The sequence below is a fragment of the Falco peregrinus genome, chromosome 9 (genome assembly GCF_023634155.1).
Source record: "Falco peregrinus isolate bFalPer1 chromosome 9, bFalPer1.pri, whole genome shotgun sequence".
NCBI classification, from domain to species: Eukaryota; Metazoa; Chordata; class Aves; order Falconiformes; family Falconidae; genus Falco; species Falco peregrinus.
The window spans coordinates 24,198,546-24,326,314 of NC_073729.1; the positions used below are offsets into that span (position 1 = coordinate 24,198,546).

General features: G+C 49.2%; 1 protein-coding gene across 6 annotated transcripts; it reads left to right on the plus strand.

Moving 5' to 3' along the window:
• The first annotated feature begins 50,180 nt into the window (after positions 1–50,180).
• On the plus strand, positions 50,181–112,547 carry MYT1 (myelin transcription factor 1). Of its 6 annotated transcripts, none has more exons than XM_027790245.2 (23): positions 50,181–50,441; positions 70,145–70,245; positions 78,260–78,314; positions 80,224–80,254; positions 83,587–83,649; positions 84,410–84,657; positions 85,491–86,369; positions 86,995–87,129; positions 88,509–88,647; positions 90,268–90,381; positions 91,837–92,051; positions 94,679–94,884; positions 95,580–95,849; positions 96,623–96,777; positions 99,091–99,153; positions 99,370–99,438; positions 103,578–103,640; positions 104,210–104,293; positions 108,653–108,874; positions 109,454–109,545; positions 110,486–110,589; positions 110,705–110,848; positions 112,307–112,547. In XM_027790245.2, exons 3-23 carry the CDS (start codon positions 78,260–78,262, stop codon positions 112,445–112,447), a joined length of 3,492 nt encoding a protein of 1,163 aa, XP_027646046.1. In that variant the 5' UTR covers positions 50,181–50,441; positions 70,145–70,245; the 3' UTR covers positions 112,448–112,547. The 6 variants fall into 6 exon arrangements, with proteins under 6 accessions (XP_027646046.1, XP_055670553.1, XP_055670555.1 ...); XM_055814578.1 differs by lacking the exon at positions 50,181–50,441 and adding an exon at positions 50,572–51,071; XM_055814580.1 differs by lacking the exon at positions 50,181–50,441 and adding an exon at positions 50,572–51,071 and having other exon boundaries at positions 94,760–94,884.
• Positions 112,548–127,769: the final 15,222 nt, after the last annotated feature.

A 127,769-nucleotide genomic window follows, 5' to 3' on the forward strand; every position in this document is an offset into this window, starting at 1 on the left:
CTAGAAGCATCGCATCAGAATTAAAAGCCCCTTTGTTAAGGAAAAAGCACAAAAGGAGAGTGGAGCGAGGCTGTTTGCTCTGTGGTGAGGCGTGGATGAGCCCTGTGGAGCAGCCAGCATGGAAAGGGTCTCGCAGGCAAGTTCTGGCTCCTTGGAGCAAGCTGGGGTTTGTAAGGCAAGATAAAAACATCCACAAGTGCTATGACGGAGGCATCTGTGGAGCCAGTAATTACCTCTTGGACTGGGTGGAGGCTGCTTTTATCAAAAGACAGGGCACGCTTGAGTTTGAGGTCTCTCTGGAGAGGTGGGATGTTTGCAGAAGTTCTTCTTATGTCATTTTTTTAGAGGTTTTTTACTGACCAGCATCAAACGTGCCTTTATCTTGTTGAGGTTTGGAGCTCCAAGCTGAGGGATGATGCTCAGGGTGGAGGATGCACATATTGCACAGACAAGCAGGAGCAAAGTCCTTGAGGTGACAGCGGGACCTGCAGTGCTCATGGTCCACGAAGTCCTTTGTGCTTGTCCTGACAGAAACAGCATCCTCTGCCATGAAACACATAAATGCAATTATTGGAAAGAATTGAAGAAGTAATTAGAGAAGAGGCAGGAGTCAATTAAATAGCGGAGGCCAATGTGTGTCGCAGCTGTGAAAGTGGGATTTTTTTTTTTTTTGGTCCTTTCTATCATGTGTAGCTGGTGGACAAGGCTGAGAGCTCCTGAGTAGCCCTGGGGCAGTGGCAGCCCAGGGAAGCTGAGGTTCATGGCTTTTGGGGTACACTTGCTTTTGGCTGCTGTATACCTGACCACAGGGTGCTGTACAGCTCAAGAACTGATCAATACCACAGTTAAATACTATTTTTGCAAACACACTGCCCAGGGGCAGTGCTGAGGGCAAACACACTTGGAGATCTTTGGTCCCGTGGGCCAAATCCATCTCTTATAGATTTTTTATTTTTTTTTAACCTGTTTTCCTTTCCTTTCCTTTCCTGGGGCATCTTCCACTGTGGCTTCCTCAAGGGCTTTCTCCTTCTCCTAGAAATCAGGCAAACAAAGCTCTTCCCACATCAGCCAGGATTTCACAGTGTTCCTCAGGCTGATGAAGAGGAAGGGTTATGGTGAGCTTTGCTCTGGCTCCGCAGCACCTCAGTGCACACTCCAGCCACAACCCTCCGCGGTGGCTGAGCTGCTGCGGCTGCTTTGCCGTTGCCACCCGTGGTGATGCTGAAAGCAATTAGAAGTTAATTTTTGTCAATTCATCAGGGGGAGAAAAAATATCTGAATTTTCTGTGACTTTTTCCCTCTGGTTGCTATGGTGACTCTTTTGTCAGGCTGTCAATTTGGGTGTTTGAGTGAGGGAAGGTTTAATTTTGCTTCAGCAAATTAGCCCATTCCTTTGAGTGTCATTTCCTATGGTGGAAAATTCCTGCTGTAGCTTCCCATGGCTTCGGAGAACATCCTTGTTAAAGATTGTGTCTCTCTGATTTCCACTTGGACTGTGAAACCTTTCATTCTTCCATTTACTGGACTGACTGTGATTCACTCTCTCTTTCGAAGACCCACCTCCAAGCTTGTGCCCTGGTGGTTATTTAAAACCACAGTCAGCTCTGAAACGAGTCCTCGGTGATAAAAGAGGCTTCAAGACCTAGTGAAAGTAAGGGGATTGCACGGGAGAAAACTATGAGCCTGCTCTGATGTCCCAGGATATGAGTGAAAAACCGTGGCTGCAGGGATGTGCTGCTTTACCCAAACTAAACCAGACTTGTCTCTGCCCAGTTTGGGTGATGGTTAACTGGCAGTGTAGGGCTGTGAAGGACTCGTTCTTGCAATTACTCTGCAGCTCTTCCTAAACTGATCAAGAACTATAACAAACTAATGCTGGTTTGTTTGGTTTGTTTTTGGTTTTTTTTTTTTTTTGGGGGGGGGGGGGGGGGGCTCATCTTTCCTTGCTTCTTCCTTTCAGATCTTTGGGGTTTTTTTGAGTTTAATTGCTCTGAAGCTTAGGAGCTTAGTGTCAATATCCCACTGAAACAGAGTCACGGCCAGTTTATTGCCATTTGTTTAACTGAACTGTAGCAGGGCAGCTCTGGAGAGGACAGGAAGAAATTGCTTGGGTCTGAACAGCTTGGAAAGGAATCTGAGAGCCTCGTTTTAGGTGCTGAAAAGACAGGATTTCACTCCTTGGTCTTGGTACTTCCCAGCTACCTGCCCAGTTCTCCGTCTCTATCGGAGGAGTGCTCAGAGGAAAAGGCCATGAGGTGTAAGCCCAGGGAGATGAGAAGGGCATTTTTATACAGCAAGCAGCAAAGCTGAAAGTCAGGAATTCTGCTTTTATGTGTGCTCAGCCTCAGGGCTGAAAAAACAGTAAAATCCCCCCCTCAGCTAAAATCCCCCCTGAAGCACTATTTTAATTTCTTACAGTGACTCTTGCTCACTTGAGAATTTGCATTTTCTTTCCCAGTTTACAATTTCCTCGAGTGGATTAAGAACTTCCTAGTTCTTTCCCAGTAAATTTTTCTTCGAAACCTCAGCGCAGGAAAAAAAAAAAAAAGGAGTTTTTGCCAGTTGCATCCCCCAACCTGTGCTAAAACCCCCAAGAACTCTTTCTGCTGCTTCCTGAGCAGCCCCACTCCTGATGCACACTCATGTCGGGGAACACGGGAGAGGCTGAAGCAGCAAAGCAAGGAGCTTCTGGCCCTCAGCAGCGTTCCGCAGGGGTCCCCCCTGGAGCAGGGCACCCCCAGGATCCGTGTGCTGTCCCGGAGAGCTTGGAGCATCCTCTCGCTCGGCGTCGGCGGCCGCCGATGAGCGATGGAGCTCTGCCACCTTGTGGGACTCCAACCCTGTTGCCTCATCCGCCTGGCACCCAGCCTTACCTCACACCTTGTAGAAAGGTGGGGGTTTTTTGGTTTTTTTTTTTGTTTGTTTGTTTGTTTTGTTTTGTTTTGTTTTTTTGGTGTGGTTTTTTTTTTTTTAAACAAACAAAAAGCGATGCATTGGAAAACATCACTAGAAAATCTTTGTGGCTCGAAGATCACGGGGAATATGCCTGATGCTGAAAAGGTACAATTTCAGTGCAACCTCTTGGAAGAAATGTGACATTTGTATTGAACTCCGGTGTTCTTCCCTGATGGCTGTTAGTGCTCTCAGTGTTCCTGTGCAGGGTCTCGGAGGGTGTGAGAGCAACAGGGCAAGGTCTGTGGATGAGGGCTGGAGGGTACCTGGTATCTCAGGGTGCTGGCTGGTTGTGGGAGGTGGCTGCTGGCCAGCCGAAGCCCACACTGGTGCAGTGCTATGGTATCACAGGGGGTACCTGTGCTGACCTGGAGCTCACACTGCTCATGGGCAGGGCTGGTAGTTGCCTGCCTGTATCTCCCTCTGCTTCTCCAATGGCAGAAGCAAAAATGGAGATAAGTTCCGCTGCGAGATGATGAACTTCTCAGGGATGCAGCCAGCAGTAAGTGCTACCCAGCAGGATCCTGGCCTGGAGATGCTGAAATGAAGGTGAAGATGGGGGAGGTGGATGGGGTCCTGCACTGGATGTGAGGACTGAAAGAGAAAAGGGACAGGGAGTCCCCTCCTGGGGGTTTACATCGTGGGGAATGAAGGGGCTGGGAAGGACCCTTGAGTGAGCTGTGGGTTCTGCAGGCTGGCAGCTGTGGTGGCTCTGGCTGCTGGTGGGGGCTGGAAGCTGGGTTGGACCCCCGTCCCATGGCGTTGCAGGGGCTCCTGTCAGCCGATGAGGTTTTTGCCGGCCGGCACGTGGCCCCAGGGCAGCCCTCAGCCTCACCCCTCTTCCCTGCCTGCAGCACTCCCTGCAAGCAACAATTAGCATTAATAATCAGATTCTCTTTTTGAGCCTTGAAAAGACAAATAAAGGGGAAAGAACTAGCAGGGCTGCCGAGATTCACTAATTGGCACTTCCTTCCCTTGCCTGTCTGCTCACTTACAGACCGACAGCGCTTTGAACATGAATATAATTGAAGTGTCAAGTGGCAGGAGGTGCTGAGGTGGCCGTGCCCGGCTCTGCCGTTTCTCCTCGATTTGCAGTGTTCAGCTCCATGAGTGTGCTGATGGCCCTGAGCTCCACAGACACGGCAGGCTCTCGGTCCCTGCTAACACCGAGCATCGCTGCCGCAGCCCTGCAAGGGATGGGCAGGCTGCCCGTGTCCCCGAGGTGTGAATTTGGAGCTCTTCTAAGCGTGTGTGGCAGGGGCTGCTGGTGCAAAGAAGTTTCATTTCAAGATTCAAGTCACTGTTGTGTGTTCTGACCTGACGCTTGATCAGTGGGTCCAAGCTCCCACTTGAAACTCTGAAACGTTGGTGATGGAAGGCAGGTTCAGGAGCAGGACATCAGGCTTGCTGGTGGCTCTGGTTTGGTTTGTCTTAGGTCTTTACTTATTATTTTTGTATATATATATTAATATATATTTACTTACATATTTACTTAAGTCTATACCTATAAATCGTACCGATTCTTTTTGCCAAGGTTTTTTTGCAGTCAACATCCACTAAAATCTCTTCAAAAGTACCAAAGACAGTTTTGCTTCATAAATGCCACCAAAACACTTGCTCAGGAAAACATGTGAGCTCTTCCTTGGCCACCTCTAGCCTTCTCCAGCAGGATTTAGGCCAGTGCTTACACACTTCCTAAATCAGGGCCAGAGAGGCAAACAGTTTCAGTGACCATGCAGAATATGCCGCCTTCTGCCATCACAGGCTGATCAAGAGGAGTGAGCTGGACCTCCCTGTGTCCATCTCAGACGTGGGTGGATTTTCAGAGGTACTCACATTCCAGCAATCCCTCAGAAGTTCCTCAGCCTTTGAAGGTTCCTTCATCCCACATATATTGCTTTTGATGATCTGTTAGGGAGTTTTACGAATCTGATCTATTGGGCAGCAAACAAATACTCTGTAGCGATTATTCTGAGATAAAACCTTATTTTTTTAGCAGCAGCCTACCTCCCCTGGGAGAGTGACAGAGATACCACCTGGGAAACTTTTCAGCATTAAATAGTCATGAGCTGCTATTCTGGATGCATATGGCTGGTTTCAGAACCATGTGACAGGTTAAAAGCAAATAAAAATAACCCTTTACATCAAAAAACATGTTTCTGATCTCTGCTGCCTTCTGCCTACGGGACTTGCAGGAGAATAAACTCCTACGGACTTGATTTGCTTTAAAAGAATACAGTTGCTAGATTCGGGAGAAAGAAATCTGCTCTGATGTTGTTTAGGTGGTTGCTATTGTTTGCTCTGCTCTTTGGGAACCGGATGAGTCACCACCTGAAATTGGTATGTTCTCATAAAATGTTCCAATTTCACTGAAAGGTCAACAAAATTAATTTCCAACCAACTATAGACAATTTGTGATACCAAGTCTCATTTTTGGCAGTGCAGAGTATAAAAACACTTCCCCCCTGCCCCCTCTAACCAGAAGGAGTTGTAATTCATAAAGGAAATCAAGCAAACAAGAGAGCTTGAGCTACCACCACCAAACTGTAGGATAATCTGCAGGATTATCCTTTAGGTATTGATCTCAAGAAAAAGAGGAACAGCTGCAGAATCCTCTCAGGGCAAAATAATTGTGTCTGAAAGCTTGTTTGCCAACTGATCTGTATCCAGAGCAAAGGAATTATTTTAGCCTTTGGGAGTGGGGGGGAGGGAAATGTCAGACATGATAATCTAGTTTGCTGCTGGGAAAGCCTTGCAGCATGCTGAGCTCTGCCTACCTGTGCATCTCTGACTTTCCTCTTAAAAAAGCATTTTTAATTTTTTAATTTTTTTTTTCCTTGGAAAAGCCATGCCGTCCTGTTCCCTTCTTAGCTGTTTCTTGAAGGGAACTGATTTCACTCTGCAAAATCCTTCTGGTGCTGCTGGAAGTGACAGTGTTCACACACTCTGCTCCTGCGTTCAGCTGTGGCAGGGAGGAGGGTATCCCATCCCCACAGTGGCAACAGCAGCGTGACATTGGGGTGACAGACAGTCTCAGTGAAGCATGAAGGATGCTCCAGGGTTGGGCTCAGAGGAGCCAGGGCAGAGCATAGATGTGGGTGATACTGGCTGTCAGGCTAAACTGAGCTGATTTGGGAGCTGGAACTGGGAAATTGGTATTTTACGCTGTGTGTAAGTGAGGAGAGGCGGAACAGGGCTTCAAGCGGGGCAGCTGGAGGAGGGCTGTGCTGGGCTGCGCATCTGGGGGAGATGCTGTGTGCTCCCTTTGTGCCATCCAACAAACCTAGCTCTGTTGCAACCCCGGGGCTGGAGGAAGACAGAGCAGGAAGGAATATTCCCTGTTCTGGAAGCGGAAGCACCACAAAGCCTGCATTGAGGGAGGGTGCTGTGCTGAGAGGGTCCTTGGAAACCTTCCCAAGCAAGTCCAAGGCGTGTCGGAGTTGTCTTTGCTGTCTAAGGGATCCATTCATGGAGCATGACCTCATTTCCCCCGTAGCACACACCAGTGTGTATTCTCTCTGGTTTATTAACCCAAAAGCGTTATTGCTCTCACGTTTGTTTGAAAAAGTTCCCCACAGGTCTTGCCTGGGTGGGGGCTGTAATGCTCTCTTTCCTTGTGCGCCCTGAAAATAAACCAGCTCAAAATTAACTTTGGAGTCATTTATTACTGTTCTTTTCAAACCCCCGCAGACTGGAAGTGCAGGTTGGACCCCTGTGGGCACCATGCCCTCAGCCCTGCAGCACTAACCCTGGTGCCTGCGGCCAGTTTCGTTGCAGCCTTACCTGGGTGGCAGCTCCCCTGGGGAGACGGGGACGCTGCCAAGCCATGGCTTGCTGCAGCTCCTGTTGCATCCCCGGTCATCTGAGGTCTGTGGGACCCCTTGTCATTGCTGCTTGGCTGGAACAGCTCTGCCCTGGCCTTTCAAGGTGGTTTGAATTCCTCTCTCCCCTCTCCTGAAGTGGGTCTGGCTAGGGGACCCTCTCCATCCAGCCCACCACCCAAGAGGCACAAGGAAGGAGGAACAGCAGATGCAAATTGAAAAGCCGTCTGGGAAGGGTGAACGTGCAACTTAACCATGCAAAGGAAGCCAAAGATGCACAGAACAGAATATTTTGACTCTAAGCCATGAAGTTACTCAGCCATCCTCCTCCTCTCTCCATTCCTGCTGCGAAAGCTCTGCGTGGTGCCGAAGGAGACGCAGATGTAGGGATTCATCCGTTGCCATCAGCTAGTCCTGGAAGAGAATTTGCATAAGGCTAAAAATGTCAGTGTTCCTGGAGGAGGAACAGGGTTAAAATCCCATCTGGAGTTTGTAAAGCAGCATTCAGAATTCAGGTGGTGGCACCAAGAGGACACTGTCCCCTCACATCATCACATCTAACCAGAAGACCAGGGCAGAGGAGGTGAGACCAACATGGCTCAAAAGCACTGTGTGAGAACGAGCTTGTAGCTCTGGGGCAGTTTGAGGGAGGGAAGGGGAAAGGCAGGTGTATTCCTGGCCATCTGTGGGTTGCTGAGTGCGTGAGGGTCTTGTCTCTGGTGCGGTGGCATGGCAGAGCTCCCTTCCACCAGGGCTTTGGGGAAAACTTCTGCTGGGGACACAGAAGAGCACATTGAAGTGATGCGGTGTGGTGATGGGGACCACTGTCCCTGGGGCTCATGGTCTTCCTCAGAGTGGGGAAGGACTTCCTGCAGCGACAAGTTAATGCTGGAAAATCCAGCTCAGAGAAGCACTGAGGAGGCTTCCTGAAGGTGATCCAGCCACTTCCCTCTAACTGCAGCCAGAGGAGAAGCGCCGAGCAGGACAGACCTTGCAGCACATCAGGCCAGCTTGGGCCCTCTTTAAAGAGCAAAGGTCTTTAGAACAGGGACCAAACCGTGTGTCCCAGGCTTTCGGGTCTGTGCAGCTCATCAGACCTCCTGGGTTTATGGTTGCACTTGATGCTCTTGAAGGTCTTTTCCAACCTAAAGGATTCTGTGATCCTATGCTATGATTCTAAGTGATTTCCATCCTTTCTGCTGGGCCGCTGCTGAGAGCATCCCTGTGTCGGACGCCGTGTCCCTTACATCAATAGATGGCAGCAACTTCCCGGTGCTGATGGAGAAGCCTCGGCTCAAAAGAGCTGCAATAGTTCTCTTCTTGCCTGCCTTTCCTCCTGGTTCTCAGCCCAGTCTCCTGCCACAGCCTAAACTGTAGATGGCAGCAGGAAAAAGATTTTCCTATTTCTTTGTGCCTTCTGCTCTGGGTAGTGTTTTCCTGCTGCTGGCTGAAGGGGTCCGTTGGCTCTGGGGTCTCTGGCTGGATCACATCCCTGTCCGGACTTCAGGCCAGTTTGCAGGGTCTGCTGACTGGGGTCAAGAGGGTTTTCTGTGCGTGCTCCGGCTCGGAGCGATCTGTGCGGGGTGTGCGTGGAGACACCTGCAAGTGCCTGTCGGGGGGTGGAGGGGGGATGCTCCCACCAAACCACATCAGGGCTGTCCAAAAGTTTTGGTACAAACCGCTGCATCACACCTGGAAGAAAAAGTTGCTGCTGTGCCCTGTTAAAGGAGACAGAGTTTAAGCAGTAGTTGTGCAGGCAGAGAGGTTGTGGCATCTCCGTCCTTGGAGATTGTCGAAACTCAACTCTGACATCCCGAGTTCACTCTGATTGTAGCCCTGGTTGGAGCAGGTGGTTGGATCAGGGATATCCAGAGGTTTTCTGTGCTTGTCTGCCTGATCTCTCTGGCCTGCAGCTGCTAATCATACCCCTCCGGGTTAATATAACATGTTTTTCTCTGCATTGAAACCCATTGCAGAGAGTCTGTTACCCCGTCTGGAGCTGGGACAGATGAATCTTCAAAAGCACCATCCAGACTGTTTGACACCTTGCAAATAGCTGTCAGTGTGTCCTAGGTGTGTCAGCAGGATGCTGAGGCCATATCCGCATGTGTCTCCCACATACAGCCACGCCAGGGCTTCCTAAAGTGGTTTTTTTTTTGAGGCTCTGTTTTGGTGAATTGGTTTAAAGCTTCACTCTTGCTTGCTGTAATGGGAGTTCAGCAAGCTGATGTCCTAAGGAACACGGGTCATTTGAAGTATACACCGCTCAGTGGAGGAGGAAATTTGAACGTGGGACATGCCAGCTAGGAAGAAAAATCAAGATTAAGGTGAATCATAGAAAAAGCTGCCTCAAAATGAGAGCTATTAGCTACTAGAGTAATTTGTGGGGACAGAATATTTAGGCTATTTAATGCATCATAAATTACATAGGGAATTCTCATGCTTTAACTCAGTAGTCACTTGATTTAAATCTGCTTCTCTCCCCAGCTTCCTATAATTACAGCGTAGCTATCAGCCACATCCCCAGCCACCTGCAGTGCCTGTTCCCGGTGAAAGGGACTCCCAGATGTTCGACACCTCTCGGTGCTGGGTCCCACGTCTATGGGGTCTCTGTCACGGAGCTGCTGATCCCCGCTCCCACCCCGCCAGCGGCTCTTGAACCGCCCGGCTTCTTTTCACACTACGTCTCTTTTTGTGGAGCTGGGAAAGGATCCAGAGCAGCTGTGTTAGGACCTGTCAATCTCAAATTGCAAAGTCATAAGGAGGCAAAATAATCATCGTAATAATAATAATAAAGTCATCAACTTGTCTTACCCTCCAACAGAAAAAAGGTTTTGGTTGGTGATTTGCATTAGTTATAATTTTCTCCAAGCTGATTTCTCCCTGTGATGCCACTATACAGCCGATAAACGATGCTCAGGCAAAATCTCCTCTGACATTCATCTCTGTTTACAGAGCTCATCCAAAAACAAGAGGCCTTTTCTTTACTTTATTCAGCATCACCACGACTCGGTTGCCAAGGCATCAGCCTTAGATTCCCGCAGTTTGGCTCTAACCAGTGGTGCCCAACACCTCCCGATCCCTGGGAGCGGCGAGCTCAGCCATTGCGGCACCGATCCTGCAGTACAGCAGCACCGTGTCCCTGTGGTGGGACATCTGCTTCCACTGCCCAGCCTTGGTGGGCTCCTTCCTGGGTCTGACATAGGGACCTGCCTTCAAGCTTGATTTGTCAAGGGCAAAAAAGCAGGTGGAAAAGACCCTGGCAGAATAATATTTTGTTGGAACTTGTGTGTATATGGCTGTTCAACCCAAATCACCTTCATTCTCCTTATGGAGTGGAAAGGGCTGGTCAAGAAGACCCTGGAACAGGGGGGTTGTGAAGCCTTTGATGGATCAGGAGCAAAGCTGAGGCTGTTGTTAGCTCTCCTGTCTGTTCACCCTCCCACACCACTGCCACCTTCCCCAGCTGATGCACCGCTGTCCCCAAATGCCCAAGGTTTTCTAGCAAAACAGTTTCTAGCTGTAAACCCCACTGCTCTGAGTCAATCAGCTGCACCAGGTCTGAGCTGTTCTTGGGTGAGAGGTCTGCTAGCAGCCCCTCCTAAGACTCCCATCCGTACATTGCTGCTAAAGCTGCCAACATTTATAAATATCTCCAAATCCAAGTCTGATCAGTGGAAAAAGGTGTTTCTCCTTTTCTGGTTTTCCACCAGAAAAAGAAAAATCATCCAAGCTGCACAGCATGTTAAGGGAAAAGAGCCGAGAGAAGCAAGTTGGGAAGTGCATCTTGATGCCTTTAAGTCACTCAGATGAAGTTCATTTCTCCTTGTCTGTACAAGGTTGGACTCTTTGCATTTTCATGGTAAATTTGTTTACCGAGCCGTTGTTGAAATTCTGGAAGCAGAGAAAATGCATTTGCTCCATAACCTTTCCGGATCTGACAAGTCCTATAAAATCTATTAAAGCCTTTAATGAAATCCCCGCTCAGAGCCAGCTCCCATGAATGAATGTGGAATCGGAATTTAAATTAAAATGTTGTTTTTGTAGTCTGTGGGCTTTAGCCTTGACAGAAATTAAAGGGACAGTTCACATTTTGGGGCTCATTGCTTTCTCCCTTTAGTTTTGTACCACCACAAATTGCCTCTCCTTGGAGAGGATGGGTATTTGAATCTCTTTTCCTCTCACAGAGGCTGTGGCCAGTTGGGAGCACTCAGCTGCAAGCACAAAACCTGGTATACTAGATAATTTCAATTAGAAAAGAGTAAATTGCTTAATAGGCAGCACCGTCCTTTAAATAGGATGCAGAACTCTCATTAGCAAATGGAGGGGTGGTGGGTTTGGTCTTCCCCTCGAAGGTGCAGGAGCTGGCCAGGCACAGTGTGCCCTTGCTGCAGGGGTAAGCCCAGTGCCAAGGGCACCATGGTCATGGGCTGTCCTCAAGCCCCTGCCTGTCCCTCTGCCATCAGCCACCTGGAGACATGCTGTGGCTCAGCCCTCCAAGCCTTGGTGCTACGGAGACATTTCCAGGCAAGCCTTGGTAAGGAGCCTGATGTAAATCCATTGGATGTGCTTGGCTTTGCATACCCAAAGATTTAATTTCTATATGTAAATACAGGTCTGCATGTGCAGGGGGTGTGCAAGCAGTTTATTATTTTTGATCTTTTCTGCACTGAGCAAAGCAAAATATCCCACAGTGAAACATGTGTGTCTGAGCCCCCAAAATAAAGAGCTGCTCAGGGCTTTGGTTGCCTTCTCGTAAGCCTGGACCCTGCGCCAGCCTAAGGCAGCACAGTTCAGGGGTGGGCCAGGGTTACGCAGGTCCCTGCTACCTCCTTTCCCCAGAGAAATTCTGCCAGGATTTGCTAGGTTTGGCTTCCCATGGAGTGATGCCACCAACTGTCCCCAGTGCCTCTTTGGGGGGGTGGGGGGTGTTTTCCAACAAGAAGGGATAAAGTTTGCATTTGTTTTCTCACAGAGGTTTGTTTCTCTTTGCCATGTTTTGGTTTTAGGTATTTGCTTACAACTGCATCAGCTCTTGCCGTTCCCTGCAACGAGTCGGCGCTTTACCTGGAAGAAGGAAACATCCATCCTCCTTTCCTAGGAGCCAAAAGCTGCCCCAGCCCTGGACCCCCCCAGCTGCAGCCGCTCACCCCTGGGCAGGGAGCCAACCAGAGGAGGCTGCACAAGGTACCCCCGCCTCAATTCATTTTGGGGGTTTGAACTTTTGGTTGCTCTTTTCACAGCTTGCAACTCCTTCTGTTTGTGTATGTCCCCTTGTAAGGGTTATTTTTGCCTGGGGAGGCCCTTGGCACCTGTGCTTCAGCCTGGATTTAGCCCACGTGGTGGGCTGCCCTTGCCCCATAGCAGGCTTTGGAGTCCCACCCCACAACTGCAAACATGTTAAGGCTGTCTGGTGCCCCGTGGTCCTGACCCAGGGCTGAGGGTGATTCAACTTTTTTCTTTTCTTCATGAGGGCTGCTTCCAGAACTGCATTCCCAGCCCCCCGAACCCGCACCATGCGGTGTTAGGCTACCCGGGATCAACGCAGGGTAGTAACTATTATGGACAAGGCATTACAAGAAAGGTTGCAGATCACAAATAACTGCATAATGAACACATGTAAACAGCCATTTGGTTCATGGCTGATAAACTTTCATGGTCCATTTTATCACTGTGTGAGCAGAGGAGGAGGGCTCAGGATGATGCTGGATGGCTGTGGACCAACTCTCTCCCCTCTGACCTGCAAGAGGTTTGGGCACAATCCTGAACAGGGGACTCATTTGGTTCATACACCAGTTCCTCCAGGCTGGGAGGACAGCTCTGCCTCCAAAGTGTGGCAGGGGACCATGGAAAAGGGTGATTTCTGGTGTGGGTGACACCACGGAGAGAGGTTGCATTCTGCAGAATGCTGAGTGCACAAGCAGTAGAGGAGGTGGCTCCCTTCCCAAGGAGATGAAAGCATTTGCTGCTTGTATTAAAAATTCTTCGGGTAGGAGAGTTGCAGCGGGCTGAGCATGCCCATGGGCACCAGGATTTTTCCCCAGCTTTGTAGGAAGCCTTGCTCCTGCAGCAAGGCCAAGCTTGGGAAGTCTTTCCAGAAGGGAGGATCTTGGAAGCCAGGCAAAGGCAAGAGTCTGTTTTCAGTGCAGAAAAGGAGGGGAACTCATTAGTGCAATGTGAAGTGAAACAGAAAATGCTAAAATTTGCTGGCAAAATGGCAGGAGGAGGGAAGGAAATGCTCTTTCCATGTCATCGTGTTGCTGGAAGGATGGTGAAAAGTTTGTTTTGTTTTGGTGGCCATCAAGCTTTTACATTTTTCTCCTTTTTCTTTTTTCTTTAACTTGGGTTATTACAAAGCAATCCATGCTGTTTCTAAGAAAAATATCATTAAGTTTCATTTTGAAAATGTCAAAACAAAATGTTTTGGCATTTTCTGAAGTGAAACATTTCATTAAAAATGCTGCATCTGAGTGTTTTGACATTTTTTAAATCCACTCTCCTCCTCCTTCTATTTTCTCAACCTAAATTTATTAATATTTTTAGTCCTTCTAAAACTTAATTTTCCAGCAAACATAGTAGTAGTTAAAAAAAAGAAATATATTAGTGCCTTGTACATTTTGAAAGCGATGAGCAATGGGAAACCTGGACGGCTGAGGTTGCCATTGTCTTACAACCTTGGTTGTCCTTTCCATGGTGCAGAAGGAATGTGTAATCGTGCAATTTTGTAGTAAGAGCTTTACTCATTTTTTATTCACTTAGAATCATAGTGGAAGGAATACCCCGAAAGCAAAAATTGATGCAGTGGTGGACAGCAAAGCTGGAGTAGGTTGGGAGCTGGGTGCTGATGCTGATGTCCCCTTGCCTTCCTCCTACTCCCTTGCTGCACCCCTGGTTCAAATGCTGGCTGCATTGGAGCACCCAAATGGCTGCAGCGAATCGTCTTGGTGCTTCAGCCAGGAGAGCATGGGGAGGCTCGAGGGGGCTGGGCAGCCCTGCAACGATCCAGGGTGGGCTGCTTGCATGTTGCTGGGTGTTTCTTGCCTGCCAGCAGCCACCACCATACTTCAAACTCTCCTGGCGTGCCCTGGGCATGGACTGGGGGCTGCCTCTAGCCAGAGCAAACTACTGATGCTCAGAGGCTATTCAAATATCACCGGACTCAAATGCAATCACAAGCTGCCTTTAAAGTGTGGGGGGGGTTGTGCAGTGGAGGGAATAGCTGGCAGGGCTCGGTGCTTGTGGCGGTGTGATAGTCACCTACAAAGGCTGGAGATGGTTGTCAAAGGGGACAGGGAAGCCTCTGAAGGCAGGAGATGCTTTCAAGGGGAGAACGAGTGAGTATGTGCTCCGGTCTGCACCCCACCACTCGGAGATGAAAGGATTCGAGGCTCTGCTGTATTGCGTGTCTGCTGCCACAGCCCAGCACGCAGCAGCTGCACACCCTTCCCCTGCCAAAGCCTTAATGCTGGGTAAATTGAAATGAAAAAATGTGAAAAAATATGGAGTCATTGTATTTGCTTTCAAATCGCCTGACTCCAGGAGTTCAGGTCTTGATGAGCATAGCCAATTCAGGCTTCAAATAGCCCCACTCGCTTGGCCGGTGTCGGTGGATAAGAGAAATTGAGTTTACACACCACTTTACGCTCTTGTGGCAGCACCTCCCTGCCACCCACGGGCAGAGAAGCCGGCGGTCCCACCGAGAGGTCCGGCTGGAGGAGAGGCTTCAACCGAGAACCACCTGTTCTCGGCGGGGGCAATGGAGTTGGGCTGCTGAGAGGCAAAGGCAGGCTGGGCCCCGCTCGGCGTGCTGAGCACCGCGCTGGGGCTGCCCCAGCCTCCGGCTTTGCTTGTACCCGTCCCTGCTCCCTTTGGTGCCAGTTCAAGGATTTGTCTGAGCCATGCCAGGCTGAGCAAGTTCAATTTGTGAGCTTTTGCTTTCCAGAAAAAAATAAATATCCTCTAGCCTTACAAATGCCTATCTAGAGGCTTTCTCAGGACTTCAGGAAGACCCAGAAGCTGCCTCAGCAGTATGAAATACTAACAATAATCCTAATTTGCTAAAGGAAGATCCACTGTTGTTTTTTTTTTAATCCAGAGCAGCCAGTTATCTTTATGAAAATAAAAGCACGTTTGTGCTTGCTGGGAAGGCTGCTGGCGGTCTGGCTTGCTTGAGGACTGTGGTCCCAGCTCCTGTTTCAGCACCCCCCAGGCAGGCTGGGCAAGCAGAGCACCCACCAAGGGCCTCCTTTCAATGCTGGCTACTTGGGACTAGATCTAGGCAAAGGAGCAAACCCCTTTTTTGGTTTGGAAAAAAACAACTTATTTTTCCTCTTCTATAGCGGCATGCTTAATTCCCATATGGTGGGAGTGGATCTGGATCTTAACACCAGAGAGCTCCCTGAAAACACCCCACACCATTGCTTTGGGGGGTGCTGTCATGCTCAAGGCTGAATTTTTCCCAGCAAGTACAAACTTATTTTTGCATCAAGATAACCGCCTTGCAGTAGTGGTGTCCAGCTGAAACCCTCGTGGAGACACCAGCACTCTTACAGGGGTGAAGGCGAGTGTGGGAACAGAGCTGGGCTTGGGCAGCCTGAAAGATGGGCTCATTCCAGGGGAAAAGGGGAAAAACTGCCTCTGGTCTTCCCACCCTTTGGATGATTGCAGTTTTTGAACAAATAGAGTTACTCTTCCAGCCTTTTTGGTGACAAATTGCCTTTGCAGGGTTGCAACAACTCTGTCCCGCATCCCTCTTCCCCGGACCTTCTGAGCCAAACCATTCTTCAGCTGGGCTCATCCACAGCCTGCACGTCTCCTTGGGGCCCCTCCACTTGTCTCTTCTTAACAAACGTTAAGGGAAAAGGGCAGAAGGGAGGTGGTGGTGCAGGAACATAAAGTCCCACAAAGAAAATTATCTTCCTTTCCCTCGAGGTTTTTTTGAAAGCTGCTGGGTTGCAAAGGCGGTTCTGTTGATTGCAGTTTCAGTCCCTGATTATGCAGTAATGGAAGCATCAGAAATAATCAAGCTTCCTTCCTCAATTTGAGTTTGCCCTTCATCCCGTGGTTTCAGGCTAAGGAGAAAATGGTCATTTGGAAGAGGAAGGGGGGAAAAAACCCACAATATTGTTTATCTCCCTTAAAGTCACAGCTCTTTATTTTCCGTTCCCATTTTACAGCTTGGCCATTTGAAAGATCAATTAGCAACTGCCTCATAAACGAGCAATAAAACCTTTCACAGGGAAACTTTTCTCCAGGCTGAAAAGTACTTTTCTGTCCTTTGTACAGAAGGAAGAAAGGCTGGGTGGTTCCTCAAACCAGGAATCCCCAGGTGAGTGACACAGGCTGTGAAGAGGCTTTCAGGCGGCTGCCAGCCCCACTCAGCAGGCAGTGTGCTGGGGGTCGGCGTCTTTAAGTGGTTTAACCTAAACCGCTCGTTCGTGACAGCATCAGTGAGCAAGAAATGAGCTCAGAAGCCATGAATGGAGGAGGAAAGCACCTCTTGCCATAGGAGGTTTTGGTGATGGAGATGTGCTTGTCCATCCTCTCCCTTTCACTGTGCTCCATCTTCTAAGTGGTGGGATCGCTTGAGAGGGGACTAAACAGTTAAAACAATTATTCTAGGTTTATTCTCTCTAGGATGAAAGTACAGCCTCTGTTTGAAAGTTTTAGAATATGTGTGCAGAACTATGTACCCACAAAGATTTCTAGGCATTTGTGTTGATAAGGCTGACAAAAAAATTCACAAAACGGGGGCAAAATAACAGCAAAACCCAATTTTAGGGCATCATAGCTAAGCAAAACCTGAGATTTTGGAGTATTGGAGATGCTAAAGGTGACTGCCACCTGGTCATCTCATTTCTGGGGGAAAGGCAGAGCTCTGACCACCCTAACGTTCCTGGCATGCTGCTCCTGCTCTCCCCGGTGCCCTGGGCAGCCAATGTGCCTGCACCTCTCACAAGGGCTGAGCACTTTTCTTTTCTCTCTCTTTTATATTTTTTTTTTTTTTTTTAACTCCAATCTGTTTGCACTTCTCCCCCCTCCCCATCACCATCCCTTAGGCCTTCTGGGAAAAGAAAGAAACAGCCTCTCTGTTTTTAATCAACCTAATTAGTGTATCTTTAATACAATTAGAGGGAAATTTTACTGCTCCCCCCCTCATCCTCGTGTATCAATTAAAACTCCACAGTTGCAGGGTAAATTTTTAATCCGTTTAGGACCATCTCCCCCGGCCTCGCATCTCCCTCCTCCTCCTGCCTGGCAAAGTGTCGCTTCCTCCTCCGTTTTCTTTAGGAGTCTGTTCAAACAGCACATTGTAAGGAGTAAATAAATTACTCTCTGCCCCCTTGCCCTCTCCTCCACGGCAGCCGGCCCCGTTCCAGGCAGCTGCCCTGATTGTACAGGCAGGCGTGGGGGGGAAGGGGCTCGCACAAAGCCGGGGCTGCGGGACTGCACGCTCCGGGTCGGGGGGGTCATGCTGTTCATCCCTCCTTTCTTCTATTCTTCATCCCCTCTTCTGTATCTTGCTGGTTTTGGTTTTTTTTAAGGTCTAGGGGTGGTTGGGGTTTAGTGTCTATTTTTGTGGTGTGTACGGGTTTCTGTCCCAGCGGGATTTTTTCCCCTTGGGGGTCTCAGCTGGGGCGGGTGGGTGATGGCCCTGCTGCTGCGGTCATGGCTCCTGCCCCCGGGATGCTGCGTGGGGAGCTGGGGGGTCCCGCTGTGCCTGGCTGCCTCCCCTTCACAGCGGGATTCCCATGCAGGAAAAGCCTTGGGCTTGCCTAAACCTGGAGGGAACAGCCCTGCCCTGTGCCAGCAACCCTTAGACCATCTGGGCTCAGCACCAGTGGGCTCAATCCTGCCCTACACACAGAGATAGTGGCTTAGGGAGCACTAGGTACCAGCTGGTGGACCAGCACCTAAATAGCAAGAGCATTTTCTTGGGGTTTAGGTTTTTTTCCTTGTAGTAAAGATATAGGGTTAATGGATCTGGAAAACCAGATTGAACACCACAGAATGTGGCACCCTGCCTGTGTGGGTTCCCCTCCCTGTTCCCCTGAAGGTCCCTGAGATGGCTTCTGCCCAGGCTGCTTCTCTCCAGCTTCTGCAGGATTTGAGCACCCAGGCCAAAGACCTGCTTAGTCAGCGCACGTTCATTTGCAGACTCCTGAGAGAGGCTGAGGGCTCTGGACTGGGATACCTGGAGCGTGGTACCCGGGGGTGACCAAAGCTGGGAGGGAGCCAGGAAGGAGGTGGCAGGACCCGACCTTCTCCCCTTTTTTTTGCATGTGGTGTAAGAGCTTGCTCGCAGGGGTGAAGTAGGGAGGCATGGGTGCCACGGGGCTGGGTGCTGACCCTGCATGGTGCCTGGCCAGCATCCCAACACGGGGCGATGCCCTGGGAACCCCACGGCAGCCAGTGACTGAGCTGTGCTCCAGGAAGTCCTGCCGGTGGCTCGTTATCCTCAGTGCAAACACAATTAGTAGCTTTGCTGCTGCCTTTTTGAGGTAGAAGGGCAAGATTCCCCTCTCTGCATTTCTCCCCGGCTGGCCTGTGACTACAAGGTCCTGCCTTTATGGATCACCGAGTCCCTGTGCTTCCTTAATGAACCTGCGTTTAATGCTTGACTTCTCTGTGTCATGTTTAATTACAGCAGCTGTAACTTCCTCGTTGGTTGGCTTGAAATAATATCTAAGTGCTTCTGAGCTTTAGAGCCTTGTTATTCTTCTATAATTAGAGTTCTAAGGCTGGTGTAAGCCATCTCTATAAAACAGACAGCCATTTGCCATGCATGCTTATTGCAAGGCTTTGGGTTTCCCAAGGATGGGGAAGAGATGCTGTTATTGAAAATCTGGCAGGTTTTGGTGAGAAGAAAGGTGGGCCCAGGGTGCAAGAGGCGGCAGCCGTGCTCTGTGGATTGTCAGCAGTGAGGCAGCTCACCGAGCATTTCAGAACTCAAATACCACCAAGGAACAAATACAAAAAAAGTTCCTCAGGGTGGATCTGACACAGGATCATGCACTTTCTTTGGCTTAAGGTTGTTTGTGCCTCCTTTCATCTCTAAATATGCTGGTTTTCCCTCAGAAGTGCTGGGGCTGGGTGGATCTGGGGTCCTTGCTGCCTCTTCATGTGCCCTCTGCTTCAGCCCGTGGCTGGTGACACTCCTGGGAATGGGAGACAAGTGAGACGGGGACAAGGATGAGCGTCACCCAGTGCAAACCAAGACCTGAGGTGACATTGTGCCTCCCCGGGAGACGACGGGCGAGACAGCAGCCAACTTGCAAAACAAGTGGCCTTTTAGGACCTGCCAACTCGGGAGAGAAGGGGGCTTTGAGGCGGTAGAGATCACCCCTTCTATACCACATCTGCACTCCCAGCGGAGGGGCCGCAAGTGTTCCCTTCTCTCAATCTCCCTCTCTATATTCGCTTCCTTTTAAAGAAAGGGGTTTATTCCAGCAAAAGTGAAGGGATTGATGCATTTTTCTTAACTTTATGTTCGGGTACCTGTGTCGTTCAGGCAGCTGTGGTAGGCGATCAAGTACGCAGCCCTGCAGCCCAGCTGGAGGGGTTTGTGCCGACTGTGGTGGGGGACTGAGACGCAGCGACCCCCCAGCTCTGTCCTTGGCCGCGGGGGGGGACATGGGGACTTCTCAGCTCAGGGATAGCTCCTGTCCATGTGGGTAGGGGGGGTTCCCAGGCACTGCAGAGGCGGTGCAACCAGCAGAGGCAAGGTGAGAAGAAGAGCAACGACATTTTGAGATTTTATTAAACTCATGCACTTCCTAAATTCCCTGCAGCTGGAGGATCTCACCGCCCCAAACTGGGCACAAAATGCCACAGCCTGTGATGGATGTTGAGCCACCACTGGGGTATGGTCTCAGCTGTAGGTACACATGAGACTCAAGCCTCAGGGCAACCCAGATCCCCTTGGTATGGGACAAAAACCTGTGACTATACTGGGCTGGAGAGATCCAGGTAGTGTTGGGCTCACGGGGCTGGGGCAGCTGGAAACGGGACACCCCATGGGCCAAAATTCAGCAACTCCTCGGTGTGGCTTAGGGCTATCCCCTCATCCCTTTGGAAAGCAGCTCCTTGAAAGAAAAGGGCAGCATGCTGATCCATCCCTAAACTGGGATTAGTCAAAACAGGCAAGGACAAAGTGCCCTGATACCTCAATTTACACTGTAAACTCTTCCCAGAAGTGTCTGCCATGGGCCACGTTTGGAGGCAAGATCCCTAATCCAGCAGAGCTGAGGGTGAGACCACAGCAAAGGACCTCGCACTCGTGGCCATGGAGAAGCTCATCTCCTCGCAAGATCCCTGCCATGCTGCGTGTGCCGAGCATTAAGAGGGCTTTTTCCAGCAAGAAGGGGATGGCGAGGAATGACAGTCTCTGAATTGCAATTTGAAACGTTTACAGCCCAGTCAATCCTAATTCATTATTAGCTGTAATTGTTTCAAAGAAAGTGTCCACTGTTATGTAAAATGCAGTCCCAGATGCTCCTAATGGTTCAGGCTCTCTGATTGCTGTAATTTGCAAAGCTTTTGCCTTTTTTTCCCCCTCCCTCTGTAGTTATGATGTGCCTTTTATGAGCCAGCGAGGAAGAAAGAGAGAAAAGCACGCCATTAGAGGAAAATAATAATGTTGTACCTGAAAGGCCATTAGTGAGTCTCATATGAAAGTATGCATTTGGTCTGTGCTAGCCTTGTCCATGCTCCCTGGCACCTGGACACTGTCTGGGGACACGTGGAGCTTGGGGACAGGGACACGGGGAGCGGGGGGACAGCTCTGCCTGCAGGGAGAAGGGCTACAACCCAGGTGTGCAGCCCAAAGCAATGTTGCACTAACCCAGGCATCAGGATATGTAAATAATCAAAACGCTTCACAATTAATTTTCACAATTAGATGTGGGCTCTGCGTGGCTAGGCAATCAGCTGGGGTGGAGCAGCTTTTGGCTGGCAAATTTAATGGGGTGTGATTTTGCTGGTGAGCGGGGTTTTGTCTCTCTTTTGACATGAGGCAACATCCATTTCCCACTTCCATCCTCTGATGTTTCTTTGTATAAAGGCAGAACTGCAGAGATGTCTCTTGCCAGGATACCCAAGCTGTGCACTATGGGCTGTTTCAAAGCTCTTATTGCTTGCTGCCTTTCGCCTCCACCTCTGTTTTCAGCTCAGGTGTTTGTTTTAGCCTGTCTGTGCCAATCCTGTCACCAGGAGCTTCTTAAGTCCATAATATCAACCTAATTTAAGGAAGGCTTTACTTGATGAGACAGGTTTTGGCCCCCTGCTGTGTGCAGAGGAAAGAAAGGAAAGTTGGTTTGGTGTTTCCATTACACCCTGCCCAGGGCTGAGCTCCCATGGGATGAGGCACGGTCCTTGGGCTGAGTTTCTTGGTGCAGTTTGTCTGGATGAACTGCGCTAGACCTAGCACTGGGATGAAACAAAGAGTTGTACTTTTAGTGCTTTTTGGGTTGTTTTTTTTTTTTTTAGGAAAAAAACCCAAATAGAATATTTTAGTTGGAATGGGCATACAGTGACTATGTAGTCCAACTGCCTGAATAACACCCAAACCCATTGTGAAAGAGGCCAGAGGACATGAAAGCTGTGGCTAAGTACAGTGTCCCCCATGTCCGGCAGATGCTGCATCTGTAAATTATCTGGGAGTGAAAATACCCCGTGAATTGGACCGGGGTTTACCTCCTTCTGAGGCCAGGCTGGGGGGAGCAGCAAGACGGAGGAGCAAAGGCCAGGAGGAGAGATCCAGGGCGGTGGGGAGGGAGGGCTGCCCTTTCACCTCTGCTCTCCCATTGCTCCTCCAAAACGCTCTGCTGTGTGATCCAGCCTCGCTGCTTCCCACCAGACAGCCCTGCCCTGGCCCCCTCCCCAGGACCCGCTCCCCCGAGACAGGCTTTGTCTGGGGAAGATTGAGAGGGCTGATGGAGTGGGGCTGCCGCCTTCCCCTTCCCCTCCGAGGAGGGTGGTCCTCCGAGGTCATTGCCGGGGGCACGCAGGGCAGCGCACGATGGGATTGTCTGCTAGGAGCCCCCTGACGGGCTTTTAACAGGGAGGAAGGGCACACAGCACCCATCCTAACACCGTGCCTTTAGCAGCACCCATCCCATCACTGTGCCTTTCGCAGCACCCATCCCAGCACCTTGCGTTTCTCCCCCTGCCCTGCCGCTAAAGGTTTCCTGGTGTTGGGAAGAGAGGGGATAACTCTTATTCATAGGAAGGATTTAATGCAGGATAACTCAGGGGCTGTGGGTCCAGCTCTGGCAATTAGCAGCATGCATAGGCTTGGAAGTGTCAATTAGGCTCTTGAGCCATTGTGTACTCATTAACACAAGGTCTCTAATTGTCCTGACCTGATGTTCTGGGGGTGCTGAGGTTGGCTAATCAAACATGTACAGGAAGTTAGGGCTCAGTACTGAGTGAAAATACCCTTTCCATGGCTGAGACCATGCTGTCTGGTGATTTACAGCACCATCACGCTCTCCATCCCTGCGGAGGGACAGGGAGGAGGCAGCGAGTGACCAAGCTGTCCAGGTGTCTTGCATGCTGCCGGAGCAGCCAGCAGGGCTGGGATTGCTTTGTTGCCTCCCGTGTCTGCGGCTGTGTGGACCTGGCAGCCCTGGTTCCTGTGGGATGTGTTAATGCAGGTCGCGGCGTGGCTGGACTTGCCGGCCCCAGCAGGAGCGGGGATGGATGCAGTGGCAGCAGGCAGACAGCTCGCTGGTGTCAAGCAGGGCTGCGCGGGGAGGTGGGGGTGATGTGGCTGGAGAGCTTTGCTTTGCAAACCACCAAAATAGTAATTTTTGAGGGTGAGGTGAAACACTCTGAACTCCCCAAATCAGAGCTACAAAACGGATACCACAGTCATGAGCACAATGGTCACATAGGAACCAAAGCAGCCTTTCTTGTTCGATTATTTTTTTTCTCCTGCTCCCTCTCAATTAACTCTCTTTATTATTTCATCAAGGAAATAGTTTGTGCCTTTAACGAATGGGAGGAACACTTGCAAATGCCTTTTTGTCTGAAGGCAAAGCTGCTTGTGTTACTGAACTTCAAGGGATCGTTCCCTGTTTCCGTTCCTCTCCCTTTCTCTGCTGAGGCAGAACGTAGCGTAACTTAAAAGTCAGTGATTCAGACTGCAATTATAACCTAAAAGCACAAATAAAAGATAAGCTGGCATCCTACTGTTCCCCATTTGCATCTGTGTCACATGGGATGAAGGGAAAAATAAAATCTGCTTTTATAAAGTGTTGAGCCAGAGAATCTCGTCCAGCAGAAAGAAGAAAATAAACAGATCCCCTGAGGCACCGGCTGTTTGAGTTGCAAATGACAACTCGGCTGGAAGACAGGCACCGGAGAGGCACGAGGAGTTCGCACACAGGTTTGCCATCACGGAGCCCTACCATCAGCCTGACACTGGTAAAAAGCCACCTTGAGCTGTTTTTAACATGTCCCGTGAGCACCATGCACCTCATTGTGGGCGTTTCCCATTGCTCCCCAAATCCTTGCCACGATTTCCAGGTGCAGGAGGGCTTGGGGGGGCTGTGGGGCTGCTGTGGTTTGCCCATCCCATCCCATCGACCATCCAACACGGCTCCCCAGGGCAGCACCTCAGTTATCCTCTCTTTTGGGGAGCAACGGCTCATTTTAGCATTGGCAGAGATTTCTAGTGCTCCTGTCTTGGTAGATTGAAAAATCACCTCCCAGGGTGTTTCAGGTTTCTCTGTTTGCAGAGATGTCTGGGAACTCACTAGGGCCCTGAAAACACTTCTTGCTGAAAATAAACAGGTTTTTGAGACAATAGGCTTTTTTTTTTTTCTTTCAGAATGTGATGGGCTTCTAATGGGAAAAAAAATTATCCAAGGAGGAGGGTTTTGGCTGAGATACTGAAGAAGCCCAAAGCTATCGTCTTTGGGGAGCAGGGGGGGCTGTGCTTTGTGTCTCTTGGGCTGGAGGGAACTGAAGCCCTGCCACCAAGTCTCAGCTGCAAGAATTTGTCTTCCAGCCTGCGAGCAGATTGTTTCCCAGCCAGGCGCTGAGCTGGACACGAGGAGCACGTCAATACAGAAGATGCTCTATCCTGGTCTGCCCAACTTGGCTCTGTCCTTCAGTGCCTCCTGCTTCTCCAGGCACCTACCCCGACGCTTTACAAAAGCAGGGATAATTTGTTCCTGCCTCAATCCAAGACCCTTCAGTGCTGCATATACTTGTGGCAGACTGTGGCTGTGGGACAGGCAGCACTTGGGGTCTTTCCTTAAAATCATGCAATGCTTTACTTGGCATTCCTGTGTCCCAAGCCCCACGGTGTGGCTGGACGGAGGGGCTCCTGCCGGCCTGCCAGGCCCCAGGAAGCAGAGCAGCTGTGCCAGGGATGCTCTGAACAAAGTGCCTCTCCTGGTGCCAGCAGCCTGCGATTTGCATACAGATGCATAGGAAATCCTGGCAGGTCCCGGTGTGAAGGGGGAAGGGGACCACAGGTGTGGGCAAAGAGGTGAGGCTGGCCGATGTGCAGCTCCCAAAAACTCCACCTCATCACGGTAGGCTGGGAGGCCCATCACCAAGGCTGTCCCCATGGCCACCCTGGTGCTTGCGGGATCAGGAGCAGCTTCAAGCCCAACAAGCCTGGGGCTGCAGGATGTCCCCCACAAGGGAGCACCACCCTGCCCTGTCTGTCTGTCCATCCTTTCTCCCTTTCCTGCCTCTTCTCTTGTTCCTCCCCTCCGCTTTTGCATCATCCTGTTCTCATGCTTTTCCCCTCCTGGTGTCTTTTGTTGAAGATCCAGGCTGATACTTTAAAGCAGGTTTTAGATCTTGCTTGCTGGCTGTCATAGAATCACAGAATCATTTAGGTTGGAAAAGACCTTTAAGATCATCAAGTCCAACCATTAACCCAGCACTGCCAAGTCCACCACTAAGCCATGTCCCTAAGCACCACATCTATGTGGTTTTTGAACACTTCCAGGGATTGTGACTTCGCCACCTCCCTGGGCAGCCTGTTCCAGTGCTTGACCACCCTTGCAGTGAAGAAATCTTTCCTAAAAAATTGTCCAAGGGCTCTGGGTGCTCTGCACTATCTCACCCAGAGCAGAACCCCATCTGGCTCTGCAAATGGTGTAAAACCCCATCCCCACCACCCTCGCACCTTGAGTCCCCGCCCCATGACAAAGGTGGGCATTCGCCACAGGCAGTGGATTTTGCAGGCTAAGGAGGGTTGAACAAACCTTCCATCAACAAGCGGGAGGAAACTACAGCCTCTGATCCCCTTACCCCCACTCAGCAGAGGAACTCCAACTGGAGACTACCGCAGTGCATAAACAGTATGTTTGCTTTATTTTAAAGAAAAGTTATCCATCAAATCTGTTTGAATAGCAAATAAATGCAGGGAAGCTGTGAGCGGCCGTGGAGGGTCCTTGGGCAGAAGGGGAGGATGAATTTGTCAAACCCGCTGTTTGTACAGCTGGATCTCTGAGTGCTCTGCAGCATTGAGAAAGCTGAGGTTGCATACGAATGAAACACTGAATTCATCATCCATTTTTTGCATGCCCTTCCCCAGATGCCGATGGCTCTGTGTCACCTTTTCTGCTGGACTCCCAAACCCTACTTGACATGAAGCTGGTGATGGAGGGACACACGACAACGTGGGACAGCACGCATTGACTTTCCAAGTTTTGCAAAGGGCTCGGAGAGGTAAAACACCGCAGCCACAATCATTGCATCTCCATGAGGAGCTCAGCAACCCCCTCTCCTACCAACTTGTAATTAAAGAGAACAAAAACCCAACACGGTGGAGGCGCTGGAAACGAGACAGCTTCCTTGCTGTCCTTGTATCTCTCGTTATCAAATATTGTCCACAGTATCCCAAATGCATGACCTCAGCAAACAGCAAATTGAGTCTGTTTATCACGTGGCTCCTTAAGAGGTGCTTGCCTGGTGAATGGCCTTGGCATACATTAAGTGAATAAACCGCCCCATTGTTCGACTCCTTCAGCCGCTCTGCTCAGTTGACCCATTCAATAACTGTTTGTTTGCACAGATTTCCCTGTACAAGTGCAACAAGCTGAACCCTGGATCTGAGCAGATGTGTTTGGAGTAGGCTCTCTCTCCTCGCTTCCTTCCCATCAAGGTGTATTGTTCCATCTTTTGAGAGCTCAAGCTCTCACCAGTGTGACTCATTCAGGCAAAATTTCTGTGCTGTTTACAGAGACCCTCAAGGGTTTCCAGGCGTGATTTACCTCTTCCTTGGCCATATTTTGAGCATCAAACTAACTCAAAACTTCCTCCTAAGAGATTTCTTTATGTTTTATCACAGCATATCTGCACATGAGAAAGCAGGGAATGCAATGGAGCACGGGAAAGGTGTGCAACTGCCGTTTGAGGCCAGAACTGAATCGGATGCATCAGCATCTCCTCTCCAAGGTTGCTTGGCTCTGGAGGAGGTGTCCTGAAGTCCTCTGGGACTATGTCTACTGCGACCATCCTTTTGCCTTGACCTTGCAACACTGTGCATCCCAGCCCTTCCCGGCATCCTGGAGCTCTGCCTGGACTTAAAGATAGGAAAGTCTCAACCTGTATTGCTGGGATGTTGGGAGGCCAAACTGTCCCTGCATCTTGAACTTCTAATTGGTAAGAACAGAAATGGTGTTAAACCCTTGTGCTAAGTCAGACCCCTGCAAGTGCCTTTGTTTCAGGGACCCCGTCCTTCAGACATGGGATTTGGAGAATTTTCACAAAGAGAGCACTTCTCCATTTGAAAACCATAGGTTGGCCCCTAAATTATCTGATGTACAGAACGCACTGCTTGTAGCTCATGTCTTCTACCCAGAAGTAGCAAAGCACTGTGTAAATATCACAAGTTCAGGCTGATCAGGCACAATCTCGCCTTGTTGCAGAGACCAAGTGGCTGCAGGACTCACGGAGAAATAGCCTTCAGCAGTAAAAGTGAAGGGATGTACCCATGTCTTTTAAAAACGTGGGTAACTTTGGGTATGGAGTAAGGGCATGTCCCTCAAAACAAAGAAACAGTGGCAAGCTCTGGAGTGTGCAATGCTGCTGCTTGAAATCAAAGTCAGCTCGAGGTTAGCTAAAAATACAGCAGGCACGTTCTGTGGGACTGTGGATGCCAAGACCCAATAAGCTATTAAAAGTTCTGGAGATTTAAAATCCTTCTTTCCATTGATGTATCACATGAATCACAAATACCCTCAAACGAGCCATTTGTGCGTCTCCCTCCAGACGGAGCTGACAGGGGGATAAACCAAACGCATGCAAATATTATTTCAGGGCAGGCTGAGATTGGATGGGGTGAAAGAGAAAAGTTAAACATAGAAGCATATTTATTTCTGCATAATTTTGTCAGCTTTCTGCTGGCAGCGATAGACTAAACTTCGGAGGAGCCTGACCTCCGGATTATCCGAGGGAAGACATGTGCCTGCTGTTTCAGAGTCACCATCTGTGAGGGAGATTTCGGGGAGCGAAGACGCGTGGCAGGGAGATGGCTGCATCAGCCCAGCCTGGAGAGGGACAGCCGGGACCCTCAATTCCTGAGCATCCCTCCAGCCCTGCCTGTGCATTTATCACCGCAACGAGTTTCTGCATGACAGGGGGGCTCTGCAGCTTTTCTATTTCTTCCCCACCATCCCTCCAGCCCAGCTCCGGGGGACTTTCCCCCCTCCTGCAATCAGCCCCGGCAGGTCCATTTGCTTTTGTCTCCCATTAATTGCTTGCTACTTTTCACTGCCTGCTCCTCCCCCTTTTAAAGATAAATTTTAAAGCCCGAGCGGGGTGGAGAATGGCTGAGCCCGCTGTTATTTTTGACATTCACCCCAGTGACAGCTGGACCTTGCAAGGCTGGGGCCGTTCGCACACAAAGCCTATTAGCTGTGCCCACTCACTTAATGAGGCCTGAAGTCTGGAAGGAAAATTTCCTCCCCGAAGTGTGGCAGAGCCCTTTGTCATTGTAAACAGGCGCTGCTTGCCGAGCCCTGCCTTGCCTTTCTCCTGCCTGCCACCGTGGCTTTTCTATTTACTCAGGAAACAAAAGCGAAGCCGTGTCAGCGTGCAGGGAAGAAAATGCACCCAGCTCCTCAGGTTCACACGCATGCATGCACACGCGCGCCTGCCTCTGCCACCCACCTACCTCGGCCAGGGCTCCCCGGTGTCACCGACACGAAGGGGACAGCCAGGCACGGGCTGTGGGATGGGGAGAGAGGGATGCACCTGGGATTTGCAGAGCAGTAGGAACTGCTCCCCATAGGAACTGGCTGTACTGGTCAGAACAGCGGTGGGAAGAAGAGTGGGATGCCTCCTCCAAAATCCTTTACCCAAACATAGTGATTTGGGGCTCCAAAAATTCCTGTATTAGCCACAAAGTCGGTTTTGAGGGGTATTTTCTTGCATGGTTTTCTCTAGTTGCCTTTTGAATTTGTAATCTTTTTTCTCTTGTGCAAAGAGCTTCCTTCTCCGCTCTACAAATAATTCACAAAGGAGTATTTCCTTCTGCCTCTTTTGAACTTGCAGACTGCCTGGGTTTGTTGCATTGTAAGCCCCAACATGTCCCATTTTATGCCCATTTACAATGGGAGTCACCACCCAGCAGAATAAAACCGTAAGTGCTTATAAAGCATTTTGGAAATGGAAACACTCTTGGTGTAACTGGTAGCACATGTTTATTGAGACCATTAGCAAAGAGCAAGGAAATTGGAAAAAAAACCCAATTGCTTTCCCCCAGCAAGGCCACCTCACAGATGGTCCTTCCTTGGGCTGAGGGTCACCAGTCACTAGACTATGTCACCAAGGGCAAGAGAAGTTACTAGGATGCAAGCTTTGGGATATAGGTCATGATTTGATTAAGAAGATGAAATCTCCTGGTCTCACGACTTGCAACATAACCTGCAATGTCAACCAGATGTAGAAAAAAAAAAAAAAGCTGGAATATTTGCCTGGTCTTCATCCAGGCTGGGAAAGAGCTGAGAGGTGAGAGCTGTCCCTCCTTTGTAGTGTCACTACCAAAGCCTAAAGAGCATTTAAAAGTCCTGCTTTGAGTGCGTGTGAGGGCACCACAGCCTGCATGGCGACAATTTGCTTATGTGGTTCAAGTGGGCAGGGAATGGCTTGAGAGCTGGACCTCGGAGGGTGTCCTCATGCTGTTGCTTTCCTGGGCTGCCCCTGGTGAAAACTTCCAAGAGGCTTCAGAAAAGCAGCTCCCAGCCTGCAGTGTCTGTATCTGCTGGCACCCCTTCCCCCGCTTCTTTTTTGTTCCTTCTTCTCCAGGGATTTGCTTGCTGGTTTTTAAATATTTGCATATTTCCGTGCTTTCTTTCTGTTGGTAACCAAGGCTGTTTGGTAAAAGCTGAGACATTCTCTAAATGTAAGTCAGGCAAAAAATTACCTTTTTTGTGTGCTTTGCAATTATCACAGCAAAATGATTCCTTTCTTCCTTCCATAGTCAGTAATTTATTTTTCAACAGAAAAACTAAAACGTTACTTCAAGAACACTGGGTTAATGCTGTTCTTGTTTTCCCTGTGAAGTTAAGACGGCTTCGTGACTGAAGTGTTTGTCTTCAATTTATGAAATTGCTTGTGGGTATGTCCCACTTTGGGAAGACACAAGAGGCATTCACAAGCGAGAAAATCTCAGGTTCCAAATTGGTTGTTTAGTAACAACGGGAGGGAAAAGACCAATCTTTATCCTGTGTTTTAAACTTGCCTTCGCCAATGTTTCTAAAGTGGCTTTTCCCTGTTTGCTTCATAAATCCTAAGGCATAAAACCGACTGTGTCAGGAAATTCACAGTGATCTTTGATCATCAATCTCAGCATCTTCTGCTTGCTCCTCCGGTTCCCTGCACTGATGCCAGCCCACGAGCGTAAGGAGTCCTGCACCCACCCTGCGGCAGCCTCTCCTGAGCAATGCTTCGTCGACGGACGACGGAGAGAGAAGTGGAATAAGTAATGTTAATGAGAAGTCACCAAGTCTCTCCCTTCCCACAAGCCATGGTTGCCCTTTTGGCCCGTTTGAAGTTCAGCCTGTTCTGGGGATCAGGGAAAGGTTTTCTGCTCTTGCTTGGCTTTGCGTGAACAGCTGGGACTGCAGCAGCTTTGGTGGACCTCCTCATTGACCACCCCAGCTCCTGCTAGCCTGGGCCAAGACCACCTCTTTGTAGCGACTCAGTCTCTCTAAGGGGTAGTTAAGTCTTGAGAGACAATGATGTTTAGCAATCCAAGTCTCCCAGCTTAATGAATGTCCAGTTTAGGGAAAGGTGGGTAAATGTGGGTTGCAGAGTAGGAATGTGAAAGCCTGGGCTGTAAGAACAATGCTAAAGTGTAGCTTCACCAACTGCCTGGGCAAGCTTTCCAGATACTCGGTTTGACAGCTCCTGCACGTCCAGCACACATGAAAGCCTCTCAGTCACATTTCTCCATAAACCCTTGAAAATTTTTAATAATGGCTATGGAAAACCTTCCTGTTGCACACAGCCACCTTGCGTAGGGCTGCTCTCGAGAGCAAGGAGCCTGCTGGGATCCCCTTTTCTTCTTGTGGTTCTATATAATTTGGGGGCTGGATTTTGACACAGAGAAGTCTGCAGAAGCTCCTCTCCCCTCTGGTGTCAGCTTGTCCCTGTGCAAGGGTATGAGGACATGGCAAAGGAGCCACAGGCATCAGGGAGGAGGTTGTGCTACAAACCAAGGTGGGGGCCAGGAGCCTTTCTCTATTGCTGTGGCCTCTTTGTCTCAATATCCTTCTAATATCTGCTAATTGGCTTTTCACTCGTAGGCTCTGTTTTAATTCACCAGCGTTCATACCTCCAACATTAAGTTGGCAAGCTTGCGTCTGTGTAAAAGCTGTAAGTCAGGACTGGGCAAACGGCTCCAGGAGTGCCTGTGAGCTTGGCGTGTGTCGAGGGGATTTGCATTTTGAAGACGGAGCTAATCCCTTTTCTATGGTCTGCACTAGTAGGCAGCTGCCCCAGAAGCGTTTTGCCTATCCTCTCCTCCACCCTCCCTGTTGACGGGGATTTCAGAACAAAGAGGGTGGTGGGTCAGGGGTGGCAGCAGGAGACCTGGCTCCAGCCCTCTGCTCTCATCAGCCTCCCAAGGTGACCCTGGATAAGTCCTGCAGACTACATCTACACGGGTGCCAGAGCAGGCTTATGCATGCTAACATCCAACCCACCCATGAAGCTGGCCTCCAGCCCAGCTCCGGCTCCAGTGGCCAGCCCAGGTCAGGAGACCTGCTGGGGGACACAGCTGGAAATGAGTACACACACGACCACCTCTCCGGCACTTCCAGCCAGCCCTTTAAAAATTTGAATTGCATCTACTCAGTGTCACTGGGGCTGTATTGGGAGAGGTCTGCGGAAATCTGGGCATGTGTTTCTGCCCCTCTGGTCTGCAGAGCCTTCCAACAGCTGCTACTGAGCGAGGGGGAGATTCCATATCATCTCAGCCTAAAGAACCACATACTGCAGAAGTTGCTCGGAGGCCCGCAGCTGACAGGGGAGATGTCCAGAGTCCCTGGATGAGCCACGATTTGCAAAACCAACTGCAAGATGTGGATACTCAGCACTCACTGAAATGAATAGGAGTGTTAAATCTAAATATGCAGCTGGCTTTGCTGAGTGGACAAAATTCTTGGGAACATCTCTTTTGCCACTATTTCATTAAGAGTATTAACCTCGAGATCTGGCCTGAAGGTGGGAGAATTGAATGCCAACAGATCTGGCTGGATTTTACTTTTGTGCTTCATTTACAGAGTCCAGGACCATCTTTCCACAGTCCGGGTGATTATTTGCACCAACCCTGTGCAGTGATCATCTTTTATGCGGTTGTGAGGAGGCGTTTGGAAGCCAAAGAAGATTTTTCAGACCATATCCAGTCCCTTCTGTGTGACTGCAGTTACCTGCCAAGATGCCCTAATACTTAAAGGGGCCAAGCTCCTGCTCACCTCTTGAGGAAGAAGGAAGACCTGCAACCCCGATTTCTGGTCCATGAACGCTTCCCTTTCCAATAAAGGAACATTTTCAGTGATGGGGGAGGGGGGGAATGTTTCCCTTCTTAGAGAATGTCCCACCAACTGTACAACTACAGAGCACACCAAGTCCATCACTAGGTCGGAGGTATTTGCAGGTGTTTGGTCCCTGACCTCTCCTCTTGGAGTGGGAAGACTTGCACCAAAGCAAGCAGTCCTCACCTCCATGTTAGTCCTGGGGAAAAACAGTCCATTGCTGACAATCTTTGATGTGATTATTTCATATCACAAGGTTGGCTGGACAGGTGGATGCTGCCAGAGCAGGGAAACCACCCAGCACAGCTTGAGCAGGTGGGCTTTTGCTGGCCACGCAGGAATGCAGATCCCCCCCAAGCGGGGAAGGAAATCGAGTTGGGTTGCATTTGAAATAAGGCCTATGCAAAAAATTTGCATAATAACATGCAAAAAAATGTGAGGTGAAACTAAATATAGTGCAGTGCTATTTTACCAACCTCTGGTTAATCAAAGTTAACTGCATTATAATGTAACATGTGTTGTCTCACTGCATATCAAATTGCCATTCTTCCAAACCATTGGCATGTTTTTGGTAGGCAGCTCTACAAAAAAGTACAGTAGGAAAAAAAATCCCAACTACACTACAATTCAAACTTGCTTTTACACTGATAAAAAAGTTTTAATTCTTTTTTAAGTCTCACCATGTCATTTGAGGCAAACCTGGGTGGGAGGGTTGTGTGGAAGGGTAGCAGCAGGAACACCCATTTCTAGTGCTCTGGAAAAAAACAGATTTGTCTGTCATGTCTGGAAAAGAAATATAAATATTTACTTGAATCAAAATCACAATTTTCTGTAGAAAGAAAGAATGTTTTCCGGTAAAACTTTTCGGCTTGTTCTGTTTAATCTGCAACGTTTTGAGCCTCTCAGAGGAGTGTTGTCACTGAGCATTAGCCAAGAATGGTCCTACAGAAAAGTCAGGAAAGAAAGGAGCACCAGTCTGTTCTTTGATTTTTTGTTTCTTTCTCTCTCTCTCTTTTTTTTTTTTTTTTAAAGAAACTTGTCCTCTGAGTCTCCAGTCTTTCCATTTTCTTCTCATACAATTTCTGTCACGAGCCATGATCTCAGTCCTACCGAGTTCTTGCTGTGGCTCCAGCGCAATATCGCACATATCTCTGTGTAATCTTGATTTACAAAGCAGAGGTTATATTGCAAATCAGACACCGGGCTGCTGCCCTCTGCAAGCCTCACTGGTCCAGTGAATCCCAGACTCTTGTTAATATTCATACCGGAGCTAACAGCGGCGCAGGGGGCTGCGATGGGCTCCATCGCGTCAGGTCCCGTACGACCATGTGTGGGAACGCGTGGGTCGCCGCGTGCCCAGCGAAGCGCTCCCCTTTTCGAGCCGAGAGCTGATTGCCCGCCCTCGCCCGGGGTTCTGCGCCGCGAGGACCGCTGGCGTTCGGCACGTTCCTGGAAACACCCCGCTCTCCCCATTCAAAGCCTCTGTGGGTTGAACTCCTCCACGGCTTCTGTTAATAGGTTAATGAGACCCTCGTCTGGCGGAGTTAGAGTGCCTGGCTTTCTAAGATAAAACTATCCAGCGACATTAGGAGGCTGGGCCTCTTTATGACTGAACGCCATTCATCCTGAGTACACAAGAGCTCACAAATTTAATAAGCAGAATCCATTTCAGCCCCGTGGCCTGCCATGGCAACAGGAGAGAGGGGCTCCAGCCTCCGCTGCTCAGGCATCATTATCTCCAGGGCCATCTGCTCCAGAGAAGCACAATCCCAAACTCATTTAAATAGAGCCAGCCTGAAATATGTGATGATTTTTCCCAGTCTTCCCCTCCCCGCTGGCTCCCCCCTCTCCCCGTGCACGGCTACACCTCCGCATACAAGCGGGAGGAGATGTAATATTCAAAGGGTGAGGAGAGGGTACGGGAGATAAGATTATAGTGATAATGAACTGAGGGGAGGCAAACAGGGGAGGGAGGAACTTTCCTCCTTTGCCTGCCATTCCCTGAGAAAGCAAGAGGTTGCAATAAATTATAAATGTATTTTTCAAATCATCTTCTTGGAAGAAATATTTCATAAACAATGATTCATCAGCCTCCCCAGAACTCAGCCTCTCTGGAACAATTAAGCAGTGAAGAAAACTAACGCAGCTAATTCATTCCTTTCCCTGCTTTCTGACTGACGGTGCACTGTCCTCACCATGAATGCGTACAATAAATTACCATGTGCCTAAACGAGTTCACCCCTAATAACTGGGGATATTTTGGAAAGCCAATGGGAGGGGTTAGGGAGAAGAAGATTCAGTCCTTGCCCTGTGGGGCTCCGATGGCTTGTGCCCATGCACGTGCTGCCTCATGTTTAGGGGCTTCCGAGCCAGGGTTTGGGATGGGGACCCAAAAGAACTCTCTGAGATGAGCAGCCTCAAGTGCATCCCCTGAAGGGGACAGGAAAGGACATGGGCTTTGACAGAGGGACATAAACAAGAGCGTGCACAGTTGCACTATGCCTCTGCTTCCAGACAGAAGTCATTTTTAATGCACCTGTTTTATTTTGGATGTAACTCACAGCTTGCAGGCACGGTGGCTGCAGGAGCTGTAAGGAGCAGCATGAGCCAAAGTAGGGGCAATGGGGGATGCTGGCAGGTGGTTTTATAATTCATTGCCCCAACGGTGTGTAAAGTTTGAGGAGCACTTCAGGCTGTAGCTGGGAGGAGATGGCCAAGAGCAAGCCCCAGGCAGCCCCAGGGAGATACTCACTTGGCACCCAGGCTGGGAAGGGTGTTCCTCTGCCCGGCCCCTCCATGACAGCTCTGCACGGTGGGAGAGATGCTGCAGCTGGAGGGCAAAGAAGTTACTGCAGGAATTTCTGAAAGATGCCATTTCTCATTTGTTGTCTGTCAGGGTCTTCTGACCTCTGCTCGCTGGGTCACAGGAGTAAATCTGTCATGGGCGGAAAGATGGGTTTCCTCCGCTGAGGTGGAGGCAGTGTCCATCTGCTGAGCATCCCTGTCCCTCCTGAGAGTCCGTAAATGTGTCTGGAGACATTTGCCCTGTTCTCATGTTTCTAGGTCCTCAGCACACATACACCATAGAGCATGCACACAGGTATACGGTCACAGAGGTGTTGAGGCTGTGGGTGGGATGGGAAGCCACAGCTCCCTTAGCTTTCGGGGCAGGCTTGCAGCAGAAGGTGTGACTTTGCCAGCTCCCATTCATGCAGTTATGGTGCTGGGGTCCTTCTCACCTGAAGCTCCTACCTGCCAAGTTTCCCAGCTCCACTCCGTGGCATGTGGAGTTTGAGTGGATTATATGGACTGAGGCTGCAGTATGACAATGAGATCATATGAAAGTGTAGAAATGTGTCTGGGATGGGCAGAAATGAAATAATATATTTTCCATATGTTTATTTAGTGATGTTAAGCCTCCCAGTGCCTGTAACACCCTCTATATGCTGTCATCATTCACCTACGGCAGAGGCGTACCTCTGGGGGGAGCAGGGCAGATGGCCAGCAAGCCAGTGCAGCAGCGCTGAGGTGGGGATGTGATGAACGCCTGCAAGGATAGACATCTCTGCCCTGGCCCCAGGGAAAGTTGAAGGAGGCAGAATGCAATTCTACATCTTGGAAACTGGAGGTTTTCCACAATTGACTGAGCCCTGGTGTTTTTCAGCGTCTGCTTCTGTGGATTTTTGCAAGAGCAGTGCTTGCTCAGGGGAGGAAATTGTGGTTACTGTTGGTGCCCATCCCTGGGCAATGCAACCACACATGTGCAAGACATCTTGGGTGACCAAGGTGCCCCGCGTCCCCTCCTGGAGGCTGAGACTGCTTTGGTTACATCACTTACTTTGCACAGATACGATTTTTAAGTGTTCACTAACTCAGGTTGTCAAGTCTTTGATTAGGAATGCAGACTCAGCAAATCCCAGGTGATAAATAGTGTATGACATTAATTCATATACAAAGCCTGTATTGCCTGGAAATCTTTTTAGGTTGATAAATTGGAATATCTACCACAAAATCCATAGTAATGTATTTTTCTCTGTAGCTCAGTTAGAAATGATAAGGTACCAAGTGCTATCGGAGATTAAAAAGCTTCAAAGTATTTGCAGAAGTATTTTAATTTATTAAATCTGCAGAATAGTTGAAAAATTCATAATGTTTTCACTGCAAGTTTCTCAGATTTTTCTTTTCCTGGACTGGCTAACACCTCGTGAGAAGCCGAACCTAACCAGGCCTTTGAATCCTCATCCTAGACAGAGGCTTGGCCAACAAAAAACAAACAAAAAAAACACCTTATGAGGACACAAGTTCAGACCATGTTTCCTTACTGAGAAGAAAACTTTTTGCCTCTAAAGAAACTTCAGACCTCATGTAAGTCCTTGTCAGATTTATGTGAAAAGAAAAGTTACTGCCTCTAAAGAAACTTCAGACCTCGCATAAATCCTTGTCAGAGAGGTCCCAGGAAGGTGCAGCACCCACGGCAGATGAAGGGAAAGCCGGTCTGCACACACAGGCTGATGCCACAAACTCCATTTGATCCTCTGTGAAATCTCAGCCTGGAGTTTCATGGAAACCCTTTCACCAGCCAGCCTAGACTCTTACCTTAAGTGCATGCATTCAATTATTTAGCAAGGAAAATGGGCTCCTGTAACTAATGAAATATCTGCTTTAGCCCCTTATTCCCATTCTAATGTCTTTAAACCAGTGCCAACACAGGTGAGACCTCTGGGAGAGGAAAGCTAAATATTGCTCTCCGCCTCGTGGCTTGCTTTCAAATGTACATTTCATTCCATCTCTGCTGCTCACAATTTGCGTTGCAAGGGGAGCGGCGGAGAGCTTTTCTAGGAAAGCATGGCAAATGCCCAGCTCCAGCAGCAACCAGCCTACCGCCGTGCAGATCCGCTCTAACACGGGTAATTCATCCCGGATGGCAAAGGCTGGGCTTGTTTTTTGAAATACTCAGCTGTTAGCAGCATGAGAGAACCAGCTCATGGGTGAAAGCTCTCAGAGCAAATCTTTCTGCTTTATTTTTCAGGTTTTCAGAGATAAAGCCCAGCAGGTGGGAAGGAAAAGATTGAACAGGGCAGTTTTTCATTCTTCCATAAGCAAATTCTTGGTCGCAATCTCTCCAGCTCCTGGTGCGGTGGTCTAAAGTAACTAGACAGCACAGCCCGAAATCTTTGCTGCATAATTGTGTGCTTCACTGGACTGACACCAGGAAGGAATTTTGCTCACCCGAGGCTCAGCTGGAGATGGGGTGGCTTTCAAGAAGCTTACGCTCTGTCCTGGCGCATCACCCTTCATTGATTGATTACCTTTTCTGCAGATTCTGACAAGAGGTATCAAATTATCATTAAAGATGCCCCTCAGAAAGGCTCTAAGCTGTTTTCTATCAGATTTACACTGTGTTGGGAGAAGTGAGGCAACTAGCAACTCCCTTCGCACCCCGTCATCTAATTCCGCAGCTGATGGAGCTGGCTAAAGAGATGGCGTGGAGGAAAATCTGTGCTGTGAGCAAGGTCTGGACAAGCCAGGGAGACCAGCAGACACCAGCGTTTCAGGTTTAGTTTGATGCAATTCAGCTTCAATTTTTATCACCTTAGCAAGAGTTATAAAAACAAACAACCCCCCCCCCAAAAAAAAAAAAAAACAACAAAAAAACCCCAAACCCCACACCAGGATATTTGACATTTTCTGACAAAAAAAAACCCCAACCACATTTGGATTGCTTGTAGTGAAGACGTGTTGGGTTAAATGTCCCGGAAAATTTGGGGCAGTCTATAGCTATAAATGTACCTAACATCCTTCCCGGTATCTATTTCACACACAGCCTCGTTTTCTTGCATATTTTCTATTTTTATTTTCTTTAATGGGTCTCAGCAGTGATATTTTTAAGAGCGCTTTTCTGTGCGTAGCAGCTGCCATTGCCATGCTGGCAGCCCGGTTGCCATGGCTGAGCTGCAGGGCTTGTGCCAGAATTTTGTTGGTCAACAAGCCACTGTCAGAGCTGTTGGGCAGCGTGTTTCCATAGCTGTCTGTGGAGAGGGGCGTCTTCAGGTGATGTGATGCTGAATCTCCTGTTTAAAGGACTCAGCCTAAATGCACTTGTAGGTCTGTAGACTTTGATGTGACTGTTTAGCACCCTAACAGCCCAGCTCTTTCCAAATTAGCCAGAAAAGCGAGCGTGATAATTTTTAACACAGCGCCGGTAGAGCAGCTTGTTTGTGCTAATCAAAAGGGAGCTATCAGCTTGAAAATGTCCCCTCTTAATTTAATTCATGGACTTCAAAAATAAGTTTCTTCAGATGCAGGTGCCTTGAGAACATCCATTTTTAACTCATTTGAAGTAGCGAATTCCTCTCACTGGACTTAATTAGGGACAGGTATTAAAACAAATTGAGGAAGAGGATCTTAGAAGAAAAGTGTTTTTATTAGGAAAGGACTGTAGGGCTTTTTAATTAATGCCAGAACAGCTGTCCTTAAATTGTTTCTCTCCTATGAGCCGATTATTCCAGCGAAGGCTAAGAGGCCATGGAAAACAAGGAGCAAGTTCTGTTCAGAGCTTCTGGTCCCCGTCTGCACCGCTGCCATCAGAAACCACGAAGCATTTGTCTGGTCCTCCCTTGGATTGCAGCATATTTCTGTTTTCTTACAATATAGACTCATCCCAGTTTGTTTCTAGGCGAACTGCTGTTTTGTTCATGTTGCATATTCCCTAAACAGTCGTATTAGTGGCGACAGCATGTCATTTTGATGGTGTTATGACAGTATGACGCCAAACGAGTATTAACATAACATTTCTTTTTAAATCTTGTCTGAAAACATATTGTTCTCCTTTGCCAGGGTTTCTCTGTTTCTCTCACCCTTTACCATGGGTTCTGGGTTGTCTTTTTTGGTTGAACTCAGTTGCTGCAAGCGGGCTGATGCACAGGGTATATGGAGGCATTTTGGGGATCATTCAGGTGATAAGAGGAGGGAAAGAAGAACGAACCTGTTTGCCCAAGGCTGTCCAGAAGCCTCTTCTGGGGAAAAGCCCCAAGCCCACGTTTCCCTGCCTGACATCCTCCTGCTTTCTCTTATGCTTCACCTTGCTCAGATTTATTGTGTTGAGATTTATGAAGTTTAGGTTTCAAGATCCCCATCGCTACCACAGAATTATTTATATTTCTCCTACCTTTCCCTCTACAACCTCAGTTAAAAGGTGAACTCTGATGTCCCCCAAATGGTGAAGTCAGTCTTAAATTCAGAATGCTCATGAAAAGGGAAGAGCCATAACTTGGGGGACAAGGAGTTCTCTGTGTGCGTGAGGGGGATGAGCAGATGGCCTCTACTTGCTTGAATGTCCCGTTTTTCTGATGTGAGGTCTGTGGGATGGAGCTAGTTTGGCCTGGAAGTGAAAATTGTTTGCTAAGTAACAGACATTTTCTTCTGAAGGAAAGTAGAATAGCGCTTGTTTCCCAAGGAAGAGATTTTTATGTTGAAAATGGGAGAGCAGCAATTACCTGGATCCAGCCCCCATGACACGTAGGCAGCGAGATGCATGCTCCCAGGCAAATGCCTGCATCCGAGGGAGCCCAAATTGCCAAGGAGGAGCTTCAGTCATTAAAACAGAGAAAAATACAAATGGCCTTTCCTGCAGTCCTTTGCTTCAAGGCAGAAGCCTGGCTGGCAGATGCTGGTGGTCGAGAGGACTGGGAGAAAGTGACACCCAGAACTAAGAGCTGTCGGGGAGCCCCAAAGCTGGAGGCATTGCTCAGTGTCCTTGTGCAACCAAGCTGCCAAACCCGGGGAGCATCTTCACCTGATCCCTCTCATGTTCCCAGTGGGGCAAATATGCGCCGGTCCAGATCGGCTTAGCATCTGGTCTGGCTGTCTGCAGGGCTTTCCTGGCCCCTTAGTAAGGAAAGGAGGATGGGAGTGGGTCCTGTGATACAAAGCACAGTAAAGCTCCCCGACAGCCCACCGATGGTGGTGACACACCTACTCTCCTCTTCAACAGCCTGTAGATGAGCACAGACCCCATCCCCATCGCCCTGGACATCTGCACCCCACAGTTCCTCCTGCCCGATTGTCCCCAGCCTCTTCCTCACAACAAACCTTTGCTCAGGTTTTATTTTTGCCTGTTTGTTTTCCCATCCCTCTTTCTGTTCCTTGACCTGACAAGCACTCCTTTTAGCAGAGTATTAATTATCATCACAGTGCTGGGACTAGTAATTATCCCTCCCTTGTGCTTTATGGGCTTCCCAGCACAGCTTGCAACGAGGACAGGGTGAGATGGCTCAGCTGGCAAGGGGCTCGTGGTGGTGTCTCAGAGCTGTGGTAATTGTCCTGTGCCCGAGAGCAGGCAAAAAGGGGAAGAAGAAGGAAAAGGAGAAAATGGTCTCTTTGGAGTCAATGGTGAATCGAAGAACTCAGGTTGTAGCCTTTAACCAGCGTGTTTTCTTCCCAGTGGCTCCCAGAGTTTATAAGGAAGAAGAAAAATAGGAGTAACCTTAGGCTAGCTACCAGGAGATGGAGAAGCCCAGGAGGGCTGAGAGGATGACAGTGATGCTTGCCAGTGCTGAGCAACCCCCTTGTAACAAGAAGCATGAGAAAAAATCCCAACAGAGACATAAAGAGGGGTCACAGGGAGAAGATTTCAAGGATGTGGGTACACCTGTGTGTTCATCTGTGGGTATTTGTATGGGGCAAGTGCAGCAGGCGCTGCTTTTGAGGGGGGTTTGCTCATGGTTCCTCACAGGGCTCGTGTGGGCTGGCTGGGGACAACTGGGCACAGCAGCACTGGTTCAGTTACCTCACTGATATTAACTACTGTGCTAGTGCCCAGTTTACAAGATCTGTCCAAAATAATTCATACTCAATGCATTGTGTTTCACCGAGCATTTGAAATGAAAAACTCTGTATTTAACTCTGCCCCCCTCACACCACATCTCACACACACTACTTCTGTAGTACCTTGCTGTGTTTCTATGCCAAAATTTCATGGTGACCAGCCACCTAAGGCTGCTGCTCTGAGATGCCCATCACCCCAGTGCCGTCCTGGCTGATAGGACCTCCCCTGGGATGGCCATGGTGAGCCCAGTGGGGAGGCACTGCGTGGGATGGCAGAGCTGGAGAGCATCGAGGTGGGAGCCCGGGTGCCTCCCCAGGGGCAGGGCTACCACCGCTGCCAGATATACAACAGCTCTCTGTCATGGACAGGATAAAAAAAAAATAAATAAAATCACTCCTCTTTGGCCAAAACTGTGACTTTTTCTTTGGCAAAATGACAACACTGTTAGTGAAAATTGCCTTTCATTACAGCAGGGAGGGGAAAGAGAGATAAAAATGAAATAAGCTGTGCTTTTCTTCCCTTTATGTCCTTTTTGCAAACCTGTAAAGATTCTTTCTGTCTTTGTCCCCCTCTGTTTCCTGCAGCAGTGAGAAGTTTTATTGCGATTTATTGTGTATTTGCCTAGGAATTTAGGGATCTCAAGCAAATCACAGCCCCAGCCTGGCAAGCACTGCTAATAGACATGGTAAGAGCAGGGTGTGCTCTGAGCACCTTTTACTCAAAATAGAGAAGCCAGGTGTCAGGGGGAAATGGATGAAGACGCTTTCCCATAGCCACCCTCAAAAGATCAGTGTCAGGAGCAGAAATGAAATTCAGATCTCTTATCTCCTAGGCCCTTGGGCAAACCTGCCTGCTTGAGGATTTTCTTCCAGGTTAAGGATTAATTGCAGCAATGGAACTGTCATGCTGAAGTCCCAAGCTAGAAAGCAGAAGCCCGCCCTGGCTGCTGCTCTGCCCCATGCCTGACCCTGGGACAAGTTGCATGTGTGAGACCTGAGGCCATGCAGGTCTGCAGTGCCACACGCAGCATCTCAGAAGCCGTGGGAGTGAACCCTGCAGCCTTTCCCTGTGCTGGTGCAGAGCACAGGAGGTGCTTGGCTTTGGTAGGCCAGCATGGGAAGCTGTGGAGGACACTTATTCCACAGAGATGCTCGGTGCGAGTAAATCCCCAGCACATCCAGGCTGGAAACTTTGTGCCTGGGGAATCAGGCAGAGTCATTTTCCCATTATTAATGGGAACAGATGAAAATATGACCACCAAGATGGTGATTATCCCTGTAAATATAGTCATCCTGAGAAAACTAGCCCTCAGACACATAAGCATCTCATCTCTGCCTTTGCAGCAAGGGAACTGTGAGCATCTTCTCTGATACAGTGGAGCCAGCTGGGATTTCGGACTCTGTGCTAAGGAGGGTGATACTCATCTCTTAGCTCTGCCAGCGACTCTCTATGTAACCTTGGTCAAATCACTTGCCACTCTGCAAAGGGTGGAAGAAGATTCAGTGCAGCAGCTCCTGAGGGTGCGCAGCCCCAACTCCCCACGTGCTCAGAGCAGCGCAGTGGCTGCAGCACCAAAGCAAGCTGCTGCGAGTGCCAGCGCGGCTTCAGCCTCCTCCTGCCGCTGCGCTGGGGCAGCCCCGGGTAAACAGGCAGTCTGCACGGACTGTCACTTCTTGGCTGCTCCCTCTCTGGCTCAGCCAAGACAGTCCAAATACGGTTCCGAATCACCACGTGCCTCAATTTCCCCATCTGTTAAATGAAGCTCATCATCATTTTCAGCTTTGCACTGTCAGCGTTGCACTGTTGTGCAGAACGTAACAGAAAAAGGCTTTCTCAACGAGGGTGAGCAACATCCTGGAGCTGAGCAGCTCCCCTGGTCGGGCATTCCCCATCCATGGTGGCTCTGCCAATTTTGGGCACGTGCACATCCCTCCTGCACACCAGATAACAAACTGGCTCAGGAAACCGCATCCATCCCCCATCTTGTCTGAAGGCAGATTGCTCACGGGCGGAGGAAATCTCCTGGAGAGTGAACCTTGTCAGCAAAAATGCAAATATTTGGAGACAAAGTGTTCATTACAGCAGAACTTGATTTCAGGGTCAACCCTTTTTGCAGCAAATTGTTAGCCAGCTAAAATGTTTATTGTCACCAGACTCTGGCAGTTTTGACAGTACCTATCAAGTTGAGCTTGACAATATCTGCATACGGCTTCTCTGCTTTTCGTTGCACAGCAATGAGAGGGGTGCTGGAGGAAGAGATTTAAGACAGAAGCAAACAGTCAACAGATAATTGGAACTATCCTCTTTGTGAAAAAGCCAGGGCTGCTGTGGACCGGGGGAGCTGTTTAAGAGGAGGAAGGTGTAACACAGGCTGTTGGTAAGATGGTGATGGGGTAGGCAGAGAAGCGTCTTGGCAATTTATTTTTTTTTTTCCAGATGCAAAACTGCACACATGGAACAATAAATTCCCCCCGGCCTGGCAGTGCATCAGCAGAAATCACAGGCTACAAAGGGATGGTATTTCCTTTGGTCTTTTTCTACATGAGCCACGTGGCCAGGGAACCATCCAGACATCAGTGGAGTTTCTGTGATTCTTCTCCATTCCCATCTGTGCTCTCCTCTGCTCCCCTTCATGCCTGCGCGAGACTAAGGCCAGTGGCACCTGGGAAGAGGATCGCACTGCTGGCCAGCCCAGAGCCCAAAGGGATAAGCTCTCACATCTTCACACTGTGATCCAAGACTAGAGGATGGAGGGAGCCGGGGCTGGCTCTGCCTTACCGGTGAAGAGGGGAAAGGGGAGGCAGCAGAAGGAATTTGGGGGAAAACAAGAACAAGGATGAGATGCTGATGAAAACAGCAAGAAGGAGCGGATGAGGCAGCTGCAGCCACAATGCTTGCTAATAATATTTTGGGGCTCCCTCTGCTAGACAAAAGACAATAGCTTGCAGCTTCAGGATGGACTAATTTTACTCTGCTTTTTGCTTCTCCACATCTTTACCTTTTCCCCCAGCTAATGCACAAGGAAGGTGAGCCAGTCTGGAGCCACCGTGAATGGGTTTCATTTCCTTGCTTGCTGGAGCTGAGTGAAGACTGTTTCATCCCAACAGGCTGCTCCCAACACCCCTTAATTTGAGATCTCCTGCATGCAGGAAGCAATGGAGTTGAGTGACCTTGCTGAATCCCAGCCGCTGCAGCTGCAGGAGAACAGGGGAGGAAAAGAAAAGAGGGGAGGAGGAAGAGGCCCTTTGCTGTCTCCCATTAAAGCCCCAAGAGGCCGAAGATGAGAGAGCGAAAGTTTCAAATTGCCAGAACGTAATTCTGAAAGTCATTTTCCAAGCGCAGAGCTCTCTGCAATGTCACCTCTCATCTTCCAAGGTGGGGATTGAAGGGACAATAAAGCACAGAATATTCTGCAAAGACAGAGCTGCTAATTCAAAGACGGAAGAGGTGCCAGTCCCCAAACAGGCTGTCTCACACCCCCTTCTGCCGGGAGATCTGTGCAGTCAGATGTAGCTGTACAGGGGGCCCAGCTCCAGCTCCTTTCCTGAGCCATATCCAGCCCAGACGAGCGATCCGGCTGAGCTAAGCGTGGCTTATCCAGGTCCTTCTAAGAGCAAGGATCTCAAAAAAAGTCTGCCTATTCAAGTTACACTTTTAATTTGAATCAGACTCCTGACTTTCAATTCAATTCAATGATGATCCTAATGATTATTACTACTATTGTTTCCTTAGACCTCCCTGAGACCAGCAGATGACCGTGATGGATGTGCAGACAAAAAGGTGCACTTTGATATTCACACACACCCTGCCCCAACCCAACAAAACTGTACCTCCCCGCTCGCTCTTCCAGCTCTCTGCCTTCAAAGAAATCTGGATTAAGGAGTTAGATGTATTCAACAAAGTGTTCAGCCCGGGATCTTGCACCAAAGAGGGAATTAGCCTCTTGTTCTACATTCATTGCCAGCATTTATTCCAACTGCAATCCCCCCTTATGTTTATAAAATAAAAAAAAAAAAAAATCACCCAAATATGCAGGCATGCCCTGCTGAGATAAATTGCATTCAGCTCTCCTTCAGATAATATCAGCTTTGTCCCGGGTTCCTTATTACTGGTGCCACCTGTCCCTAGAAGCACAGGCTTTTCCCCTTTCCCAAAGTACCCGAGCTGAGGCTTGGGTGGGCTTGCCCTCTCTCTGCCAGAGCACTGCTTTGCCCACCCGGGTCAGGGTGCTGTTTTTACACTGACAGTCAGGCTTTTTGCCAGGCAACCTCTCCTCTCTCCCACTTTCAGAAATGACACTTTTCCCTCTCCCAGACCAGGGCTGGCCCACAGAAAGAGCTGCCCTTGGTTCATCTGGGGTAATGAGCAGGGCACGGCGGGTCACACAGCCTAGAGAAGGCACTTTGCCCTCCCAGCCAACATGGTAACAAAGTTCAGTCCTATCATACATATTAATCACAATCCTGGTTAGTTTTCTTCTATTATTATTGTTATTACTGTTATTATTATTATTATTTCCTGGTAACTCTTTCCCTGCTTTTCCATCTGGGAGGCCAGTGAGAATGTTCCTCACTGGCCTGTAGCCAGTTTTCTCCAGCTGGGATCAGTTCAGTCCAACGTTGCCATCTGTCCTTTGAGGCAGAGGGACATCTTCTTCCATTTCGGATCTCTCCCAGAACCAGTTCCCCCCCTTTCCTTCCCCCACGCACCCTGGACTCGACCAGAGCACCCAACGAGCTTGTGTATGGCCATCAGCAGACTTGTGCATTTCTAGATGGACTCAGGCATGCAAGAGGTCCAGTGGCCTGATCCTGCCAGCCTGTGGACTGCCCAGGGGGCTGTGGGCACATCCCTCTGCCCAACCCCCGGGTCAGCTGGGGGGGCTGTCACCCTTCAAGGAGATACAGTGTGTTTGGGGGTCTCCTTGACATAGTGGAGGTGGATGGGGCTCTCTGGGGATGCTTTGTCTTGTTGGGCGCGGGTGTGTGTGTTTACCCCCCACTCCTCCACTGGGATGTGCAAGCTGTCACTTCATCCCTCTCCTACAGGCAGAAGAGAGGCACTGAGACCCCGAGGGCCAGGGAGGACAGGTCCCCTTCCTCAGCTTCTCCCCCCGCCCTGCCCAGCCGGGGAGGGGGGCGGGGGACGGGACACGACAACCCCCCTCCGGGCCGTTGCGCGGGGCCCCGCGGATTGGCCGCCGCGTGCTCTGCGGGGACTTTGCGGCGGGTCCCATTGGCCGCCGCCGCCCATAAGTTTTTGCTCCGGACGGGAACTTTTCTCAGGGATGATGGAGTAACCCCGGCGGCCCCGCACCCCCCGGCACACGCACCCACCGCTACGCGGCAAGGATGAAGCTCTGCGGGACCTTCCTCGGTTCGTAGCCGTTCGGTGTTGGGGGGGGGGGGGGGGGCATCCTGAGTGCGGGGTGGGGTCCTGAGCGCGTCCCCCACCCCCGCCTTCTGTCTCCTCTAAAGCACTTGAGCATCTTAACTCTGCCTAAGCCACGCCTTGGCAAAGGGGGTCAGTCAGTCGGCCGGGGGTGGGCATCGCGAACCAGCCTGTTCCCCCTTGTTTTATGATGGATTTCCCCCCAACAGCACGGTGGAAAGAGGCTCTCAAGTGTGTTTCGGAGCGCAGGTTCCCCGTGTCTGTGTTTAGTGAGCGAGGTCCCGGTCCCACTTCCCTCCCCTCCCCGGCCCCCCCCCCCCCTCCCGGGCTCAGCTGCGAAGGGCTACAGGTGCTGGGGGAGGAGGCGGGGAGTGCCCGGCCCCGGCGCTTTGCTCCGGGGCACCGGCGTGGCTTTGTCCCCGCTGCCGACGGTTTCACCGAATTACAAAGGACGAGGAGGGGAGGGGAGGTGGGGGTGAGGAGAAAATCCTGTTTTCTGCCGCTTCTAGTCCCAGTTCTGCTGGGGACGGGGTGCTTGGTTTGCTTTTGCAGATTTTTTTTTTTTCTTCCCACTCTTGAGCGTTGCTGGGTAATAAAGGGGCGAGTGGGATGTTGTTAAATAAAAAGTTAGTTCGTGGCTGTCGAGCCGGGTGTTTCAGTACCTGCGTTACCCGAAGCACGAAGGAGGAACTTTGGGGATAATGCGAGGTGCCTTTTGCAAAAGATGGGGATTGCTCCGACTGCTGTTCTTCGGGGAAAAAGAGCTCTAGGTTTGGGTCAGACAAAGACGTTGCCTCTTCGGGAAGGAACCGCCCAAACCGGGGAGAAGGGGCGCGCTGCAGAGTGAGTAAAGGGTTATTAAAAGTTTTTTTGTGCCTGTTGTTCCATCTGCCAGGGCCCTGTAGTGGGCAGGTTTCTTCGCAACCCTTCAGCTGTTCCATATACAATATTAATGCTGGCCATTTCTATTCGGCATACAACAGCACTAATTGTAGTCTGAGGCATTAAGGCAGCCAGCCCATCTGCATAGAAGCTTTCAGAAAGAAACAAGGAGGGGGGAAAAAAAAAAATCTTTCACCCCCAGCTGGTAACCGGAGAAGTTGGTGCCAATTACAAATGCATAAAGTTTGAGATCTAATTTTCTTTGAAACAGACTCAAAGAAGCCAGTGAAATGCAGCACGGTGCCTGTATTTACACAAATGCAGTTTTATTTTAAATAGTCTCAAACTTTACACCCATGTTTTTGGATGAATCATTTAGTAAGATAAAAAAATTAATTAAAAAAATCAAATTGCATGGGGGCTGTGGGGTGTGTGTGAAGGGAATTTACTTTTTAAATCCTGTTGGCGTTGGGTTCTGTGGACACCAGGCAGGCAGCGACCCTCGGGGCGCCTGTCCCAAACCACGCTCCGAGGGAGAGAACAGGCGGACGCTTATTTTACACCTCTGCGCTGTTCCGCTGCCTTCAGGGAAGCGGCAGCTCCTTCAGACCTGGGAAGACACAGTCGTTCTCCCTGCGAACAGCTGGGAAGTGACTCTGTAGAGCTTGGAAACACCAAAATGGTCGGAAAAGGCGTAAAAGGCCGGGAAGCGGCCGGGAAGGGGGCGGGGGGCGGGGCGGGGCGGGCGGAGCTGTCCGCCGCCGTGGTGCTGACCCGCCGGCAGAGCCCACGCGTGGCCGCGCTCCCCGCGGGCTCCTCCGGCTGGGCCAGAGGGGGCTGCGGGGGGCTTACCCTTGGCTGGGGTGTGTGTGGGGGGTGGGGGGGGGGTGTGTTGGGGCTGCGAGCTGGGAATTCCTGCCGGCTGCTGAAGTTGATGGGAATGAGAAACTGCGGGTAAGGTGCCGGCTGGCGGCAGCGTTTTGGGGAGGTTTGGAGCGGAGGTGAAGGGGAAATCCGGCTAGTTTGGGAACAAAGGAAAACCAAGGACCCTTTCAGAACCCGGAGCTTAGTAGAATGATATCAAAGCTGTCAGCTGCCTCGGGGCTTCTTGGTTTGTCGTGTTAATAACTGCAACAACAGCAATAATAAAATTCATCTGTGCTACCACTCAGAGTGGCACAGGTAGATTTGCACATGTGTGTATTCCCACCCGTGCCGTGTGCGTGTCCACAAATTTATGTGGAAACACGTGAGTAAACACATTTCCCTCCTGCCTTCTAGTCTATCTATTGTGCTTTTTGTTTCTCAAGTTTTAGCATTACGTCTCTAAATGAAATAGCGGAGAAGAGGACCAGGCAGCATTGTGAGCAGAGAGGAGCTGAGTACACCCAGCCCTCCCTTTGATTCTATCGTGGGTGCAGAACAATGGAGATGCAGTGTAGCACTAGGCCTGCTGCCTGCAGATAAGAGTTTAATAGAATTTCTGAATGCCAAAGGTTTAGGATGTAAAATATCCCTGTCTTCGTGGTGTGTCCAAAGGAGATAGAAAACGGCTTTTCAGGAGTACTCTCTGCTGAATACCTCCTTTATGTTAATGGTTTAGGAGCACACCAGGCTTGCAAGCCATAGAAATGGGCATCATAAGAATCTCCAAAGCAGCCTCAACAGTTTAAAATTAGTATTTCTGTCACCCTCTCCTCAAAAAAAATAAAATGCCTGAAATGGGGAATGAAATCCCTCTCCCCTGCTGTGCACCCTGTAATGGTCCGTGGGTGCAGTGGGGTTGCAGGCAGCTTGCTCAAGCCTGCGCTGCCAGGCAGGTGTCCAGCACAGCTAATAACACACGTGGGCTGAAACCTCGGGCAGCTTGAGGGGCTTCTCCCTCCTGCCTGCACCCAACCTCGCCAGGGTGGGAGGGAGCTGGAGAGGGGTGGCTGGGGCTCCCGCAGCTCTGGGGCTGGAGTTTCCCACAGGAGAGTGCATCCTCAGGAGGAATCAACTTCCCTTGCCAGGCTCTGCCTCTGCTCTCGCAGCTCTCTAAAGGCTCCTGGGGTTTCTGTCCGTTTGTGCAGTCCTGCACCTTTTTGCAAATCTTCGTGAAGATGATGGTGAAGTCTTAATCATCTCGGTGATGCTGAGGTGGTGTGAGGGTGCAGGAAAAAGCGCTGGGTAGAAAGGTGACACCACCGCCCCCCCCCCCCCCCCCCACACACACACACACGGGGCTGCATCATGCCTGTGTTTTCCCTCACTGTCTCTGAAAAGTTGCAACCCAAGTGCCAATGCTCCTGTCTGGCAGGGCGGGACACGGGACCGGGGGATGGGGACGTGCTAATGCCCTTCCTTCTGCACGGTGCCGGGGTCTCTCCCCAGAGTCCCTCCCTCCAGCTCGGCGAGGGTTCTCCTCCTGGGGTGACCAGACCTCTGCCAAACAGAAGCATTTACAAGGAAAGATGATGCTAGTGCCTGGAAAGTGTAGCTCTTTCTGGGAGGAGGAGAAACATGTTGCAAGAACACGTACTTTTCTCACTTAGAAACAATCTCCAAACTATTTGAGTCACCGCTTTCTTTTAGGACTTCATTAGGTTATTCTCCTTCCCATCATGAAACCCAAAACGTAACTGCCTGAGCCACGATCCGTCCTTCCCGGGGTGAGGCGATGTCTGCTGGGAATATGTTGTGTCATTTATTTTATTATTTTTTTGAAGGGGAAGAAAAAAAAAATATTTATACACCTTTTAACCACTCGCTTTTGAATATGTATATCAGCTAATATGCAATACTTCCAGGTTCATAGAGGCGATAAATTTCCCAGTCTGTTCTTTATGGTGATAGGTCATCTTCCTAACCACCAATAAATATTGTAAAGTACTTTCGCTGGAGCTGTGCTAACCCAGGGCATCTGTCACTCGCTGCTTGCTGCTATTAGGAATTATTGGGCCGTACCACGCGTTGGGATGCGCGGGGGGGGACACGGCACGGTGCTTGTCGCGCTCGCCGTCCTTTTGTGTTGCTGCTATCAAAGGAACCCCGAGCCTCGTGCATATTAATTATGAATCAGCTCGGGTAAAATCACTCACCTTCTGCCGGGTCTTGGGGAGGGGGGAGTGTGAAGTGAGAGGGGCTGGTGGGGCTGGGAGAGCCCCAACTCTCTGTGCACTGAAGTCAGCAGCTCCATCTCTCTCTCTCTCTCTTTTTGATGCTATACTGTAAATTTATTTCACCTCAGAGAGTAAACAGATATATTGCAACCCCAAGGGTTCATGGGTAGTGTATTTACAAAGGGAAGGCGCAGCAAGCCCCCTCTGTGCCATTTCCATTAATGAGAGCGGTCATTAAGTAAATGAGACATTGCCTTTAGCAGGCTTAAGAGTTCACACACTAAGGAGTATCAGATATTTAATTGAAACCAACAACCCGTCTTACACGCGTGTTACTGGTGTAGGGAAGTGGGCTGCCCTCCAAGAACTCTCCCCCCACAACCTCCCCCATGCAAATTTCATGATTGGTTTCCGTGATGTCATTTTGTAAAGGGGCAGACAATAGCTGTGGGGAAAGGTAAGTCAATATTATGTTCTTTCGCTGACAAAGGCAGATAATGCTGGCTTTTTTCTTTTATTTTTTTTTCCCTTCTCTCTCTCTTTTTTTTTTTTTTTTTTTTTTTTTCCCCTCCTGCTTCCCTCCCTTGGATTGAGACAGAGGGGAAAGGCTTTCGCAGCACACAGTTGATGTAAACAGACGCAGGCGTTTTGCCTTTAGAGCACGAAGGCTGGGTTGTTGTTTTGAAAATTGCACTGGAGAACCGAGGGGATTTTTATGATGATCATCATGCTCCTAGGTCCATCTTTGCTCGCTCGCTCTCTCGCTGGCTGCGAGACGCTAGTGGACATGTTATGCTTCTGACTGAAAAGAGGTTGAATAAGACGAGAAAGGAGATTTCTTTGAAAAAAAAGAAAAAAAAAAAAAAAAAGCACAACATCGCATTCAGCCGGGAAACTTTCTGAATATTTCTGGAAGAGGATGCTTGCCGGGTTTGTGGACCGCGGGATCGGTGGATGTGTGCCCGGAGGGAAGCGTGCGCGGTGTTAGCAGAAGACGCTCCCGGGCGCCGGGAGGAGCTGGCGCCGGCGGCCTCCGCGCCCGCGGAGCTCTCGGAGGTGCTGATGGCGGTGCGCGCCCGCGGTGCGGGTACCGGGGCTCCGCGCGTCCCCCGCCCCCCCCCCCCCCCCCCCCCCCAGCCCCCTTTACTACAGAAACTCCAGCCCAAGTCCGCAGTTGCCCGCTCCGCGGTCTTTAAGCAGCTCTGCGCCCCGGCGGGGGGGCCGCGCTTTGCTCGCCGGTGGACGCGTGTGCGGGGGGCTGGCGTTTGCCCGCTCAGGTCGCCCGCCGGGTGCTCGCTTTTGCCACTGGCAGACTTTTTTACTTTTTTCCTTTTTTTTTCCCTCTCTTACTGCCCCCCCCCTTCCCCAATATTGACTACTTGAGAGTTCTCTATTTATAGCAGCGAGGAGCAGGGGGAGTGTGCCATGTTTGTGGCTGTCTCTGTGCATTGACCACGACAGAAAGCTGCGGGTTCTTTATTTTTAGCTGGCTCGGAAGAGGCTTTGCTCAGCTAATCTCTTTATCAATTTTAGCAAAGTTTGTTGTTGTTCTTCTGCGGGGGATTTGCAGGGGGGAGAGGAGGGAAGGGGCCCGGTGCCCGAGGCTGTGCGTGCGCTGCCATCGCCCCCCGCCAGTGAGGCTGAGTTCGGGGCGCACTTTGCCGGCGGGTAGGACCGACTGCCCCCCAGGGAGGCGGCCCGAAGGGAGGCTCAGCACCCTCCGAGGCTCTCCTACACAAAGGGGCAGGTCGTGGGGGTCAACCCCCTGGGAGCTGGAGGTTTGGGGCATGGCAGCCCCCCTCCCCGAGCCGGGCTGCGGGCAGGGGGGTGCAGGCTGGCCACCGCTCCGCTCTCCTCCCGCTATTGTTGAGCCCCCTCGCACCGAGCAGCCGCTGGAAACAAGTGCAAAAATCCAAATCCTCGCCATCGCCCTGCCGCTACTTTTAGTTATTATTTTTTCTTTCCCTTTCCCCCTCTCTTGTTGGCTCATCTGCTGTTATTATCAACCTTTTCCATATGGTCACTTTAATTAATGGCAGACAAAAGGGGGTTGGGGGGGTGGGGGTGGAGGGGAAATCCAGGAATTAGAGTTTATAGTTGGTTTGTCTCTGATGCTGTCATAGAAACCAGAAGCAAAGATGCCGCCTTTCTACTTCTTTGTATGATCCTGTTTATTGTTCCCGAGCGGCGCAGGCTGGAGCAGGCGCATGTTGCAAAGCGCAACCCACCGCCTGCTGCTGCGGCCCGGGAGCCCGGGCACAACTTGGCCCCTTCGGCTCCTCTCCCCGTCCACCTTGCCTGCCCTCTCCCCGTCCTTCCCCTCCTCCTCTCCTTCGGGAAGGCCAAGGAGAACTTATTTTTGCTTTCTCTCTCACTCTTTTTTTTTTTTTTTTTTTTGCAAGTAGCTTAGGGGACTGCGGGTTCCCCCACACAAAGGCGAGAAGAGTAGGCAAACTACCGCAAGTTGGCTTTACCCTGCCCGGAAAGCAGCCGGGAGCTGCCCCGTGGGTCCCGGCGGAATTGGGGTCCCGGTACCCCGCAGCGGCGGGTCCGGCTCTGTCCCGGGGTGCCGTTACAGCGGGGGTTACCGTCCCCCCCGGGGCTGTGCGGCGCGGGCCGGGGGCGGCAGCTTCCCGGGGGTTCCGTCGAGGAGCCGGGGGCTGGGCGGGCAGCCCCCCTTGTCCCCTGCGCAGCCCCGGGATGCCGCCTCCCATCCCGGCCGCCGTCGGCCCCTGGCAGCCCCCGGGGGCGGTGGGGGCACCTCGTACTGTAGAAAAGCCAGAAGTGCAGCCCCCCCCCCCCCCCCCGTGACCCCCGAGGTTTGGCCCGGCTTGGGGGGGCGTCCCACTGTGGGACGGTGCTTAAGGTCACTGCCAAGGCTGGCGCTGGGGGATTTGGGACTGGGGTGCCTCCTCGTCTTTGGGCAAGCCCAAAGCTTCTTCCCTTAAAGAACTCAAACCTCTCCCTTACCACCACCACCCCCCCCCCCCCGGTCGGTGCTGCTACTAGGTGCTCAGTCCCCTTTGCTCCCCTTGTCCCCAAAGCGGGGGGCGGGGGGGCACACGGAGCAGGGGGAGAGCCGTCTGGGGGTCGGAGCGGCAGCCGCTCCAGCTCCCCCCGGCTTTTGTTTCGCAGAGCCGGGCCGTGTCGGTTAATGGCCCGGGCGGGGGGGGGGGGGGGGGGGGGGGGAGGGACGGAGCGAGGGGGGGCACGGCGAGCCCAGGTACCTTCCAGCCGGGGGAACGATGGGGCCAGGGCTAACCCAGCCGGGCCGGGGCTTGCCCCTCCCGTCCGGAGCCGCAACGTGCGGGCCGGGGGCGGGCGGGCGAGGGTCCGGCTCCACGAGCCCCCCTGTCTCGCAGAGCCCCTGGGGAGCCGGCAGCGGAGCGGCCCCGGTTCCTGGCAGTCAGATGATGAGGGCAGGGCTGACTTTGCAAGACGTAGCTCGGCGTCAGAGCAGCTGCCATTTTAGCAGACAGTGCTAAACTGCCCCCATCGCACCCCCCGTGTCCCCCCCCCGGGGGAGACCTGGGCTTTGGGGTGCTGCCTCCAAACTTTCCTTCTTGATGGGGCACGCTGCTCTTCGTGGGCTCTGGCGGGGAGCAGTGCACCCTAAGCCAGCCATGCACCCTAAACGGGCTGAATTACCCAGCTTTTGGAGCTCAGGAATATAAACTCTTCTCTCCTCACCAAATCCCACCGTGGTTCCACATCAGGGCTTGAGGAGGGCAGGTGAGTTTGTACTCCCAAGCCCCCCCAAAATCAGTTTGTGCAATGCAAAATGGTCCCCAGCTCCCTGTCCGGTGAGGGGGAGAGAATTCCTTTTGCAACTTGGGGGTTCTTATTTTGCAAGGGGTGCTGGCATCTGCCCCACTCGAAACTCGGGGGGTTTGCCCCCCGAGAGTAGAGCGAGGAGGGGGAAGCAGCAGGTTTACAGTAAAGGCTGGAGCGTGCAGGAGAAATCATCCACGGCTGGGCTGGGCTTCCCAGAAGACATGAAATCAGCCGTGGGAAGGGGGGGGAGACGTGGGGAAGCATCGCGTTACCGCTGGGAAGTCGGCTGTGAGAGTTTGATGGCAAAGTGGGGGGCAAGACCCCGTTCCCCCTCCACTTTGTGCATGTGCGTCAGTTTGCAAACGGAAAGAGTTATTTTTACAGCTGTAAACTGTGTGGCTTAGTTGCTAGAGCTCTTTCCTTGATGACAAAGGACATCTCCTGTCATCACTACATAGCTGTTCCCCTTTCTCGTATATACGGGAGCTGAGGGTGGAGGATCCTCACTGCAAACTTCCAGAGCTGGGAATACACCACTACTCGTTACTCTTCTTCCCTTAACAACCCCCCTCTTTGAGTTATTTGTTGTGCAAATGCTGTTTAGTCCCCGGCTGTGCAGAGAAGGATGCTGATGCCGGGAAGGAGGGAGGCCAAGGTGGCCCCAAAATCCAGGTTTATTTGTCTTTTTGGGAGATAGTCCTCTAGCAGCTGTGTGAAAGGCATTATCAGGTGGGATTAGCTCCCACCCATCCTCTCAGTTCCCAGGTATTTCTAGAGTTTTGATAGGACAGAACTTGCTGTCAGGAAACCTTATGCTTTCCACTTTTTTTTTTTTTTTTTTACTTTTTTTTTTTTTTTTTCTGTAACCCCTGCCTTTTCCATCTTTTTCCTGGGTTTTTCTGGTTTCTACAAAGAATAACTCCAGCACCTACACAGCAGCGCTGGTCTCCTGGGGCGCGTGATGCTGAGTCCCCCGGTGTCTCTGACACCCTTAAGGCTGTCAAATGTTTGCGTGAAACATCCCATCTTAAAATACTCTGTATCGCTTCTGAGGCTGTTTACCTTTGAAATGTAGAAACTTGATTCCCCACCTAGTCCTTAGAGAGGAGATCGTGGTGTGAACAGGGAAGTGGGGTGATAAGCATGTGCTGTGAAAAGTTTCTGGGGTGGAGCAATGCCCTGAAACACCTTCCTCCTAGAGTGAAAGGAATGTGCATGAGATTTTTGCTCCGGGATCTGGGAGCCAGGTCACGGGTAACAGCAAAGAGCAGGGCTGGGGCATCCCTTCTGCTTCCTTCAGAGATGGGAGGGAGATCTGCCACCCACCCCCACATTCCACACAAATATTTGCACCGGGGAGAAAAGGGCTTGATGTATGTCTATTTGGAGGACGCAAGTTTCTCCTCTTGGCAGGTTAGCTCATCGGAGGGGATGCCTGGCAGTGCAGCGGGCTCCCTTGCAGAGCCTGGGGCAGGGCTGAGATACCGAAGGTGAAGAGAAGTTCCCAGGTGTCCCCTGCCCGTGCAGGTTCGCTGGAAGCCCTGTGTGAGAGCAGCAGCGCAGGAGGGCATCCCTCCGCTTCTTGGAGCTGCTCTGCCCTGGCATCTGGGGTGGGAGGGAGGATGTTTCTGCCCTGAGAGGTGTGGACACTGGGGTGAGGGCATCTCTGAGGCACAAGCATGTGTTGGACACTTATGTTTAAAGACTGTTAACATTAAGAAACACCTGAATGGAGTGACTCCTCAAAAACTTGAAATGTTTTGTGGATTTTCTGGACTTTTTAATAGAATTAATGAGCTGGAATTTTAAGGAAAAATGGCTAAATATACAATACAAAACTAGTGGTTTTCTATTGTTGAGGGTATTCATCCCTACAGCACTTCTGTGAGGTTTTGCTGTGGTTTTGCAGGTGGGGATGAGGAGGCAGAGAAGATTTCTGAGCCAGAAAGATCCAGGCTAACAGCCTGGGATCCTTGTGTGAAATCTTGCTCCCTTTAAGCAGGGATTTGCCCATTGAGGGACTCTATTTTGAACATCTCTGGCTGCTTTTTAAAGCACTGCATCCACCAGTGCTATGGGAGCCTTTGGTGAGGCAAAGCCTGTATGAAACTGGTCCAGCAGTGCCCTGGAGGGACCTGGCACTGGGAGCCGTGGCCATTTTGGGGCAGACCCAAGTGGGCAAAGGCTCACGTGGCTCCTGCTTGTTTACAGATGAGTGTGGGGAAGAAGATGTGGGATGAGTGTGGCTGGGGCGCCATCCTGCCTCCCTGTTCCTCTGCTGATCTGATCGGAGCATCCTGGTGTATCGATTGCTGTGCACGCGTTCATACGTGACTCAGATGCCCGCTGTGTTTTATAGGAGTGAGGAAATGCAGGGAGCTGTGAAAGCTTGTGTGGGGAAGGGTGGTCTGGTGTGAAAGGATGGCAGGAAAGAGGAACACCGAATCACGCACAGTTTAGTTGAGGAAAGGGTGGCTGAGATCGCTTTGTCCTACCAGCCAGGCTGTTCCCAGCAAGTGTCAATCTTACAGCAGAATAATAAAGTGACACACTCGGCAATACTCTGCTTTTCATTTTGGTTTGGTTAAAAAAAAAAAAAAAAGATAAAAAAATATAATTTTCACCTGAATTAAAATACTTTTGATCTTTGTCTTTCATTGAACTTTTTGCTTCAGAGAGAATAGATTAATAAACACTTTCAAATGGAAAAACATAGTTTGGAAAGGTCCCCCTTTTATCTTTAACACAGAGCTTTAATGCTAACCTGGGTATGGGCTGGCTGTCCCTCAGTTCCTTCTGCCTTGCTTTTTTTATCTTAACAACAATAAATTTGCTTTTATTGTGATCATGCTGGCCTTTACTGGTCACTTTTTATTCTTTCCTTTTTTATTTTGAAGTCAGCACATTAAAAAAAAATTGCAATGTTATTTTAATCAGACCAAATGAAAGAGCAAATCAGAGCGAGAATTTTAATCTGCCCCAAGCAAAACTGCCTTGTACATCTGTCATGTTGGGATTAGCGGAACTCTTTAAAGAAGCTGAAGACTTTTTAAACAAAGTATTAAACATTTGTGACCTGATTTCCATTCTTACAATATTCTCATTAATAAGAGTGCAGGCTGAAAGACATCTGTTAGGTCCTATTTGTTTTAAGAATATTAAAGAATAATATGAATATTGGAGGGGGGGTGTGTGTGGGTGGAGGAAATCTAATTGTAATATTTAGAGCTAAATCTCTAAGCTGCAGTATTGCAAAGTGATTCTGTGTCTGACTTGGAGCAGGGTGGGGGGAAACAAGTCTTGGTAAAGCCCATCAAGTTGGATACTCCGTATTGTTGGTCTTGCTTGGTTAGTTTAGGCTGGTAGTGCTTGGGTGAGGCTTCCCGGCGGGCTGTGAGCTTTGCCTGGTGCTCTGTCCAGGCTGCAGTAGTGGACAAGAGGCAACTCTACCTTCCTGAGATAAAATCACATCTGAAACGAAAACCAAGCAGCAATGCAGCCTTAAACTGTGCACAGATACAACTCGTATGGCTGCAGCACCTGCATGCATCAAGTGCTGCCTTGGACAGCCAGAAAACAGCAGGAAGGGAATGAAAACGTCCTTCTTGGGTTTGCTGCTTGTGTTTTATTTGATGCTAAGGCAGTTAAGTAAATGGCCCAGCTTGGGCTCCTAAGGGAGGGTGGGAAAAAAAAAAAAAGCCAGGCATGTGTTCAGTAAGCTACTTGCTGAAAGAAGTCTACACTATTAACATGGGTATATGGTTTAAGAGAAGGTTGCTGTCGACTGCAATCTTTGCATCTTGTTTATGCTTGCTGGGTAAAATATTAACTAAAGCATCTGAACATAAAGTTCTGGTGTGAAAGAATATCAGCAGGGGAGAGCCATATGGTGCCAGCCTGCTAACAAAATACCAAACGCTGGAGATTCCTTTTTGCAGAAGACTGAAAACTCTCGTTCCCATACATAATACATGAGTTCACGCCTTTGATTACTCTAAACATTAGTCCAAGCAGTACAGGCGTCTCTCTGGAGCTAACACAACTTAGGGTACGCAGTTCTCATCCACCCTCTTCCTTTACATAAAAGAAATCAATGTCGAGCTGTTAAGATACAAATATCCAATATGCTGTAAGACAATATGTTTCCGAAACTGCTGCGTAAGCTGCCTTTCCTCTAATTAAATATAAACTGCACTAGAAACTCAGGTTTCTTCGTTCCTTTGCTTGAAACCATTTGGCCAGCGTATGGCTCTCCCTAGGACGGCATCCACAAGCCAGGTCTGTGCCTGCTTTGGGGAAGCCCTTCACACCTTGTAGGTGTGCTCAGACCTTTGTGATCAATGCCGAGGACTGCAGTCCTCTCTCTGAGCAGCAGCTCGTGGGCACATTTACCTGAACGCCCCTGCAAGCCAAGGAGTGGGGTGTATTCAACAGCAATGGATTCAAACCCTGCATTAGGAGGATCCCCTGGTGAATATTATTATAAGGTACAAGAGATGGCTCTGGGGGAGCTTTCATGCACACGGTATTTAAAACCCCAAGGTATTGCTGGCAAAATCTGTAGGTGACACTTCGAGCACTTTTGAATTTCTTTTTTTAAACAGTCTCTCGAAACCAACAATTTAAGGTTGAAAAACTCTGCCTTGTGCTTGTCACTGGGTTCCCCAAGCGCAGCTTATTAAAGGTTGTGATGAGTACCCAATTACCTGTGCGTAGAAACACCCACGTACTGTGGAGAAACCTCCCCAGCAGCTGTCTGGGGTTAACCCATGTTTTAGAGCTGGAGTCTCTCCCTGCTCTGGGGGTCTCCAGCCTGGGAGAGGCAGCTCCAGTGGGTGGAAAGCAATGTCTGTCTGGCAGCTGTGGGTTCGGGGCCAAAGCTTGCATCTGAGTCACTTGTTTCAGCTCTTGGACATCCAAACCCTCTTGGAAGAACATCAGATTTAGCACCGAAATGCAGAACTGGGCTTTCCTTTTTCAGCACTGGTTTTTCCTATCTGGCTGTACAGGCAACGCGGAGTGGTGGGATGGAAATTAAGTCACAGTCCACCCCCCCGCTGGCTGAATGTCCGGTGCACATTTTGGGGCAGGACAGAGCAGTATCCCGGGGGGAGGCTGCTCCTGTGCACTGCTGGGATAAGTGACAGTGTCAGATGGGCTTTGAGAGAAGTTGCCTAATTTCAGCCAAGCACTTTTGAAAACCATCTTATGGTGGGGCTTGAAGCCTAAGCAAGAGCCTTCCTGGGGAACATGTGTCCAGTCCTTGCTCCTTAACTAAAACCCAAACGCTTGTGTGGGAATGAGAGAAAATAAATTGATTCCTTTCCCTGGAAAAGGCAAAAAGTCTTTATTTATATGAAATCAAAAGCCTTGGGGCAGTGATATTCTGGGTGAAGTTATCCTGGGCAAAGTTAGCCTAACCAGTGGCTCTAGAGAGAGGAAAGGAAATATATACCTCTAAAATGATGTGGCCATGAGCATGTCTGGAGTCACAGCTTCTCCTGCTGTTGCATACATTTCTCCTCCATAACTTTGAAGCTTTGCATCAAGCGAGCTGCTGGCAAGCAGAGTTAAAGGTTTGTTTGTTGCCCTCAATATTTTGATGTAATTAGTCAGCAAGCAACTCGCTGCTTTTGCCCAGAGAAATGCTCTCTCCAAGAACACAAATGACAGGAGAGGATTAATAGCCTTCTGGAGAGAGCTGTTCCATTTTTTTATTATTAAAAAACAAAAAAGTGCCTGAGAGCATTGTTGTTGCTTTAAAAAAAAATGACAGTCTAAACAGTTACCTTTGCCTGCAGTGTCTCAGAGGAGCATGGAGTTGTCAGCTCCTCTCCCGCATCCCCTAGAAAGTTTCGGCTCCCTCCCATCCCGGAGCAGCTTTTCCTGGAGCAGCAAAGTGGCTCTGGCAGGTTGGCTGCCTCCCCGCTGCGCTCGCCCGCCACGCAAGGAGCGTGGCTGGGGAGAGCAAGGACACCGTGGCAGAAAGGGGCGGACTGGGAAGTGAGGAATTTGGACGAGAGAGAAACTTCCCACTTATGGGCTACAAGCTGATCCTTGGCTGTGGGGTGTGAGGGGCGGGCACAGTGCTGGTGACCTTGGGCTTGGCTGGCTTGGCATCAGGACAAAGCTGACGTGGTGCGGTGGGCTCAGCCGGTGCAAGTGGCTGGACGTGGGGATGAAGGCTGCTCCCACAGCGCTGCCCAAGGGCACCCAGCTGCTGCCCCATCCCGCCTCGTTGTCCCAACTTTGTATTCACTAGCAAATGCAGGCTTCTCTGGGAAGGACAGAAAGTTATCACTTGCCTCTATTTAATTTCAGTTACATGAGGTCCACAGGAGCACTAAGAGCGGTGCCAGCAGGGCTATAAACTTAACATATTTGATGATTCTCCTTCTTTTCAAGCAAGTGGTGCACAGCAGCCGTCCCATTCAGCGGTGATAATCCTGGGGGGCTGCGACATTACTGCTGGTAGAGTTGTGCACTGCAGTGGAGGCTCCTTTTTAATAAAACCATTTGAAGGGTCAGCTTAATTGCTTCATTTCATGGTACGCAGCATGGCACCCTGTGCATGGCCCTGGTCTGGGAGGCTTGGTGTGGAAATGGGCATCAGCGTGAGAGTGCCGAGCCTGTGCCGTGAGAGGGGATGCTGATGGGGGACTGAGAGCCAGCGGGCACTGTGCAGCACTGCCTCTTACCCCAGGGGAGTCGTTGCTGCACGATGATCTCACCTCCTTTTATGCCTTATTGCTTCTGTCTCTCTGACTCTGTATGGCACATGCTTACGTGTCAACTTTTCACTTCTTATATGGCAGCAGAGAGGAAAGGCTTAATATCATAAAGACAAGCTGGCAGCTGGGAAGTAGCCCACTTAGTCATCTAACTTTGCGTCAGAGGCACTGCCAGCCTCTTCCCCAGCTCTTCCAGGCAGCTTCCCCCGCCTCTGCCTGACCTGGTGTCACACATGGTAGAAACCCCCATCTGGAAAACCACCTGCTTGAGCAAACGCTCTTGGTGGGCCCCAGTCCTGTGCTGGGGGTAAAAGGGTTTGTGTCCCCCAAAGACGTCTGTGTGCCCAGCTGGGGACAAATTTGGGTAGAAGCAATGTGGGGTTTTGTAGCTTTTGTGGGTTTTTGCAGCTCTGTGGTTTTGCCCAGAACCTACAGGGCTGAAAGTAAGGTCCCAGAGCAGATTCAGATTAACTTGGAGTGTAACAGTCAACACTGGGGCATCTCTGGAGGTCTGGAGCCCAGAAGGCTCCAGAAGGAAGAGTCATTGACAGCTAAATCTATAGATCACTAAAATGACGGAGGAAAGATTAGTTTAGATTTCCCCTGTTTCTTCTATTCTTTCCCTACACACTGGGGAAATCTATATTTGCTGCTCAGAAACGGGTACTGAGCCAAACGCTGTGCTGCCCTGTCCCAGGAAGGCCATCTGCAGCTGCCTTTTCTCACTTGCTATTCCTGTATGCAAAGAACCTCACTTATTACCTTTGCTTTTACATTTGTCTTCCTCCCCAGCACTCAGCCTTGTATCCCCCTCTGCAAGCACAATGCTCAGGCTCACCTTCCTTCTTCTCTGTTTCCGAACAGATAATGGAGCAATTTGGATGCAGGGTGTCCAATACCCAGCTGGGTCAAGGCATCCAACCGGATCTGTTTGACATCCATCCGTGCTGGGAGTCTTTCCCTGCGCGGGCATCAAGCAGCTGTGAGAACGGGGAAGCTTTGCTTGCAGCAGTTGCCGATGCCTCCTTTCACCCCTCAGCCTGCTGGGGTGGGCTTCTGTTCCTGGGTTAGGGGGACAACCCTGTTCCCATCCCATGGGTGAGGAGATATAAGCCAAGGGCTATCTGGCACGTGGCTGCTGGCATTGGGACTATTGTGCAGTGGTGCTCTGTGCTGCTCTCCCAGAGGTTTACCCTTCTTTCAATGGCTGGGAGAAGGAGAGGTGAACTAGAGGGGTCTTGGAGCTGAAATCCCCTAATCTTATTTGTTCCTTTTTATGCATCATCTCATTGTGGCTGCTTCCCCACCGGCCTCTTCTTCAGCCACCCTTCTCACTATTTATCTTCAGCCTCAGCAGTCCTAATGCTGCCCTGGAGCTCCTTTGTGCAGTGCAGACACCGCGCACGCACACACAACCTGAAAGCTCTTCCCAGACCACCTCAGGTGGGGAAGGGCATCCGTGCCTGACACCAGCATCCCTCTCATACCTGCTGTGCTCGCCCCACACAGAGCTCCCTGGCTCACTCAGTTTGTTTTCCCCTTCCTGAGGGCTTCTGTGTGTCAGCAGCACCATGCAAAGTGTTTTACAAGACGAGAGATGCTCTTCTGGCCTCACCCTGAGCCATCAGGTCATTCCCTTTGGCAGCAGCATGTCTTGGAGCTGCTTCCTTCCCACTGGTCCAAGACAACACTTATCCAAAACCATCTCTAAAAATCCATCTGCGCTGAATTCTCCTGCTGGTCTTTTGACACATCGGCTCCACGGAGGCTTTCGATTTGGTATGAAAAGTAATTATTACTGGGGTGCAGTTTAGCAGTTGTGTTTTACAGTGCTGGTAAGGTTAAAAGAAATAATAATAATATAAGAAAGACTCAGCCAGAGTAACTGCCTGCAACATGTTATTTGCATTTTTAAGGAAATACTTCTTTGAGATAGCTTGGGTGAAAGGTCGGCATTTCCATATAAATGGAAAAGAAAGTGTGTGATGCTGGAAGTTACATCTATATTATTTTCTCAGCAGTGAGCTGCTGTTTCGGAGATTAAGGGACGCGGTTTGCATTTGGCTTTTATTGAATAGAGAAGGTACCAGGAAAGCCAAATCAGAACAAAATAATGAGGGAAACGTGCAAGAAGAAAGAAGCAACATCCTGTTCCTCAGAGATGCTCTCCTGCATGCCTGACGTGTTACACGCCTGCTTGCACACGCACTGGGCACAAGCAGATGAGCGTTACTGAGCAGGGCTCCCTCTGTGTGCACAGAAGGATGGATGCTGGAGATGAAGCCAGTGGCAGGAGTGGTCCACGCTGTGGATAAGCCTGGCAGAAGGGGGGATGCTGGCACTCATCGTTTGGCAGTGATAAGCCAGGAATTGCCTCATTTATTTTTTTTTTCCCACTTAAACTTCTGTTGTTGTTCAGGCTCCGGTATGTTTGTAAAGGAATTAATCAGCAGAATCAGATGAATTTCCTTTTCTTGTAGTAAGAAAATTCACACTTTGGGCAACTCTTAGTGGCTGGCAGGGTGAAGGCAGGAGGCAGGAAAGCCCATGACTTAGGTCTTCCTCTCCTCTTGGAGGGGGTCGGCATCAGCTGAGAGCTTTTCCAGGCCCTGCTGTTGCCCTGTGCTTTGGAAATCCCAAAGGGATTCTCCGGTGGAGAACCTCACTGCTTTGTTTTCCCTCTCATTGGTGGCCTTGCTCACCACGCTCAGAGTGGCTTTGCATTTTGACAGCTCCCCCAAGGAGCTGGGGGGAGATGGGATGTTGAACAACATTCACTCTTTAATCTCTTTGATCGATATGCTTAAGAACAATGTACCGACAGCAGTGTCACTGTGGGCACGCGGCATTTATTCCTCCCTTGAAGGGTACACAAGCGATACAAGGATGGAAAGTGAAAACCACCTTCTTTTATATCTTCTGCAGCGCTGTGTAGTATGCTTCTGCCACTTTGCAGAAGAAGAAAAAAGGCTCTAATAAAAAAGTCTTATTAACTGGCCGTGAACACTGGAGCATGAATATTGCTCTTAATGAGGAGGGACTGTAGCCTCATTTGCTTCCTTTGCATTGTAGATGCAATGAGGGCTTTGGCTCCTGTAGCACTGGGTGGTAGAGGGAAACTGGACGAAATGTTGGTCCTTCCCTAGAGCAGTTAGTGGGTCGGTGAACAGAGCTGCTGGGCAGGCATGGGGAGGGGGCCTTGGGGGATGGGTGGCAGCGTGGCCATCACAGGGGCTTGGGGATACTGGGTCCCCTGGCAAGGTGATGCCTGTACCTTGCTGTCAACCCCGCTGGTGAGGGCTCCACTCCCACTCCAAGGAGCGGGTTTTGGTGCTTCTTCCCTTCCTATTACAACGTGTCCTCCTGTTTGGGACATCTGAATCTTCTTGCAATTAATTGCCAGTTGCTCCATGTCCTGTCCCAGGGCTGTGGGAAAGGATTGATTCCCTTTTCCCATCAAGGACATGGCAAAGAGAGTTCAAAAGCATCCGAAGGTGCCAGGTATCACAAAGCAAAGCACGAGCTGGCATGGCTGAGGTGGTCACAAGGGCTGACTGGGCAGAGGTGGCAGATGATGACATCAAAGCAGGATGAGCCACAGGATGAGGTGGCAAGGGGCTGGGAAGGAGGATCTGAGTCACTTATGCTTCATGCAGGAGGGAGCCAAGGCAGGGGATGCTCCCTTGGCTGCTGGCTGGCCCCTGGACACTGCAGGAATTGCTGGAAGGAGGGTGGCAGGTTTCTGTGGTTGGGGATGGAGAAACAGTGGCATCTTGCTAGCAGTGACCTGTCCTCTTCCCCTTAGCATAGCCAGATGGAAGCCCTGGTGCTCCCCTCTGTGCCCCCAGGACCTGCAAGGCTGTGCTTGGCTGTTGGCAGCGAACACCTCTGAGCCCTGCTGGTGCTGAGCCTGTTGCTTAGTGTGTTAGCAACACACACTGTTCTGCAAGCATCCGTTTGGCAGCGAAAGCTCTAGAAAGGCTTGATCCAACTGAAATCAAAACTCTCTCTTTCCTTTGCGTAAGCGGAAAGTAAAAGATCAGAGTGCACACCACAGATTTCATAAACTTTGTTGTAGTGTGTGGTTCGGTAGCACAGTAGGTTAAGCCAGGATTGCATGCGTGTCTGGGCTGTGGGATCAAAAATTGAGTTCACTGGTACGATGAGTTGTTCGGTCTCCAAACAGCTGTGCAGTGCGGCAAGGCACCGTGTGGTGCTGTGTCTCAGCGAGAGGGGGCACGGCTGGGAGGGGGGTGGGGATGAGGAGCAGCGACTCCCGGGCTGTGGGAGCGGGATGTGCTGGGTGAATATGATGATGGAGCCAAGGGATGGGAGCAGCAGGAGACTGAGCACTCAGGTGAACGAGGGCAATGATCTTTGTCAACTTGCTGTGAATAAAAGTTACTATTAGAAAGGGTGGCCGTGACTCTTGCACACTTTTGAAAGGATCCCCCAGGCGCTGAGGGAGGATCACCATCTCCCATTTGCTCCCCATTCACCAGGGTTCACTGCTTTGCTGTCGGTGCATGGTCATGGGGCCAGGTCCCTGCAGCTTGGCCCTGCCTTAGTAGGAGGAAACTGCTCATGGCTCCCTCATTTCTCCTCTATTTATAGAGATTATAAACTCTTCAGGACTTGTCCAGGTAAGCACCCCAGGTGAAAGCATCAAAGCTCAACATCTGCTTGGTGATTACCAAGCTCCTTTCCAAACATGCTAAGGAAAAGTATCTTTAGGTCAGCAAATGAACAACCAGCAGTCTAGCTGGGCATGCCGAGTCTTCTATCCATATATCCCGTCCTAGCTGATTATTAAATCATATTTGCTGATAAGTATGAGATGTAATATCTATTACACAGCTGTTAAACCTCAATTAATATGTTTTAATGATCAGTCGTTTACAGTGCAATATACAATTAACATCCGGTATTAGATCTTAAATTAAATGCATGTTTAGGAAGCTAAATTTGAAGCGCCAAACATAGCCATGCCACAGTAAACAGTGATAATTGCATTGAACAGACAGTATTCCTGTGCCCTGAGAGGGGCTTAAACCAACACTCCTGGCAGCAGAGAAGAATTGCTGAAGTAGCTGGGTTCTCCTTTTTCAGTGTATTTTGATCCCTACGGAGGTTGTAATTTATCTCTGTTGAAAAAAAAAACACCTTGATGCATAGCTGCTGTGCTCCTGCATGTGGGAAGGCTGAACCGGCAGGCGGTACACAGGGTGTCTGCTCAGATGAGTCTTCTCTTGGCAGGGGCTGGGCAGGAGCATGGGGCAATTAGTTGTGCTTCAGGCTGGGTTGGGCTGTGCTGAGTGCCGGGGGCTGTGCTGAGTGCCAGGGGCTGTGCTGAGTGCCGGGGGCTGTGCAAGGGGCTTCAGTGGTGCAGCTAGGATCTGAGACTGCAGCCTTAAATCAAAGCTAAGACTCACATTACCTGCTGGAAGAGAAGACCTCACTGTACCATGGGTTTGGGGCCATGCAGGAAAGCAAATTCGGTTGTTGGTGTCCCTCAGGCAGTGGCTACAGAGAGTGGTGCGTGTGAGCCATGCACTGCAAAATGCAGCGGTGTCAGCCAGCAGGCAGTGCTGAGGGGGTGGAAGGGACCATGGGTGGCGTTTGCAGCTTAGAGAAGATGCAAAATTTGGATTTGAGATTTTTTTCTAAGTTCAATTCATATGAAAGATGCAGTCCAAAGGGCACCCTCCCACCCCTGACACTGCTGCTGCATGTGCTCTGAGCAGCGAGCCCACGTTGCCTGGTGGGACACTGAAGGACGCTGCTGCCTTGTTAACACAGGGTTCACCTTTCCCATGAAAAATGTGCCTGAACAAAGATGAAGAAAAATCTTACCCTCTTCCTTTTTCTTTTCTCATATGTGGGGGAAGCAAATGAAGATTGATATGTTTTTCTTCTAGTCTTTCAGTTTAAATATGCAGTGAGGCATCTTATGAGGAAATGAAGCCTTCACCCCACCATCTTTTCTCTAAGGAACCTGTCTCTCACCCCACCACTTTGCTATAGCAGATGTAACCTCTGCATAGATTTGCAAACAGAGGGATGCTGCTCTGGCAGGCATCCTGTGAGCACGGCTCCCCCCAGCACCGTAGGACACGTGTGGGAGCCGGCTGCCACCCAGAGCTCCCTCCTGCCACATCCCGCCTCGTTTTCTATTCACCCTCTGTGCTGCGAAGCTTTCTGCGAGGTTTGTTTGGTTTATTCTGGAGGGAAATTTCTGCCATTCTTTGGAGGGTTTAGTTTTTTTTTTTTTTCTGGCAAATCAATGCTTTCTTCTCTCTTTGGAAATGTAAAGTAAAACATACCCAAGTCTGATTCATGCTTTGATTTGCATGTGATCTCCTCCCAAGTCTCCAGATCTTGTTTGGAGTTGATGACAGTGGCCCAAAGGTTTCACAGAACTTGCTCCTCCGTGCCAGGGCTCTGCACAACTCGCAATGCTTTGGTTCACAGCTGACCCTTCTCTGTAGATGTTTCTGAAGGACAGAAGGGGACAAAGAGATTCAAGGTTTGGGAAGGAATCTCATCTGGAAGAAGACACGCTGATGTTTTGGTGGTGGATCGTTATACATGTTGATGAGGGAAAAGACAGAAGTGTGGGTATGCCATCCCTGGCGGGGTTCAAGGCCAGGCTGGACAGGGCTTTGAGCAACCTGGGCTGGTGGAAGTTGTCCCTGGCTGTGGCCAGTAACTAGATGATCTTTAAGGTCCCTTTCCAACCCAAACCGTTCTAAGATTCTTTGAAAAGCAACCTGTCTGATTAGGGAACCCAGTGTGTGATCCCATCCAGGCTAGGTGGTGGGTACTGAGGATGGAGCGGGTGGGGGAAAGCCCGTGATTTCCTTTGGGATGTGAACATCAGGCAGCGATCTGTCAGACCAGCTGAGCATCTAGATTATTTTTCAAGGAGGAGTGGATGCAAGTGCTCCCGGCTGTGTGCTTTGGCTGTTCCGGCTCGGTGCCAGGGGGGGACCCCAGAACATGCTGTGCCCACTGGGATCTACTTCCCATGGGGAAAAACTTTAATTTAAGGCAATATCCTGCATCATCACTTGGGTGGCCCAGGTAGGGGTTAAAAGAAGTGTCCTTCACAGAACCACTGAGCTGCATTTCTGCTGAACCCAGGGTCCGGAGGCGAGGTGGAAAGGGCACAGCCAGCACTGCAAGCTGATCCTCTCTGGGGACCAGATGCATTTAAGCAGCACGGAGTAGAGGAAATCTGACTCGTGTATTGATGGAGCTGCCTTGGCCATCTGAACCGGGCTGGGCAGAGGGACAGGAGTGGGCAGGAAGGTGCTGAGCTGGTGCGGTCAACGTACATTCAGCCTGGCCAGGGCTCTTCACCCCAACATTCAGCCCCTTCCCCTCCTCTTGCTCACAGGGACAAAGTCACAGGAGGTGGGGATGGGGCCCGTGGCAAGGACAAGCTGGCGTCTGGGGCCATATTCACTGCAGCAGCTTCCAGAACTCACCCTTAGCCTACAACAGAGGCACATGTGACCGAAATAGGCCCAAAGAGGATAAGTGTGTATGTGTTTGCTATTTTTTCATCCTTGGTGTTGTATCTCATGACCTCTCAACCTTTCAAAAAAATCTTCTAAGCTATCTTTAGGGTTATCTTGCATCCAGGATCCATTGTTTCTACAGTTTAACCCACTCTGCTTCTGCCCCCACTGCATCCCAGAGGGGATGCTCCTTCTTCAAAACACACTGCTCGGGAGAAGTATGCTCAGAGAAATGCTTCAGCTAAGCAGGCAGGCTGTACTGTCCTATGAATGTGCTATAGAAACATCTTTATTTCTTCCTATCTGATGGGTTTTTTTCCCTCTGTTCTCCTTTCTTCTGTCCCTTTCTAGTTTCTTTCCCACATTTTGCGTGGTTTTCATCATCTGCCTGGCCATCTGTGCCTCCCTGCTCCCTTTCCTCGGAGCTTCTCCAAAGCAGAATAAAGTTTCAGCCCAGGCTGGAACACAGCGCATCAGACAGAGTTTGGAGCAGTCTCCAACACAGGTGTTTCTCCTGTGAAACCTCAAAAAGTTCCCCCAGCTGCCCTCCTGGCTCCAGCACAGCTCTGGTTTAGGACAGATACATGAAGATGACTTTCACAGTCATTTGTCTTCACCACTAACGTAGATTGTGCATCACCATAGGATCAAATTATCCTGGTCTTTCAATGTATTCATTCTTGCAAGAGCACTGTAGGATATACTGGTTGTTCCTTAATGTTTTGCAGGTAGAGAACAGGCACAAGCAGGGAAGGAACACATTCCCTACCTAATTTCTTCATGTTCTCCTAAAAGCTGCTTTGTGGCAGAACAGATCCAAAGTTGCTCGGCTGCTGTCCTATGCACTCAGCAAGTTATCCACTGCTGGAAACACCCACCTTCTGCAGGTTTCCTTTAGCATGCGTGAGCCTTCTCCCTGCTTTCCCTGTCTTTGAGGTTGCCCCAATAACAGAACCATCAAGCCAAAGAAGCAGGAGAGCCTGTTGGGCGGAGGAAACAAAGCCTCTACCCTGAGCTCTTCGCCGGAATATTAGGAGCCCAAGATGAATGAGCGCGCCAGCATGCGCGTAGCTCCTCATGTGCCTCCTTCTGGGGGATGCTCTCCTTTTACCTTTCTATCAGTGGTAGAAGATAAATGAAGCAAGACTTGGAGAACAGGCAGTAAATAATTCAGTACTCAGTGCCAGAGGGAACCGCAATTACTGATGTGAGGGGAAGACTTGTGGCGGCAGTGCCCAAAGCAACAACCATTTGCCAAGGTGAGCTGTGGTGCTGGGGGCAAGCGCCCTTGATCTCCTTGCGGTGAGCAGTACCTGCACACCGTGCAGCTGTGCCATGCAGCTCCCGCACCACCGCAGCTCCTCTGCGCTGGCCCCGCTGCTGCACGTCCACCCATGTGCAGCAGGGCTGGCGCCAGCCCCTTGGAGATGCTTGAAGTTGTATGAGATGAAGGGAAAGTGCTGAGAATCTGCTTGGGAAGTATATACGTCCCACGGTATTTCCCCACGGATGGAGGGTCCTCTCTGCCTGCTTTCCCTCGCTCCCAGAGCAGCTCTGTGTCTGGAAGCTCTAACTCTGAGAGCCGTGGTTTGCACCTTCGCTGCTGTTTGTGGACGGACTCCCTCTAGAACACTGATGTCACAGACCGATGCCATGGAGATGGGTGGGGACCCCACTCGCTTTCATTGATACACAGCTAAAGGGTCCCATCCACTGCCCTAGGTGTGCACATTTTAAGGAAAGGTTAAAAATTAACTTTACTTCTGGAATGAGAGGAAGCTGTAAGGGCACAGCGGGGTTCCCCAGCCACTGCTGGCAGCTGCCTTGCCCAGCCCACCAGTGACACTCACTGTTAATACCGTGGTTTCCAATGGAGGACCAAGCTGAGCAGCATTGCAGTGTTTATGGTAAGCTGAGGGTGCGCATAAACATTTTTCATGGTTGGGGCTCTTGGCTTTGGCATGGCACCCTGGGTTCCTGCTCGGGGCATCGAGACCCTCAGCCAGGATTTTTATGGCCGTTAAAGAAAGCAGGCAGGGAATATATATATGGCATTTTTGTCTCCGGTTGCTGCTGCTGGGTTGCTGGGCTGACTCCGTGTCCTGACCCCGTGTTCCTCTTCCCTTCCCCAGAAAATGAGTTTCGGGGTGAGCTGCTGAATCAGAGGTGGACCTGCGGAGAGAAGATCAGCAGCTGCGAGGGAGCCACCAGCCTGCACGGCACACACATCAAGGTGAGCAGAAAGCCTTCCGTCCCCTAAAAGCGTGTACTTTTGTGGTACGGTGACCCTTGGCCCCACACGTTGGCCATGGGACGAGGGCCACGTGCTGCTCCAGCCCTTATGGACCAGGTGGTTCTGGGGGGATGGAGCCTTTCCGGTACCCAAAGTGATGGGCAGGACTTGGATGTCTCTGTCTCCCTGCTGCAGCCAAACCTCCTGCATGGTGAATCCGGGCAGAGAGGGCTTCCAGCTGCCAAGATTTGGCTTCGAGTCCACATATTTAAATCCTTGCCTTCCTCTCTGGTCCCATCCTTCAAGGGCGGATCAGATCAGGATATTTAGGTCAGTCCCAGGCCTGATAAAATAGGCCCTTTCTGCAAGGGGCCGGCTGGTCGGAAGGAGCCCCCCGCACGCCAGGTGAAGCTGTGGAGCCTTTGGAGGAGACAAGTGCAGCATTCATCCCCACCAGGACCCCGGGCAGCAACAGGGGCTCAACAGAGCCACTCATTTACTGCTGCAGCTGTGGCTGATGAAAGAGGTCCAGCCAAAGCTGTCAAACCTCCTGGCAGATTCACTGCCAGCAGATTAAGAAGCTTTAATTAAGCATAGAATTGGGCTGCTTGCTACACAAATGGCCCTTCCTGTCCCGTTTTGGCCCCTCGGTAGTGAGGCACCATCTCAGATGGGCGGATGGACGCACCTGGGTGGTGGAGGAAGCCCTCCTTTGGTGACTGATGTTACTGACTCTTCCTGTATCCCCAAATAAACTGAACCCTGGGAAACCCCCAAACCAGCAAAAATCCACCCTTAAAAACCATCCTTCTTCACTAACAAGCTGTCAGCTGCAAGCAGGTGTCGCCAGAAAAGCTCACACCTTCTTAGAAAGCAGAGTAAGCAGTTGTTGCTATATTTAAAACGAGCTCAATTAAGGCTTTTCTATTGAACCTGCCAAATAAGCACTTAGATTAGATTTAATAAGATTGTTGTATGTTAATAAAGCGATGATTACAAAAGGTAATATTCCTCATACCTGGTGCTCATCTAGTGTGCTGTCTCTGCCAGGCACATTGCTAACAAGGGTTTCCTGCAACCTCCGACTCTGCTGATTTGTGTTAAAACAGAGTGACTGGTCTGGGGGCAAGAGGAGGAGGTGGGAAGGGGGCATCTGAAGTGGAAGCAGGATTTGGGGAGCTGCAGCTTTTCGGGGTGGCAGTGCTGGTCCTGTAAAGCCAGGGTCAGAGTCACACCGTGGGATGTCAGGGGTACACAAGGGCCTGATCCTGTGCATCTTTGGCTGCAAGACCGAGCCTGCTAGCCTAAGGTGTGTGAGTGAGCGATAGATCAGTTCTGGTCCTTTGTTATAAAAGCCAAATTAAACTTGAACGGGAAGGAAGAGGCTGGCTTTGATAAGGCTATTGCCAGCTCTCCATGTGCAGTTTTCCCCACGCATCACTTTAAATCCATTTAGGCAAATTTAAAAAATAGTTCTCTGCATATCAGTGCAGTAGCATATTTGTTTTCTGCCGTGTTTTCCTAAAATGCAGGTAGAACTTACGATGGTTTAGGCCTAGGTATTGTGCCTGTGTGCAGCCCTCTTCCTCGCAGTGGGGAGCGAGATCTCAGTTGCTCTCTAACCTCTGGGTCTGCCCCATGCACACATGCTTCCACTTGCGTGTGTGCTCCTAAATACATATTGTATTTAAATGTAGTTTTTCATGCCAGTTACAGCTTGTAATCCACAGGATGTGCAGCAGTGAAGGACAATGGGATGTGGGGCACGTTTACTTATTTATTTTTGCCTCTTAAAGAAGTCCAGGCGCAGGATAAAATTTCCCATGACAGGTCTGAAATGAGATCTCCGGAGAGTGCTGCGGTGAGGTGCTTGCTGCACGGAGCCAGCTGGGACTGTCCGCATGGACGCTCCTGCCTGCGCTCATCCCGGATCACCGTGCTGATGGAGAAAAGAATCTTTGTCTCCCAAATCTTCCCTATTTTCCTGTGCCACAGTGAGCTAGCTGGGGGTACCGCTAAGCAGCGGGCAGGCTGTTGCAGAAGGCTGGCCACTGGTAGGACAGGCAGGGCTGATGTTGATAGGACCACCAGAGCTGCCCACCCCCTGCCAAGAACATGGGCTGCTGCAGCCCTCTTCGGAGACAGGCATGTAGCTCGCCTCAGCCATCGCCTCTCATTGTGCCACTCGAGGATAATCTTATGAAAAAGGCAGCTTATTACTGAGCTTGAAAGCAATGAGGTTGAAGAACTGTGATATATTATTTCCGCCCCCCCTTCCCCAACCCCTCCTTTTCTGGCGTAAGAGCTGTTTGCACGAACGAAGCCACTTAGGTCTCTCTGCGCGTGAAATGGCGTTTGGATTGCGTGTTGTAGCACTTTCAAACAGTCAAGAGGAAAGTATATGTCAACTTAAACTACTGCATATGAAATCACCCCAGCCTAATGCTTGAATGTCAGCGCTGCAGAGGCACACGGTACAGCTGCGGCTGTGTCAAACGTGATGCTCGGGAGCATCTTTTCTGGTCCGCTTCACTTGTGCAGAGGATGCCTCTGCTATCGCTACAGAGCATTAGCGCTTGGTAAGCGTATCATTCGCAGCATTAAGCTTTTTTTTTTGGGGTGGGAGTTGGACCTTTTCTGCAAACGCAAACTGACAGTACAGCTTCGGGAGGATGTTTGTGACACCTCGGTAATGTGTAGTTTGAGGGGGGTACAAGCTGTGGGTTTGCATCTAAAGATGTCAAGGCAAAATCCTCCCCCCGACTCCAAGCCCCAGAACACTGCGCAGGGTGTCCTTTCCTGGAAGCAGTCAGAAAGCAAAAGGCAGGCGGTAGTTTGTTCAGCTGAGGATGGGACTCACAATAGGTGGAATGTCAGGAGGATTTAAATCAAGCAGCAAGGAAGACCCTAAAGGGAAGAAGCAAAAAAAAACCCCTAACCTCAGAGTGTGGTTATAAAATAGCAGCTGGGAGCTACTATTGAGCCTTTTCTAAAAGTAGAGGCAGATCAAGGGTATTTCTTCCTTCATTGTTCCCTTATTTTTTACAAAATTAACAGCTGGAGAAGGTCCAGTGGGACAAAGTCCTCTTCATTTTCTGCAGTGACTGATGATGCCATGGTGCTTTGCAGAGAGCAAGTGGGAGAGATTTGGAGACCCAGATCCAGGTCTTTCCACCCATGTTCTGCCTGCATCAGCCAAGGAGGGAGATTCCTCAGCGGTGGGGAAAAAACCCTCAGAAAAAAACAAAAAAAAAGAAAAGAAAAAAAAATACAACAGAGGAAGGAGAAATCAGGACAGGCCATTCAAGCCCATCCTCACCTCTTGGTGGGTGCTGAGGGGCAGTTCTGGTGCCTGGATGTGATTTGCCCCATAGTATACATCCAGCTGGACCGCAGGGTTTGCTCCCTTCAGTGGCTCACACTGATAAGGTGATCCTTGGGTAGGAAAGGAGCAGTGGGCAGCAGTGCAAATTAACCAGCAAATTAATCTTCCCTGGTGAGGGCTCGAAGGTGTTTGCTGGGACAAGGTTGGTGATGGAGGAGGTTTCCCACCCAGCATCCTTCTCCTTTCCCTCACCCTGGCTTTGAACCCAGCCCTGAAATGGGGTTGTGGGAGCTGGACCGTCCTTGGCCTCTGCCAGGGTGGAGTGAGGTGTGGTGGGGTCCTCCCTCGTTAGGGTGGTCTGTGCTGCCTTCTCCCATGAGGAGCTAAAGAAGGGGCTCTTTGGACCTGGAAGGAGGGAAGGACCAAGCAGAAAACCACTTTTCAACAATTCTGTTCTAAAAATGTAATCTCTTCTGGCATTTTCCTCCTCTTGCTTTACCTGCTGCTAGGCAAATTTAGATTTCGGGGGTTTTAACTAAAAATAGAGGCTCTGTCTGTCAGTCTGTCTCTCTAAAGCTCAGACGCAGCTTCTTGCAAATGGCATTTTGCTATATCTGCGAATAAGCACTGATGGAAGCTCTGCTGTTTTCAGAGTGAAATAAATATTCCCGCTGAATCCTCACCTCCCTTTGTCCACCTGAAGGCTTTTTTAAGATGTTTATTTTCTCTGAGCTCTGTGGTGCTTTTGAATACACAGAAAGTATTACTGCTGACGGTGGGGAATTTCATCATGGCCCTTAATGGCATATTTGCATAGAGCTATTGAAGCCTAGGCACACCTAGGTGTCAGTGCATGGGAGGCTCCAGCGGTTTTAACTTAGCACCTCACTCTTCCATCGGAGAAGAAGTCTGTATTAAGATAAGAAAGAAGAAGATATCAACCCCTCAGGTACTCCATAAAATTAAACATCAGGTCCGTGCTGGTGTTCCCATGCTGTATCCCTGTAGTCTTGGCAGCAGAGCAAGACCATCACTGTAGGAGGAGGCTGTTAAGATTCACTTTTTACTCAGGTTAAACAGTCTTTCCAGTTTATCTGTCTGAACCCCATTGATTTAGATTTGCAGCACTGGGACATGGTCAGTATAGCTTGTGTTACGGTCGTGTCAGGAAGCTACTTGGTGCGGGACAAATGCGTGGTAAGAAATAGCCCCTGCGCCATGGCGTGTTCGGAGAAGTGGGGGGAAGGAGCACCCAGAGATGAAGTGACGCTCTCAAGGTTGTCCTGGCTCAGTGGCAGAGCACTGAGCTGAATCCTGACCTCAGCACGGGGTCCTTTCTACTGCATGGCCTAGTGGTGTCGGGTTAGGAAACCTGCCAGGTGCTCGTTTCGGTTTAATGTGAGAAATAATCCAGCGATAAGGCGAGGATGAGCAGAATAAACCTCTGTCTTTTCTAGCTGGACTAACATGCTCTGAGGCTGGCATCTGCTAGCAATAATTTATTTGCAGGTTTCCTTTCAGATTGCTTTGTTTTCCTTTCAGAGTTAAAATAATAAGAGTGAAATCCAGATAGCTTCTCAGCCTGGCTATTATGCGAGCAAGGGAGAGAACAAATGAAAATACCCCATCAGTTTCCAAGACTGCAAACATGCACTATGTGACCTGAAATTTCGCGTTAAAACGATCTGTCTAGAGGGCTTCTCGCTGAGGAGGCAAACAATAAAGAACAGTGGTTTCATGTAACCTTCATGCATCCGAGCCCGATAACCACAGAGGCTCCAGAAGCGCAGTAATGGCCATGTCAGTTAATTTAAGTTGCCTGGGAGGAGCAGGGGCTGAGTTCAGAAATGGATCTTTTTCCTGGTGTTTCTGCACTTTGGTGGGAAATGAAGATTTTTGAGGCTGGTGCTGCTGTTGATTTAAGCTGAGAAAAGCAGCTTGATGGTAGGAAAAAAAAAAAAAAAGTCTGGGAGTACAGAACTCACCCCATCCATCTGATGCTGTGAGCGAAACGTTATAATTATGCAGTGGCGGGGCTGTGTCAAGTTCTTTAACCAAGTAATGGAGTCTTCCCTATGGGGGAAAATCCCAATAATTTAGTGATCTAGTGAGATTTTTTGAGTTTTTTTGGTTTGTGTTTGGTTTTTATTTAAAAAAAAATGCTGCTTTGTAGAGATTACAGGCAAGGCAGCTTATCTGGCTTTTTCATCCTTTGGTCTTCAGCAAGGTTGGGTCCGTCCCTGCCTCAGGTGGCTCCGGTCCCCTTTCCCTATGCAGTGCCCAAGTATGCTCCGGTCTTCCCAGGGCATTTGATCCTGGCTTGAAAGAGGTGGCAAAGGCAATGGGAGGAGTTGCTTTATGAAGTGCTGTGGTGTAGTGAGGAGCTTGGGTGTGTTACCTAATTTTCTGAAGACAAATGTAACTTGAAATGGGGCCTCCCCCATTTATAGACAAGCAGCTTGAGCCCTTCCCACCTGCCTGTCCTTGAAGGTTTAAGAAAATTGAAGTTTTGCTCTGCTTTTCCCCCACTGTCCCTGCAGGGTCCCAGCCCTTCCTCTTTTTTGGCCAGAGCTGGCACGTTGCAGGCGGTGCCCATTACGCTTCCCACTTTGACTAATTTATCTGCAGGAAACCCATATTGCCAAGGCACCAGCCCAACATGTGCCAATTCCCTGGGAAAACTGTCAAAAAAAAAAAAAAAAAAAAAAAAAAAAAAAAAGAAAAAGAAAAAAAGAAAAAAAAAAAAAGCCCTCTCTGAAGTTCGTTTTGGTTGGAGGCAGACTCCCAGCAATCAAATGTATTAGTTGTATTGTCGGCGCGCGGCAGCGGCATTAGCTAGCTTGCTCAGCGCACGCCAACGTTGAAAGGCTCATAAATGTAATGAAGTCCCTTTGACACCTGCTCCTCTCCACACTTTAAACGTGAGCCATTGGTCCACAGGGAAACGGGGCTTTAAAAATACAAATTATAGTAATTGTCTGCTGTGTTATTGGGAAGATTGTAATAAACGTGGAGCACAACACTGCGGTGCCATGAGCTGAATGCTGACAGGATGCATAAATTGCTCCAGGTTTTGATTTTTCCCCCCCTTCCCCCCCTCCCCTCCTCGCCAATCTCCCTATCTAACAAAAACACATAAATCACTGTGTGTTAACGCCGCATTTCTGGAGGGTGGCAGTGGAAGGGAGAGGGGCACTGGGGGAAATTCCATCCCTGCCCTTTGGAGTGGGGACTTGCATCCCCTCTCCCTGCCTGCCTGACAGCCTCCCTCCTTGCTCCCCCCAAGCCTCAGGGGGAACAAAAGAGACTCACACCAAGCAGTGCATCCTTTGAGGCTGATGGGTGAGGACCTCCCCAGCCCCTTCTGCTGGGGACTGTGAGCAGCATCCATCAAGAAATAGTTTCAAGGTGCGTGTGGGGATGCAGTGGATGTATCAGGCGAGCATCATCCCAGCTACCGCACATGCTCTGCATGCATGTCCCTTCCTGCTCCTCAGCTTGGGGGAGCAGCTGCTTGCGTCCCCCCTCTCTCAGGGGTGCTGGAGGGTTAGCTGTGGAGCCTCATGTGGGGATGCACAGGAGCTGGTCAGATCCTTTCCAACCAGTAGAGGATGCTCCAAAGAGAATCTGGTTTTATGTCAAATCCCACTTGGAAATGGTCCTTCCCCTGCCTTTCTCTCTGCGCCTCTTTATCCCAGGAGGAAATGTCCCAGATGGTAGCACTACAATAAATCTCAAATTGTCTTGACCCTAACCTACCAGGCTACAATCCACCCCCTGCCCACACCCTGATCCTGCGTACCCCAAATGCACCTGCCTGCAGAGAGAGCATCTGTGTCAAGGGCAAGATGTAAAACCAGCTCTTTGACCACTTCAGCAACTTCATTGGCAACTTTAATGAAGTCCCATTTCTGTTATTCTGGCTATGCCTTTTTGCTCTGCCACAGAGGTTCCCCTGCTCTTGTAGCTCCCACCTCCAGGCACAGCCTGATTTCAAAGCCCCCCGATGCTGGGGCATGGGTGTGTAGCCTGCGCTGCACCCCAAAGGTGGCTGCACTTCAGCCTTCCGCTACCTTGTGGCTTGTTGTGATGTTTAATTAATATCAAGCACTTTGAAGTCCCCAGTGTTGCTTATTCATGCCCATATTCCCTGCAGACCTCCTCTTTGATGTCCATGTTGCAGGGGTTATTTAGATGCAACCCTCTCTGTGTCAAATTTAAGCAGAAAGAAGAGGGTGCCCTTTAGGGCACTACACAAAAAGTTGCCCTTCCCGAGCACAAGATCAGCTGGGCTGTGTATCCACAGATTTCTGAATATGTGCCAGCAACTCATCTCGGTGCTTACAGCGCTTCTGTGGTGCAATCCAGAGAAATCAGTTTTGCCCTTAAGTGCTCAGACACGGGTGTTTTCCATCATGGGCCATCACATCTGGCTGTTTGTCCCTCTGTAGTTCCCAACCAGCGGAGAGTCCTTGTTGTGTCCCAGGATGTGGATATTAATTATAGGGTTCCTACAGGGCACTGTGGGTTGAACAATCAAATCAGTGCAAGAAACCTCTGTCTCAAAATTATGGGAAAGCTTTCCCTGCTGCTCAGGTATTTACACAGAGCGATGACCACATATGAGATTGTCCTTTAAGAATAATTTTCTTGTTATCTTTCAACAATTATCTTTTCTTTACATTCCAGATGAGTTTAGAAAATGATGATAAGAGAGCACGCACGCGATCGAAGTCTATCAGAGGTGAGCAGCTGGTTATTCCGCAGCACAGGGATGCACAAACTTGAACTCCTCGCGCTTTGCTTGTTCCAAATAGGCTTTGATTTTTCAGGTCCAGGCTTAACTCTTTAAGTTATGCTCAATATTCTCCTCTCCAACCCTACTGCAATCTATCTACAAACCTGCAAAACTCCCAGCCGCAACCTTTATAGGTCCTTAGAATATTTAACCCTCATCCCTTACACCTAGGAGAAAAAAAAAAAAAAAAAAAAAAAAAGAGCAAGAGAGAGAGAGAAATAAAAAAAAAATCACCCCTTTACATGCTTTGCTTTAGGGGGATTGCAATCACTGGAGCTTCAGATCAGCTCCTGGGGCTTTCATCATGCGCACTCTGCCAGCGGCTTTGAAGTTGCACATCTGAGAGTGCCTGGCAGAAGTAGTGCATGCTGGAGAAGCAAATGGGGCCGTCCCCTGGCAGGGATGTGAGGACAAACGACTTGTTAAAAAGCTTGATTGCTATTTATTTTCTGAATTTAAAAACATGTGCAGGTCTTTCGTTGCATGCTTTCTGTTGGGGAGAAGGCGAGGTGCTCTGATGCAGAGCAGAGGGTGTCACCTCAGATGGTCCCATAGCCACGTGTGATGGTTACAGACCAGCCTCTCTGTTTTGGTTCCTTTTTGTGACCATGAATTTTTTTTTGTGGCTATGGATGTGATGAATTGCAAAGGTGGCTGGAAGCAAGGAATGAACAGGGCTGGCTGAAAAAGTGCAATGGCTGCAGGACCTGCAGCTTCACCCACACAGCTGTGCCAAGCCACCTTCCTTTGTCTTGACCCTCCTTGCCCTTCTCAGCATCTGCAGCTTTTTAAAACAAAACCCCAGATGCTGCCAATTATGCTGAATCGAGCTTGGATTTTTGGGTTTCATTGCTTTGTTGTGCTTACATAAAGGTGCTTGCTCAGGTTGCTAATGAGAGTGCCCTGATTCTATTTATTTTCTCGCACCCTGCCTTCCCCACACTTGAATCTGGATTTCCTGATGTGAAAAAGTAATTTATTGCATATGCCCTGGGACTTGCTGCTGCCTCCAGTTTGTTGAAGCTTGTGAGTCATCCCACCGGGAACTGGATCCCAGGAAACCCAATTAGCTCAAACAAATTGAGCAAACGTGTTATGGTTTTTAGCCTGGGCAAATTTAGACTTGGGTTGTGGATTTTCCCCCCTCCTGATTATTTGGATTCCTGGATGGATGTAAGGTTTCAGCAGCGATGCTATGTTGTGTGTTATAACTGTAAGCAATGAGAAGTCCTCTTATTCATAAATGGGGAATAATCCCTAACACCCCTACAAAGCATTGTTTACCTTAGAAGCCAAATAGCACACAGCCTACCATGTGTCTGAGCATAGGCAGGGGCTCCCACATCAGTCCAGTGTGACAAGGGGAGGAGAAAAATGTGGCTGTGCCTGTTGTTGTAGAGGTAAATGTGGCCATTGCAGCAAAACAGTAACAGTGCAAAAAGTAACTGAGGTGCATGTTTTAAAGGCAAACAGAGAAGAAGGCATGAGAAAACTTGGTCTTTACTTAAAAATGTTTGAGTTCAATGCACTGTATCAGTATGGCTCCACTGACTTTAAAGTCATCGCGTCTTTAGAGAGAGAGGTGGTCCCTGATGCTGCAAACACGCTCACGCGCTTGAAATTAAGCACAGCCATGAGGATTTACAAGGCAGGATTATGATTTACTAGAGGCTGGCATGCAGTAAATAATGGCAGGATAGATTTTCCTTGCCTTCCCCAAATGGGATGCCTGAGGAGGCAGCAGCAACCCAGCTGCAGGCAGGAGACGATCCCCCAGAGAAGGGGGGTGCGCAGATCCCTGGTGTGTTTTTGACCTTGTGTTTGTTTCCATTGCTGCATCCTGCCCCTCCACCAGTGCCCACGGAGCTCATCGGCCAGGAGGTGAGGTAAGGACCCTGCTCACCCTCGGTGGTGGGAAGGAGGGGAGGCCCCGCACCAAGGCTGCTGTGGGCACAGCCCTGCAGCTCCTTATAGGCTGGGGAGCCCGGGTGAGGGGAGCAAACCCATGGGACTGATGGGGTGGAGGTCTTGCTAGGAGACTTATACTGGTGGGAACCTTGTGTCCAAGTCCTCTGGGCACACTGATGTGTGGACAACATGCACCAGAAGAACCACGGGAGTTAAAGGGGTGAAAATAGAAACTCTAGAGGGGTCACATTAGACTGGAAACCCTCCAGCCATCCTCTGTCCCACCCCCGATCTAAATCCCAGCAAAACCTAACACCCACGTTTTGCATTGCAGGTTCATTAGGGACAACATCCCCCTAACCAGAGTTTCTTTTCTATGTATTTTACATCCTCTTATTAACCCTAAACAATGTTGTTTCACATCACCTCACGCCAGATGCCCCTCCTTTGGCCCTGCATCCCCCTGTTGAGTCACCCAGGTCCTGTTATCATTCATTTAGCGGCACTGGCATGCCAACAGCAGCAGCCAAAAGAGCAGGAGCAAGTCTCTGCAGCCCTACAGAGCTTCTCATTATAAATAACAGCCTCCCCCATCTCTAAGCTCCCATTAAACCTTGCAGAAGGGCTTACGTGAAAGGTAGGAGTCTTTAACCTGGACAGGCGCTAATAGCAGGGGCTGCCTCTCCTAGCAGCCTCCCTTAGAAAGCTGCATGTGTCAAAGAGTAATTGGACCTTAACCAACCCAATTTCAGAGTATTTCTGCTCCTCTGCTCTCCTATTACTCTGGAGAGATGGGAGGAGTGAGTGGCAGGCATGCCACTTCTCCAACTTTTATTGCTGAACACTTGAGTGGAGGTGGTAATTGGAGCAGGTGACATATATAAGGGGCAGGGCAGAGTGCTCCACAAAGCCATCTCTGCAGCTGTCACCTAATTGCCTGAATAACTGGACGATTAATCGACTAATTGGAAGCAGGGCATCGTCTGCATAACAATAAGAGGCCCTTTTGTCAAGCATATGAAGGCTGTGGGGAGGGGGAGAGCAGTGCGGTGTGGTGGCTCTTGCTGGGAAGGAGAGCAGCTTTAACAGACCTGGAAGCCCTTTTAGGACTCCTGCCAAAATCCGTGAAACCTCCCGAAAGGAGGGTGGGCATGGGTAAAGCCTGGCGTAGCGCATGCTGAGCATCACCTCTGCACTGGCACTTTTTAAGGGGATTGAATTAATATGCTGAAGCCGGAGACATCCCAAATCGCCACCTGCTTTGGAAAACCTCGATGCCGAATCACTTGGCTCTCTCCTGCTTACTCTTTACTGCAGGCTTCCTTTTGCCACATCAAAAATGGGGTGGGTGAGTGGGGGGGAATCAGCTTTAATTGATGCAGGGAAGCTTATGAAAGCCTGTAACATCTTCATCAGAGCTGCTCTTGTTTTCCACTGAATAAGGCCTTTTTCAGGCACATCACTGGTAACATAAACACCGCTCTGTCTTTCAGCGTGCAGTCACTTAAAGTGTGTCTGGGGCTGCTCAGGACAGAGCTGCCTCGGTCATGACTGAGGGCAATTAAAATTAAATAGACTTTCAGATCATCAGCAGAGGCAGTAGTGAAGCGGGGAGCTCCCTCTTCCAATTATGCATGTTAGCAGGACGAGATCTTTTTATACATGACCTTAAGCATTTTGCTCGGGAAGGGATGCTTTGCTGGCAGGCAAGACCCCAGGCGTGGTGAGGCTCAGGCTGTGCATGTGTGCTGAAAAAGCTGGGAGCCATCCCCCAAGCGATGATGCTGGAGGATGCTCAGCAACTCTGATTGAAACTGGGCCATAAGCAAAGGGGACAGCAGGAAGGGGACTTCATCTTGGAGGGGCCAGGAGGTGCAGCTTATGCCCACGCCTCATCTAGAACGCTGTGTCCCTTTAGGGGACATGCTGCCATCATTTGCCCTGTTAGCTTTAGCTTTGCTAAGCTAAAGCAAGCAGGTCTCCCTGGAGGAAGGATTCCTACTCTCCTGACAGTTCAGCAGCCCTTTCCTGTCCCGGTTTTGGGTTGAATTATATTCTCTGAACACAGCGATCTGACTTGTGCACGGTGTTCTGGGGAGCTGAGCCATTAATAACCTGCCGGCACCCAGAGCTGCTGCATCCATTAGTGCACTCAGATCCTCCTTAACCTCAGCTTTCTGCAAGGGCTGAGCTCTCTGCTGAGAGCAGAAATTCTGAGTCCCTAAAGCCTGACTTGGCACTTGGTACTATGTAATGTTGTCCTGCGTCTTTTACTCCAGGAATAACAGGCTGGCCAGATCCCCTCTGGGCTGGCGATGCCTTCTCCCTTTGCACTGTCATAAAGAGATTTCATTAGCGCTTCCAACTTCCCGGGCCGAGGGTGATACGGTGCTAAATGAGGTTATTAATCCTACACGACTCCAGAATTCCTCAGATGTCAGGCAAGTCACTTGGGCATCCTATAATCAATGCCATAATCTGGTTTTGCCAGAAAATGTTTGCTCTAATGCTTTTTATCTGGAGCCCTTATAGCTCCTGGAGCTGGGACTAATTACCCTGGCAGGGGAGGTGTGTGGCCCCGCGCTGAGGGATGCAGCAAGCAGGCTGCATCGCTGCAGTCTGTGGCAAAGGACTTTGAGCACTGCCCAGAGCTCCCTGGAAGTATTTAACTCATCCTCTTCTGTGGAGCACCCGGAACAAATGCAGGGATTTGGGAGATCTGGTCACCTAAATCCCACCTGTTCCCCCCAAAGAGGCTCTGAGGTGCTTTTGAGGATTTTTGTCCTGGTGATCTCCACCCAATGTGCTCTGGCTAATACCTCCTTGATCCACTCCCAGCCTGCTCTTTCCAAAAAAGCCATCCCTTTCTTACTGCAAGGAACCCCAGTTCCCTGAGAAGCCATCAAATAAGCGCAAAGCCCGTGTTTTCCTCCTGCACCAGAGGAAAACTGAAGAGTGGCAGTGGGGAGGCAGAGTGCAGTAGTTGCCTGCTTTTTAAAAGCTTGCTCTTACACATGCAAATCTTTAATTAAACATACTCATAAAACTATAATGAACCGTTCATCTAATTAAATGGGGTGAGTCATTTCATTAATTTTTAGCAAACTGCAAGGCTGCTCTCCTGCCCTCCTCACTTGGAATTCAAAGGGACAAGCTGAACCATTTGAGGGAAATTATCTTCCCTTTTGCGGTGTTTTTGTTCCTTTGGCACAGGACCTGTTTAACTGACCATAGTTTATACATTTCTAATTAAAAATAAATTCGCCAAATCCTATTGCTGTTCTTGATGGTTGCTTGTTTCCCTTTCAAGCTGTCCAACTCCAGGCTGTAATGGCTCAGGACACATCCGTGGAAAGTATGCAAGGCACAGAAGGTGAGGCTGGGTTGGAGGTTGTGGGAACGGAAAAATGCAAGCAAGAAACCCAAAAGACAGACGTTCACTGGAGAGAGGCTGGTTCAGAGCAGCAACCCAACCAAACCTAGCTACCAAAGAGCCAATTTCTGTCTCTCCATCGGTCCTTGAGGGATCCTAAAGGATCTGCTTCACCAGGCTGACGGTAGCCTTCCCGCAGATCCCAGACCAAGTGCGTAGGTGCCTGGGGTTGATGACCGGCAGAAATTTTGGTCTGCTCTGTGCCTCTGTGGGTAAGGAGAAGAAATGAGAGCACTCTGGCTGCCTTGGAGGCCATGGCAGCCTTAAGTGATGGTTTTCGTTACCCTATAATAGTGAGACTGGAAAAGTTGGTAGACGTGCCCCAGGGGATGGTACTGCGTCTCTTGCCTTGTTTCATGGTGGCACTGGTGGCCATCACCAACAGTGGTGCTGGGAGCTGCTGGTCCTGCTGCTCCCTGGCAGCAGCTGCCTGTGGGCCAGGGTGCTGGAGTGAGCCCAACATCCTTGCGCTGACTTCTGAGAAAAGTTGACATAGTTGCAGAAAGTTAAGGTCTGAGAGCAGATCTTCTGGCCACAAAGGGTTAAAACAGCTAGAATGCTGGGCTGCTGGATGATTTATTTGGTTTTTTTAGTATTTGTATATTTGTCCGACTCACCTTTGCCTAACGGGTTTGGATGCCGTAGCCATGCCTTTCTCACTCAGCAATGTCTCCTCTCTGCTCCTTGATCCCATCTGCAGTTTACAAAGCTGCCCTCTAGCAAAGAAGAGGAAACTTCAGGATGCGGAGACTGAACATCTGGTATCAAAGAGAAAATCCCATCCGCTCAAGCTGGCCTTGGATGAAGGCTACAATGTTGACAGTGACGGCAGCGAGGAGGCTGAGGCAAAGGAGGAGTCCGGCTCCGATGAGTCGGAAGGGATGCTGGAGGAGGACGAGGCGGAGGCGGTGGAGCAGGAGGAGACCCACAGCCCTGAGCCGGCAGAAGGTGCTTTATCATTATTGATTGCAGAGCTGTGTTCTGCAGATGAATAAAGGGCAGGGAGTGTTAATAACCAGGAGTTATAGCTCCTCTGAATTATGTACAGGATGGGTCCTTCAATTATTACATTCAGTGGAAGCACAATGGCAAAGCTCTGGTTAAGCAGAGAGAGGATGAACATAGATTGTCTCCAGTGTCTTAAAAATGAGAGCTTTTCCATCAGGGATGCTCCCTGGGGAAAGACCCATGGAAAGCACGGAGGAGCTCACTGCATGGCTCAGATGGCGGTGGGGAAGGCAGCCGCGGTCCCGCATCGGTGCCTCGAGGGGCTCAGCTGGTGTCCCCATGCAGGAGCTGTCCCTGTCTCTACCTGGAGGAGGTGGGTGTCCAGCCATGGTCCTGGCACTGTGCCGCCCCCCTGCTTTGGAAAGCCCGGTCTGGGGAGCACTGGGAGCAAGGGGGCCAGGTGGCTGCTGGCTGCGGGGGCTGGGAAGCCACACGCATCTTAGTCCCACCAAAACTTCCACGTGGAAATCCCCTTTCTACCTGTGATCCCCAAATGCAATAAATTAGCTGCTGCAGAGGTACAACAGCTAGGCTCTAGTTTCAATTAAGCTTAAGGAAGACAAAGAGATGTTTATGAGCTTAAATAATTACTTTATTTTCCTCTTTTTTTTCTTTACTTTTCCTCCTTTTTTTCTTTTCCTTTTTTCTTTTCCTTTTCCTTTTCTCCTTTCTTCCTTTTTTTTCTTTCTCCCCTTTTCTTTTTCCCCCTTTTCTTTCTTCTTCCCCTTTTCTTTCTTCTTCCCCTTTCTTTTCTTTCTCCTCCACCCCCCCAGAGAGAAGCCCAGCGAAATCGACGCATTATGGACAAAACACGGCAACAAGTATGTCTGGGCCCAGCAAGGCCAACTATAGCAGCTATCAAGAAATAATCGCCAACTCTCTCCTAAACCTAGGCCAAATAGCAGAGGAAACCCTCGCCATCGAAGGGCAGCTGCCTGAGGCTGAGCTGCAGGGCTCCAAGCCGCCATCCAATGTTGTGCACCTGGTCCATGAGGATGCGGGAGAGGAGTTAGTGGAGGAGGAGTGTGACAAGGAGATCATCATCCAGACGGAGGATGCGGAGGAGGTCATCGAGGTCACCAGCGAACGCAGCAGCGAGTTGTGTCCAGAGCACCGGGACGATGCGAACTGCGAGGAGTCCTGCAAACTGGAAAAGGCTGAAGCAGAAGAAGAGGAGGAGGAGGAGGAGGAGGAGGAGGATGAGGAGGATGAAGATGATGATGATGAGGAGGATGAAGATGAAGAGGAGGAAGAGGAAGAAGAAGAGGAGGATGAAGAGGAGGAGGAGATGGCTCCTGAAGTGATCTGTGAAGAAGCTCCTCACACTTCTCAGGACACCCAGAAAAGCCACTGTGAAGGGCAGTTCAGCCCAAAGCCCGAGTACTCGGTCATCGTGGAGGTCCGGTCAGATGACGACAAAGACGACGACGCCCGCTCCCAGAAATCGGCGGTGACCGATGAGTCAGAGATGTATGACATGATGACGAGGGGGAACCTGGGGCTGCTGGAACAAGCCATTGCGCTGAAAGCCGAGCAGGTGAAAATTGTGCGGGAGCCCAGCAGGCTGCCGGGAGAGCATGTAAAGCACTTCCAGGTGGACGAGAAGCAGAGCAAACCGCTGGACAGCATCCGAAAGAGCTACTATGGCAAAGGTATGGGGACAAACCTTCATGGGTCTTCTTCCTTCCTATCCCCAGTGAAATAGCTGAACTTGTCTGCACAGCACCCTTTGAAAACCAGGCTGCTGGGGGGGGTCACAGCCCACCCAGGGGATTTAGCCACAACTCCTCAGTACCCAGAGGGGTGGGGACATCTGAGGGTCAACAGAGAATGCACAAAATGATGGTGTCCTCTACATCTCAGCAGGGAAATTGCTTGACTAAATTGCCTGTTGGCCTTGAGACTCTCTGCCTGAGCAGCAGGGCTGGTTCAGAATCCGAGTGGGGTTTAAAGTAGTGGTAGGAGTCTGGCCACAGCAGCACGAGGGACACGGCAGAGTCCCCTGGGTGCTGAGCCCGGCTGCCTGCTCGGTCACTGTGAGTGGCTCCGTGCTCCTGGCTGGGTCAGTTACTCAAACTGCTCTGCTGATTTTAGTTTTTGAAACTTCCAGTGTTACAATTCCACCTTCAAGAAATAAAATCTCCAAAGCCAAAGGTTTCTCCCTGTTTAACTGGAAAAGCGGTAGGAAGCATCCTCAGCAATATTCCTCTCCTTTCCACCTTTTCCCCTCCAAATCTGGTAACCTGCTTCCCACCGTGCTTCTCCCACAATCCCTAGATCCCTCAAGACCCGAGAAGCGAGAAATCAAATGTCCGACTCCTGGCTGTGACGGGACCGGCCATGTCACGGGACTCTACCCTCACCACCGCAGCCTCTCCGGTTGTCCGCACAAAGACAGGATCCCTCCCGAGAGTGAGTACACGGTGGGATAATGAGGGTTGTTTAAACCGGTCTGAAGCCTGATTTCCTAGGGAGAATTTCACACCTGGTGGGCAGAGCTGTCTCAAGGCCAGTGGGCACTCCAGATAGTCCCAAATGATGGGAATATTATGACTGAGTCCCTAGCATGAGCCTAATGTTAATCCTTGGGCCATGCCAGAGTTTCTGGCGTGGGATGATCCTTTTCCAAGTTGTTCTGGGATGCTTCTATCCACCAAAGTGTTATTGCTCTTCATGGGAAACACTATGGAATTTACTAGGAAGTCCTACCCTTCTTAAAGATTTTTAGCACCATCCTGTGGAGAATGAGGTCCCTTCCCTGAGAATTAAAGAAGTGCTTTAAAAATCACTGCCTGCCTCCAGGGGTGTGTTAAGCAGTTCCCATCTTTACACTGAATGTCTTGCGTTTTTCCTTATTTGGGATATCATGTTGGGAAGAAGGGGAAAACGTTCTTTCTTGCTGTTTAAATGTGCTGGAAGTGTTGCCGGGTGGCAAAGGCGAGGAGTCGTTCAGGATGCGCAGGATAGCTGAGTCTCCTCCTATGCTCTCCTCACTGTAAAACTCGCAAGGTGCTGTACTGAGATTCATCTAGCCCACAGAAAATATTTATCATCATCATAACAGATTTATATATCTATATGCATAGAGAGATACTTCATTTCTACCTCTCTACCAGCATCCTAAATAGCTTTCCCTCTACATATATATATAAATCAATGTTGTATGTTTACTATAATGGCATAACAGAGGAAAAAAAAAAATTAGGAGCCCTTCCTTATCGGTAATTTCAAAGGTTGCAGACCTGCCATAAACACAGCAAGAAACAAGGAGAAAGTGCAGTTATCGTCACACAAGCTTGAATGCAAGAAAAAAATATTAATAAATAACTAACATAAGCTGTGTGCTTTAGAAAAGCTCGCAAATCAAATTATTTTCCTTACTTTTAAGGTCAGCGCTGCAGGAAGCAATAATCCTGAAGATTAAATTTTTTTTAAAAAAAAAAAAGACAAAAAAGAAAAATCAAACAAAGACTAGTCCTAAGGATAAAAGCAGAGATACAACTTCAATCACTTAAAACTACCTGAAATGGGGAGACCTGGCTCCAAAACAGTGGTGGGTGGGAGGGGCTGGATGGGGGAAGCTGGACTGCAATCAGCAAACGAGAAGAAAGCCCAAGCTGTGTGCACAGATGCTAATCTAGTGCTGACCTGAGCACTGCTGCCTTGTAAATCTTTTTTCTCTACTCAGACAAATTCTAATTACAGCATTTCACGTCCCCTGATTTCTAGGAAACCAGCGTACAAACCTTGATGATTTTGTCTTTTTTCTTTTTTCTCTGATTTTTATCAAGTTGTTTTTGCTTCCCTTCCCCTCTCCCCTTGCCCTTCTTGCTCCGAAGTCTTGGCGATGCACGAGAACGTGTTGAAATGCCCCACGCCAGGCTGCACAGGACAGGGTCACGTCAACAGCAACCGCAACACGCACAGGAGGTACCAGCTTTGACTGCTTCTCCATCACAGCCAGGGCAAAGGTGGCCAGCAGGGCGACCATCCCCACAAGACTTGGCTTTACTTTTGCACTGAGGGATGGTGCAACTAAGATGGGTGAAGCAGGGATAACCCTAAGAGAAAGAATAATTTGGGAAAGCAAGATGGGGCAGTGACTTCTGGCTGGGAATAGAGCAGAGCAATGTTTCCAGGCTTGCAGGTGGGACTGTGGAGGGCTTGATGCAGGTGGGGTTCCTGAAAGAGGCATTTGGCATTGGGGAAGCAGAGGGTGCCCAGTGAGGCTGCCTGGAGGGTGATGTTTGTGTTTGGTGGTGGAGCACTGTGCATGATTTCTAGGGATTTCCACAATATTTAGGTCAAAATGCTTGACGAACTGGGAAATTAGGTCCTCTTGCTGTAGGACCTCAGGCCAGATGTGGTCAGGAGGGGACAGGGTTCAGTTTGGGACCTGTATCCCGTGCTCTGGCTTTGGTTAAACACGAGCAATTTTACAAATGGGAAGACTGCAAGTGGAGGGGATGATGCACTTAAAAGCTAGAAACCTTCCAAAAAGCCAGGGTAGCTTTTGCTACAGGGATGCGCTCATGAATTTATGATTTACCATTTGTTGCTCTTGAGCTTAATTGGCAGAGAGTGATGTCCCTGTGAGTGTCAGTGCGCTTGCAGGTGTGAGGTGAGTTTGTGTTGTTACTTGTTCAGCCATGGAGGAAGGTGGTGGGTGCTTCATCATAGCTGCTAGAGGAATATTAGGGAAATCTGCTTGGTTAATTAAGAAGTTCAGTTTGGTGCAGGCAGCAAGCAATTGCAATGAGACTGAACCACCCGCTGGTGTTAGGGGTTACGGAGCGAACTTTGGGCTGAGACCCAGTGGGGTCGGAGCCCTGAATTGCACATGGGGCTGGGCTGGGGTTCCCTCCATGCTGGCTGTTCCAGCGATGAAGCTGCCTGTGATGGCTTGGGGTAGGCTGGGAGCATGCGGGTTCTGCTTGCGAGGGATTTTTACCTTCCCTGAGCAATCGCAGTAAGATCCAAGCTGTCCCGGAGAGGCAGAGCCAGGCTGATGCACAGGGCATGTGTGAGCAAAAGCCATTACAGCCCTCGACCTTCCCCAGGCACCGGCGCGCTGGCAGCCGTGCACATCAGAAGTGCAAATGCTTCCCTGCAAGTGCCCTTCAGAAGGCTCCCTTCAAATGGCCCCTGCAAAAGATCCATATAAATACAAATCAGAAATGCCATTTAACTGCTAAAACCACTCAAAGGCACCAGCCCGTCCCCTTCTACCCCTGCTGTGCTCAAGCAGGGGGAGCTACGTCCCTGACCCACCGCTGGGCCCTGGGGATGTTCCGGGGCTCATTCCAGAGAAGTCTGGCACTTGGTGTTTGGCTGCTTTGCCACTTGCCAAGACTAAGAGTAAGCTAGGATAATGGTAATGAAAAAACCCTTTAAATGCAAGCACTGTTCGCATGGGCTCAGTGCAGCTCTGGGACCCTGAAATGAATTTTTTACACTCATCCCTCATGCTTGCTTTCCTTCTCTCTTTTTTTTTTCTCCTTCTTAAAAAAAAAACCAAACCGCAAAACAAAACAAAAAAAATTTCCACAGTTTATCTGGGTGCCCCATTGCTGCTGCTGAAAAATTAGCCAAATCGCATGAAAAGCAACAAACCCAGTCTGGTGATCCTTCGAAGACCAGCTCCAATTCTGACCGGATACTCAGGTAAATGGGACCACAAAGCGCAGCGCCGCGTAACCAGGCTGCCCCAGCCCTCCCCGTCATGCCATGCTCGCAAGAGCAGCCGTCACGGCTCCCTCCGGCTGTATCTTGATACTGCTGAGTCCTGTTATTATGATCATAGGTCTCGCCAAGGTGGGGAGATATTTAATTGATGATCCCAGGGAGGGCATTGAGGACAATGAATTGCTTCTGTAGCATCAATTAATGCTGAGGCTACAGGCCAAAGGGTTTTACCAGTGCAGCAGAAGGCATTTGTGCCGATTGCTCTGCAATGCAAACTGCCAGAGAATGATGGCTATTATATTAGCATTATAAGTAGGGTGGGCTCGGGGAGGGGGAGGTGGAGATTTAGGCTGCGTATAAATCACTCGATGGCAGTTTCGCCTGAAGTCCACCCACTTTTCATCCCTAGCCTGCACAGTTCGGAGGAGAGAAACCTGCCACTCATTTCCAAACCAGTCGCATTTATTTTGTTCTTTCACCCATCTCTATCTTCCCGGGAGAAAGGGCTGTCTCACGTTAAGGGTGTTCCTGATAGATGCTGGCTTCCGTAGCTGATGTGATTCATGAGGCTACAGATGGATTGTAATATGGTTAGTTATTTTGCGACGAGAGTGGGATAAAATCCGCAGTAGGAGCCTTGAGCAGCACTCCCACAAAGGCATCAAGGTCTGATTAATTTATTTATTTGCTCCCCAGGACTGCTGTGCACCCTGGTGTGCCAGCACTCGGTGCTTTGGAAAGGCCATTCAGGGCAATTATTTATTTATTTGCAGCAGAGCCCGTGCCGGGAGCAGAGTGCTCTGAGCACATCATGAGGACAGTCCATGCTCCAAGGAGCTCCCGCTCCGAGGACTGGCTGGTGGAAAGAGGTCACGGGAAGGAGAATAACAATAGGCCATTTATATACAATTTCTGTGCAAGTCAAATTGATTCATGATAAGCAGCCCAGCAGAAGCGGGTCTTCCAGAGGGGCTCTGCAGGCAGGGGAGAGGCCCTGTGCCTTTGCAATTAACCTGCAGTGGGGAGCAGAGCAAAACTGGGGTCTTCATGGCCTTGGGTTCCATCCTGTGTCATAGGTCCCGTAAGCGGTCGTGCCCAAGTTTCTACAGCTTTTGGAAAATGCTACCATGCCATGGCAGCCTGCAAGAATATTGTTTTGGATGAAAGGGACACCTCGGTGTTTTGCTTAAAAAGAGAAAAAAAAAAAAAAAGAAAAATATAAAGGGGGAAATATAAAAAAAGTAATCAAAGAGACCCAAACCAGATTCAGACTTGCTGAGGGAGAACCAAAGGGCTGTCGCTGCATCTGCTTCTTCAGTAACCCCTCAGGGACAAGGCACAGCTAGCTATGCATCCCCATTGCGTCTGGTCCCCTCCCAACAGCCATCTTGTCAAGGAAAAGAGAGTCACTGTTGTTTGTTGTTTCATCCTCAGGCCTATGTGCTTTGTGAAGCAACTGGAGATCCCTCAGTACGGAAGCTACCGGCCCAACATGGTCCCAGCAACCCCCCGGGCCAACCTGGCCAAGGAGCTGGAGAAGTACTCCAAGGTCACCTTCGATTATGCAAGTTTTGATGCTCAGGTTTTTGGCAAACGCATGCTTGCCCCAAAGATTCAGACTAGCGAAACCTCACCTAAAGCCTTTAAATGTAAGTTGGGAGCAGGGATGGGCTGGGTTTTGCATTTTCTGCCTTTCTCAGCATGCCGCGAGGTTCTTGGGATCATGGCTTTGGGGTGATGGGAGAGTCTTGGGTCTGAGCTGCTGGATCCCTCCTGCTGCTGTGAAGCTAGTGGAGAAATGGGGATGGGGAGGCTGAGATGGGTCCCAAGGTGTGCACCTTTGATGGAGAGAGGAGCCCATGGCTGCCAGTAAAGCTTTGCTTGGGGAAGAGTCCCTTCAGCTTTGGGAAGAATTGCATTGAGTGGTGGGAACGTTAATCTGAGTGATGTCTCTAGGTGGGATAAGTTACACAGTTGTCCTCAGTCGGTCCCCATTGCTTTGCAGTTCATATCTATTGATCTGTCTTTCCTCATCTAGCTAAATGGATTACAGTTTTCTTCTCTTCCATCTTATATATGATCCACTCTGCCCATTTGTCTTCTCTGTCGTGCTCTGCTCTCCAGCTCTACTACCTATCGATCACCCACCTCCTATCTCCCAGCTCTTTCCTATTGTAGCCACCCACCTCTGTTCTGTACCGAGGACCGAGCGCTGGCTACAACACTGTGCGATGGAAGTGTGGGTGAAAATGAAATGGCTAAATAAACCCTCAGGGGCTGGGCTGTCAAAAGCAGGAGGGAAGATGCATGGAGAGACAGCCTGCTGCGAGCCGATGTGAAACCTCCCCTTCCTTTTGACACCAAACATGCACCTGAAGACATCTTTTTGAGGAGGAAAAAAAAAAAAAAAAAAAAAGATTTAGAAGCCCAGTTTGCAGAAGTCAGCGGCCTCAAGAGGGTTTTCTGTCTGGCTAATCCCACTTCCACAATCCTGTTTAATCCTGATGCAGCTGCTCTCTAAAAAGTGCTCGTACTTGAAAGCATCCCGGTTGTGGCACTACAATGGAAGCGCCCTTTATTACAGTACTAAATCTGTAAAGGATCAGACAATGAAATTGGATGGAGGCCAGAGAGCACAACTGCCACTGTCATCCTGGGTTAGGGCTGATGGAAAAGTAATTTGTTTCCCAGCACAAGTGATTCTCTTGCTGAATAGATTGTGTTATTTGCAATATTAGCAAAGAATTTTCAGGGTAATTGTACTGACAAAAATAATTCCAGCAGACCCACTAGGATAATCCTTTCTATTTTTTCTCATCACTTATTTTACTAATTTGCTGATTGCGAGTCTATTAGTGGTAGAAATACTTATGAAATGGAAAAGCATTGCTGAGCCTACGGTGTGAAATTGCAATTGGCATCTCACGATCCTGGATATTGTCAGGTTGGGCTGGCGAATACCCGCACCCCACCGCAAAGACATGGATTAAACTGGACTCGAAAACAGGCAGCCATACACAAGAATAACCATTTGGGCAAACCTCCAATGAGTTAATCAAAGCGACAAGATGAATATGATTGCCAATCATAGCAGGGAAATCTGTTCCTTTCACTGAGAACTTATTTTAAAGAGATCTTCATCCAGAGGGATTTATATTCCCCTGCATGTGTGTGTATAACTCCCATTAATGTCAATATGCATTATATACGCACACAACGAGGAAGAAAGCAGTCCTTGGGAAGATTAGCATTTTATAGTGTCTTATATTATGAGTTTGTAATGGGAATAATGAAATCGCTTTGCTCTGTAGGCACATCAACCAAGGTTGTCTTGCTGCTTTGCCATCGTCAGGACAAAGCTTAGGAGTCTTCCCTGCGTGAGACTCCTACTGAAGTGGGAGGGATGTTTTCCCTTGAAAAGGGCATAGTGGAATGAATTAAGAATTTGAAGATTTTGCTAATTGATTCAGAATGCAATCCCATGGTTGTTGCAAATCCTGATCCCCTGTTTGCACTCACTGAAACTACTGACTTCAGAGGGACTCTCTGTGGGTCAAGGACCTAACCAGGACCAGGTTTAAGATTAGGGCAAGTTTTATTGTGGGCTAACACTGGGAAATACTGGCTTTTGTTTCATAGGGTGTGAAGAGAAAACGTATCTCTCGGATTGCGCTGCCACGTGCTGTAGCATACAGTAACAGTGCAGCATCGTGGCCACATGTGGCTGTGTAATAAATCCTGTTATTCAGGCATATTAAAATGATATGTCAGCTGTCAGAAAATCCATATTTCACTGGTGTCATCGTTGGAATCTTGTATTTCATGGCCATGGTTTTGCTATTAATGTAATTTTTTAAATTGTAAGTTTTCAAATGTGCTACAAGAAATGTGCCTGTAAGCCAGCTCTGCAGATAAATTATGAACATACAGAGAACCATAAAAAAAAAAAGAGCCAGGAAGCTTCTCTAAGCTTTCGCTTTTATCCGCTTCCAGTGAGGAGTAGCTTTAATGAAGAAAAGCACTTGTGTTTGGGGGACTTGATAGCAGAGTCAGTTAATGAATTAAGTTTTTGCACCGAGAGACCATTGCACAAGCCGCAGCCAGCACCGCTCTGGTCGCACATCCCAGGCAACAAAACAGCCGGTGGGTCAGTAATAACCCCAGGCTGTCACTGGAACCACTAATACATTGGCTGTGTCAGACTGACTTAACCTCTCACCGCTGCCCGTGCCAGTTATACATTAGCCTTGTGTTGTTCCTTCTCTTTTTATTCCAGCCAAACCTTTTCCAAAGGCCTCTTCCCCCAGCCACAGCCCCTCCAGCAGTTACGTGAAGAGCACTTCATCTTCCTCCACAGGCTTCGACTACTCCCACGACGCTGAGGCTGCGCACATGGCTGCCACTGCCATCCTCAACCTCTCCACCCGCTGCTGGGAAATGCCGGAGAATCTCAGCACCAAGCAGCAAGAGGCCCCCGGCAAGGTGAGTCGAGCGTGCCCGGGGACCACTGTGCCAGCACACAGCGGAGTGGGGTGAAACATGAAGTCTGGGGTGGGAGAAATACCTTTTTCTACTCGTTCTTATTTTAATTTTTAAATGTAGAGGGAATGCAGAGACTTGGTGCGTATCACCCTTTCGGTCCCTGCTTTGGGTGATGCAGTTTGGAGGCAGTAATCTTGGCTCTTACTGTGTTATGGAGATGCATTGTGGTTCAAATTACCTATCTGAGACATGCGTCGTTCCCAAGCAGAGTCTCAGAGCTGGTTTCAGTTGCTCACTGGGCTGTATCTGATGCCATTTGAGATTCCCCAGTTGCATCCAGGCTGACCTCCAGCTATTTTTCAGAAGAACACAGGTTTCCCAGCAGTCCCATGTTGCACCCTCAGCCTTGGGCAGATCTTAGATGCCCTGGGGCATCTTAAATGGCCCTGAGGCCTGTGTTCAAGCAACAGAGACAAAGCGCCACGTTGCTGGTAGTAGGAGGCTGCATTTGCATTGCACGTTTCGGAAATATTTATGAAAGAGCATCCCTTTTCATTCAGTCCCTTGTAACTGACTGTGGAGAGGATGGGATGTGAATAGCTTGTCCCCCTGCATTGCAAGAGGCAAATGGGGGCAAGATCCCCGTAGGGAATCGCTGGCAGCTGCTAACATTGGGCATGTTTCCAACCTTTCAGTCCATGGACATCGAGGTGGATGAAAATGGGACTCTGGACTTGAGTATGAACAAGCACCGCAAACGGGAGAGCACCTTCCCCAGCAGCAGCAGCTGCAGCAGTAGTCCCAGCATGAAGTCTCCAGATATGTCCCAGCGCCAAAACAGCACCAGTGCCACAAGCAGCACCATGACCTCCCCGCAGTCCAGCCAGACCTCCCGCCAGGATGAATGGGATGGGCCCATTGACTACACTAAACCAAACCGTCAGCGGGAAGAGGAGCCAGAAGAGGTGAGTGGTGGCTCTTCATGCTTGAATAACACCTCATGGGGGACTGAATGCCATGTTTGCTTGCCCAGTTGTCCTATTTCCCCCCAGGACCCCTAGTTTGTCCTTTGAGCCTAGGAGAGAAATATTATTAGCTTTGTCAGAGCTATCAGGAGTCAGCTGTGGACCATCAGGCAGGAGGCAGATGCTCTTGGATCTGCTGGGGTGCTCCTGCAAAGGAGGAGCCCTCAGCTTGTGTTGTTCTGGGTCTGCACTACTTTCTTCGTTGTAAATCCTTTCAGCTCATTCGCACCAGTGGTGCTCCTGGTGACATTCCTCAGGACGATTTATGTCTGCCATGAGCAGCTATGGCCCTGCATGCTGCTGACATTAATCCTGCAGGTGGGGGAATCATCCATTACCTCCAGCTGGGGGGAGCGTCCCAGCCCTGGAAGCAGCACACTGCCCATTGGGAGGCAGGTGCTGCTGAGGATGAGTATGGCGAGATTGCACTGACCTTCATGCCTTGAAGACCTTGGGAGACCCAGGTGTAAATCCCTGTACAGACGTGTTTTACACATTTCCCCTGTAAAAAGGCAAAATTAAAGAGATTGTATTTCTGAGGTTTTTCCAATTACTATCAGATCTCTGGGTATGGAAAGGCACTTGCAGAGGGCTCGGGAGTGTTGGCAGTGCTGCACTAACTCTGAGCTGGGCTGAAGCTGGGATCCTTTCCTATCACAGCTCAACAGCAACAACCACCACTACAACCACTTTTCCTGGCTGTTTTCTTGCAGTCAGAGCCTGCTGCCCACTCTTTTGCCTCTTCTGAAGCTGATGAGCAAGAAGTGTCGGAGGAAAACTTTGAAGAACGAAAATACCCAGGGGAAGTTACTTTAACCAACTTCAAGCTTAAATTCCTCTCCAAGGACATCAAGAAAGAGCTGCTCACGTAAGTCCTGCCTTCTTGTCTCTTCTTCCAAAATGTATAAAATATGTACCCAGCACAACCAGGCTGGTAGGAGACAAACTTTGTTAGCAAATACATTTTAAAAATTAGAAGTGTAGTTCCCTTTCTTACTGTGATTGGTTTTACCTCATCTAAGCAGTTCAAATGAAAGCTCAAAGAGAAACCCTCCCTTCATACAGCTGCTGATCGAGGCAAAATATGTTCCCATATGTCCTTGAAACTGTGCAGTGATGAAGGGAACTTTCTGAGGAGCTTGGATTCATGGATGGGGCTGTGGAAACCTCCTTGCAGGGCCCATTTTCCCTAGTATTGTCCTGCAAGAGTGTTTCTGGTGCAGTGATGGAGCCTGCCCAATCTCCTGCCCCCTTGTTTTGGGACACTGGGTGATGCTGTGGAGCCAAGAGCACCCAGTGGGTCTCAATATCTTCTTGATGGGGGTGCTGAACCACAAGATGCCTCACTGGGAGGACAGGACTTGGCTGCTTAATGTAGAGCAATGGGTCCCATCACCATGATAGTGCAGGGCCACAAAATGTGAGCTAGGGCTGCAGCAAGGTTGTCACGCTGCATCTCACACGGGAGAGAGATCCTAACCCAGCTCATGTCTGTGTATCCGTGGCATTGGGTGGGTGGGTCTGTTCTGCTAGATGGAGTGCTGCTCTGCATCCACACGGGTCACCAAACCGATGGTTAATGTTTAGTCAGACCCAAACACTGCTGCTTGGAGCTGGCTCTGATCTAATGGCATGTTGGGATCAGTCTGGAGATTGTGATGGGGACATACCCCCTCCCGGGCATCCCAGCAGATCTGCTGTTCTTGGCTTCTTCCCTGTGCTTCTGACCTTCTTATGTGGTACACAGGGAAGAGTCAGCAAGCATCATTTTGCTGACCTTAGACAACGTAGCTCATGATTTGGCTATGCAAGCAGGAGGCTGAGGGAGCAGACAGGCAGGGAGATCTGTGGGGGCAGAGCGGCAGCAGCATCTTCCCTGAATGAGCAAAGCACAGACCAGCTGCGCTGTGCAAATCTCTAAAGGCTTTTTTCAAACCCAGCAGCTATGTGCACAGCAATTTCTGAGGTAGAGCCCTAAAGTCCTCCTGTGCTTTGATTGTATTATGAGGGTAGAGATATTTCCTAAATGGAAAGAGTTCTCAAATAAATAAATGGTGTTGAGGGCAGCACTGAGCCTTCTCTCCTTATTTAGCAATGCTGTTCCTTTCTGGTCCCAGGGCTGTAATGAATTAGCTGTTGTTAACTCAGGATCAGACTTGTCTGCTGTGTCTGTCTGGTGCTCCATGTCTGGGTATAGATCTTGGGCCATCCCCTGGCACTGATGGCTGTCGCTGTGAAGATGCTCCTCACTTCAACCTTCTCGTCCCCCTCCTGCTGGTGCAGGAGTGGGTACCACATAGCAATACATCACTGCTGCTTGAGCATCTTCATATCACTGCTGGCTCTAGGGCTCACTGTGTTTGTTGTGAGTGTTGCGGCTGCAAAAAGGACTCAAGGGTGAGCAGGGAATAGGCACACCTCCAAGCCTCAGCCTGCTGGGCCAAGCTCTCCCAGGATATCCCTGCACGTCCCGGGACATCCCTGCTCTCTGGCATCCCCCTGGCCTCAGGCAGGCAGGGCACAACTGTGCCAGAGCCTCACTGCTCATGCACAAATGGGATTTTATTCCCTGGATGCTGAGAAGGGATGGCACCTTCTCCCATCACCCACACAGGTGCAGCTCACGGGGGAGGCAGCAGAGCAGGCAGGTGGGAAGCGCAGCCCGGTGGAGGCAGCAGGCGGGATGCGGCAGCTTCTGCCTGCCCTCAGTTTAGAATCCCCCAGGCACGGGAGTCAGAAGTTACTTTCATTCCCTTTCTGGAGTGAGCAGTGTTTTCAAGCTTTTCTTTGCAACTGTAAGGGCTGGGGGGAAAAAAATGTTTCAGAAAGCTGAAATCTGATGCTTTCAGGCAATAAGCTGATTCCCACACCCAGAGCTTCAGTATTGCAAAAACCATCCACTGAGCAAAGCAAGCAACTATGTATCTTGAACACTTTCTCACGTTTGCCACAAATTCTTTCAATTTTTTCAAATTTCTTTCAGGATCCTTGGGATCTTTTGGGATCAAAAAAGGGAGGAAGGGGAGCTGAAAGGGAAACAGCTGGTTTATTTGTACGCAAACATATAAACACATGCCAAGGTCCGATGGAAGGGGGGCTCAGCTGGCTTTGCAGATCCGTGGCTCTCGGGTGAATCCATTCCTTTCCAGCACTTACACTCGTTGTTGTTGTTGTTGCCCAGTTGCCCAACTCCAGGCTGTGATGGCAGCGGACACATAACAGGAAACTATGCCTCTCACCGCAGGTGAGTTGACCTTTTTTTCATGGTTTGGACTCTAAAGGCAACTTTTTTTTTTCCTTTTGGTATATTTTTTGACCATGTGGATAGTTTGGTTCTGTTTCTTCCCCACCTTCTGTTGCCCCTTTCCCTCCCAACACCCCGGTCCGTTTTCTTTTTCCTTTTTTCCTTTTTTTTTTTTTTTTTTTTGCTTATCCAGATATTCCATCTCTTCTCTTTCAGCCTTTCTGGTTGTCCTCTTGCTGACAAGAGCCTCAGAAACCTCATGGCTGCCCACTCTGCTGACCTCAAGTATGTTTGCGCTCAACTTGGAACTCCTTTTTTTCTTTATTTCCACCCTTTTTTCTCTCTTCCCCCTCCCCCCCCTCCTTTTGCTCTGCTTTTGCTTTTCCATCCCCTCCCTTCTCCTTTCAAAGAGCTGCTCAAATACCACCTGCAAGGAGCTCTGGTGGAGTCCAGCCTCCAGCTGCTGCATTGAGAAGAGGCAATGGCATGGAGGAAAGATAATTTTGGGGAGGGGGGACCATGGCAGTGTTCAGAAATAACCTGGACCCTTGGCAGGTTTCCTTTGGGCACTGTAGACAAATGATATTTTCTTTTTCATTTGGTGTCTTTTCCCAAGCTCTTGTTCCCTTGTTTGTGCCATAACCATTTTCATTCAACATTTTTGTACGTCTCTCAAATAATCCAAAGCCTAGATAAAGGCACATGCTTTATTTTTGGGTAGAGACACAGCTGGGAAAATACTGCCAGGACATAGCAAAGCCAACTCTTTTGGACAACCTGGGATGCTAATTTTATGCTAAATTTTAGGGGCCATTGGGATATAGTGACAGAGGTTTCTGTTCATTTCCATGAGAGTTTGATTTGTGAGGGGATGAAAGAAGGAGCAAGCAAATACTTGGTGAGGCCGGATCCTGAGCCAGTGGCAAAGGGCTCACCGGCACCCGAATTTCTGTTCCCATTTCTGCTCCTGAAAGGAGGAACCTGTTTTTGACATTTTCATTCCAATATCTTCCTCTGAATCCTGTTTTCAGTTTTGCTACTGACTTCCCAAACCTCCTCATTTTCAGTAGGAGCTTATTCTTCACAAGAGGGTTTCCCAAATGCTGTCTTTGGTTGCCTCCCATAAAGAAAGGTTTAATCAAAAATGTATTTAAAGTAGATGGAGACACTGGGGGCACCCCAACCCTCCTCCACCCAACCTGCATCACTGGGGGCAAGCTAATTGTGAATTTTTTTTCGACATCTGTTCCACGGAGCCAGCCTACCTTCAGAGACCGATTCTCCTCTGAGCTCCCTGTTTTGCTGAATCCAGTTTCAGGATTATTTAGAAACTGAGATATTCATAACTATAATTGAGGAGCCTCTACTGAGAATAAAACCTTATGGAGGACTTCACATTGCACAGGCTCATCACAAAAAGAAAAAAATATATAATGCCCTGTGTCCTGTATGCAATCAGTGATGTCTGGAGCCATAGCAGAGTCAGGTGGGAGCCTCTCTGCTCAATAAGGTGGTGGGTAATGTCCTAAATCCCTTTTTGGTGGGTGACCTGGAGGGCAGTGTGGGTCTAGAACTGCTCCACACTCCACCACTGATGTGGGTGCTAGAGCCAGGAAAAATGTTGATTAACCTCCTGCTCCTTATCACAGAGGTGGAAAAAGTAGCTGGATTAGTTGATATTAATAGAATATGCTAGTGGATGGAAAGGACTCGCATGATTAGCACTAAGTACGCTTAATCGTGCATTATAGACGATATACATTTTGAAAGAACCTCTTAAGAGAGCTTTGCTGAACTGGTGTTTCTCCAACAGCCTTAAAGAATAGCCAAGTGATCAGGCAATTAGTGTTAAAGATATTAAAAGCTCTCAGGAACAGTGCCTGTTTCCAGTAAGGGCTGGAGAAAACGCAAATGGTGTTGTCCCCGAGAGCGAGCATCATGCCGAGCCTCGCTGTGCTGCATACCCTGCTCCCCTCAGGCATCTGACGTGAGCACTTTTTGTCAAAATACTGTATAAAACAGGAGACTTCTGGCCAAAACAAAGCTTTCTCATGTTATTTCCCAAGTAATGTTTGGTTTGGGTTGGTTTTTTTTTTTTCCTCACTATGTCCTGGTGAGGATGGGAGCAGAGGAAGGAAGAAGGGGAGAGGATTTGGAGATATTACAGATAGCACAGCCATAGCTTTTCACAACTCCAGATAAGGCCATGTCAGTGTTTCTATTATAAATTCTATTTCAGGGGTTAATATCCCTGATATAAAAAAAATAGCTCCAGGCTGAAACATGCAATAAAAGGTCTCAGTCGGTATGATTTGTCTCCAGATAATTAAAAATCAAGATCAAATCACTTTTCTCCCCTCTTTAAAAGTCCTGAAAGGCAAAAGGATTTGGTGTTAGTGTTTTCATAATTTCATCCCACCCTGAAGCTAGAACAACAAAGAAATAGTTTTGCTTTCTACTTTAACAGCATATAACAGGGAAATGTCAGTCATCTCCCAAACCTGTAATTTCTAAATAAGTTAGAGTATTTGTACCCTCATCGAGGTCCTGATGGATGTGTCCCTTACTGCACTGGATTTATGTGCATTTATATTTTACTAGGTCTGAGTGTGCTAAGCCTTGCTCCAGACTTAGTCACCCTCCCTTCTGGGGCAAGGACATGTCCCTGCTCTCAAACCCTAGGCGAGGTACCAATTTTTTTTGCCATTGGAGACAATGCAATGACCTGCACATGCCAAACCCTCCTTCAGAGGTGGTGCAAAGAGGTGGTGCAAAGAATTTTGATATTTTCTGACTAAAAAAAAAGAGAACTCTTTAAAAGGCTGTTTTCCAAGTCACAAAACTAAAGGTATCTCTGGAAATCATTGCTCTGCTGACTCTCAGGGGCCAGAGCACCGCAGCAACACCATTGCCCAAGCCAGACATCAGTGCATTGCCTTTCCCAAGGGCACTGGCCTCGGGGTCTGCCCAAGCGCCACCATGTGTTGCCCATTACTTCACTGGGGTGTCCTGGAGACACATCGGTCCCTGCAGTACCAACCAGTGGTACCAAACCAGGCACCCATGGCTTTAAAAATGGGGATCGAGAAAGCGGGGATGCAGCAAAATCCTCCCACGACAAGAACGGGCACTCTGCAAGCTTGCAGCTGTGAGCTTTGCTGGCTCTGGCTCAAAAGCTGAGCATCTCTCCTGCTCATCCCATGGATTTCTTACCCCCCCTCCCCCTGCCCTGGTCCTAATCACTTGATTCAAAAAGCCCTGGCTAATTGGCAGGCTGGCGAGCACTCCTCGCCTCTCTTCCTTGTCCCCATGACAGCTTTTATGTCCGCTGCATCACCTACAGCATTCGGAGTAGATCTTCATGCTTGTGGTACTTCAATCCCCTCACCTTTCTCTGTCTGCACCCTTAATGATGCAGTGCTTAACCCGTGCCGTTATCTTCGCTGCCACTGGGTACAGCTCGCAGCCCCTGCTAGCCTTTGTGCAGCTTTGGGTGAGCACGGAAGTATTCCCCTGCTGTTGCTTTCAACCATGTCCCAGAGCGTGGGATGCTTACCTTCAAACCATGATCATGAATGCATCTCCAAGGACTCCTATGTAACGGCAGCGGCTGAGGACAGAGAGGCAGATTCTCCACTGAAGCACCAAAAGCTGCTGGGGCACCATGTGTGGTGACCTGGTGTCCCCCAGCCCGAGGCCCCACGGGCAGCCATCCCCCTGCAGACCCTGCCCATGGTGTTATGGAAGGAGGAGACCCGAGCTAACCTAACCTTTTTCCTCCTCTTCCTTCGTTACTTTCCATAGAGGCATCGGCTGGTTTCGGACTCTGAGGACCCTCCTGTGGTGGGGTGTCTCTTTCTGCTCTCAGTGAGATTAGCCCCCCACAAGTTGCCCAGACCTGAGCTGAGACCTTCTGTCAGGCTTCCTCGTGGCTGTGGTCAGGGTGGCCCCGTTGCCCAGAGCTGTCAGCTATTTTTCTGGTTTCTTGTCCACGCTTGCATCCAGCCCAATGGCCATGGATGGTACCTGCTGTCTCCTTATGGTTTCCTCAAGGTGACAGATGCTGTCCTGGAGAGGTTTTTTTGGCTCATTATCGTCTCTGAGCTGTCCCCTTCATGAGGGTGGGGACAGAGGCTGGGACCCATGTCCCTCTGCCGGAGAGCAGCCACCCACCTCGCTCCCAGCATCTCCACCTTTTCTCACTGATGTTCTTCTCCAACGCCAACATTGTGCAGCGATGCAGCAACTTTGGTGCCATGGATATTACAGACCAGACCTTGTTCTTACAGAGGGAGAAGGGGCAGGAAGAAAAAACCTGCTTCTGTGTTGACAGTCCCTAGATTTCTCTTTGAAATGAGCTGTTGCAAAGTGTCGATCCCCTGCTCGCATCGCCAGGCTAATCTGAGGTTCCCTTCCCTCCGCAGGTGCCCTACTCCTGGTTGTGATGGCTCTGGTCACATAACAGGAAATTATGCATCGCATAGAAGGTAAGATCTCCCTTAAATTATTTTCTCTGTAGCCTCTTTCGATTTTTTTTTTTCCTTCCCCCTGCAGTGGGCAGAGTTGTAAAGTTCTGAATAAAACATTAATGTTACTGACAACTGAAGCCTATTTTCATCTCTTTAATCTGACTTCTTTTTTTTTTTTTCCCTGATGTTTCCAGCATCTGATTAGAAGCTCCTTTCAACAGAATAAAAGACAAAGGGTCAGATTTTAGCTGATGCAATGTTCCTGTTAATAATGCTACCTATTTATGACTTCTATTATCACTTTAGAGCATTAATAGCAGAGATCTGAGCCTTCTGTTTCAACAGTTCCATTAAACATCGCAAGCTGTTAGCAGATATCTTCTTATCTAGACACCATTAATTACTGTCCATCTCCCTCAATTTTTTATTATTTTTTTTTCTCCTGACTTCTCCTCGTGATGTGAGGCTGCAAAACGAGAGAGATCAAAAACACTGTGCCAAATTCAAGGGAAAGATGACTGAAGTGGGGAAATAGCGAATGCAGGGATTCTGCCAGTGAGACAGGCCTTTCTTCTTTTTTTAACCAGTCTGTCAGGCTGCCCTCGTGCCAAGAAAAGTGGGATCAAGATCACCCCAACAAAGGATGATAAAGAAGACCCAGAGCTGATGAAGTAAGTCTGCGGATAACTCCCGAGCGGAGCCTTTCACTCTATCTCCTTTGCCTTGCACAGATTTATGCGGGGCAGCAGCACCCATCCTGCAACTCCCCTCACTTGCACTGCTCGGAGCATTGTCTGCCCGCACTGGAGCAGGCACTGCCAAAGCTCTTCCCCTGGTTGTTGGGGAATTTTAATCCCTGATCCCCAAAATGGTGTTGTGATTTTGAAATCGGTTTGGAAAATGGGGGAGTGGGGAGATGTAGAGGAATGAAGCTGGGTTAATTAGGATTGATAATCTACAGCTGTGGGTTGGCTGATGTAGATAAAGTGCAGCTGTGGCTGTTCTGTTAAGTGGTTGGGTAGCCATGGAAGAGAGAGGAGAGAGAACACGCACCCTGGATGAGGAGAAGGCAGCAGAGGGACTGGCACAAAGAGTATGTTGGTATGAGATGGTAAAAGACCTTGTTGCAGCTTGATAGTTTGGAGAGTGCTGTGATAGGGAGATAACTGTATTTTTTTTTATTGTTTTTTGCAAAGGTAGGCTGATGGGGCATGGGCAGTTCCTCTCCTACCTGTGCTTTATATAATTCCTAAAAAACCCACTGATGGTGTAGAAGAGGGTTTGAACCCACAGTCAAGCAGAACATCACAGATTTTGGGGCAGCAATGGGCAGGTGAGGGGTGCCAGTGGGCTTGCTTAATGCCCAGGAACATGGTAGAAATAGAAACTCTCCAGCACTGAGTTGGACCAGGATGTGATAACCTTGAATCAAATGCATTTTGTAGAGTCTTTGCCACGGCTGACTATTCAAAGCGAACTGAAAAAGCCTTTCTCTGTTGCTTCAGGCTGAATTTTTCAAAACATTGCAGGAGGTTTATTCCTACTGGGAACAGAGATTTTAAATCCCTCAGTCCACCTCAAGAGCTTTCATTTGCTGTGAAATCCATTTGCCTGGACTTTTAGTGAGCCTGAGCACCACCAGCTCAGCATTCGGGGCCTGACGCGAGGTTTGGGGTCTGTCTTGACCTCTCATACAGCTACAGGACATCAAAGTCTTTACAGCAATGCTGGGACTAGCATTGACTCCAGAACCCTATTTTTTGTTAACTTGGAGCATCCCCAGTCTTTCTGAAGCCTGTTCACCCACCCAGCAAGTGCAGGTGGAGTGGGGTAAAGAGAAACATGGAAAAACGTATAAATCCCCTCCAAGAGTTTTCACAAGCCCATAAATGCTGGCATGTTTGGCCAGACCCCTTTGGCTCAGCTGACTGTCCCCAAAATGCATTTTTTTTCCTCATTTTAGCCCTAGGGCAGATCTCACCTTTGCAAGAAGAGCAGAGGTAAATAGCTCCGTGCACCCGGGAGCCAGAGCGGGAAGCAGTGGGTGCGGAAGCATCCCGCGGGGGCTGAAGGAAACTAGGATGCGCCAGCCGGGGGAAGGGCCTTTAAGAAAAAGATGATATTTGAGCCATCTGCTCTGTTCTTACTCCTCAGTCTACAGGAAGGAAAGCCTCCCAGTTAAATGAGCCGTGTGATAATTAGCAGGACTTAGTGGAGTTTATTAAAAATTAAGCAACCTACTCAAGAATCTGTGGGAAAAAAATCCTTTTTTGGCTCAAATATGCTAAATTGCTGGTGGCATTGTAGTGCTGTGCCATTAACCACTGACACAGTGAGGGGAAAGGACAAGCAGTAAATGCTGCTGTGCAACTGCTGGCTCTTGTACTTTTGCTTCTTTTACCACAGCCGGAGGCCCCCAGGTGGGATGTCTCCACTCTCCGTGTTTTCCCCAGGGACTTGTGCCCTGCGGGGCTGAGGAAGCCTTGGCTTTGCTCATCCTTGCCTGCCCCATTAAGGGCTGGGACTGGCTGGGGATGTGCCAAGCGGCTCCTCCAGTGCAGTTGCTCTGCAAAGAGATTGCTTCCCAGTGCAAGGAGAAAGGGGCTTTTATACGACTGGTTTGTTATGGTGCAGCTGGCGCTTGTATAGGAACGTGGGATGAGCTGTCAGAGCATCCCCAGCAGAATGATGGTTCCCCCCAGCATCCTCACCAGGGGTTGGGTCTTTCCTAGTTTCCCTAAAGGTGCAAATGTTGGGAAGCTAAAGTGGCAGGAAATGGGGTTGGAGCATCACCAGAGCTGGGATTTTCTGAGTCCTAGAAAGCTGATGCTATCCACCTCCAGGCTGGCCTTGGAGGCTCGTCGTAGCTCCGCTGCTCCATCCGCAGCCGGACCATGGGCATGGGTGCAGGCAGTGCCGGGTGGGCTGTGAGGGTCTCTGTGGCATAAAGACAGGAAGGCATTCCCTAACATCCCGTGGCACAGGCAGCAACCCCTGCTCCTCCAGTACACCCAAGAGGATGCGTGAAACAACATGGTACCACAATCCCTTCGCTGCTGCCTTCCCCCAGCCCCTGCAAAGCTGGTGCGCTGCCCTCCGCAGCAAGGTGCGCCTGGTGCGGGTTTGCGTTAAGGAGCTTTGGCTCTAAATCCATCCTCCGTCTGCACTGAGTGCCACTTGGAACCCAGCCGAGTTTTGCACATTGCCACCGAGGAGAAAGTCATTTAGTCCCTGTTGTTTTTGCTGTTCATCCTTCAAGTAATTTGCTACAGATGTGATTGAACAGATCACCTCAACCTTCAGCCCAGCCCTGGCATAAAACGGAAGCATCCATGGGTGCCTAATTGATCAAATGCTACTGGTGCTTCTGTTAAATAATAATAATTTAAAAAAAAATTTAAAAATGTCCAAGCCAGCTGTTCTGCACAATAAGGCTCTGGTTTATTTTTTAACAATGAAAATGTAATGAAAGTTAAATTAACAGCATAAAATATGTGATGGTTGGGCTGTAACGGCTGCATACTAAATGCTGGGGTTTGTCTCTTTCTCTCTCACTCTTTCCCCCCCGCCCCCCACCCCCATCTCCTTTTCCTCCTGAGGATTCAGTAATTTGCTCGTGATCATATAAAAGCAATGATGTTATGAATTTACTGAGGATCCTGCTGGCAGGGATATTATAAGTGAATTGTGCTGCATTTGCAGCTGATTAAAATCGAGATCAGCATTTTTCAAATTATCTTGGGAAAAGGCTGGGTGTACGGCTCCCCCCTTCTGCTGTCGTCTCCCTTTTGTATGAAATGTAAACAATCAGGATAATCGTTTCTGCGGTGAAATGCAGCTTGCGATTCTCAGGAGCAGCTCAGCGGATATTTTGCTGGGGAAACTCGAGGTCCCTAATTGCCTTCAAACTGAGGACACGGGGGTTATTTTTGCCATTTCTTGCCTGCTTCCACCTCCCCTTTCTTAGAGTAACCTCCCTTGAGTAATAAACTTTTAACTGTATTTATAATTGACTAGCATCTTTAAACAAATGCAAACCACAGCAAAACCCCTAGTAGACTCACCGGGCTTTGTCAAACAGCTGAATTAAGTGAGTATGCCATTAGGTGGGGAGTTGGTGAGTGTGGAGTGGACACTCATCATCTTGGCAATTCAGTGTCTGTGCTTCTGTGATGCCCCTCACAGCTCCTGTGTGCTTTAACTGGCCGTAAATGTGGCAGAAGCACAGGGGCTGGAGGGCTCGTGCTCTGCCTTGGTGGCAATTCCCACTTCGGTCCCTTGCAAGCGCAGGCTGATCTCTGGTACCTGCAGGATGTGAACCAGCAGGAGGAGGCAAGCGAGGCCGTGCTGTGGCTGCTGCCGACTGAGCTGTGCCCCAGGGTTTCTTTGTTCTGTCTTGATGGGGTACACACTTGGGAACCCCTCAGACACCCTCCTTGCAGGTGCAGGTTTGCAGCTTTTTGGTGTGCGGGTTGCAGCCTGACTGGCTCCTGGGTCAGGGGCTGGTTCACGGGGAAGGGTTGTGTCCCCACGGGCAGTGCTCTGAGATCACATTGGCTGTGCTGGTGTAGGGGGTTAAAGCTGATGACTGTAGTAATGCAGTAGCACCGGGCAGAGCTGGCTGTAAATGTGTGATGGTTCGGTGCAAACATGTCTGTGTCAGCCTTGGGGTATGTCAGGACCCCACGGCAGGCAGCCCAGCCTTCTGGCTCTGCCCTCAAAGATGCACCAAACACCACGGTTTGGGACAGCACTGGGACCTGCTTTTGCTTCAAGCATGAGTGTGACCTGACCTCCAGTCTTTTTGCAGGATTTACTTTGGTTCTTTATGGCTCTTTTGAAGGGGCATTCATAGCTCTTAATTTCCTATCTGTCATTTCTATCAGCTGAGCACCTACCCCATAAACTCCAGATGAGAACCCCAAATGTGAATGCTCTCTTCCTAGGCTTCCTCATTTCTGTTCATCCCTAATTTCCTTACGTCCCTCTTCATTCCCATGCTCTAATTTTTGTTCATTCCTTTTGCCCAGGTGTCCGGTTCCTGGCTGTGTCGGGCTTGGACACATCAGTGGCAAATACGCCTCTCACCGGAGCGCATCAGGGTGCCCTCTCGCAGCCCGCAGGCAGAAGGAAGGATCGCTCAACGGCTCCTCATTTTCTTGGAAGTCATTGAAGAATGAAGGCCCGACCTGCCCTACCCCAGGCTGCGACGGCTCTGGCCATGCCAATGGGAGCTTCCTCACTCACAGAAGGTAAATCACAGGGTTGAGATCATTGTGAGCATGACCACGTTGCCATGGACTGACCCACCTGCCTGTAGATGCTGCTTGAGCATCGTTCAGCTCTTCACGCAAGGCTCTATAGCTGGTACTTTTGATGCTGACTTCAGTCAGGTTGCTCCACGGTTGGAGTTTTCTGCATGCAAGAAAATGCATAGTTGTTTTAATAGTGCAATGGTGAGGTGTGGATTGGGCAAAATAACGGAAAATGATGCTATAATGTCCTTCCATTAGCATGCTAGAACAGGACTTGGGCTCCCCAGACAAGGGTTTGATGCCCGAGCCAGCCAGGCTCATCTCACCTTCCTCACCTGGCATACTCTCTCTTCAAGGAAACAATGTGGGGTTTGATCTTTGCTCAGAGAAAATTGCTCTCGCTTTATAAATGGGGAGTTTGTAGCATTATTCATAAAGCAATTTCCTCTGTACCATAAAAAGCTTTTAGAACTGTCTCGCAGCATGAACTCCACCAAATGGTACATGTTCTTGTTGGGAACATAAGCACCTATAAATACCTAGTGTTTATGAAACTCATTTTTACTTGCTTTTCAGTTTGTCAGGGTGTCCAAGAGCTACTTTTGCTGGGAAGAAAGGAAAAATCTCAGGGGATGAAATTCTCAACACAAAGTTCAAGACCAGCGATGGTAAGGATTTGCACTCCTTTTGCCTGGCAGGTGTGTCAGGGCATTGAGCTTGTATATCTTTTTCTTTGCAGACTGAGGAGGTTTCAACAAATGAATTCTGGCCACAGATTTGCAGGGATATCATGTGCTGTGAACACCCATTTCTTGGGTTTCCTGAGTATTGGGTGTGGTGTGGTACTGACACTGCTCCCTGAGTGACACACCATGAGGGAGCAGGTGAAAAGATGAAGAGGGAGTTCCCTTAGGGAAATTTGGGAAAGGGGGGGAGGGGGAAGGAAAAAAAAAGTGCTGAAATTGAATTTCCCCCCCCCCCCCCCAAAATATTTACTGGCATTTTTACAAATCCCTTGCAGTTGTTCAGTGATTTTCACCTATTCAGGGCTTTTAATCCTGAGATATTTCTGGATATGGAGTTCTGTTGGCACTGGCACTTTGCATTTCCAGTGCTATTACTGAGGTTTCTGTGGTATTTGATAAGCTTCAGGCGTTTAACATGAATACTAATATACTTTGGAACCTATAAATACCTGAACTCTCGTAGAAATATGGCTTTATTTTACGAACCTTGCAATTTCTAACCAAGACATGCATTAGTTTTTTAAATGGCATCTTCCCAAACTCAGGACCAGAGTGACCTGAGTTTTCAGGACAATCAACCTTGCAGGGTGTGGGGATGTGCTGGACTCCAGCCGCTGTGCTGTCATTTGGGTTTGCATTTGCATATTGACCTATTAAAGTAGCATTGAACCATGATGATAAAGACCTTGGGGAGGGAAAAAAAAAAAAGCAGCGAGATGTGCGCCCTGTTCAGAGGATGTAAAAGCAAAGGTGAGGACTTTGAGTAGTGATGTCTATGAACAGGATGGGCTCAGCAGAAAGCTCCACATTTTTGTTTTCCCTGTGAGTGTTTGCTGACTGCCCACGACCTTCTCTCCTGCAGTTCTAGAGAATGACGAAGAGATCAAGCAGCTGAACAAGGAGATCAGTGAACTGAACGAGTCCAACTCTGAGATGGAAGCGGCCATGGTGAAACTGCAGTCACAGGTTTGTGTGCTTGGACATGCATCCAAGCCCCTTGATGCATGGCCAAGCCCCTTGCATGGGTGGTGGGTGCCATCCCATGAGGGTTGGTAACACTGCCGTGCTCCTTGCTCTGCAGATCTCCACCATGGAGAAGAACCTGAAGAACATTGAGGAGGAAAACAAAATCATAGAGGAGCAAAACGAAGCCCTGTTCCTGGAGCTCTCAGGGTTGAGCCAGGCTCTAATCCAAAGTCTTGCCAATATCCGCCTTCCACACATGGTAAGAAACTTTGACAGCGCTCTCCCCAGCCGGTGCGATCGAGGGAGCCGTGCCAAACCCAATTCACGATAAGGCTTATGTACAATTAAAGAGTGAGAGAAATTCTCTACACACACCTACGTGTCCTTTATAAGATCAGTTCTTTTGCCTTATCTCTGAAGCTTGCATTGTATCTCCCTTTTGCTGTCATTTTCTGCTGATCTCCCTTTGTATCTATTGTTCTGTCTCATTACATCTGGGAGCATTATCACAAAATAGGAAACTTTATCAAGGGCACCCAGCACCTTTTAGGCTAAGACAGCACAAGCAGAGATCAGGAGGGATTGGATTTCAACGTCAGAAAGATCTTACAGCTCCTATTATAATGCAGGTAGTTTCAATTCAGTTTTGAATAGCTGGCAGTCAAAGAATAGCATTCTTAAAAAGAGTGTATTTTGTTTAATTTAACAAGGTCTAACAGCCCACAGCATGTTACCATAGAGTTACTGCAAAATGAAAAGACTGCATTAAAATAGTAAAACCACAAAAGGCTATTAATTACCTTCTCTCTATTCCCAGGAATGTAATTACTGTTGTCAAAACCAGGTGTGTGGAGGGGGGGCTCGTGTTGGCGAAGCTGTCCTCTTACAACTCATAAAGACCCTCGCAATGATCAGAGGAATGAGCTTTTGATTTCCTTTTCCTGCCATCATTTTTTTTGGGGGGGGAGAATCCTTTTCATTGGGGTTTGTATTTAAATTCAGGCTGGTTGGAGAGAAGCCATCCTCCAGCAGAGCAGTTTTGGATAGTATTCACCCAGCTGCCTAACTGGCAAAAAAACACTTGCTGAGTGCTTTTTTGTAAAGTATTTGACACATAAAGGTCAAATAAACTGTTCAGCAAATATTTTTTTCAAGGTTTCAGGCAACTCCAATTAAGTAGTGCCCATGAGATTTGTATGCTCATTTTATTCCTGTTCTTTTTCTTCCTTCGCCTCTTCTTTTTTTCCCCATTAACTCCAGGTTAGATACTTGCAAGTGTTCCACAATGCCCCTCCAAAGAAAAAGCTGTACCGCAGCAGCATGCTGGTGTGGGCAGGCACGAGCCCAAGGTGACCGGGCTCCTGTCCTAACTTTGCCTTTCATTCCCTCTGTGATGCTTCAGCAGTGCTCCTGTCCTCTAGCCCTTCATTTCCATGGCTTCATTCAGCCTCCAGCCTGTCAAACTGCCTGTGTGTGCTTAACCTGATGCTGTTAATAGTTCCGTGAGGCCAATGCATAAAATTAAAGACCCAGTTAAGATCTGGCAGGCTCAGGGGTTGCACAATGAGATTCCCGTATGTACAGCACCGCACACAAAAAGGCTGTGATGTGGAGACCTTTGGTTGTTGGTACACAGACAGAGGATTAATTGTAAAGAGGCACCCCAGCCCTTTCCTGCTCTATTACTAATGCTTTTATTTGGCTTTTTTGACCACAGGAGCCAATTAGTGAGCAGAACTTTGATGCGTACGTGAACACGCTGACTGACATGTACACCAACCAAGAGTGCTACCAGAACCCAGAGAACAAGGACCTGCTGGAGAGCATCAAGCAAGCCGTCAAGGGCATCCAGGTTTAGTGCCGTGGACCAGGGATGAGCAAGCGAACAGACTGTAAGATGGAACTTTCCCTCCAAGTATTCAGGTTTACAAGTTAGAAAACTTGTTTAATGAATGAAATTAAAAAAAAAAAAAAAAAAAAGGACCAAAATGTAACCAAGAGGCCATTTCTGAGACGTGGAACTGATCGAACTCAATGTTCTCGTTTACTTAACTTTGGACCTTCTTGAGAAAAGTGGGATTTTTTTTTTTTTTTTCTACCTGGACCACGAGGTAGATCAGGATGGAAGGTTAACTCCTCCTGGAGGCTGTTGGGCTTGGTAGCTGGTGAAGAGCAGGCATCTTTCCTGAGTTGCCACGCTCTTGCAGAGTTGATCCAAGGGTTAAAACATTACAAGAACAGGGTCTTGTCTGATCCAAGACTACCATATGACTGGCTTAAACCCTCATGTTGTCTATGGTCTTATGTCCAGATCACCTACTCACACATGATTATGTTCTATGTTGCTACAAGTGCTGGAGCTGCAAGCTACCTGTAAATCTGAACCTGTTCTGGGCCTCCCAACCCCGAAGTGTTCAGATATCCACTGGGCATGGGAACTCTGAAGTATTATAAAGTAGCTTATTTTTATTTTCTGAAAGAAATCCGAAGAGCAGTTCTGGATCTCCAGTGGAAAGCGCAATGGAAAAAAGGTTCTCAGGGAAGCTTTTGGAGTTTGCAACTACGGTATTCCTTTGTCTGTCTTAAATATGAGAATAGCTATTATGAATAGGCCAATACCAGATATTTCATACAGAGGAATTCTTTAATGTATCATGGTCCGGTGTATATGATTTTTTTGGAAGTCTGTTTGATGACAGTTCTGGTTCTTTTCATTATTGTGATCATCCTTACAGTGGCATAGTACTGCCAGTCCAGAGATCATACATCAATGCCAGAGAACGTTTGAGATTGCGATGAACAAAACAAACAAACAAAAAAAAAAGAAACAACAAACAACAAAAAGAGGAAATGTTAATTGATGGCCAGCAAAGTGCTTACATAACCGTGAATTGGTAGTTGATTTCTTACAGGTATCCACAGGGCAATGGGTATTTTTTTGGTTTGGTGTTCTAAGTTTCGCGCAAAATCACAGCGCAAGCACTGTTCTACAAAAAAAAAAAAAAGAGTATTCAGGTATTGGGTATTCTTCCAAAGAAGCATTTTGTAAGCAGCTCAGTACACGCAGCCCACTGTGCACTTAAAGAACAACTCTATGAATGTCTTTGTGACGCTGCTGTCCAGCACCCGCTCCATCGCGCATGGAGCTGGCTGTCACCCCGCGGGTTTGCTCTCCCCCACACCCATTCCCGGCTGGAGCTCACTGTCCCCCTGCTGCAAACCCTTTGGAAGCAGAGGGGGGCAACCAACCCCCACCCTGAGGGGTCCCGGTGAGGGGTGCATCCTTCATCCCTTCTGGTGGTGTGGCAGGCAGAGCTGGGGAGGGTTTTGCTAACTTCTACTAAAGGGAAGACCGTGGTGTTGCTTTGAACCCAATCCTGCAGATATTTAGGGCATCATCCAGAATTCCGAGAAGTCAGTGGAAAGCTTCCCAGTGACTGCAGCGGTCCCTGGATCCGGCCTCGAAGCTCACGAGCGACTTGACTTGCATCAGTCCATCTGCTGAGTTCAATAGGGCAGCTGGCGTGGGTGGGTTTCCTCACATCCTTAAGTGTTTGCAGGATCAGACCCCATCAGTTCACTTATTTCAGAACCCATTCCAAGTGCAAAAATACAAAAGCAAGGGGAAAAAAAAATAATTTGAGGTGTTAAAAACACAATGTTCTTAACATGTAAATAGAGTCCAAATTGATTGTGACTGCAATTCAGTTAGTATTTAAAAGTAGAGAAATTGCACTTCCTGGAAGAAAGAGGGGAGAAAAAAAAAAAGTAGTTAGTTTAATTATCCTGTAAATTATTTAATTTTGGCAAGATGTATGTAATTTATATTTACAACACCTTATGTTAACTTTTTGCTATTTATTTAACTTTTTTATTTATTAATTTTATACTTATTTTAAACTGGACACTGCACCATAGAAAAGAAGATAAAAGAAGCAAAAAAAAAAGTTAAAAATTAAAACTTTTGACCATAAAAAAATGATATTCCAAAAAAAATAAAAAAAAATAAAGAAACCTATCTACAACTCCTACTTGTAATTTTGATGCAACCAAGTTATTTTTTATATATTTTGTTATTTATTCTTTTAATGATGGGAATTTTTTTAAAGATATTTTATAACTGAGACATTTTGATAATTTTTTGGTTTGTTTTTTTGCGGGGGCAGGGGCACCACGGGGAAGAAAGACTTCTTCAGTTTTTCTTTTCTTTTTCATTCATGTTGTTTCAGGCACTGATAACAGGAAATGAAAATTCTGTATTTATTATTTATTTAATATTTAAGTCGGGGAAAAAAATGAACTGTGCTCTTGTTGTATATTTATTTTGTCGTTTGTGTGTTGGTTATGTGATGACTGAGTACTTGTTTATGTGAAGGAATACTGTTAATATTTAAATAATAAAGAGTCACATTGAAAGTTATAGCAGGCTACATGTTATTCTGTGAAAACGAATACTGTGATCTACTTTCCTCAGGAAATGTATTTTGCAGACAGAACTTCCTTATGTACTGGCAGGGTTATTTCATAATAAAACCCAGTTCTGTTTGTGACTTTAGTTCCCATGGTCTTTCTTCGAGCTGCTGCCAATGTCCCCGGTGGGCTTTGTCCTTGCTCCTGCACGATGGCTTGGAGGGTCGGCGTGTCCGCCCGTCTTGGAGCTGCAGCCAGGGACTGCCCAACCCAAGCCTTCCTCTCCCTGCCTGCTAAATGGGGAGATTTAGGGGGAATTTAGGTTTGGTATCTCTGAAGGCTTTGAAGAATAAGGAGCTGTCACCATCCAGCCAAGTGGGTGCCTCAGATCTCGCAGTGGGGAGAATCCCAACTTTGAGCAGAGGTACGTGTTTGCTGGGTCGGATGCTGGAGCCCCTTGCCCAAGGCAGGAGGGCTGCAGGCAGTGCTCCTCTGGGCAGGGGTCGCATCCTGTACCCCCAGTGCTCAGCATCCCCGGGATGCCACAGCTTCATGCTCCCAGAGGCGGTGTGTGAGCAGAGGAGATGCCAGCCCTGGGATGGGACACAGAGATGGATGCTTTCCCCACCTGGATTTACAAAAAAAGCCTTGCCAAATTATCTCCGAAGTTTAGCTAAAATGCTGGGAGATGGCTTGTTGTTGTCAACAAGATTTCCTCGCTTACATCTGCCTGATGGTGATGTTCAAAGAGTGCCATCCTGGAAGAATGAAGCGTTCTCACTGGCAAAAGTTTATATTTTGAAGCTGTGGCAATGAAGAGAATTTCTCACTGGTCTCTGCATTGGGGATGTCATTGCTGAAATTGTCGAAATTCAGTCTTGCAATGCTGTAGCTTCCAAGGTGAAATAAGTTAAATCATATTAAGGCAATTTGGAGTTGAGTGAGTTGGGTCAAATGGGAATTTCAAGCAGGTCTATCACCAAGAAATTAAATTTTCTGATTAACTGACCTGAACTTTCCTGACCGTCCCACACGGAGGCACAAGTGCTGCTGGGTTACAACAGGAGGGGTGGCCGTACCGCAAAGACACAAAAGGGAAAGGCAGACTAAAGTGGAGCCAAAAGGGTAAGAACCGTAGCCAGAAAAATTCAGAGGAAAGTTTTGGGTAAAAAGAAGATGTCTTAAAGGCTGTCCTCAAGTATGTTTATGGCCATGGGTGTTCATTGGAAGTTCTTTCTGTCTTCATTGGATGTCTGCAAGCTGTCCTGGGGCAGGACAGCTGGCAGAGGCTTGGGACAGGTTTGTGGGGATCGTCAAGGAGAGGATGACTCTCCTGGAGAGGGTGCAGTAGATGCTCTTGTTTCATGCTGGTGGGTTTCCAAGGTCAGTGTGGTGGACAAGTGGGCTACCAGCTCTGCCCTCTTCCCCTCCTCTGCAGAGCACGGCACAGAGATCTCAGGTGCAATTAAATGTGTAAGGCAGGGGCTGATAAGAGCGATTAAACTTTGGGCCCAGAGTCTCCCCTAGTTGTGACCAACGTTGAAATTGGGAGTTACTGGTAGCTATGAAGCGACAGACCCACCGTGGAGACATGAGGGACAGTTTGGTTCAGAGCCTTCACACTGACCCCGTGAGTGCAGCAGCAACAGGCCTTCCTCCCCTCTGCAGCCCCAGCTCCTTGCACGGGAGGTGTCCTGGGACACCAGCCATCCTGCCTTATCTCCATGTTGGGATAAGCTGGAGGCTTTGCTGCAGCACTCCTGGCTCTGCTGAAAGCGAGTACTCCTCCTGCCTCTGCCCGAGCTCTTTCTCCAGGTTCTTCTATCATCATCTGGCTTTCCTCTCTCTGAGAAGTCTGATTTAGGATCTGCTCTGGATCCCCATGCCATGTTGCCCCAAATGCCTGAGCAGAAACACCCTCAGGAGCGAGGACTGCTGGAGACTGAGCTCAGCTTTCCCGGGAGCCGTCCTGTGCAGCAAGAGCCCCAAGGACAAGGTCTCTTTGAGGTTCTGCTGGATGACACCTTAGGGCCAGTGATGGGGCCTTGATCCTTCCACAAAGGGCTGCACATCTTAAAAGGAGAAAAACAGGGCGACCCATGCAATGGTTCACCAGAACTGGCTGGCATGTTGTTTTTCTGAAGGGTACATAATTGTCTTATGGGGGGTTTCGCTAGGCTTTGCACCACCAAGCAGTTCCTTGTGCCAATATTTGATTATGATGATACAGCTAATAGACATGCTCGCTTGTCCTTTCTTAACGAATTGGCTGTGCTGTATAATAGAGCGGTTAGATTTGTGTTAAATTGCAGCTTTGGGAGCCATCACTGTGAGATGTTATCTTCTCTGAACTGGCGTCCTTTATCGCAGGGAAGGGAATTGAATTGGTTTAAGATGGTACACTGTCAGTTTATAGGTGTGCTTAGGAGAGCTCTTAAGCCTCCTTCAACGCATGTAGGGTGAGAGCTGAACAGCAGAGGAGAGCAGGTCTTTTGCTTCAAGGATGCAAGGGAAAAGATTGTCAGCATATGGTTGTTTCTAAATGCATCGATAAACCCATTGACCAACGAGAGTGTCATTTTGCCTTGCTGATGCTATTGTTAATTGTTACGAGCTGTTAATGACCCATCTCTCCACTCTTGTGCTCAGGTGGTACCTTCCATTTGTCAACATTTCCTAGCCTCTTCCAGAGAGCCACCAGCTCCAGCGATGGCTTTCGGGTGTACACAGAAAGGGCTTTCTTTCCCAGCCTCGTGCATTTTTTAATGATCGTGCATTTTTTGTTCTCCCTGTCCCAGAGCTCCTCTGGTGAAGTCTTAAAGCTCGGTCCATCTCACCCTGCTCCCACAGCCAAGGGGTCCTAAAAACACACGGGTTGGGAGGGGGTCGCCTCATTCTCCATCAGGTTACTGGGGAGAGAAGGCTACTTTGCGTTTCAGAGATGCCATTTGGCATCGAATTTAGCCCCCTTAGGCTGCAGGAAGACAATGCTGAGGCTGGGGAGCAATCAGATGGGCTGGAGATGACACTGCAGCCAACAGATTAGCCCCCAGCTGGAAACTGCTTCCCTCCCAACCGGTACTGAGCGCAGCTTGCTTGGATTAAAGGCTCTGGCCCGCACTTGTTAACATACTCACTTCTTCTACACTTTTATGAGAAGATATATCCTGAAACGACCTTCTGCTTTGTACAGAAGGGCTCGTGGGACTGAGGCTGTAGGAAAGCACGCGGATGATGCATTCTTCAGACAAATAGCTCTCGTTATTCCAGATGCCTTCATCCCTGTCTTTCAGGGGGCTGAATAAATCACCAATTGTTGTAAAAATGGTAGTATCAGATTTAAAGACATTTTTGACCCTGTCAACAAGGAAGTATAACAACCATTAAAGCCTGCTTTCATTTATATAACTGCAATGCTCTTTTATTTGGATGTCAGTGACTGTCTTTGATGATCTGAAGAAACACAAGCCATGAAGGGATAGAACACAGACATATGCTCTGCCTGAGCTCCAGAACCAGCACAGAGGGCTGGACCACCCTGGGAGGACCTATCCACATTAAGATATGGTGTCTGACCCCACAGCTTTGTGGTCGGGTTAACTCCAGCCTGCCCTTATTGAAGCCAGGATATGTCAAAACTTTTCCTTGCCTCTTCTTTACTCACAAGTCCTAGAGTCCACCCAAACTGAGCATGAAGCAATGGCCAAATGGTTTGGACTCAAACAGGGGCTAACTTGGCCTTAGCCCTGCAAGGCAGTTGGTTTTGGCCTCAGGCTCATCAAGTCCAAGATCAAGGATCAGCTTTTCAGGTTTCGCTGTTTGCCAGAGAACACCTTCTTGGGCTTCAACATTTAACAGCCCAGACCAACCATGCTGAGGATGTTTAGCCATTGAATAACATAAATCCAGAAGCTAGATTAATAAACAGTCTAGTCTGTCTAGAGCAGTCTACAGGGTGGAGAGATAAAACTGTAAAATATTCATTATCGGCTTGGGGATGAAGTCATTAATTTAATAACTACCCATTGCTTTGCTTCTTACAGTTGTTAGCAGTCTGAAGGTTACAGAAGATTAGGTGGGAAACTTACTGCCTCCCTGCTGAGAGGAGCCTTTCCCATGAAAGCCACAGCCCAGCTCCCATCTGTCACCCCATTACGTTTGGAGGTGGTGAATATATTATCGTGCTGCTTATCGAAATAAAACAAAACAAAATTTCTGCTGGCCACATGGCAACCCTCCACGAAATTTAATGAGGACGCTGCCCTTTATGCACGAGGCTACTTCCAACAGCTGTAGAGATGAAGGCAGGAGGATCTTTGCTGGCGCTTGCTGTTTGCTCACGATGTGGCTCCCACAGCGAGCCTGGCCCCAGCAGCATCACGAGGGCAGGCGCCTTTGGGGACCAATGCTTTGGCTGCCTCTTGTCCTGAGAGGTTGGGAGCATTGTCAGAGCCTTCCTTGCCTATGATTTCTCAGTGGGTCTTCACATTTTCAGGAGAGGGAACATGGATATTAGTTCAGTCCCTGCTGTGATCTGATATTGGGGAGTGTCCAGGACTTAGATATACGCATCCTCTTTATAGTGATTATGGATGGAATGCCTGATGAGTGTGCTTCCCCACCGACAATTACAATTCGCAGCGATGCTGCAGCAAAAATCGTGGGGGGAGGTAGGGGGGAGTAAGGGAGGGTGTCTGTCCACTTGGCATATTTTGTCATTGGTTTTGTCCAGGGACAGCAAAGAGCTGTAACCTGAACAAAGTGCACAGTGGGTAGGGTCTGAGCAGAAGACAGTGTATGATGGGTGATGTGTGTCCCCCACAGCCATCTCCTGCTGATGAGGGGCCAAGACACCGCTAATCCCCCCCGACAACCACCCTGACAGTGGTGGCAATCAAATTACCTAAATAATTTTATCGAATCTTTGTAAAATAAATAAAATAAAACCAGGCACATACCACAAGCATGGGACACGGACCACAGCATGGATGGATATATGGGTGCAGCCACCCAGTTCTGCCAGGCAGCCCCCAGTTGCAGCCTCCCTGCGGGGGGACCAGCTCCAGCAGCACTTAGTGCCCATCCCTGTTCTTGAGAAGGGCAGGAGAAACAGCTCGGAAAGCACTGAAGGGTGCTGGATGAATTCTGTCCTGATGGAGCTGCAGCTCCCCTGCAGACCCCATATTCCTCACTCAGCCACCAGCCTTTGAAGAGCCCTTTTGCCCATGGGCATCCCAGGTCCTCCTAAAGCCTCGAAGAGCTGCAGAGCCACATGGACTGATCCCAGGCAAAGCAGGAACAAGTGGGACCCCTAAGGGAGCAACGTGAGGAAGTAAGAGAGGAGAGATGGTGGCCAGTGATGGAGAAAGGTATCTGTGCTCTCCATTAACACAAGAAGCAGTGATAAGCACTGCAGGTCATGCAGTGACAGACACTGATTTTTACCTTGCACCATTTGGTGTGACTGTAGCTCTGCCACCAACCCAGAGAGCACCAAGTCGCCTTGTTTTCGCATAAATTCCAGGCTATCTGGTTGACTCAAGTTATCCTTGATGATTGCCCAAGGGAGAAAAGAAAACATCCCTGGAATCATGTTCTGGCTTCTGCAGGCTCCCAAAGGAGACGCTTGCGTGAGGTCTGTGGGCAGCTCAAAACAGACAAGTACGAAGCTGGGCCTCCAGGCACTGGGGATGAGAAGCTGTGGACAGGTGATTCACTGCAATAACTTGGCCAGGACTTCTCCCAACAGTTTAATGACATCAGGCTCTGTTTTAGCACAGATAGAGTGAGATGTTAGTGGCACCTTAAGCAGTGTCAGGAGGAAAGGGAAAGAGAGAGAGAAAATGCTCGTGAATCACCACAGACCTACAAGGTATTTCTGTTGTCACCAAGAAGTAACAGAAACATTTCTGCAGAGCGTTCACCTCAATTTTTCCCTCACAACAGACTAATTTGCAACTGTCAGCATAAGCATCTTTGTCCTGACCATCCTGTACACCAGTACACATTGAGCACGGGCAGGGCTAACAGCAGAGGCCCTACCCCAGTATCATGCCATCGCATTACCCTTTCATTTCTCTTATCAATGCTGCCATTCAGTTCCACTCCTTATTCCCAGCTGTTATCACAATAAGCCAAGAAAGTGCAGAGCATCAGCCAGGAGGGAAAAAAATAATAATAAAAAAAGAACAGGTGAAATCCTGATGTTGTCAGCTAAAATAGTTTCCAGATGAGCTCTGCCCACAAAGCAGCTGAATCTTGGTGATTTAGTTGCCAAATTTTACATTTGCTCCCTCTCCCCCATCTCTCCTCTCAGCTGCAAGCTCAAAGTGGAGTCCTGACACTGCAAAGCGTTAATAGAATTAGTCTCCTGCTATAAACTGTTCACTGGGGCTTGTTAGCTCAATTGTTGATGCTAAATTCTTATCAGAACCACCTAAAAGAGCATTAATCAAGAAAGGCTGAACTCCCTGCCTGGGTCACAGAAATTTAATTAAACCCCAAGTAAAACTGGAAAATCATTTTGAAAAGAGAAGAGATGAATGCAAAAAGCTTTTCACCATTTGACTCTGCATCTTTGTAGTTCAAACCCTCAGCCACGATTTCAAAGAGAGTTTTGCGAGAGCAAAGGCTGAGTGAAACACAGACAAGACTTCCCTCAGTGCCTCCTTTAACACAAGGTCCTGGTGCTCATCCAGGGTAAATGAAATATGGAAACCACTGATTAAGGCCTGCTAAGGACCGGGATCCACAAATGCAAAGGAACAGAATGCCCTTCCAAGTAAAACTGTGATCTTCTCGAGTAAGGTTGTGTTACGGTTATTGGTTTATGTATTTGTATCTATTTCACATTTGCTGTGCAAAAAGGCTCATGCAACAACCATTTGATTGGTAGGTGCAGAGAAATATTAGTACTGGTGTCGGTACAACCTTGTGTGGAATAGTTCTGGGACCTCTCTTTGGAAAAAGAAAAGATGAATTTATCCCTGAACAGGTGCAGGGAAGGACTGGCAGGGTGATTAGCAGAACAGAGAACCTATCTTAGGAGAGGAGATTAAAAGAGCTTGGCTTGTTTAGCCTAGAAAAACAAAGGTTAAGAGGGGATATGATTACTCTTCATAAATACATTCAGGGTGGGAGGAAGGGAAATGATTTAAGTTAGAGGATAATATGGGTAGGAGATCAAATAAGGCTCATCTTGGCCAGGAATAAATTTCCATTGGGAATTGGAAGATGTCTCCTTATTTCTGGAGGAGGGATGTTTTGGAAAAGCCTTCCGAGCAGTACAGCTGAGCCCCTGGGGCTTTTAAGGGGAGATGGACACATGTTGTGGCTGGTGCAGCCTGATAAGCAAGTCTGCAGGTAGGAGATGTGGGACTACCAAAGTCAAAGCAGGAGCAGGAAAACATGATATGGCTGCTGTCTTGTTGTATTTTTATTATTTATGAATCCATAAAACCCACTGATTTCATTTAATCCATGATTCACTTGAAAGATCCAGGAATCATTTTCTTCCCCTGTAAATACAAAAAGTTTGATTTTTGAGATTTTTATTTGGCAGCCCTCTCCTAAATCATGGCAGATGGGCCATAACGAGACAGTGGAGGGATAGGATGCTGAACGGGGCTCACGGGTGCTCCTGGCAGTACCAAGAAGAGATGGAGCACCTCGCTGCTGTATGTCCCCAACGGCAGAGACCTCCAGTGATGTTTTCTCCCACTCTCAGCCAAGCTGCACCATCTCCTGGCTGCTTGCCTTTGATGATGCAGTTAAGTGAGATGAATCCAGGTCTTTACGAGTCCTTTTTCCAAGTGGCAGCGGTTATGCACAGTGCAATACAGTGGAAATCAAGACATATGTTCTTCCTCTTGCTTCAGCAATTACTCACAGAGCCCTTTGATGAAGTGAGGCAAGAGGATAGCTTTAGGAGACACACACACACACACGCATACCCTTTGCATGGCCAGGAGGATCTCAAGTGATTTGCTGTCAGTGTGTTAACAGTAATACTAGTGTACATGCATACGTCTGCATGTATTTACATATATGCATGTGTGTGTGTGTATGCATATATAGTATATGCTTCTGAAAGTGGTATAGTGCCAAACTGACCAGAAAACGCCACAGGGCACATTTTGCAAAATAAAGACAATGGTGAAACTATAACCCTATTTAATGCTTGTCCAGTTCTTAATTTATGTGAGTCATCCTGTCACTCACAAATTACCCTGTTGACTTAAAGGGCCATCCATATCGCAAGGCTTCAGGTCAGGCTGCCTAAGTGCACGAGCTTGGCCCTGCCTTTGGGGTGCTAAAATGCATTTTTACTATTTGCTTTTTCAAATATAGAAAAACATCCCATTTTAACTGACCATCACTAAGATGGACTTCAGAAGTTAATTCAGGCTGGCTGGTGTTTTAAAAATATGTACTTAAAAATGATTAAAAAAAAAAAGGAAGGAGGAAACTGTAAAAAACAGGGAAATAAAGATAAGAAAGAGCAAGAAAAATCTTAGCTTCAGCTTAACCTCATGAAAATTGCTTGCTCTCAGCAATTAAGTATCAGCTAACAAAGGATGGAGACTTGATTCTCACTGTTAAGACTGTAGAGCTGGGGGCTGCTGAGGGTAGGGACAGGGCTTGCACTTGCACCAGTGCCCCAGCCCAGGAGAAGATGCAGAGGTGCAACCGCCAGACCCTGCAGCAATGCCTGTACTGCTGGGGACACCTTGTGGTACATGCCTGAGAGACATAATAATGCTGGGATTTAACTGACGCCACCAGGCCCTGCTTTCCCAATCCTACTCTGTTTTTTCCAATCTCAGATGCTGCTGGGGCTCTTCAATCCCGAGGGAGCTGCCCACACGCATTTGCAGACAACGCAGATGCTGAAGTTACTTACTAATCTATTGCTGACTATAACTCACGGATAACAAAGCCCCAGGTGAGCTGTAAGGATGAAAGGAAGGTCTTTTTAAAGAGTGGGGAAAGAAGGAGCACAAAGAATCAGCAATTACAGACCCGTAAAATCATGAAACACCCAACCATTCTGTTTTTCTAAATGTGGGTATTTTTGCAAGATTATCAGACAACTTTTGGTTTCCTCCAGACCCCGGCGCTATGACCTATGTGGAGTTTTTTTCAGCAATAACTGTATTTTCAAAGAAGCCAGAGGGGCCAAAGCCCAATAGGGGAGCAGAACGGGTGGCTGTCAGTGGGAAGCTGGGCTGAGCTCGCAGCGGTGAAGGTGTGCCTGCCCAGGCACAGCCCAGCGGAGTCCTCTGTTAGCCCGCGGTTTGGGCCCCGTGCTGCACAGACATGTAGGAGCTTGAGGTGCCAAAAATAACCTGTCCCTTGGGGGTGACTGTCTCCCTTCAGCTATTCCCTGCCCCGTGGCATTTGGGATACAGGCAATGAGGTGGGGACTTGCCGTGGGCAAGTGCCTTCCCTACGTGCTTCTCCTGGCTAGTTCTTGTAATCCTCTGTCTGGAGATGGAGGGGCTGCAAGTCTCACTGATCCTGGCAGTGAAAGGCTGGAAGGAATCATGAATACACCTGGGAGTGTTCAGGATATTTGGGAATCCCTAAAACACTCCTCAAGCACTTTCTGGTCTTCTCGAGGACCTGCTGGAAGAGCAGCTGCTACCGCTGAATCTTCTCCTCCACCTCAGTAACAGTTTGCAGGGAGGCACAAGCGGTGCTCCCCTCGGCTGCTGCTGCCAGCTCCCTCTGCCTACGGCACAGCTGCTCTAGCAATAATAGGAAAATTTTTACCCACCTTTCATTTTAGCAATTTTTGCACGAAAAATAAACCAATTGCTATTTTGCAAGCGGCTCTAGCAGCAAGGGGAGCAGATGCTGAAAGGAAGCCCTGGAATCACACGTGTAAGGAGTTTGTCTGTTCTGCATTTGCAGCTTTCAACTGCATTGCCATTACGCTTGAGTGCTTTCTGTATTAAACAAGATCAGGCGAGCGCAATCGCCCCGTCCTGTTTTGGTTGAATCAGCAAGGAGGAGTTTCAGTGCTCACTCTCCACGAATAATCCCATTCTCCCAGGCAGCTGTCTGCAAACATCTACAGTATTACCCCGTGCCTCTTCCCTCTTCGCAGAGTCTGCTGTTATCATGTTAATGAAGGGAGCTGAGATAATCACCTTAAAGCATAAATAAACCTTGGATGCTGATTCACTTTCTCCTATTTGAGTCTCATTTACCAGTGCAATTCTTATTTTTTTCCACTGCGGGCTTGTTGTGTCTAGAAGGATAGCTCTTTCTGCTTTCACAATTCATCTTCAGACAACTTAAATCAAGAAGCCTCTTGTCTAGATGTGGTTATTTCTTCTCATTTTGTAGCCATACGTTGTATCAAGTCCTAGATCTAAGGCCAGTCAAGACAATTTTGTTTGATCCACAGCCTTAGCAGTCACACAGACTGCACAGCCCCAGCCAGCGCTGTGTAGGTCACTGACAGGAGAACACACACACACACTTTTAAAAGAGGATAATTTCTCAGTCTGAAATGGGTGACAGCATCTACCTTTTCCCCATGTCATGTCAGGCCCTGCCATGTTGGTTACAACCATTGAAGGAGCCTACGTGGGTGGGTAAAATCTAAATTAGGTGCTTAATGCTCAGCCAGATCGTGCTGAGGGACACTGCACGAATGGCAAGTCAGATAGTGTCACAGGCTTTAAATACTCCATTTTTCCTTCAAGCACCAGCCCCTGGTGTCAGGTGAATATGCTTCTCACTTCTTTTCTTCTCAGTAAATTTATATCTGGCATTTATGGTTGCAGAAAAAAAAAATAAAAACCAAGCATGTGGTTCAAGTTGGGTGTTCATAAGCTCAAAATGAAGAATATCAATTAGCTCCCAGAGTAATGTTTTTTTGCTAAGTTCCCATGATTTTTCCCAAGCCTGACTAACAATATCAGAACATCTGGTGTTGGCTATGCTTCACACGAGAGGTTCAGCTACAGCGCAAGGACGGTGTGTGCCAGCTGGGGACTGGCATCTCCCCAGCTCCTCGCTGGCTCCCACCGCCGGGCTGCTCCGTGCATCCGCTCCCGCACCCTGGGAAGCCCCAATCCCACCCAGAGCTGGGACAATGTACTGTCACAGCAGGGATCGCTGTGGAGGTGTCCTGCAAGGGATGAGGACTGGGAGAACTGGGTGCTGAGCTGAAGGAACAGGTGTGGAAATGTTGCCCTGTGCTGGGAGCCAGAAATTAGGGCAGGGTAGGGGGTACGGGGCTGCGGGAAGGCAGCGCCACTGGGATGAGAAGATGCTCCCAGGAGGTGTGCAATGGGACAGATGGGGAAATAAGACTCCTAGTCTGTGTGTAGTTGTTTTGTGTTTGCGTGGCAAGGTTTTCGTAGCAGGGGAGCTACCAGGGTAGCTTCTGTGTGAAGCTGCTAGAAGCTTTCCCCCCATCTGATAGAGCTAATGCCAGACGGACAGCACAAAGGTGGACTCACTGCTGGCCAAGGCCAAGGTCAGCAGTGATGGTGGCAGCGCCTCTGGGATAACATATTTAAGAAGGGGGGAAAAACCTTGTGCAACAGCAACTTCAGCTGGAGGGAGGAGTGAGAATACGTGAGAGGAACAGCCCTGCAGAGACCCAGGGAGGTGCAGGAGGAGGCAGCAGGGGCTCCAGGCCTGGGGCAGATATTCCCTGGCAGCCTGTGATGAAGACCACGGTGAGGCAGGCTGTGCCCCCACCCCATGGAGCCCATGGTGGAACAGTTTCCCCCCCACAGCCCCGGGAGGGCCCCACACCGGGGCAGGGGGATGCTCACAGCGGGCTGTGGCCCCTGGGCAGCTCCTGGCAGGGTCTGTGGCCCCATGGGGAGAGGAGCCTGGGCTGGGGCAGGGGCTGGGGACCCCACGGGAAACCCCCTGGGGCAGGCAGTGCTTGAGGGGCTATGCCCATGGGAGGGACCCATGCTGGGGCAGTGCGTGAGGAGCTGCAGCCCTTGGGAAGGGCTGACACAGCAGCAGCTCCTGGAGGGTGGTCTCCAATGGGAGAGACCCCAGGCTGGGGCAGGGGAAGGGTGTGAGGTGGAAGGAGCGGCAGAGACAATGTGCGATGGACTGACCATAACCCCATTCCCCTGCACCATTCGAGGGGAGGAGGGAGAGAAAATGGAGAGTGAAGCTGAGCCTGGGAAGAAGGGACGGTTTGGGGGAGGTGTTTTAAGATTTGGTTTTATTTCTCATTATCCTGCTCTGATTTGATTGGTAATAAATTAAACTAATTTGACCAAGCTGAGCCTGTTTTGCCCATGATGGCAATTTCTGGGCGATCTCTCCCTGCCCATACCTCGACCCAGGAGCATTTTGTCCCATGTCCTCCCCCCTGCCCAGCTGGGCGGGCAGTGACAGAGCGGCTGGGTGGGCACGCAGCAGCCAGCCAGGGCCAGCCCCACCCTGCCATCCGTATTTCGGCTGGACCAGTGGGTGCAGGCTGTTGGTTCAGTTTGTATTTAGACCTGGTCTACATTTATGCCTGGCTGATATCCCTGTGCTGCTGGCCCAGGCTATATTTAAGCCTGGTCTGTCGGCTCCAGCTGCATTTAGCCCTACTCTGTAGCTCTGGTCAATATTTAGACCCTGCCTATAAGCCCAAGTAGTTGACCAAGGCTTTATTTAGAGCCAGTTTGCACTTAGGGCCGGTCTGTACTTAGCTCTGACCTGTAGGCCTAGTGCATTGTGTGCTGTGGTTTGTATTAAGGCCTGGTCAGTAGCACTAATCATATGTAGGCCCTATA

Bases quoted from the DNA above. Each gene is read 5' to 3' on its own strand.
- MYT1 (XM_055814578.1), top strand. From the start codon at position 50,939: ATGTGTGCCCGGAGGGAAGCGTGCGCGGTGTTAGCAGAAGACGCTCCC. The intron at 70,246-78,259 runs GTGAGCAGAAAG...TTTACATTCCAG, and splicing joins TGCACGGCACACACATCAAG to ATGAGTTTAGAAAATGATGA. The intron at 87,130-88,508 runs GTGAGTACACGG...ATTTTTATCAAG, and splicing joins AGACAGGATCCCTCCCGAGA to TTGTTTTTGCTTCCCTTCCC.